The sequence below is a fragment of the Myxine glutinosa genome, chromosome 5 (assembly GCF_964187855.1).
Source record: "Myxine glutinosa chromosome 5, kmMyxGlut1.1, whole genome shotgun sequence".
Classification (NCBI taxonomy): domain Eukaryota; kingdom Metazoa; phylum Chordata; class Myxini; order Myxiniformes; family Myxinidae; genus Myxine; species Myxine glutinosa.
In genome coordinates this window covers 156,936,647-157,070,500 of record NC_136265.1, presented here as the reverse complement: position 1 = coordinate 157,070,500, position 133,854 = coordinate 156,936,647, and the positions used below count along the sequence as shown (strand labels likewise).

At 46.7% G+C, this 133,854-nt stretch overlaps 3 protein-coding genes across 6 annotated transcripts in view; all 3 read right to left on the bottom strand.

Annotated features, from left to right (window-relative positions):
- Nucleotides 1-9,387, bottom strand: part of LOC137426891 (solute carrier family 22 member 6-B-like) — a 110,730-nt gene extending 101,343 nt beyond the window's left edge. The window contains exons 1-2 of one of the 4 annotated variants that reach the window (XM_078778905.1): nucleotides 5,750-9,387; nucleotides 5,275-5,490 (exon numbers count right to left, since the gene is read on the bottom strand). In XM_078778905.1, coding sequence (XP_078635031.1) covers nucleotides 5,275-5,474 — 200 coding nt within the window. In that variant the 5' untranslated portion in view covers nucleotides 5,475-5,490; nucleotides 5,750-9,387. The other 3 variants (XM_078778903.1, XM_078778906.1, XM_078778904.1) reach the window with 3 other exon arrangements.
- A 2,949-nt stretch (nucleotides 9,388-12,336) lies between these two features.
- LOC137426892 (solute carrier family 22 member 6-B) lies at nucleotides 12,337-111,607 on the bottom strand. The gene is made up of 10 exons (XM_068115893.2): nucleotides 111,139-111,607; nucleotides 89,249-89,352; nucleotides 82,004-82,158; nucleotides 71,057-71,225; nucleotides 61,543-61,666; nucleotides 20,306-20,424; nucleotides 14,297-14,511; nucleotides 13,573-13,681; nucleotides 13,244-13,456; nucleotides 12,337-13,006 (listed from the first exon to the last, which is right to left on the bottom strand). Exons 1-10 carry the CDS (start codon nucleotides 111,529-111,531, stop codon nucleotides 12,883-12,885), a joined length of 1,725 nt encoding a protein of 574 aa, XP_067971994.2. The 5' UTR covers nucleotides 111,532-111,607; the 3' UTR covers nucleotides 12,337-12,882.
- A 14,561-nt stretch (nucleotides 111,608-126,168) lies between these two features.
- Nucleotides 126,169-133,854, bottom strand: part of LOC137426894 (solute carrier family 22 member 6-B) — a 95,469-nt gene continuing 87,783 nt past the window's right edge. The window contains exons 8-10 of the mRNA XM_068115896.2: nucleotides 130,692-130,800; nucleotides 130,363-130,575; nucleotides 126,169-126,850 (exon numbers count right to left, since the gene is read on the bottom strand). Of these exons, the coding sequence (XP_067971997.2) occupies nucleotides 126,727-126,850; nucleotides 130,363-130,575; nucleotides 130,692-130,800 (446 nt within the window). The 3' untranslated portion in view covers nucleotides 126,169-126,726. The remainder of the gene's footprint in view (nucleotides 126,851-130,362; nucleotides 130,576-130,691; nucleotides 130,801-133,854) is intronic.

Below are 133,854 nucleotides of genomic sequence, written 5' to 3'. Positions count from 1 at the left end.
ATCGGCTGCAGTGGTGAAAAGCTTGCCGCCATTGGACTCTGGAGCAGTGGAAACGCGTTCTCTGGAGTGATGAATCACGCTTCAACATCTGGCAGTCCGGCGGTCGAATCTGGGTTTGGCGGATGCCAGGAGAACGCTACTTGCCCGAATGCATAGTGCCAACTGTAAAGTTTGGTGGAGGAGGAATAATGGTCTGGGGCTGTTTTTCATGGTTCAGGCTGGGCTCCTTGGTTCCAGTGAAGGGAAATCTTAGTGCTACAGCATACAATGACATTCTAGACGATTGGGTGCTTTCAACTTTGTGGCAACAGTTTGGGGAAGGCCTTTTCCTGTTTCAGCATGGCAATGCCCCCATGCACAAAGCGAGGTCCATACAAAAATGGTTTGTCGAGATCGGTGTGGAAGAACTTGACTGGCCTTCACAGAACCCTGGCCTCAACCCCATCGAACGCCTTTGGGATGAATTGGAACGCCGACTGCGAGCCAGGCCTAATCACCCAATATCTTTGCCCGACCTCATTAATGCTCTTTGCATAGCACCAGTTTAAGCCAGGCAGATGAACTCACCCTTTCATATCTGGCCATTGCTTCTTAATGGCTGGCGACCATTGATGTGCTCATTAGAGTTCTCTTCGTCACTCAGCTCTTACATGCAAAAAAATGCAGCAATCGGTGCATCATGAATCGGTGCATCGGAGCAGATGATAGCAATCGGTGCATCCATTCATTCATCTCATCACAACAACGAGCCTCCTTCACAAGTAAGTCCATTAATATATCCATGTGTTACAAAGACAACCACTGACACAACCTTCACACAACTGTTTTTGTTTACTATCATTTGCACTGGACAACATATTTAACTTCACATATGTATAAGTCCATTAATATATCCATATGATACAAAGACAACCGATGACTCGACCTTCTCACAACTGTTTTTGTTTACTATCATTTGCATTGAACAACATATTCAAATTCACATCTATATGTATTAGTTGTTTTAGCACAGGTCTCTTATGCAGAATAAACTGTACAGCAACATAAAATCATGCCTGTTCACCCTGCTCAAAAACTAGGTGAGAAAACACATTTCTTAGCCAATCAGGTAAGACAAATATTCTGTTTACCTCACTTCGGTCATCAAATGATACAAAGAAATCAGGTAAGACAAATATTCTGTTTACCTCACTTCAGTCATCAAATGATACAAAGATTAATTTATATTTTTTTTTTTCCAAGACTAATTTGCATCATGTTTTTAAAGCGGGTTTTTATTATAAAAAATAATATAAAAAAGACAGATTTATGCCCGCGTTTAGCGGGCTCTCATTCGGCTAGTTGAATATAAATGTCGATAAAACTAAAGTTGTACACTATAGAAATATGGCAATACCACGTACAGAATTTGTTTTAAGTGTGTTAGACTATATGTCGGCTGGAAGTCCTACACCGGAATTGCTCTCGGCACCCTTTAAAAAATATTGGATATGCCCACACTCCTTTCTAAAAGTTATTAAAATTCAGAGAACGACAGCATTGGTTTGTCTTACTTATAATGTTAGCTCTTATATGCAGTGTTGGCTTGTAATATGCATTGCCATACCACTTTTAATATCACCACACAGCTCTTTTTCACGGCAATAGCTGAGTTTTTGACAAAACAAATATCACCTGTATGTAATAATAAGACTAAATATGTGAAGCAAATTTTTTTTTAGCAGGTTTAGAATATATCACGCCATATCGCGAATGTACATGTATATCTAATCCGACACACTTAGACACAAAATGGCGTCCAAATTTGAGTTGACACAACTCTCTATATACAGGGACTCTAGTTTATCCTAGCAATGGTTTCTCCTGTATCACTGGTCCCCTAAAAATCACTTTTTCTGTGTCTGATCCTCATTCCAAACATTACGTGCTTTTCCATCCTTTCAATTCGAGGATCACAGGTCTGTAATGAGACTTTTGCTCTTTTCTGGCCGGAACACTAGCAGGAATTTATCCCATAGGTGAGGGTGAGACTACCGGAAGTAAGCTGTAACACGTGCCCTTTTGTGGTTTGTTTTCAACGTATCCAATCACGTGACTGTTGTCGCGAAGGGTGCACTAACCGGAAGTTATGTAGTTCCGCGGGCGCCTATAATGGTGGCTCACAGATGCTGCCTTATGACCTCTTGCTATGGCAATAACAACTCGATTTTTTTTTCGCACAATGTCATAATCTTCCTCTGCCTTTAGGCACAACTAATTTTGTCCATTGTTGTACATTTTGGCAACATTATTAACTGTGTGTGTCAACCAGATATTGTAGATCTCGTATTGCAGGATCGCCGAATGTCATTTCCTATTCCTTATTAAAGGAACACTTAACGATTCCTTATTAAACTTGCCTTGTTCCCGTATGTTAGTCTGATTACAATTAACAGTGCGCGAGAAGTAAGAAGAGGCTCGTAATGGATGGGAGGTAAATTGTACACATGGTCGCAAACAATGACTCATCTCAGCTCAAAAACCACGATTGGCCGAAGAGAAATTCCGTGATAATGAAATCGGAACACAATAGGTTGCCCGCGATTGGTCGAAACCCACGATATTACTTATCAGAACCCGAAATTTTTGAGGGTTTACTGTACTAGAAACAGCTGCCCTTTCGAGGCATTGGCAAGCAAGATGAGGGGCTGATGTGAGGGGGAGGAGGTTACCATGGTTACAACCAACACATATGCAAAATTTGCTGGAGATAGGGTGAAAATCGTGTCATTGTGAGGGGGAAAGAGGAAGGTTCCTTGTGCCTATGACCTGACCCTGGGTTCTACCAACAGATTGAATATTTGATGGAGATTGGGCCAGCCATGTTTTTTTCTATGATTTTCACGTACATACGGGGAATTGCCTTGTTTCATTCCATCATTTGTCATTTGGAAATGGTTCCAAACAGGAAACTTACTGTTTTTAGCAATGTCATAAAGGAAAAAAGCAAAGTGTGAAATAAGGTGGTGTAGAAGGCGGTGCATCAACGGTGGTAAACTTCAGAATATTTTTTTTCTACAGCCTTTACAACCTTGATTTTATTTCAATTGAATTCTATACTTGAACACTTTAGAAGACAAATCACATTATTGGCACATTCAAAAAACTTCTGTTTAGCAGTACTTGGAAAAAATATTTGCACCATCTTATGCTCTGAGGGCAGAGTACGCCTACTGTGAAATTCAGATTTCACGCTGTCTTGTGCCCTGAGGGCAGAGTAATTGCGAGATTCAGCATTCAGACAAATATGGCGGTGCCTATATCTAGTAGTGCTATTTGTTTCGTGCAAAACGTAAAGCAAAATTTGAAAAGACTCGACTTCCCATGTCCCTTTTCTCAACACTGCATGGGGGGGTAAGGTGTTCTATGAAATCTGTCGTTCATTTTAAAACTCTGTAGATACATTTATGTATCTTTATTTTAAAACCAAACCCGAACTTTTCAAAAGTTTCATTGCAGTAACCTTGAAATATCCTCTCCGATGACGGAATGTCGCACCTGCTGGTGCTGCACTAGAACAGTTGTATTGACCATGCCGACCCCCAAACCAAGAACAAGACGGCTGGTAGGTCAGTTTAATTTCGAACCAAGAACCAGACTTCTTGTACGTGAGTCTAGCTTCGTACCCCGAATGAGACAGCTGGTAGGTAAGTTTAGCCTCTAATAAAGAACCAGATTACTGATAGGTGAGTGTTGTCTCAGACCAAGAACTGGAGAACTAATAGGTGAGTTTAGTGTCAAATCAAGAATCAGATGACTGACAGGTGAGTTTGTCGTTGAATCAAGGACCGGACGGCTGGAAGGTAAGTTTGATTTCGAACAAATAACCAGGTGACTTTGAGTTGAGTGAACTGCAAAGAGCTGTCGTACTACTTTGGTGTAACGAAATTTGACATAAGACTGGAGTAAATTAATATTTATTTAACAATTTGCAAAATCGAAAATCATTGAACAAACCAAAGTTCAGCAAAATTTGCAAATTGCTAGTTGACATGTTGATCATAAGCCTGGCATTGGATTAACGGTTAAGGTAGTTGGCTTGAGATGTCAGGGTCCTGAGTTTGAACCCCCTGTCATGTCGTTGAAAAAGACCAGAAAATGATGCAATCAGCAGCCATAGGCTGCACACAAACCACCGCCATCTTGATAATTCCATAAGAGTTTAGAAGGACGTCTTTAAAAATCCCAGTATTGTTTCATTTTCAATTTCCTAACACCGATTATAATCAATACACATTTAGTAGCAAAACGGGAGTGTTTTTGCTCTTATTTTTTCCGTTCTGATTTTAGTTTTCAGAGCTCCTCTCCAGTGCAGTTGCCTGATGTCATTCTTAACTCCACGCTTGATCACTTCACTGTGTAGCGAGTCTTACTGCTGCTGTAGAAATGCCCAGGTGGACAAAAAACAAAACAATAATTATTAAACATATTCCAATGTTGTCAGTAAAGAGACCATATTCTGGTGCATTAGTGGTTTAAGTAACCAAAAAGGGATATTTCAGAAAGCCTGACATCCTTCTGAGGTTGGCGAAATGAGTACCAGTGTACTGGTAAAAGGGGCATTACATCAGCGGCACAACCTCAGCCAATGTTGCTACCAGCAGTCCTGTGCTGCATACAAAAGAGGGAGAAGAAGAAGAATAACTAAATGCTCCCTTTTGTGAATTTCCCAGTTTTGTCTGTGAAGTCTGTGTGTATTATCCATCGTCTTCATTCGTATGTAGCGCACGCCTGCGGGGTAGCATCATTGGCTGAGGGTACAGCATCATTGGATGCAATGCTCTCTGCTGGATAGGGCAGGAATTTGGCTTTGGAAAAGTTTTGGGAAATTTTGGCGAAAATTTGTGCTTGGCTTTCGAAATTTGAATTTGAAATTTGGAATGAAATTTGGCAAATTTGAATTTGATAGCTCACGCAGTCTTCGCGAAGGGCACCGTGGGATCTTTAACGTCCACCAACTGAAGCTGGCAGACGGGATGCCCGTTTAACGTCCATCCGAAGGACAACGCACACATTGATAAATCACCGTGCCTGTGAAACACCAGGAAGGCAGTTTATAGCTGGGTCAGGATTCAAACCCATGCTAGACAGCTTCAAGGCGAGTGGGCTCTAGGCCACCCATGAAACAGCGTCAAATAAGTTAGGATTTGAAATCCTGAATTTCCATTTTCGTGGTTTCCCTTGCATTCAACGATAAATATTTATCCAACAAGCACAAGTTGTAGTCAGTCTTACATGATGCATTGCTGCTGTTGAAGTTCCTCGATTGTGTCCGGCAGATTAAAGTTTCGCGTTTCTGGAAGAAAGTATGCTAGGAAGCTCATGAGGAAGGCTGCAGAGCCAGAGATAATCAGTGTAAGAGCAGGGTATATTTCCCCCAAGATGATAGCCACAGGTGCCAGCATGCCACCCACTTGTGCCACCATGGATGCCATGCCAAGCCCATTTTGCCTGCAACACCATGGTAAAATTATACACAAGGTACAATGTATAAATGCACATGCACAATTTGTTCATGCTTGCAGACTGCAAGCAGATACTGGGGTGTATCCTAGGCCAGACAATAAATATAAGTGTTTATATATTTGAAGGTCAAAAGTTATAAAATAAAACTATTGTTTACATTATAATGGTTTGCTAAGAAATGGAGTATGTGATTCTAAATCGACAAACCTTAAGGAGTGGAACAGTAATCCAAAAGCCAACTCACCTCTGAGCTGTCCAGCCTGTGTTTGAATCTCGACCGAGCTGTAAGCTGTCATCCTGCTGTTTTTCAGGGAGGGCGATTCATCAATGTGTGAGAGCTGATTGGTTATTCCCTCCAATTGCGGTAGAGAGACGTGAGTGGGTCTAGTTATCTATATGTTAACTGCTGTTAACATTGCATGTGGTACATGCTTGGGAGCCACGATCGTGTGCGTTTGTCTGCGCTGTTGCTAATAATGATTTATATTTCATTAATATTTGAAGTCTTTAATTGAAAATAACTCTCCTTTTGTCCTCATTTTGTATGTATGCTGTCGAGTTTTAGAGGGGTGTCTTCAGTCACTAAGGTGCTAGCTAACGCTTGCCAAGCCAGCTGGTCCTTATCAATGGTTTTCAATGGAGTGCTTGTTTGAGCGCTTTCGCCACTTGGCAAACTCTCTACAAGAAATGTGGTAACTGAACACACTCCTGATTCATTACATGGAGATGAGGATAAACATCTACAGTGCCTTCACAAAGTATTCACACCCCTTGACTTTTTCACATTTTGTTGTGTTATAGCCTGACTATAAGACAGATTGAATTAAGATTTTTTTTGTCACTAATCTGCACATAATACCCCATAATGTCAAAGTGGAATGTTCTTTTTAGAAAAAAATTTCATAATAATTAAAAATGAAAAGCTGAAATGTCAAGTCAATAAGTATTCAGGTGTAAAACGCATGGATACTGCTAGAACTTCCAGGACAGAAAGAAGTCGGTATTTCAAAAACCTCACCTTGCTATTGGCATTGCATGTGCTGTCACCTGTCACCTCACCTTGTTCATTTGCAAAAGCTGTCACCTCACCTTGCCCATCGCCCTGGCCATCTCAACACCAGCTCAGTGCCCATCTTCCTGCTCCCCCACCCCCCATCCCTGCCACACCAGAGATAAGTTGCCCTGTTGTGTGGCCCTCATGCTGTCTGTGCTTGTGACTGAGAGTGAGGTGCCTTAGTTTTAATTAATAGGATTTATTTCACACTGGTTTACCTCACGGTATATACAGTGCATTCAGAAAGTATTCAGACCCCTTCACTTTTTCACATTTTGTTATGTTGCAGCCTTATGCTGAAATCGTTTAAATTCATTCTTCCCTCATCAATCTACACTCAATACCCCATAATGACAAAGAGGAAACAGGATTTTAGAAAGTTTTGCAAATTTATTAAAAAGAAAAAACTGAAATTGACATAAGTATTCATACCCTTTGCAGTATACTTGAAATTGTGAAATTGTGAAATTGACACTTGAAATTTAGCTCAGGTGCCTCCCATTTCTCTTGATCATCTTTGAGATGTTTCTACACCTTGATTGGAGTCTACCTGTGGTAAATTCAATTGATTGGACATGATTTGGAAAGGCACACACCTGTCTATATAAGGTCTCACAGCTGACGATGCATATCAGAGCAAAAACCAAGCCATGAGGTCGAAGGAACTGCCTGCAGAGCTCAGAAACAGGATTGTGTTGAGGTACAGATCTGGGGAAACCTACAAAAAAAATTCTGCTGCATTGAAGGTTCCCAAGAGCACAGTGGCCTCCATAATTCTTAAATGGAAGAGGTTTGGAACAACCAGGACTCTTCCCAGAGCTGGCCGCCCGGCCAAACTGAGCAATCGGGGGAGAAGGGCCTTGGTAAGAGAGGTGACCAATAACCCGATGGTCACTTCGGCTGAGGTCCAGAGATCCTTTGTGGAGATGGGAGAAACTTCCAGAAGGACAACCATCACTGCAACACTCCAGCGATCTGGGATTTATGGCAGAGTGCAAGGAAGAATGGGAGAAACTCCCCAAATCCAAATGTGCAAAGCTGATACAGACATACCCAAGAAGACTTTAAGCTGTATCGCTGCCAAAGGCACTTTTACAAAGTATTGACTCAGGGGGTTGAATACTTGTGTAAATTAGATATTTCTAGATTTCTTTTTTATTATCTAGTAAAAATTTCCACTAACATTATTGAGTATTTTGTGCAGAGCAGTAGACAAAAAAAAAAAGACAAAAATATACAAAAAAAAAAAAAGAAAAAAAAAAAGGTCGACAAAAAAAATCTCAATTTAAATCCATTTTAGATTCAGGCTGTAACACAACAAAATGTGAAAAAAGTCAAGGGGTGTGAATACTTTCTGAAGGCGCTGTATATGAATTCGTTCCAGTAGCGTACAAGCAGAAGTTCAGGCAGTGCAGGAAGAAAGATGGTGACACTCGTGGAATTTGCTTGGGAAAAGGAGACGTTGTTTGATCGATAGTGGAAATGGTGAAATAATTGGAGAGAATAAGGCAGTTGATTTTAGTGGGGTAGTTTAAGCAGTGCGTGCATTCTGACATTCGGATGCATTTGAATGAACAAAAACTAGAGAAATTACACACTGCAGCCAAAATATCTGACGATTATGAATTGACTCGCAAAATCCATCTCCACATACCGAGTTTTCCAACCAAAGGTAACCTGTGAAGTTCCAGTAAATATAGTCAGGGAGTTACACCCTTACTTAAAGGTCCTTTGGAAAGTTCGCATGCGAAGTTTGATTATATTATGCCTGCCGATCAGAAGGTAAATTTTCCTCGTGTTCAGAAACCGATAACAGAATATTAATACTTGTCTATTTGTTGTTATTGCCAGAGGAAAAGACACTAAATGACTCAGTGTCGTCTGTTGGAAAGAAAGAAGTAATTATCCACAATTGTGAAATACAAATCATGCAAACCGAGGAACGGCTGTTTGTTAAGGCATATTGCATTTCAAAACCAGCACCCAGTAATGAGGGACGTGGGTGCTACATGCGGACCTCGACTGGTTCCACACTCCAAGTCCTGATTAAAGAACTAGCTGCATTCCTGCGGAGGCTGGTCGATCTTATCGACTGATCGGTGCTCCACAAATGCTGCCTTGCTGGTGTCTCGGAGAAGATATCCAAGCAAGAATGTCCTCTCTGGTCGCAGTGAGACAACAATGCGCACACTGCCTGATCTTCCTCAACACTGTCCTCCTTACTCTTGAGTTTCTGGTATGAATTGTGGTTCTTTAACAGCGAGCATTTTCCAAATCCAACGTAGCTCAGCTTGACCTGCCAAAACTTATTGCAACGTCACCGGCAGGTCGGACTTTTCAATCTGTTCACCCACGGGACTGGAGTGTTTCAAACGTGTTCACTGACGACCTCAATAATTTGGAAACAGCTGAAGTTTAATTTGTACGATCTGGTTATCCGAGATAAGTTACCACCCTGGAAGCCGTGAGTTCATGCATAGCTGTATTAACGCACAGGTTGTAAACCTGGTGCGTTATAGCGTTTGCCTGGGAATTTCGGGCGCTCAAAAGTGAAGCTAGTTTCTGTCACCCATTTCTGTCGCTCATTTCTGTCGCTCATTTCTGTCGCTCAGATGTGTAAACATGACGTCATCAAATCTATATTTATAGGATAGGTTATAGGAGATATATATGTTATAGGATAGGAATATTGGACCCAAATGACCCAGAGGACCCAAATGACCCAGAGGACCCAAATGACCCAGAGGACCCAAATGACCCAGAGGACCCAAATGACCCAGAGGACCCAAATGACCCAAATGACCCAGAGGACCCAAATGACCCAGAGGACCCAAATGACCCAGAGGACCCAAATGACCCAGAGGACCCAAATGACCCAGAGGACCCAAATGACCCAGAGGACCCAGAGGACCCAGAGGACCCAGAGGACCCAAATGACCCAGAGGACCCAAATGACCCAGAGGACCCAGAGGACCCAGAGGACCCAAATGACCCAGAGGACCCAAATGACCCAGAGGACCCAAATGACCCAGAGGACCCAAATGACCCAGAGGACCCAAATGACCCAGAGGACCCAAATGACCCAGAGGACCCAAATGACCCAGAGGACCCAAATGACCCAGAGGACCCAAATGACCCAGAGGACCCAAATGACCCAAATGACCCAGAGGACCCAAATGACCCAGAGGACCCAAATGACCCAGAGGACCCAAATGACCCAGAGGACCCAAATGACCCAGAGGACCCAAATGACCCAGAGGACCCAAATGACCCAGAGGACCCAAATGACCCAGAGGACCCAAATGACCCAGAGGACACAAATGACCCAGAGGACCCAAATGACCCAGAGGACCCAAATGACCCAGAGGACCCAAATGACCCAGAGGACCCAAAGGACCCAAATGACCCAAATGACCCAGAGGACCCAAATGACCCAAATGACCCAGAGGACCCAGAGGACCCAAATGACCCAGAGGACCCAAATGACCCAGAGGACCCAGAGGACCCAGAGGACCCAAATGACCCAGAGGACCCAGAGGACCCAGAGGACCCAGAGGACCCAGAGGACCCAGAGGACCCAAATGACCCAGAGGACCCAGAGGACCCAAATGACCCAGAGGACCCAAATGACCCAAATGACCCAAATGACCCAGAGGACCCAAATGACCCAGAGGACCCAAATGACCCAGAGGACCCAAATGACCCAGAGGACCCAAATGACCCAGAGGACCCAAATGACCCAAATGACCCAAATGACCCAGAGGACCCAAATGACCCAGAGGACCCAAATGACCCAGAGGACCCAAATGACCCAGAGGACCCAAATGACCCAAATGACCCAGAGGACCCAAATTCTATGTATGTTTCTATGATGATGTATGTTTTGGTGAAAGTACATAATGTGAATACTAGTAGCAATTTTACAAAAACCATGGCATAATTTCAAATCTTGACCCGAGATGATAATTATGCTACATCATAATTTCCATGTGCCAACCTGGGCGGAATCCAAGTGGATTCACTTGACTTGTTGATATCTGTGACGTGCGCTTTATAATCTAGGGATTTTTAATAATTGAGTGTTTCTTTTAATCAGTAATAATTAGGACAAGTATTTTAAAGCGAGACAGCAGAGATTAATAAATATTGTTATGGTTTTGTGAATAAAGGAAAGGGTCAGGGCCAGCCGGTTTTGTTAGCCGCACACAGAAGACGCAAGATGCAAGTAGCAAGTGCCATTTATGAGTGTGTTGTTTTGTTTCTCTCCTCCCATTTCTTCCCAAAGTGCAGGTCCTGGGTCATAGCTTTGTAAATAAAGTTAAGTTCCGTGCTTGTAAATATAAGAATGTGCCCACCGGCTATGTGTGTAGTTTGAAATTCCGAAAATACTCGGGTAGTTGTGGGTGTGAATCTGTTAGATAGCTGCTCAACGCAATAGGGGGGACATATTTAGTGTTAAAACTGTCGCACACATGGGTCAGAGTAAATGCTACAGGGAATTACACCTATGTGTTACATTTAAAAGTAATTTTAAATTTGCATGCCAGGCTCTACCGGTCGTTCCGTTGTTGGGGTCGACTCGGGACGAGTCTGGTGAGAGAGGGGTGTAGTGTTATGGTTTTGTGAATAAAGGATAACCCCCCTCATAGGTACATGCACCACAACATGTAGCCTCGCTGTAGTTCAGTTATTTCTTAGTAAATGTAATCGTAGTCCTTTCCTGTGTTAGTTTTGCATTGAGCAGGCAAGTGAGTAGGCCTCAATTGGGCTAGAATGCCATGTGCTCGGCCTGGAACAAGTCTGGCAAGGCCGAAGGGAGGAGCTGCAGGGGGAGTGGCCGGTAAGCAGCGAGCCGCCAATCAGAGCTCTAGGGGAGTGGCTCACCATGGCAACACAAGGAGGGGCATGGAACATTCGGGTAAGACTCTGGGGTGGGGCCATAAAAGCCTGCCCCGGGCCCCCCGCCTAAGTCAGAATCCACAGAACGCGTCAGAGTCGCCCCACGTCAGAGTCAGAGAACGAGTCAGCAGCAGAATCGGGGAGAGTCAGAACGAGAACGAGAGAGAGTGCCTAAAAGCTGTTGTCCCACCGCGAGTGGATTGAGTTGCTTGTTATAGCCGCTGTACATGAACATTCCCCGTGCCCTGTGCCCTGCGGCTGTATTAATCGTGCTTGTGGAGACGATCCATTCCGGAGCCACCTACGTCGACGACCCTCCTACCTGGGCTCCCTGCATATGTGCCGTGAACACCAGAGGGCCACGCCCGGCGAGTTGTCTTGTCTGTCGCGACCGACAGCAAGGCGCGTTTGGCGTGCGAACTTGGTCTTCCTCCTTTTCCCTGCATGAGTGAGTGGGCCCTTTGTCTGGGCATAAGTTAAGGCTGTTAAGCATCTGCTCTGTGTCCCTTCCCTTTATTCGGGTCATTGTACATTGTGTAAATAAACCCGTGTTCCTCCTCTTATTTGATTGTTCCTGCCCTTTCACTATTGGCTTAGCATCGCACGAACAAAACCACTCGAATCGGGTTCAATAAAAATAACGGCACGAGTCACGTGATACGTAAACCGCTCGGCATACTCGATTAGCGTGGCTTGTGCGAGGTCCGGTCCCCGTTTTCGTGGCAGCGTGGGTACCAAACCCACGTGTGGCATCGACCTGATACCCTTTTCCACGCTCGCTGCGGGAGTGGCGATTCGGCCTCGTGGACACGAAGACCCGAGGGGGAAAAGGGGTTTAACCCCCCCCCCCCCTCTGTACCTCGACGGGCTTCGGGAGATGCGCAATAATATTATTTATTAAATCTCGTCCTGTCTTGTATCGTACCTTGGTTTCACATGTATAATAACAGAGAGGACATATTATCTGAAAATATTTTCTATAGTACCACCTTCCAGGTAACTGGTGTACTCACCTAGCTTCATCGAGGAAGCATGTAGCACATTGTAAAATGTGAGATCATACATGTTGCAGTAAGAATTGCAAGATCTTGAAAAATATTTATGCAATACTGTTACTTTTGGAAAATAAATATGGAAATGACAAAAATCGACATAGCCTCAGTTTTTGCATGACCTTACACCTGTATTCTTTAAATAGACCTTTGTAAGGAATGGATGAATGGTTGAAGGTGGAATTAATGGGCACTTCCATCTTGAAGACAATGATGTGGTGGGGACGGAGGAGGGGGTGGGGGGGGGGGAGGTTACTTGATGAAACATTCGAGTTCTTTGATTCAAATTAGTAATTTTAACTTAAAGAGAAAAGGTGAGTTCACTACAATTAATTTTAAAACAAAGATCAGCCACGTTGGGGATATTCATTTTCATAGATGTTGCGACTCTTCAATAGAAGGTGATTGCATGGTATTGCTGGAGGCGTCGAATGTGACTTCCTGGAGTTCAGGCTCTTTCTTGCAAGTCGTTAGATCTTCAAGACCTTGCTTATAGCTGTGAGATTGGGGGCAGAGACGGGAAGGAGGAGAAGTGGAGATAATTTCAGAGCTCAAGGAACACGTGATGCACTATTTACGATCTTCGCGTGACCTGCTGCTATCCTTGCTTAGCAGCCTGCTCCAATTAAAAACGGAAGTATGTTGGGGGTGAGTGGTATGTAAATTGTCAATAAACGTGGATGTGAGAGCATTGTGCATTGAGATAAATGTGCATAAAAATGGCAAGACTGACCACTGCTGTTGAAACTTCATCTCTTCTACAGTGTCAACAAGTGGCCGATTTCGTGTCTCGGGTAACAGCAAAGCCAGAAGTCCTGCAAGCAATGATGCCACACCATATACAATCTGTGGTAGAAAAGGGTACTCTTCCTGGAAGATAGAAATCAGAGGAGCCAACATTCCTCCCACTCGAGCCATGGTGGCTGTCGTTCCAAGGCCATTCTGCCTGCAATGCAAGATTAAACATACATTACGGCGGAGTATCTGAGAATTGTCCAAAATGGATGACACAAGGCCCCCATAATAGTCCTTTACACATTTCTCAATCCTTTCTGCTCTTACCTGATCACAGTTGGATACAATTCTCCAGTATACAGAAAGACTATGTTGAAAGAACCTGCGAGAGCTCCTTTTCCAATAATTCCAAGTGAAGCACGAACAATTTTCATTTCTGCACAATATAAAGAACGAAAGTAATTCACCACATTTCAGTAAATATTATGTTATAAACTAAAATGTGTAGGTGAAATAACAAGCCACACTGGCCATTGCTACATTGTACAAGACGAGCAGTCGTCACCACACACTCCCCTGTACAAGTTCCTATGAACAAGTTTGAAGTGCAGTCGAAATTATCAACAAAGAATTATCATCTTTATGACTCATCAGATCTGACAAATCAGCTCCAACTCACTGACTTCTGTCATGGGAGAATCTGCAACACTAAGGAAGTTACAGAACATTATGTTGCAATATTGGACCATTCCTTTCCTAAGAAGGAAGCCATCCATGTGCGTGTTTCATGATAATAGCAATAACCAGCACGACATAATATATTGATGTTATCGTCACAATGATGTCTCGCCAAGGAGGCAAGTTGAATGATCACCAATAACAAAATCGCATCCACAGAACGTGAGAAACTGATTATATTATGTGGCTTTCATGAGCACATTGCAATTCCTAATCATTAAATGAGTAATCATTGTTTGGGAACAATTAGACAGATATTTATTTTAAAATAAATGATTAATACTCGTCTTGTTGGACCAAATTTGAATGTAACCTGATGGTAAGAAGATGATCACAATGAAAATGACACCAACAAGCAAAAGGCAGGCTGCTTGAGAAACTCTCCGACCAATGCTGGTGATTGTATAGAATGTCAAAAGTTTGAAGGGAATGTCAATAGCAGCAAACATCAACATCAACACATAAATGTTTATGTTGAAGCCCTGAAGGTTCATGGCAACTCCGTAGTATGAGAAGCTCGTAGCAAACCTGTGAAAAAATTAAAATAAATTGAAAGCATTTGTTGACATGAACAGTTTCAAAATGAATCACAGTTAAATACCACCCATATATTACCTGTTGTACCATTTGCACATTGCCATTAACTTTAGTATGTCAGGCTGGATGTCACACTCTGCCCATCAAAAAATTTTCAGTAAAATACAAAAATGTTCCATCATTTCATAAAATAAATTATATGGCTAACTTCTTGAGGGTTGTCGAAGTTCAATGGATTCACTCAAAAGTTGTGCTAAAGTCTTGATGGTCCTAAATGTCCCGCTCACTTCCATCAAATCACAATAATAGCCAAGCAGTTTGGTCTTTAGAATGACGATCATTAGAATTAACCCATGATGTGGTCAAACGCATACCACCGATATGGATGAAGATAGTCCAGTAACAAAACAAAAAACAGAGCTTCTTTTACATGCTTCAATCTTGCTTCTTTTGCTGATCGTCAAATTAAACTCGGCACACACTTTGCTGGCGTCTGTACTCATTTTCCGTTGTTATCGCTCCCTTTTTCCTCAAACCTGACAATAGATATCTAGACATAGCTTAAGGAATCCAAAACAAATTTGCTTTTGTCACCGTCTATTTTTTATCTTGAATGTTGCTTGTATATATTGTTACGGTTTTTAGAACCGGCACTTGTACATAATAATCCATTGTAAATAATTCCCTGTAAATATTCCCATCTTCTAAAGGTTAAAGGTCGCACCCTAATTAGTCCATATACAACACGTAGGGCACCATAGGAACTCTAGTTATTTCATTAGTATGTGTTTTAGGTAAGGCTCTGTTTCCAATAGTTTGAATCTGCGTTGCATTAATTAAATAAGATAGGTGCTTCAATCCCATTCATTTTGCGGCTTGACTCTCTCCAAATTGTGGTACGCGCCTCTGCTCGCCCAGCAGCGTTCGCTGCCTGGCTCAAAACGCCATTACGCACGCGGTCAAGCTGGAGAAGAAGGGTGGAGCACCGGGAGGAGGCGTGGCCCCCCTGTAAACTCGTCATCAAAGGTGGAGCCAGCGAGCCCTCGCCAACCAACCAGGGCTGAGGTGAGCTCGCTAGTGAGCGTAGCCCTATGAAGCACGGCTTAATCTGGACCAGCGTTATATAACCGCGAGCGCAGAGCCCTTTGACGGACTACTTGTTGGACTGCTTCTCGCCACGGACTTCTGGCTGGAGCTGCGCGTAAAACTTCCCCGGGGACTTGTGTTGAACTTCGGCACTTCATGCATGTTGAGAGAGAGAGGGAGAAAGCCGAATACCTTCCCCGATATATGAACCCCGACAAAAAAGGGTCCGCTCGCATTCCAACAAGGCACGAACAGCGCTGCCTGTTGGGTTTCGCCACGGAACCGGAGCGTGGACCGGGGTGGAGCGTGGATTGGAGCCGAGGCCCACGCTGTCCATCTGCTTGGACCTTCCTTCCCTGCCATCATTACCCCTATGTGTAAGTCTGTTTGTGTCGTCCTGGGGCGTGATAATTAAGACTGTTTAAGACTGCACTCTGTTCTGCTTCTTCTTCTTCCCTTGTACATTCTTCCCTTTGTTTCCTCTTTAATTATTGTTGTTAATAAATTCCTGTGTTCTTCCTTTACACTTTGGTTTCTTCTTTCATTCGTTCGTCTTAGTCTTTTCTGTCCATTGCATACCCGCGGCACGATTTGGCCAACCGCTCAGGATCGGGTTAGTCCTTTTGTTAATGGCTCGGGCTTCGGATTGCTAACCTCTCGGCAAATTCCATCTTGTCCGTGGTCTGAGCGGGAATTATCTCCCTGCTTTGCGGAGAGATTGGCACTGAGGTATTTGGGACCTACATTGACCAATCACCCTGGCCAATCTCGACCGCAGAGGAGCGTTATAGTTTCCAGGATCGGGGGACGGCCAGGTTAATCCCCAGACAAGGGGATTAACCCCCCCTTGGTAACGGGAGTGCCGAACCCCGAATCCGCAACAATATATTGTTTGTCTCTTGAACTCTCAATTATTAGCTCCCAACCTTCCTTCAATTTATGTCTTATTGTTAATGTAACTGTTTTTGGTTATTTCGTCAAATTTTCATAACTTTTTCATTCGGCCTTAATTTAGTGATGTTAAACCTTTTGATGGTTGCTTTTTTTTTGGCATGGTTTTCATAGTTTATATTTTTGATGTTGTTGTTTTGGCTTTGTATTTTTTTTATTAGTTCTCCCTTGTACACCAAATATCCTTCTTTTTCAGACTTTTTGTTCAATGTTTGTCAATAAATAGAAATTATTATCATTGTTTTTATTATTATTATTATTATTATTATTATTATTATTATCATGATGAACCTGCTGAACAATTACTATTTTCATTATAAGTTTGTGAAATGTCATTGTTTAACCCTGAAAAGTCCCCACACATGTAAGTAATTTCTAATGTTTACTTTTGTAAATTGATGTATACTTGACATGTTGATCCTTGAAACCATATCATACTCCACAATGCAATATCCCACCTATCCCCCAAAACCCCACCTTCCCGAACATCCCAGATCATAAGACACATCATGGATCACGCCTCAACTACTCCATATTTGAAACTCAGCTTCTAACTCATGCATCACTCAGGTCATGCTCTGCAAGGAATAGACACCCTGAATTAGATCTTGAAATTTTGAGCGTCAAACAGAAAATGAACGCACAGGATTTAACGCATAAGACCAAGGGACACATCTTGACCCCATCCCCTCCAGCTTTGTCAAAGCCTCCCTCCCTGCTCTCTCTCCACTTATCATTGCAACAATAAACTCCTCCCTGTCTACAGGCATCGTCCCACCTTCCCTCAAAATTGCTGCTGTTACCCCCATTCTAAAAAAACCTGGTCTAAACCCTGACACCCTAAACAACTTCAGACCCATCTCCAACCTACCCTTTCTGTCAAAAGTTTTGGAACGCGCTGTAGCCACTCAACTCAAACATCATCTCTCTGCCAATAACCTGTATGAAACATTCCAATCCGGATTCCGGTCCAACCACAGTACTGAAACTGCTCTCCTCAAAATCACCAACGACCTTCTCCTCTCCTCTGACGCTGGCAACCTCAACATTCTCGTCCTCCTCGACCTCAGCGCTGCCTTTGACACCATCGATCACACTATCCTCCTCACCCGACTTGAATCCACCTTTAACGTTACCGGCACTGCCCTCTCTTGGATTAAATCATACCTCTATGACAGATGCCAGTTCATCTCCATCAATAACTGCAAATCCCCCACTGCTCCCCTCCCCCAAGGTGTCCCCCAAGGTTCAGTTCTTGGCCCCCTCCTCTTCATCCTTTACCTGTCCCCGCTCGGTCACTTAATCCGCCGTCATGGTCTCCAATTCCACTGCTTCGCCGATGACATCCAGCTTTTCATCTCCACCAAGTTCGTCTCCACCGACACCCACTCTATCCTGACAAACTGCATCACTGAAATAAAATCCTGGCTTCAAATCAACTTCCTCAAGCTTAACTGTGATAAATCTGAAATAATCATCATTGGCCCAAAAACGCTCACAAAATCCACCCATAACTTTGCCCTCAACATCGACGGTATCCCAGTATCCACCTCCCCTCACATCCGGAATCTTGGCGTCATCTTTGACCAAACCCTTTCCTTCGACAAATACACTAAACAGATCACAAAGTCAGCCTTCTTTCACCTGAAAAACATTGCCCGTCTCCGCTCATCCCTCTCCTCCACGGCTGCAGAAACCCTCATCCACGCCTTCATCACCTCCCGTCTGGACTACTGCAATAGCCTCCTCTATGGTTCACCCTCAAAAATCACCAATAAACTCCAATACATTCAGAACTCCGCTGCCCGTCTACTCACCCATTCCCGGACCCGTGACCACATCACCCCCGTCCTTTACAAGCTTCACTGGCTCCCCATCCCCCAGAGAATCCAGTACAAAATCCTCCTCTTGACATACAAAGCCCTCCATAACCTGGCCCCATCCTACCTGGCTGACCTCCTCTCCAGACACACTCCCACCCGCAACCTCCGCTCTGCTGGTACAAACCTCCTGACCCCCTCCATCCGGACCAAATTCAGATCCTGGGGGGACAGGGCCTTCTCCATCGCTGCGCCCACCCTCTGGAACTCACTACCTCACACCATCAGAGACTCCTCCTCACTCACCACATTCAAAACATCACTAAAGACCCACCTGTTCAACACTGCATTCAACATTCAACCCACAGCATTTAACCCCTGACTATCTTTTCTCCCTCTCCCTCCTTTTGCTTTAAATATTTCCCTATTGATTCTTGTCTTTTTTGAAATTGTTGTTTTCATGTATTGTTATGCATTATGTTTGCCACTCTGTCAAAGCGCCTTTGGGCTTCTGGAAAAGCGCTATACAAAATAAATGAATTATTATTATTATTATTATTATATGTCTCTAAGCTTTAATGTGGTGTATCTCTGATATTTTCCCTGCATTTTTCGATTATGTTTGTTTGTATATTGGCAAACATTGTAGCTAACACTTTGTAAGTACTTTTGTCGTTCCCATGTTTTTTCTTTTCTTATTTGTTGATTGGAAAAAAATCCATTTTTTGTCATGCGTGCTCTTGGATTTCAATTGATTTCTTTAAAATGTAAAACAGCTGACATATTTATCTACCCTGTGGTTATTGCGAGGGCGAGCCCCTTAATGTCGAAGCAAAGTCTGGTATTTTTTTTGTCCGGATATTATTGTTTTTGTGTACCATGGGACATGCAGTATGTGTCCCATGCAATAACAACTAAAATACTTCATATACAAGGAAATTGACTTCATATTCATGATTATTAGCTCACCTGGAACAAAGTTCAAGTGAGCTTATGCGATGGCGCGTCGTCAGTCCGACCGTCAGTCAGTCCGTCAGCCCGTCCATAAACACTTGCAACTTGTTCTCCGAAGCTGCTGAAGGGATTGTGACCAAATTTGGCACAAATTATATGTTATGTTGTGACTAAAGTTTGTTCACGGCATTAAAGAAAAATCAGTGTCTAAGGGGGTTCACCGGGGGTCAAAGTGGATCCAGGCTTGACCCCCCCCAAAATAGGTATTTGCTTTCTTCTCAGAAACTACACAAATAATTCTGATGAAACTTGACCACAACCTTCATCACCCATGATGTACCAAAGTTGGTTCAAGGCATTTTTAAAAATCGAGTCCTGAGGGGGTCCACTGGGGGATTGACCCCAAAAATAAGTATTTGTTTTCTTCTCAGACACTACACATATACTTCCGATGAAACTTGATCACAATGTTCCATTCATCACCTATGATGTACCAATGTTTGTTCCAGGCATTTAAAAAAAATCTGGGTCTTATGTGGTCTATGGGGGTTGGGGGCTTGCCCCACAAAATAGGTGTTTGCTTTTTTCTCAGAAACTACACACGCAATCCTGATGAAACCTGACCACAACCTTAATCACCCATGTTGTACCAAAGTTTGTTCACGACATTAAAAAAGATCGGGCTGTGATGTGTCTACTGGGGGGTTGCCCTTTGTATACTGTTTATTCTACCATGTAACCACCAGGGGTATTGCCCCGATGTTTACAGGCAAACTAATAATAAAATTTGACTTCTATCTGAAAATTACTTTCAAGATGCTTGTGATCCTCAAAGGGTTAATATTAATAGTGTATCATTATTTAATATCAGTACCCATTATCCTATTATCCTTTGTATGTTACCCCACTGTAAGAAATCACTTTCAATCACATCCTTTCCAGATGAAAACTAAAAATATTTGATGTTTACTTACCAAACAATGAAAAGTATGAGAGTCCTTTTCCTCAGCACTGAAATTCGAATGAGATCGAAAGACGTGTACGTCTTTTGGGGTTTTACCCTGGTGTCATTTTCCATTTCTCTCTTCACAGTCTATGGATCGAGGATCACAATTACGACTCGAACGATTGATATTTATCCTGATAAACCAGTTATGTGCAATGAAAGATATATTGGCCTGCAAAAGTATTCACCCCCTCCAACGTTTTCACATTTTGATGCCACCTGAGTTTATTTAATGACGCTTTCAAATCAAACTGAATAAATAGAGTCTTCACAAACTACTCCAAAGTGATAAAGCTAATAAATGCAGATAAATTGTGAATTAGTTTGTTTAACAGAGAAAATCAGATGATTTTTAGTTGCATAAGTATTCAAACCCTTTGCTTAATTCATTTCAGGAGCAAATTATGTGTTTGAAATGTTATAAAAGAAGTGTAATAGGTTTCACATAAAAAATATTGTTGTAACTTTTAAATCATTTGAATTAAACATTAATTAAACTTTCATTGCATGGTTTAATTAAAGGTTACATGTTTTAAACACTGTTTTCAAGTCAGTGTTTTAACTTAAAAATTAAGCTCCTCCACTTATGTAAGGAGTTTTAATGTGCAACTCACTTGGTCAACCAACACGGCAAACATGAAGAACAAGGATTTTTCCAAAGAAATCAAACATAAAGTGGTGGAGAAGCACAGTTCAGGAGAGCATTATAAATATATTTCATCATTATCCCTTTGAGTACGGTGAAATCCATCATTTAGAAGTGGAAGACGTATCATACCACACACGAGTCCCCATACAGCCTCGACGATACCATAGCCCCCCCCCCCCTCCCCTTCCCACGCCTCCTGCCCCCAAGCCCTCTCCCTCCCACACTTCTCCCTGCTCTCAAATGTTGTGGTTGTGTGCTTCCCCTTCTCTCCCCATCTTGTCTTCTGCTCCCTCTTTTTGTATATTTTGTTTGTCTGGTTGATTTGTTTGTGAAATAAATGTTAGCTCTTTCACGAGCCTCGATTCAGTATACAAAAAAGAAAAAAAAGAAGAAAAAAAAAAGACTCTACCCAGATCAGGACGCCCATCCAAACTCAGCAGACGGGCAAGCAGGACACTGGTTCGGACTGTCAATGCAAATCCATCAATGACTTTGAAAGATCTGCAAGGCTCTATGTCAGTGATGGGGGTCAGTGTTCATCAATCAACAATACCCAGTTCCCTTCACAAAGCTCGCCTCCATGGGCAGGTGGTAAGAAAGAAGTCATTTTTGGAAAAGCCACATTTAAAAGCTCATATGGAAGTAATAGGAGAATGGGGGTTCGAAAACATACCTAATTTAACATCTAAGTGAATGGGGAAAGTGCGTTCGAACTTATGGACCACCCACCGAAAAACCCAAAAACATCCGTCTTTTCTCCATTTCCCCTCTAAGCCATTAAAAAAGGTTAAATCCTCAATAGACCCCATATTTTCTTTGAACTCATATAGAGAGCCAACAAATAATTCTTTATGTTCTATTTTAGGGAATAACTTAATCTTCTTATTGAACTCATCACTATCGAGAATATTGATAAATAGTATGTTTGAACTTGGTTCTTGGTTTAAGTATCTTTGTTGGGCAGAGATGAAATGATAAACCTCTCTTATTGCTCTTATCTGATTTCCTCCTGAGCCACATATCATTTTTAGATCGCAGTAAATTATTTTTCCATTGAACGTTTGATAACCATCAAAGTTTTCTGTCCATTCAAGGATGTTGACTCCTCTGGGAGGAGCCTATAACTTACTCGTATTTAAATTTATCCGCTTACTTGTTTTATCTACTTTTACCCCTGTTATTTCTTCAATAAGATTTATTTGATATTTTTCACATTCGTTATGCTTTCCGTTTAAATACCATAGCTGTGATTTTCTCCACTCTCATTTGGTTATTGCTTGGTTCTGTCATTTATATACCAGTAAAAAAAAAAAAGGTGGCGGTTGCCCGTTAAACCCCCCATTCCCTTTTTCATTATTAATTATTATGTTTATCTTAACTCTTATATTTATCTTAACACTTATATTATCTTATCACATATCTTAATGCTTATATCCATAAGGCATACTATCGATTCCATTGTCTAAATTAAACCTCATCATCAAAAGCCCCCAATGCTTTCTTATTTACCTCCTCTGTATATAATTTATGCTTATAACTTCTTATTAATCCCCTACCAGTGTACACCGGAGGGGACTATAGGTTTGCACTCCATCCTTCCATCTATCAGTCTGTCAGTTTGTCCATCTGTCCATCTGTCAGTCCGTCAGTCCGTCAGTCCGTCAGTCCGTCAGTCCATCAGTCACGCAAAGGACAACTTTCTGGACTTTTTTTTCTAAACTCTTAATGCTAATGATTTCAAACTTGGTACATGGTTTCCTCATGATAAGAAACAGATCAAGTTCGAACTTCACGACGTTTCGATCATTTTTGACAAAGTTATGGCACTTTGAACTTTGGTAATTTCCCCAACAGTTTTCCGGACTATAATTTGGAGTGCGGTAAGTCAAAGCTGTTAATATTCCTTGTTTTAACTCCAATTTACATTCTGTTTCCACTTTTAGTGAGAATTAGGGGTCTGTGCAACCATTCATTAACTTTATTTGGTGCAAATTGGATAATTTTTAGCCGAGTTACCTCAGACCGTGAGTTGGTAATTATATAATTCACACAGTGCAATACGTGCAGGCTGATCTACGGAGCGACCTTGCGGGCTTATTTTAACTCCGATTTAGATTCTTTTTCCCCTTTTAGTGAGAAGTAGGGGTCTGTGCAACCATTCATGAACTTTATTTGGTGCAAATCGGATAATTTTTAGCCGAGTTTCCTCAGACCGTGTGTTGGTAATTATATAATTCACACAGTGCAATACGTGTAATTTCCCCAACAGTTTTCCGGACGACAGACTGCCGGTAGGGGACATGTATTGCAGCGCAATACTCAGAATGCTTGTTGTATTCATTTTTCTATACTCTTCTTTCTTAAAGGTTAAACAGCTGTAATAATGTTCAAAGTTTATTGTTTCATTGATTACATTTTTCTTTACTCCCTTTATTTTTTATCACTGTTTTCAATATTATTATCAATATATTTATAAGCATAAGCCTTTGCTCTCAATCCCACAAATTCACTCATTATTCTTCCACCCAATTCATCTTTAAACTTTCCAATAACCTTTTTATTCTTTGTAGAAAACAACTTATTGTTTTGGTTACAATATTGCTTATGTCATAAATATTAACATCTTGAGACATATCCTTATAAATATCCTCTGTATTTATTTTCAAAATAAAGCTGTCTGTATCCATATATAGTACATTAATAACATCCACATATCTCCTCTTCAAATTATTGTAAAAGTAATCATACATTAATAATTTTGATAAGTCAAGAATTGATGTTCTTATATACAGTGCATTCAGAAAGTATTCAGACCCCTTCACTTTTTTCACATTTTGTTATGTTGCAGCCTTATGCTGAAATCGTTTAAATTCATTTTTTCCCTCATCAACCTACACTCAATACCCAAAAATGACAAAGAGAAAACAGGATTTTAGAAAGTTTTGCAAATTTATTAAAAAAGAAAAAACTGAAATATCACATTGACATAAGTATTCATACCCTTTGCTATGACACTTGAAATTTAGCTCAGGTACCTACCATTTCTCTTGATCATCTTTGAGATGCTTCTACACCTTGATTTGAGTCCACCTGTGGTAAATTCAATTGATTGGACATGATTTGGAAAGGCACATACCTGTCTATATGAGGTCTCACAGCTGACTGCATATCAGAGCAAAAACCAAGCCATGAGGTCGAAGGAACTGCCTGCAGAGCTCAGAGACAGGATTGTGTCGAGGCACAGATCTGGGGAAGCCTACCAAAAAAATTCTGCTGCATTGAAGGTTCCCAAGAGCACAGTGGCCTCAATAATTCTTAAATGGAAGAAGTTTGGAACAACCAGGACACTTCCAAGAGCTGGCCGCCCGGCCAAACTGAGCAATCGGGGGAGAAGGGCCTTGGTAAGAGAGGTGACCAATAACCCGATGGTCACTTCGGCTGAGGTCCAGAGATCCTTTGTGGAGATGGGAGTAACTTCCAGAAGGACAACCATCACTGCAACACTCCACCGATCTGGGCGATATGACTTCCAGTAAACACCAGAAGGTCGCGGATAGGCCTAAACGGTTTATTCGGAGGCAACACCCAAACACGGATTTTACTATGTTGCATGGGAGGAAGAAGGAAAATGGAAGCTGCGCAAAAAGCTTACCTTGTGCACCGACTGCAGCTTCGATCCTACAAGGAAATTAATTCAACTGGGCACAGGTTTAACAGGGAATGGAAAATAATACAAGGGTTTATTGCAAAGAAAATCGGGACAGGGAAAAGCATGCGCCGGTAATAAATATCCGAATCGGGACATCCCCACACAAAGATTTCAGAAACAAGACACAGGAATATGAATTAATAAAAAGAAAAACGTCCGCTATGCAATTGTAAAATGTTCTGCGGATGCGGCCTTATCTCGTCTGTTGTCTTGCATCCCCAAGCTCCGCCGCACACCACGAGGCCCCTCGCTCCAGCACCACAGCAACGCGAAGGCCCGAGCCAACGCCCACTCCGATCGCACACGAGGCCCCAAAGCAGGAAAAGCACCGCGCGTCCAATGCAGGCTAGCGGCTCCAAGTGAGGTCGATCTTCATACATGATCGGCCGGCCACGTCCCAGTCAGCTCTCCCAAAGCAAACGTGCAAGAAGCAAGTGAACTCCACTCGGGCTATGACTCAACTCAACTCGGGCTGCGCAAGACGAAGAAGAGGTGCAATAGCGAGCTGCGCAAAACAAGAACCGGATGTGCTCTCTCTCAAATGTCGTTCAGCGCACACTAATATATCCTGGCCGGTGACGTCAGCCTTGGAGCGCTACCAACCAGCGACTTCCATGGAACCTTCCAGCTTCGCGCCTCTCGCACTCGTTGGCTGGATGTTCGCGCCCAGCGCGCCGACCAATCACAAGACCGTAGCGTGGCGATAGCTCGTAGCATGTAGTGTGGTGATAGCACATAGCGTGTAGCGTGGTGATCGCGCGTGGCACTCGATATGGTTAGGCCTGTCGGAGGTGTAATTGGTGGCGGTGCCCATCGGCGGTGCCCCGGCCTGGTTTCTTTGCCTGTTCCTTCCGAAGTCCTGAAACAACTTGCTTTCGTCTCCTGGAAAGCAAATCCAACGGAAGGAAATCTCATTTCCTTTCAGAAAGCCCGAAACAAGTGTGTGTCCACCCTCAGGAGAGCCAGGAAACAATATCTCACCATTCTCAAGACCGAACTCTCTTATCTGTCTCCCTCTTCCATATCCTGGTGGCGTCTGGTCAAATCTGTTTCTGGTGTTTGTTCCCCCTCCATCCCCTCCCTCACCTCAAACGGCTTAACGGCTGACTCCGCACGTGAAAAAGCTGAATGACTCAACTCTGTGTTTGCCTCTAAATCTTGTGTCCCAAACCCATCCCTCTCTGTACCCACCGTACCCAGTCGTACCCAGCTGCTCCTGGACTCTGTGTCCTTTCCTCCTGAAAAGGTGGAAAAGTTTCTGTCAACCCTCGACTCTGATTCTGCAACTGGTCCTGACGGCATCAGCCCACGGGTCCTAAAATCATGTTCTTCTGCTCTTTCACTCCCTCTTTCTGTTCTCTTCACCCTCTCTTTTGCTCAAGGTCATCTGCCATCTGCTTGGAAATCAGCCAACATCACCGGTTTGCACAAAAAGGTGCAAAAACAGATCCCAGCAACTACAGACCAATCAGCCTTCTCCCAATTATCAGCAAAGTCATGGAATCCATCATTGCCTCAGATATTAAATCTTTCCTCTTCTCCAATGGCTTGATCTCTGATCATCAATTTGGTTTCAGACCTGGTCACTCTACTCTGGACATGCTGCTTCTGCTTTCTCAACAATGGATGGAGGTCCTCAACGCCAAACAGGAAATTAGAGCTGTCTCCCTTGACATTTCACGTGCCTTCGATACGGTCTGGCACCCTGCTCTGCTCACCAAACTCTCCTCCTTTGGTATCCATGGAAATCTCCACGCATGGCTGGCGGACTTCCTCTCTGGTCGTAGTCAACGTGCGGCCCTGAATGGGTTTCTCTCATCTCCTCTTCCTGTTCAGGCTGGAGTTCCCCAAGGTAGTGTTCTGGGCCCTGTGCTTTTTCTGGTCTTCATCAATGATCTCTCTGACTCTCTTGAAAATCCTCTCTATCTCTTTGCTGACGACTCTACTCTCTGTCGCTCCATTCCTCATCCCTCAGATCGGCAGTCTGCAGCCTCCTCACTCTCTGCAGACCTGGACAAAATCACAGACTGGTCAAACAAGTGGAACATCTCTTTCAATCCTGACAAATCTCACACTCTTACAATGTCTCTCCGAAAGGACCGACTGGACAACCCTCCCATCTACTTTCTCAACAATCCTCTCCAAGAAGTTCTGTCGCTCAAGCTTTTGGGTCTCACTATCTGCCATGATCTTTCTTGGGAAAACCCCATTTCCAAGCTGGCCTCCAAAGCCAGTCGCCGACTGGGCATCCTCCGTCGTGTGAAGTCCTTCCTTGGCACACCTGACCTCCTCACCACATACAAGGCTTTCATCCGCAGCTCAATGGAATACTGTTCCCCCCTCTGGGCTGGTGTTCCTGCCTCACACCTTGCTCGGCTTCACGCTGTTGAGGCCAAAGCTTTCAGAATCATTGGAATCTCCTGCGATGTAGTCAACACCGAGGGCCTTTCACTCACTCAACGCAGGCAGGTTGGTGGTCTTTCTGTCTTCTACCGACTCCTCTCCGGCCTTGCTCCCCCAGCTCTCTCTGGGCTCTGTCCCCCCAATATTCCTTCAGGTCGCACAAGATCTGCCTGCAACCCTCTTATAGTCCTTGAGCCAACCGGCCATATTTTGAAGTGAATGCTCCGGCGGGGGGAGTAATTCTCATTATGATTTTCCATTAGACCAATGTCTCAAGTGTCAGAAAAGGTGTGATGGACATCTGAGAACGGTAGCTTAGTGCCCGGATGGACGCCATCTTTGAAACCACCCAGCTCGAAAATGCCCATTTGGTGGGGTACATTGTTGCACGTGTATCTGGACTTCTATACTAGCTATCGATGTGCGGTTGACGACTAAATATACGTCCGATGTGTACCGTCTAAATAAAAAATAATATGAAGCATTTTGTTTTAGATTAATTATTATAAAAATCAATTATCGAAAAAAAATCATATATTTTTCAATATTTTATTATTAGACTTGTACTTTTTTTAGTGAAACAACACTGGTATGATTTTCCAAATTATGTATTGTGCTACACCGTTTATCTGTCTATAAAAATAACTCAAAAACTAAAACATATCATCCACCACGAGTTTACACAAAAAATATATGAAAAGGCATGCACTTTCCACAAACCGAAACTATGTCAGTTGGAATTTCCCGCCGATAATCAACCCACAGAACCCAGTGCCGAAAGTGACGTCAGTCTATTCTATATCTATATTCTATATTCTATATCTCAGTCTGAGATTTGTTGCGGTGACCTGATTAATTTCTGAGGGGGGGGGGGGGGGGTGGGTGGCTTAAGAACTAAAAGTGAACATGTTAGATGGCGCCACATACAACTCTATTATAGAGTTGTATTGTGGCGCCATCTAACATGTTCACTGACTTGGATGAGTATGTCTATGTAAGCTGGCGAGCTTTTCGGATATCGGAGTAATCTAACGTCAGTCTTTTTGTTCTTTCAGCTGAGATGGCCGGTGTCGAGGCGAAACGGGCGAAGATTGAACCTGAGTCCGGAACGTGCATCCTGTGCAGCAAGAAGTCGCCACTCTCTGAACTAAGCAAGGCAGCGGGCAACAGTTCTTGGAAGACATTGTGTGACGCAGCCGCAGTTAGAAACTTTTATCCAATTCTAAAGCTAGTCCAAGAAGGCGCAGTTGAACTTCCTAATATTCCAATATTATACCATAGGGCTTGTAGATCAGACTTCACTCACAAAAACCACCTAGCTACTTTGACCAATGCAGCTAGAAGTTCTTCAGTTGATACTGGCGATGCGGTGCGACGGCGATCATCACGGGAAGAGACAGGATCAACTTCAACGGTCTACGATGATAAATGCATTTTTTGCCAGCGTGCTTCAAAATTCATAAAAGGCAGTCGTACCCGTGAAACAGTTGTCTTGGCTGTTGAACTTCGAGCAGATAAGACAATAAGAGATGCTGCGACAGCTCGCAATGATGAGAGAGTTTTGGCATTGACTACACGAGATATGGTTGCAGCTGAGGCTCACTACCACTTCTCCTGCTATAGAAACTACACACGGCCCCAAAAACCTCAAGTAGAAACTGACATTGAAGATAATATCGAGAAAAAAGAAATGATACGATGTATATTCAATTTCATTCGCACTGACTTGTTCTTGAACCCGAGGATTGTTCCAATAGTTGATGTTGCAACAGATATCCTGTCTTCAGATACATTTTCAGTTGATGTTCGTGACTCCATCAAGAAGAATCTGCAGCGCACATTACAAAGAGAGTTTGGAGAATCGCTCATCTTCTTCAATGTGAAACACCGTGTATACTTGATGCCCGATAATCTGACAAAGCGAGAGATTGCTGCAGAGTGCGTAAACCTGAAAGCAGAAGTGAAAGCATTTGAACGAACGGACGGTGAAAGTAACATTGTGCGTGCAGCTACTTCACTGCGACACCAGATCAAAGATGCTCATTACAATGAACGTTGGCCGCCTCAGCCAGCAGAACTCACTTCAGATTACGTGAAGATACCAGATTCTCTTCGTGTATTTCTGCATACTTTGATTTGCGGGAGTGGGGGTAGCTCTGCGCGTGGCGACACACTGGTATGGTCGATGGCTCAAGATATCATCAATGCTGTACACCGGGGTACCATCAGAACATCGAAGCATGTCCTACTTCCGTGGGTCATGAAAACGCTCACCGGTAATACAGAGGTCATCAGAATATTGAATCGACTCGGGCACGGATGTTCGTACACAGTTCTGGAAGAAATCGAGACAGCGCTATGCATAGACAAATTAGCAAGTGTGGAGAAAGATACAGTACCACTTCCGTCACATGTGCACCCTTCGGTCCCGACTGTATTAGCATTCGATAACATCGACAGGCTAGAGGAATCGCTGAGTGGTGGCGGAACATCGCATCGCGTCAACGGTATCATCGTCCAACCGAAGTCGCAGTCGTGTTTGCCGCCCCAACCTCCATCGGCAGTATCCAAAGCAGATAAGAAGCGATCTATCCCGTCATCCAGCGATTTAGTTCCAATATACAGCGGTGGGAAACGAGAGGGCCCACCTGCAATCAAGCCTGCAGATCTTTCTGACACTCTTGCAGGCGCAACATCCCTTGCGCAGCGCCGAAATCACGTATGGATTATGATTCGCATGCTGGAACCATGCGGCCAGACAATCAGTTCGTGGACTGGTTTCAACATCATGACTAGAGATCGTGTTCAGGTGACGGAAGATGTAGTTGGCTACCTGCCGACTATAAACGCGCCTGCCACAGATATGGCAACAGTGCAAGAAATCCTCAGAGAAGCTCTGAACATCATGTCATCACTTCAGCTTGAGCGTATACCGGTGGTGCTAGACCAGGCACTATTTGCTAAGGCGACCGAAATAGCATGGAAAGATGTCGATCGATATGGAAGAATCGTGCTCATGATGGGGAACTTCCATACCATCTGTAACTTCATGTCGAGCATTGGGAAAATGTTTGGAGATGCAGGCCTTCGGGATGTAGCTGTTGAGTCAGGAGTAATCGCTGAAGGTTCCATCAACAGGGTTCTGGAAGGCAAGCAATACAACCGTGCTGTGCGACTCCACAAGTTGATGTACGAGGCACTAATGCGCATCATTTGGAAGGGCTTCCAGGTGTGGATAGAAAGCAATCATCCTGACAAGGAACCCCAGATTCGAAGCACTGACCTCAAAATTCGCAGCATCAAGGAGGTTGTTTGCCACGAGACTCTCGCTGCTGCTCTCGATGATGATTCATGTGTACAGAGCTTTGACATGTTCGCGAAATACCTACATTTTCTGCGAACCAAACATGGAGACCTGGCTCGCTTCTGGATGATGTATATTGATATGGTAGAGACCCTGCTGGGGTTGATTCGTGCGGATAGAGAAGGCGACTGGATGCTTCACTTGGCTTGTGTCAGAAGAGTGATCCCTTGGTGTTTCGCAATGAACAAGGTGAACTATGCTAGATATCTACCAGTGTACTATGCACAGATGACGCAACTCCACGAAACATGCCCCGAGTTGTACAGGCATTTCAATCAAGGCTACTTCTCCGTACAGCTTAGACCAGGGAATCCATTTGACAGAATCGCTGTTGATCAGACAACAGAAGAAACAGTAAACAAAGATACGCAAACAGCTGGAGGAACACGAGGTTTTAGTCTTCGACAAGGGGCTGTGTCACGATACTATCTAACTGCAGAAAATCGGGCTACTGCACTGAGGCAACTACGAGAAACTATCCTTGTGAATGGCAGCGACACATCTCACGCCAAGCACCCTGACTTGTCTACTTCTCACATCAAACGTGATGAGTCTGGCGTCACAGCTATCTGTGATCTACTGGAAAATGACTGGACCAATCCATTCGCCGATGATCCGTCATGTCTTCTCAGTATATCTACCGGAGCGGCTGCGAGGGAGGACGTTTCTAATGACCTACTCAACACCCTGCAAAAGGGGGAAGCGGCGTATCAAAGCTTCCAGAAACGTCTTGAAGAGGGAACAGGCTTTCATGACACATTGAACAAGCTAAACCTGAAGACCTTTGGTAAGATCAAGCAGAAAGTTGTGAAGGGCACAAACAAGGAGATCGTCCTGAGAGCTGACAGACAACTGTTTGCCACCATGATACTCATCGCCAAGACAAGGAACCTCGACATGCAACTTGTCCTTTGTCACCCACTAGGGCCGTTACCATGGTCTTTGGCAAACGTTGATGGGTCAATGAAAAAAACGAACAAAGCTGCACTTGCGAAACACATGGAAGGTCTTGTGGAACCAGCCGAGAATGTTGACAAGCGAAGTGCAACAATAATTGATGCGATGGCTCTCATACAAAAGATGCATGGCGAGAACGACACGTTCGAAGAACTATCTGACCGCATCCTTGCTGCAGCGCTTCACGCTGGTCAAGGCAGTGAGCGCATCGATGTTGTCTTTGACACATACACAGAAGAATCCATCAAAGCAGCTGAGCGTGTGAACCACGGTTCAAATGAAGGCATCAGTTTCAGCGAGATCAGACCCGCACACAAAATCATGAACTGGCGGCGTCTCCTTGCTTGCAGCCAGACAAAGGAGAAACTGGTTGTGTTTCTGGCGGAGTCGTGGAAACATGAAACAAATCGCGAAAAGCTCGGCAACAGAACACTGTATGTCACCTGTGGTGAAAAATGTCTGGTACTGACCCGCGATAGGTGGAAGTTGGTGCAAGCACTCGAATGTAGCCACGAGGAAGCAGACACGCGTATGTTTCTCCACGCAAAGCATGCCGCTACCCACTACAAGACGATCATCTTAGTGGCAGATGACACCGACGTTCTGATCATCAGTCTTCATCTCAGCAGAACCATCGATAGTCAGCTCTTCATCAGACGAGGAACAAAGGTTCGAGTCAGAATGATCGACGTTGGAAAGTTGGCTGCGGTATTGGGGTCTGGAGTTTGCAGTGCATTGCCAGGGCTTCATGCATGGAGCGGGTGTGACACTGTGAGTGCTCTGGCTAGCCAAGGAAAGATAAAGGCTTTGAAGCTTGTGCAAGCGAATGAGCTGTATCTTCAAGCATTCACAGATCTGGGATCTTCGTGGAATGTACCAACAGACGTCTTCAATAGCATTCAGGCCTTCACGTGTCAGCTGTACGCCAAGAACACGAAGATCGTCGGTGTTAATTCGCTCCGTTATCACATGTTCTGTGCAAAGAAGGGCCAGATCGAATCTGGACAATTGCCGCCTTGTGAAGACTCCTTGATGCAGCATACGCTTAGGGCCAACTATCAGGCGGCTATCTGGCGACGCAGCCTTGAAAACCTACCAGACGTCCCAACACCATCAGCAGGACATGGTTGGGAACTCGATGATGGCGGTTCGCTCACAATCCGATGGATGGCGGGTCTACCAGCTCCAGATGTCGTCTTGAATCTCATCTCATGCACATGCAGAAGGACGTGTCGACCGTCAGATTGCTCCTGCATACTGAATGGGTTGAAGTGCACTGTTGTGTGTAAGCTGCAGGGATGCTCCAACATGGTGCAGGATGATGCTATCGTGGCTCAGGATGCCAATGACTCCGATGGCGACTCTGATGATTAACTTTGTGTGCACTGTATATTGTATAGCATATGTTGTTCTCTATTATAATGCAGGCCAAATTGCCTGAAAATCTTTATAGACAGATAAACGGTTTAGCAAAATGTATAATTTGGAAGATCATACCGGTGTTATTTGACTAAAACATGACATGTTCAATGATACCTCCGCTTGCTTATTAGGAATATACATCGTATGGTGTTAAAATCAGCTCCATACGTCTTTCCAAACTCTAGTAATGAATAATTAATATAATTGGCGGCCATTTTGAAATCCAAGATGGCCACCAAAGTGCAGATTTCCTATGTAACAATTTCCGCCTGCTTATTAGATATCGTATGGTGTTAAAATCCTCTCCGTACGACATTCCTAACTTGCGTTATCGTCAGAATAGATAATGCCAGCGGCGGCCTAAGTCATTTTATGCCTCTTTACATTTATTTGTTGTAAACTCGTGGTGGATGATATGTTTTAGTTTTTGAGTTATTTTTATAGACAGATAAACGGTGTAGCACAATGCATAATTTGGAAAATCATACCAGTGTTGTTTCACTAAAAAAAGTACAAGTCTAATAATAAAATATTGAAAAATATATGATTTTTTTTCGATAATTGATTTTTATAATAATTAATCTAAAACAAAATGCTTCATATTATTTTTTATTTAGACGGTACACATCGGACGTATATTTAGTCGTCAACCGCACATCGATAGCTAGTATAGAAGTCCAGATACACGTGCAACAATGTACCCCACCAAATGGGCATTTTCGAGCTGGGTGGTTTCAAAGATGGCGTCCATCCGGGCACTAAGCTACCGTTCTCAGATGTCCATCACACCTTTTCTGACACTTGAGACATTGGTCTAATGGAAAATCATAATGAGAATTACTCCCCCCGCCGGAGCATTACTTTTGGTCTGGCTCAAGGACTATTATGGTTAAACTGCCAAAGTCTAGGCTCTCTGCTCACCTTCACTCTTTCATTCCCCTTTTCTCCCACCTCTGGAACAAACTCCCCCACTCCCTTCAATCCCACTCCTCCCTCCAGGTCTTTAAAACAGCTGTTCACCACCATCTCTCATCTTCCCCCATCGAAAACCTTGATCTTTTCTACGCCCGGTAATTCACCCCAGAGTCCTTGCAGTGTTCATATGTTTTATTCCTCTCCCACCTCCCCCCAAGTCCTCCCGATGTCCCTGCTCTCAAATGTTGTGTTTGTGTCCTTCCCCCTCTTCCCCCTCTCTTTTGTGTCCTTCCCCCTCTCTCCCCATCTTGTCTGCCGCTCCCCTTGTTTTTTGTGTTTTGTGTGTCGGTTTGTCTTTTTGTGTGATTAATGTTAGCTCTTTCACGAGCCTCGATCTTGTATACAAAAAACAAAAAAAAAAAAAAAAAGTCACTGTCAGGGAAGGGAGTCATTAAATGTTGCACGAAGGAGATCCTAACTAAGTGTCTAAGTTGTTGCGGTGCCAAAAGGGACAAAGGTTTAGCTACCAGGTGTGGACACACAGGGACGCTACTCTTTAATCCCTACGCTACTTATCACTCGAACATTCTGGTATGCCCACAGGTATACATTTTAGCCGACAAATCGCCAAAACATGAAACTTAATACAAGGTAGATTCCTTACCTCACGAAGGAATCTTCCGCTGAATTTGGGGACGACTAAGAAGAAGACCTTTGTTGGTCAAAAGCTTGTCGAAAATTAAAGATCGACGTCCTGAAGCTACGTCCGCATCTGATTTAATCTCCCGATTATATATATATATATATATATATATATATATATATATATATATATATATATAATTATATATATATATATATATATATATATATATATACAGTATATATATATATATATATATACAGTATATTGTTACGGAACCGGAGTATGGCACTCCCCTTAGCAAGGGGGTGGGGGGCGTTAACCCCCTTGTCTTGTGAAGCTGGCCGTCTCCGTTCCTGGAACTACCCCGCTCCTTTGTGGGGTGGGATTGGCCAAGTTGATTGGTCAAGGGATTCCCGGACACCTCCGCCAATCCCTCCACAAAGCAGGTGGATGGCCCCGCTCGAATCCCGGACAAGATGGAGTTTGCCGAGCGGTTTAGCAATCCGGAATCCGAGCCGTTAGCAATGGACTAAACCCAATTAAAAAGCAGTTTGGCCAAAATCGCGCCACAGGTACTCAATCGGAAGAAGGGACTAAAGCGATCGGATGAGAATGAAACCAAAGAATAAGGAGGAACAGGTATTTATTAATTATTTACACAAAACCAAAGAAAGAGAAACGAAAGTAATTTACAGAAGAGAAAGCAGATACACAGGGCAAGTCTTAAACAGTCTTAATTATGGGACCCCAGACAACACAAAGGACAGACCATGGACTTACAGGACAAAGGGAATTGCAGGCAGGGATGTGCCAGGGAGCGAATGGTTCAGGCCGATGGTAAGGATGCACCAGGGAGAGAAGGGTCCAGGCAGCGGTAAGCGTTGAGGTACACGCTCCGGGCTCGAAGCGAACAGCAGCCGGCAGCTCCGCGTCTCAACAACCGGCGACAATAGGGCCCTAGAGGGTCTCGGTCTATTGCCGCAATACGAGCACCCCCTCAGATCTCCCTCTCTCTTCTCTGGTTCGGCTGGATCACTCATCTGCCGTCAAGCAGTCCCCCGCAGTCGCTTTTATCACTCGTGGCCGTATCAAGCCGCGGGCTGCGAGGGCACGCCTACCGGGTCACTCACCGCGGTACTGGTTGGCTGGTTATGGCTGGCTGACTCCACCTCCGATGACGAGTTGATGCCACGCCCGTGATCCGGCGGCTCCTCCCCCTTTTTCCTGTTCTTGGCCTCGTGCACAATGGAGTTTTGGCTGCTGCCAACGACGTACCACAATTTGGAGAGGGAGAGCAAATGGATCGAATGGGGCCTATCTTATTTGATTAATGCAACGTAGAGTCAAACTATTGGAAACACAGCCTTACCTGAAACACATAATAATGAAATAACTACGAAGAGGGCCTATGGTTCGCTACGTGTTGTTCATGGACTAACTAGGGGACGACCTTTGACCTTGACAATGAATGGAGGTATTTACACAAATAATTATTTACAAAGGGTATATTTACAACACTTTACACGGTGCAGGGTTCTCAAAACCCCAACACAGCACCCTCATTCCTCCAGGCACGTGCCGGGCCGAAAAAACTTTAACTTAATGTGGCACTCAGATGTAGTTATCCTCTACTATTAACCTTATCCTGAGTGTGACAGTTTTAAACACAATTAAGTATGTCCCCCTGCTACGTTGCATCCTACCTAACAGATTCACACCCACAGGATAACCGAATTGCGGAATTATTTTCAAACTGAACATTTACAGTGGGGAGCATTATTTACAAGACACTATTTGTATTTACATAGCAAACCCAGGACCTGTCATTTTTGGGAAACAAAAAAGAATCCTGCGGGAGGGAGGAAAAGCATGCACTGCACCGATACACCACCCTCACATGCCCGGGGATGCAGAATTGATATTGCAATGCATCCCCGAGCATGCAAGAACCAAAAAACACCAAAGCACCAATGACAAGCACCATCAAGCACCATACAGTGCACAGTCATACATTTCAATAAAAACAACACAAACTGTTGCCCGGTTCTTCTTGCTGCTCCCTCTGCTGGCCGATGTTTCTTCGTTGTTCTCTCTTGATGTTGACTCTTGTTTGCTTGCGGCCTATGTGAGGATAATTTTTTTTTAAACACACAACGCGTCCGCTGTTTTTATTTACGGCCAACAGGGGCCAACTAAGGGTGGTCCACCTGTATGGCAAAGGGGGCCACCTCCGTGTGGTCCGCAAGCAAACTTTTCTCTGGCCATCATGGCCGGTCCCAGCAAAGGGGCCAGGCCCCAACACGTGGGGTACATAAGGGTGTGGTGCTTGGCCACAAATGTGTGGTCCATATGGTGGTGCTAGGCCGCAAGTCATGCGGTCCATAAAGTGGTGCATCGGTCCAGGCAGCTGCCAGCGGGAATGCGGGCACACAACTGCGGCTCCCGCACGCTTCCCCTCAGTGCCCAGAGAGCACGCTCCAAGGGTGGGGAGGAAGACAAAGCAGAGTCAGCGATGGGTAAGGGCGCAAGGGCACACATTAAACAAGGCAATGCAGAGTGAGGTGCGCATGGGGAGTGAGGGGAGAAAGCCCGTCCCTAACGTACGTCACCCCCCCTGTCACCTATTCTACCCTCGCCCCTTACCACGTATTTACAAAATTTACAAATCCGTCTCTACTGTCTCGTCTTCCCCATATCTCCCCTAATTCCAAATTCGTCCACAATCACTCTCATCCAAATTTGCCATCACCCAATTCATCATCAATCCCTCTTAAGTCTTAAGAAGGAAGAGATGGAACAACAACACAATGTCACACCCACGTCATGATGCGTCTCACATTTCCAAAAACATCCGCAACAAATCACCTGGTGTGGAGTCCTGTTATCACCTCCGGTGAGTGGATGTAGATGGTGCGAGGAGATTTCAATCCTAACTATCCTCTAAATGACTTTAACGTTCTTTACACTACCCGGGGTCTTTCCCTGCCAAACCATTGGCCACTTTACTCAATGCGGTTCTAGAAACCAAACTCCCATTGACCAAACTGTGGTGCTCATCAATTTGGGGTCTCACTCCCCCGATTCAACTCCCTGTGCCTTTGCACAATTTCAGGACTGGGTCGTGTGGCGCTCCCAGCAGGTCCGCTCACCTGCACACCTCCGCCACTGCAGTTGCCTCCGAGCTTACCTGCTCCTTACCCTAACCTATCTACCTGGGGAAGGCCCTCTGGTGCTCTCCCCACTCGGTGCCCTCTCTGGCACTGGGCTACCCGGGTCCGTCCTCCGGATCCTCGGGCCCCATTCACAACTCTACCGGCTCCAAGAGCCCACCTGCGGCCTCACCTGGCCGACATCCTCACAGTGGCGGAGTGCCCATTCAATTGCACTTACTAACAGGCCACACGCCCAGCCATTTCCACGTCACTAATGCACCCATCCAAATACCATTCTACCACACGCACCACAGATGCCAATATCCACCACAATTTACCTATACCCTCTACCTACTTTTAATCTACCCTCCCTGGGTATTCGTGAAAGGGGTCCATCTTCCCCATCCACTCCTTTCGCACAAACCACTCCACTCCACATATTCCACACTACTCACTCCACACCATCCATTCCATACTCCATTTACTCCAGACCAGTTATTCCATTCAACCATTCTCCATACACCTATTCACTTGCACACCTGTTCACTTGCACACCTGTTCCATCACACCTGGTGCTCCCTGCACCCTCCTTCCTCCGGGACCATTCACTCCATACAATGCGCAATCACACCCTTTCACAATACTCTGCTCCATCACCTCCTTCACACACACTGCACCATTCAAGAGCATTGCCTCTCAATTCCTCATTTCAATATGCTCACCATCAAGAACTTCCATACGCAATGCCTCATTCAAAAAAAAAACACAAACACACTGCATCATCTGACCTACCTGGTGCTCTTCTAACTTAGTGCATCCCCAGTCATCCCTTACACTATTGCACATACCACGTCCTTATCATCCACTAATCTATTCTACGTCCCCACTACTTGTACAATGTCGCTACTTAACCCTACAGTTACCTATTGTCATTTCTCTAGATCCCTATACATTTATCCGAGCCCGCCCTCGGCGAGCTTATACTGCCAAAACCCCATAACTATTGCTCATGTGCCCGGGCAGATGGGAGGGATGGTGGATTTTCCATCCCTCCACATCAGGCATCTCCCTCTATCACCCCCAGTCCTCTGGCACTATGAGCCCCCTTCACAAGAGGTACTGGGTCCTGCCTCGGCATCTAAAGCTGAGGCAATCCACGAGGGTGCCTGCTCGCCGGCGTAAGGTCTTATCCGGTCGGCATGGACGATCCGAGGGAGGGCTCGTGGCCCCATTTTGATCTTTACGACCACATCACAGACTTGCGACAAGACGACCACCGGGCCTTGCCAGGGAGAGGTAAGTTTCGGGCACCTACCCTTCCGCCTGCGGGGATTAAAGAACCAAATCTTCATCCCCGGAGCGTACTGGCTCCCCTGGCTCCGGTGGTCGTACCTGCGCTTCATCTTGGCCCCCGCCAGATGGAGCTGGTGGCGGGCGAAGGCATGGACCCTCTCCATGCCTTCCTCCAGGTGACGTGCGTAACCCTCCCTCGGCGGGATATCAGTGGTGTCGGGCATGGGACCGCATAGCAAGTCGGCGGGAGCCCGCAACTGCCGCCCATACATAAGCAACACTGGACTGCATGCGGTGGCCCCGTGCTGGCTTGTTCGGTAGGCCATCAATAAGTATGGGAGATGTTCGTCCCAGTCATCCTGACGGGTGGTGGTGAACAAAGCCAGTTGTTGGACCAGTGATCGATTGAACCTTTCCACCATCCCATCAGATTGGGGTCTTAGGGGAGTGGTACGTGTTTTCCTAATTGACATGAGTCTGCACACATCTTTTAGCAATTGGCTTTCAAAATTTCGTCCCTAATCAGTGTGCAGCTCCTGTGGAATCCCATGCCGACATACAAATCCTTCCACGAAGGCCTGCGCTACCACCCCGGCTTCTTGGTTGGGGAGGGCGTAGGCCTCCGGCCACTTGGTGAAATAGTCCATTACAACGAGGATGTATTTATTACCTTGGCGGGTGCGGGGTAGTGGTCCTAGAATATCCATAGCCACCCACTCAAGGGGGGCCCCCACCTGGTGTAATTGAAGGGGGGCCCTCATCCTCCGTGCTGGTCCCTTTTTCGCAGTACAGGCATCGCATCTCCGACACCAGTCCTGGATATCGCGCCCCATATTAACCCAATAGAACCTCCGGCGGACCCGAGATGTTGTCTTTGTCCTGCCCAAATGGCCGCCGGAGCGGGTACCATACACCTGTTGTAATATGACGTTCTTAAATTTGTCAGGGACTATCAGCAGCCAGGAAGTTCTCTCAGAGGGAACCTCCACCCACTTGCGATATAAGATGTTTTCCTTCAATTCCAGGGTCTGCCACTGAGCCCAATATGCTTTTGTTTGTGCCCCGAGGGGGGTGACCTCTTCCCCATTGCCATTAGGTCTTTGCCCTAATTTGACCCATTTGTACACGGGTCCCAGGACGGGATCCTCCTGCTGGGCCGTGCTCCACGCCAAAGTTCCGAATTCTTCATCTGCGGTTAGTGGCAAAATTGGCCCTCTCACCCGGGTTGCACGGACGACGAGGATCGGGGCAGAATCGCCCAATTGCTCCCTCTCCTCGTGTCTCGCACAAAATTTACAGTTTTCCCCCAGACAAGGACGCCGAGAGAGTGCGTCGGCATTACCATGGGCCTTCACGGCCCGGCCCTATGGGTCACATTAAAATCGTACTGCTGCAACATTTCCAACCACCTTGCAATTTGGCCCTCCGGTTCCTTGAACCGAAGGAGCCATTGCAAGGAGGAATGGTCAGTTCGAACCAAAAATTTCCGCCCGTACAGGTACGGGTGGAAATGGTTCATGGCAGCCAGCATAGCCAATAGTTCCTTGCGGGTGACGCAATAATTTCGTTCGGGCCTACTCAAGGCCCGACTATAATAAGCAATCACTCTCTCCACGCCCTCCTGTGTCTGCGACAAAACTGCGCCCAATCCTTCCTGGCTTGCATCCGTGTCCAGGGTAAAGGTCCCGTCACTAGTGTGGTAGGCTAGAACGGGTGCAGATGTCAAACACCCCTTCAATTTTAGGAAGGCCTCTTGGCACTCCCTTGTCCAATTAAATCGCGTCCCCTTCTCCATAAGCCGGTGAAGGGGACGGGCCAACTCCGCAAATTTCGCCACAAAGCGCCGGTAGTAGGAGCAGAGTCCCAAAAATCCCCGCACCTCCTTGATGGTACATGGTGCGGGCCACTCCTCCACCGCTGTAATTTTGCCTGGGTCTGTTTTTACCCCCTCGCGACCGATAACGTGACCTAGATAGGCCACCTCTCTTGCAAACAAGGTGCACTTACTCGGACTCAGCTTCAACCCTGCCTGTCTGAGGCACCCAAACACCTGGTCCAAATTAGCTATAGCCTGGGGGAATGTTTTGGCATGTACTAGGACGTCATCCAGGTATACCAGGCATGATTGCCATGGCATGCCGCCTAGCACATGTTCCATTAATCGCTCAAAGGTGGTGGGGGCGTTACACAAACCAAACGGCATCAGAGTGAACTGATACAGCCCCTTACCTGTGGAAAATGCCGTTTTCTCCTTCCCTGCCCTATCCATCTCCACCTGCCAATACCCACTCTTGAGGTCTAAAGTTGAAAACCAATTTGAGCCCGCAACGGCATCGAGGGTGTCATCAATTCTTGGCAGGGGATATGAGTCCTTGAGTGTCACGTTGTTTAGCTGGCGATAGTCCACGCAGAAATGCGTGGTCCCATCTTTCTTTTTAACCAGCACAACAGGTGACATCCAGGGACTTCCCGAGGGCTCGATGACACCTTCATCGAGCATTTTTCCTACCTGCTCGTCAGCTTCCTCCCTCTTGCTCCAAGGGAGCCGTCGGGCGGGCTGACGAATAGGCCGGGCCTCACCAGTGTGGATCTGATGTTTCACCAGGCCCGTATGTACAATATCCTCAGGGGACAAGGAGAGCTCCACCCTTTCGGCCATGCTCACCCCCTCCAATGGTAGCTCTTCCACCCCTACCTGCAGGATCCCCCGGCACAAGTCGATTTTACAACCGCTGGCAGTCAACAAATCCAACCCTATTAAGCACGGGTCGCACACCTCCGCCACCCAAACCTCTATCTCACTCTTTACCGACCCCAACTTGAGGATCACAAAACCACGCCCTATGATCGGAGCCGTTGCCCCAGTAGCCAGCTGCAAACTATGATTTTCCAGACGCTGGATTTTATCCCAGCCGTCTGCACTCGAATTAAGGATCACAGGGCCGATGATCGTGGCGCTAGCTCCTGTGTCCACTACGGCATCTACCCCCACGCCGGCAATTTTGCACCGAATTGTGAGGCTACCTGTTCCAATTTGGCCACAATGGACGACCTGTCGCATCAATGAGGGCTCCTCTCCATCCCCTATTGCCGAACACCGCCCTGCATGCTCGGCACCTTCTAGTTTCCCAGGCTCTGGCGGGGGGGGGGGGGGGGGTGTCTGAGGTCAGCTAGGCTGATCTATACGGGGCGGAGTTGAGGGCATCGGCTGTCGCGGAGCGTCCCGGCGCGGAGCTCGACACCAGTGCCGGCTTAAGCCGAGGCTGGCCCTGAGGCACATTTTGAAATTTTAGATAATGGCCTGAACAATTTAAATTAGATCTCGGGCTCATGGAAATGGACCCCAGACAAAAGATGACCTGATTCATGAACAAAATATTTAATACAAAAAAGACAAATATTTAATGTGAAAAGAAACTACTTTCAAACTAGTTTAGTCTATACAATTTGCAGTGAATGAATATATGCATGACAAAACACGCACAGATTTGGCACTTTGCTTTACAGTTTACTAGACCTTAGATTGTAACCTTGCGTGCGTTATATTACCCTGGCAGGGACAGAAATTAGAAATAATTTGTTTAAAATAATAAAAATTGACGAAAACTGCTTGTCCATTTTTGTGGCCCGAATTTTTGGCTGGCCCTAAGGCACATGCCTTGTCTGCCTAATGGTTAATCCGGCACTGCTCGACACTCCCACGCACGGTGACCCAGCCGAGCACAATTACAGCACCTCACCTGGTAAGGTGCTTGCCTCCGGAATTCCAAATCCCCCCCCCCCCCCCCCCTGAATGTCCGAATTGGCGTACTTTGTCGTGGCCCACCGGGTGCCACCGCCGGGGCTGCCTGCCATGGTCCAGGTCCCGCCAGACGCCGGTCCACCAGCCTCCGGACCATGCTCTCCAGGTCAGGGCCCCCTTCGGGGGCGGGCCCCCTAGGGGGGCCGCCACCCGTCACGGGCCCTACCTGACGCACCTCACTGCGTGGCGCTCGCCTCCCTGGGCCAGGGGCCTCGCTGCTTCCCAACGGGCTGCAGCGTTGGCCGCCTGGCTCATGGTCTGCAGGCGCCACATGGTGAGCTGTTGTCGGAGCTCTGGATCCGGAAGAGCCTGGATAAAGTGATCCAGCGCCAGGCTTTCCTGGGAACTCGCTGCCATGTCCGCGTGTGCGATTCCCACTGCGCGGCGAATGTCATGGGCAAGTTCCCCGATGGTCTCCTGGGGCTTGCGTTTTCGCTGAGCAAGCTGAGTTTTAACAAGCTCGCTTTGCTGTTCAATGCCGAAACGATTAATTAAGGCCGCGCGGAGGGCTGGTAGGGTGAGAGCACCTGGTGGTAAAGCTGTCAGCACCTCCGCCCCGCACCACACAGTGCCCCCACAAGGTGTACTCCACCTTCATCCGGATTCCAACTGTTGCCTCTACATACATATTCGAACTGCGCCAGGTACACCCTCAGATCACTTTTGCCATCATACGGCGCGAGTGGGACCTTGTGGGTGCTCGAAGGCCGGACCCCGTGCGTCGCTCCTTGCGGGGTTAGCGCGGGGCTGAACCGTTTGGGTCCGCACAGTACACTATTCCCGGGGGCTCTCGTGCATCCCCCGTCCCTCTGAACACTACCCCTGTTCGGTGTCGATGCCTGGGTCGCCCCTCCGCAACCCGCTACCCACTCCATACTCGCACATCCTTGCTCACCAATACCCCTCGCACTCCCCATAGTCGGACATCCTTGCACACATCCTCTTTCCACGCACTCTGCCCCAGTCGCACACCTCACCAGCGGCCTCTCACGAGCGCCCGGATCTAGACCAACACCCAATCTCACTGAATCTCCCTTCACACCATATACATTCCCGAGCATATCGCCACTCACCTCGGCACCTCTTCTCCTTCGCTCCTCCTCCGCCACCTGCAAACTCTTTATTTGGTCAGTAAGCACATCATCACGCTGTGAGCACAGACCTTGCACCAATTCCATTACCTCCTCCTTTATCTCCTTCTTAGTCTCCCTCCGTCTCTTCTTAATTTCACTTACCCCCTCTTCCACTTCCTCTAATTTTTGTTTCACCTCCTTTATTTCCCGGTGTGCCCCTTCAATTTCTCCCTCTAAGGCCACCTTGGTCGTTTCTATGTGCGTCCTGACTTCCCGTTCCTTCGTCTCCATTGCCTCTGTCACCTCGTCCAACCTCTTTGTCAACCCCTCGTATACCGTCTGACATTCCTTCTTTGTCACTATTAGTTCTTTTTTAAATCTCTTTTTGCGTCACTTTCAACCCTCCTATCACCGCCGTGTTCTTTTCCACCTGCTCCCCTAACTCCTTTTGTCCCACTGTCAGCTGCTCTACTCCCCGCGTCAAGTCTTCTATTCCCCCCTGTAACCTAGCCGTGCTGTTCCTCACCTCTTTCTCCATGCGCTCCTCACCCCGCTTTACCTCCTCGCGTACCCCCGCGACCTCTTCGCTCAACCCGCGCCTTATATCCTCCCCCATTTCTCCTATTTCCTTTGTAGATGCCGCCCTCGTCTGCTCCAAATCCCCCTTGTGGGTGTCCAATTTGGTTTTAACCCGATTTTTACCTCCTCTATCTGATTCCCCATCTGTTTAATTTCCCGGGCGGATTGCTCCCCTATTTCCCTCAATTTGCCTTCTATATTGTTTTCTAACCCCTCTAACCCATTCTTCACCCTTTCCATTTGGTCCTCCTGGGTGGCCATCCTATTTTCCAACCCCGTTAACTCATCCTTCATTTCCCCGATTTGGTTACCCACGTCCTTCTGTTGGCCCCCAAATTTACCTTCTAGCCCTTCCAACCTGTTGTCTAACCCCTTAAATTTGTTGTCTAAACCCTCCAATTTGCGAGCTAACTTCCAAATTTGGTCACTGGTACCTCTTGCTTCCTCCCTCATTGCTCCAATTTGGCCTCCCATTGCTCCAATTTGGCCTCCCAATTGCTCACCCTGAGCCCTCGTCTCGCCCCTCTGCAGGTTGAGGGACACCTGTATTTGCGCCATAAATTGCTCCATGAGGGCTTGCATGTCACCCACCCCCATTTGTGCAGTAGGTGTGGCCCTCGCCGCCACTTGCGTGGCGCCGCCATTTTGTGCTGCTGCAACCTCGTGCGAGGCGCCGCCATCTTGTGCACCCAAAACCCCCTCTACCGCATTCTCATTGCTTTCCTCCTCTCTCTCTCTCTCTCCCAATTCCTCCCTGGGGTCCTGGGTTGCCTCTAAACCCTCTTCTACCTCCCCTACCGGCATCCGATCGCCTTGACTATCCATGGCACGACTCAATTTGGATGTTAAACAAAATATCGGCCGCTCCAAATTTGGACCAAAATTTTAGATAGATTAAAAAATTTGGTTCGGGCCTCAAATCCCACTCCTCGACACCAATTGTTACGGAACCGGAGTACGGCACTCCCCTTAGCAAGGGGAGGGGTTAATCCCCTTGTCTTGTTAAGCTGGCCGTCTCCGTTCCTGGAACTACCCCGCTCCTTTGTGGGGTGGGATTGGCCAATGTGATTGGTCAAGGGATTCCCGGACACCTCCGCCAATCCCTCCACAAAGCAAGTGGATGGCCCCGCTCGAATCCCGGACAAGATGGAGTTTGCCGAGCGGTTTAGCAATCCGGAATCCGAGCCATTAGCAATTGACGAAACCCGATTAAAAAGCAGTTTGGCCAAAATCGCGCCACAGGTACTCAATCGGAAGAAGGGACGAAAGCGATCGGATGAGAATGAAACTAAAGAATAAGGAGGAACAGGTATTTATTAATTATTTACACAAAACCAAAGAAAGAGAAACGAAAGTAATTTACAGAAGAGAAAGCAGATACACAGGGCAAGTCTTAAACAGTCTTAATTATGGAACCACAGACAACACAAAGGACAGACCATGGAGTTACACGACAAAGGGAATTGCAGGCAGGGATGCGCCAGGGAGAGAAGGGTCCAGGCAGCGGTAAGCGTTGAGGTCCACGCTCCGGGCTCGAAGCGAACAGCAGCCGGCCGCTCCGCGTCTCAACAACCGGCAACAATAGGGCCCTAGAGGGTCTCGGTCTATTGCCGCAATACGACCACCCCCTCATGTCTCCCTCTCTCTTCTCTGGTTCGGCTGGATCACTCATCCGCCGTCAAGCAGTCCCCCGCAGTCGCTTTTATCACTCGTGGCCGTATCAAGCCGCGGGCTGCGAGGGCACGCCTACCGGGTCGCTCACCGCAGTGCTGGTTGGCTGGTTAGGGCTGGCTGACTCCACCTCCGATGACGAGTTGATGCCACGCCCGTGATCCGGCGGCTCCTCCCCCTTTTTCCTGTTCTTGGCCTCGTGCGCAATGGAGTTTTGGCTGCTGCCAACGACGTACCACAATTTGGAGAGGGAGAGCAAATGGTTCGAATGGGGCCTATCTTATTTGATTAATGCAACGTAGAGTCCAACTATTGGAAACACAGCCTTACCTGAAACATATAATAATGAAATAACTACGAAGAGGGCCTATGGTTCGCTACGTGTTGTTCATGGACTAACTAGGGGACGAACTTTGACCTTGACAATGAATGGAGGTATTTACACAAATAATTATTTACAAAGGGTATATTTACAACACTTTACACAGTGCAGGGTTCTCAAAACCCCAACAATATATATATATATATATATATATATATATATATATATATACGTATATATATATTGTTGTGAATATGAGAATGTTTTTTTATTTTGTGGTGGTGGTAAAATGTTGTAAAAGGTTGTTGTAAAAGGTTGTTGTAAAATGTCACCCCTCCTCCCTCCGTTGTGGTTGTATAAAGGTCAAAGGGCGTTCCCGTAGTTAGTCCATAAAAAACATACATGCAGGACACGATATATCTTTTCTTTTGATAGTTATCTCTTATTCTGTGTTTTAGGATAAGGCTGTGTCTCCCATTAATTAAAAGTACTCCATTGCACCAGTGAAAGAGAATAGACCCCCTTTCCTTCCCATCCCCAAAAATCTCCCTTTCCATCCCCTCCAAAACCTCCAATGACCTCATATTACATCCCCCTCTCGTCATTGGCGAGCCTCGATTGCCCATATTACCTCCCCTCCAATAACCACCATTGACCACGAGGCTCGGGTCGGAGAAGAAAGGCGTGTCGCACCTCGTCAGAGGGGAGGAGGGGCGCGCCGCCCGTCGTCATCCAGGGCGGAGCCCGAGGGTCGCGCGACCAACCAGGGCCGAGGTGAGCACCCCCGATGGGCGTGTCCAAAGCGCCGGGGGGCGTGATCGCTGGGGGCGCTATAAAAGGGCGCAACCGGAAGTGGACCGTTTCTAGAGAAGAAGAAAGAGAGATGCACTCTGGGTTGGAAAAAGAAGGGTTGTGAAGAGAGGAGGAGTTGGTTGCAAGGAGTTGGTCACAGTCGGTTGCCAGAGAGAGGAGTCGGTGGTGAGAAGTGAGAGAAGCAAGAAAGAGTTGAGGGTTGAGGGTTGAGGGACCAGACCAGTGAGACAAGTCCTGGGAACGCAGCGGACGGAGGCCGCCGCAGCAGCGACACCCGGCAACCGCCAAAGGGGGCCTGAACGGCGGTTTGGAGCAGGGCCAACAAAAAGGAACGGCGGCTGCCAAACGCACGATTGAGCTGCAAGACCCCCCCTTGGACCTTTCCTCTCCCGCCAGCCATCCACCTTCTGCCATCCCTGGCATTCCCCGCGTGAGTCAGCGTTCTGTTTGTTCTGTCCTGGGATATAAGTTAAGTCTGTAGGTAAGCTAAATTTGCACTGTGTCACCTGCGTCTTGTGCTTGTAAATAAACGTGACATCTGTCTTTTTGCTTGTGTGTAAATAGTAGGAATAAATGTAGTAGTATTTCAAACCTTTTTTTTTTGTCTCCGTTTTCCTCTTGCATTGCGTCGCTTTTGTCTTTTCCCTCATTGAGCAGCTAGGGTGCGATACAACCAACGTTCGGGTGGAATCGGGTGAGTTTTGTTAGGTCGCGGTTTTAAACCACCGCTCGGTCTATAACATCCTAACCGCGATCTGCAACAATTGGTTGTCAGGAGTTGGATTCGAACCTGGGACTAAATTTATTTAGCCCAAATTTTGGAACACCAATTGTACTATTAGAGTAACAATTGGTGTCGGGGAGTGAGATCGACCCGGAGCGCGCTTCACGCGCTCAAAATTATAAAATACCGAAATTTGTTTTGTTTTAAAGGAAAAGCCCGAATTTTGAAATCGCGCCATGGCTGTCCAAGGCGACGGGATGCCGGTGGGAGAGATAGAGGGGTTAGAAGTAACCCAGGACTTCGGGGAAGAAAGGGAGGAGGAAAATGGCAATGTGGTTGCGGGAATTTCAGGTGCACAAAATGGCGCTCTAGCGCACGTGATTACAGCGGCGCCACATTTAGCCACGCCCATGGTCGCGGTAGTCGAACCGGAGATGCCAATGGATTTGAACCTTTTTTTTATACAAATGAAGGCCCTTATGGCCCAGAATAGTGAGCGATTGGAGGGCCAAATGGGGGTAATGGGGAACCGGATGGATGCTCAGAGTGAGCAATTGGGGGTAATGGGGAACCGGATGGATGCTCAGAGTGAGCAATTGGGGGTAATGGGAAACCAAATGGGGGTAATGAGGGACGAAGCGAGGGGTACCGGTGAGGGGTTAGACAACGGGATAAAAGAGGTAAAGAATGGGTTAACGGGGGTAGAAAATAGAATGGCTGCCCAGGAGAATCAGATAGAGGGAGTGAAAAATGGGTTAATGGGGTTAGAAAATAGGATGGAGGACAAATTGCGGGAAATAGGGGAACAATCCGCCCGGGAAATCGAACAGATGGGGAACCAGATGGAGGAAATACGACGAGGGGTGAGTGAGGAGGTCTCGGGGCTACGCGAGGAGGTAAAGCGAGGCGAAAAGCGTATAGAGAAAGAGGTGAGAAATAATACGGTAAAGTTACAAGGGGGAATAGAAGATCTGACGGAGGAGGTGGAGCAGCTGACAGAGGGACAAACTAAGTTAGTGGAGCAGGTTCAAAAGAACACTGCGGTACTAGGAGGGTTAAAGGCGACACAAAAAGAAATTAAAAACGAATTAATAGCGACGCAGAGGCAATGTCAGATGGTACGGGAGGAACTGACAATGAGGGTGGAAGAGGTGACAGAAGCAATGGAGACGAAGGACCGGGAGGTAAGGACGCACGTAGAAACGGTCACGGTAGCCTTAGAGGACGAACTTGAGGAGACGCACCGAGAAATAAAAGAGGTTAAACAAAAATTAGAGGAAGTGGGAGAAGAGGTGAGTGAAATTAAGAAGGGACGGACAGAAACTAAGAGGGAGATAAAGGAGGAAGTCATGGAATATGTACAAGGTCTGTGTTCAAATCATGATGCGGTGCTCACTAACCAAATAAAAAGTTTGCAGGTGGCAGAGGAGGTGCGACGAGGTACGGAGGTGAGTGGCAATGTATATGATGTGAGGAAAGCTTCAGTCGGCTTGGGGATTGGTTTGGATCCGGGTGTTCGTGAAAGGCCTTGGTGAAGTGTGTGACAGGTCAGGTGTGCGAAAAAAGAGGTGTGCGAGAATGTCCGACCATGGGGTGTGTGAGGAAAAAGTGCACGCCGAGGAGTGAGTGTGCCGTCAGGAGTGAGCCGGTCGAAGCGCGTGTGCGAGGGGGTACATGGAAGCGCGGTGTGGTGAGTGTTACGGAGGAAGTAACGAGAGAGTGTACACCTGTGGTGAGTGTTACGGAGGAAGTAACGAGAGAGTGTACACCTGTGGTGAGTGTTACGGAGGAAGTAACGAGAGAGTGTACACCTGTGGTGAGTGTTACAGAGGATGTAACGGGAGGGTGTGCGCGAGAAAGGTGTGTAACGGACGGGTGCATGAGGAAAGAGTGTGCGGTCGAGAGTAAGGGTGAGTGCGCGACCGAGAGTGGAGGTGAGAGTAGTGAGAGTGAAACGGAGCGTGAGTTGGTTATGACAGGTGAGCGAGGATGTACACCTGGGATGGAAGGATGCACACCTGGAATGGTAGAGCGTGTGTGGGAAGGCACATTTGAGTTGGTAGTGAGGCACGTGGTTGGGTGTGCGAATGAGAGCACACCTGTGATTGTCACAGAGGAGGTGACCGAGGAGGGGGCGCGAAGCGGTGTATTGGTGAGGTGTGCGAGCAACGAATGTGTGCCAAAGTGTTCGGTGGTCAGGTGTGTGACCAAGGCTGTGAGTGGAATGGGTGTACCTGGGTGTGTAAGGAAAGGTACGAGGAGCATGGGCACAGCTGGATGTGTGAGCAAGGAACGGGCTGCGGGGTGTCAGCGTCCAGGTGAAGCATCGACGTTAGACGGGGTAGAGTTTAGAACGACTTATAGCCGAATCAGGCCCTCGGTGCGCGTCGGGCAGCTTCGCGTGCCGCGAGGATCAGCGGGGATCCGAACCACGGCGGTTTCGAAAGAACCGCCGTACGCGATCCACGCTATGCCTCGCTTGGAACGGCCGCGGCCGGGCTCCACTAGGCGGAGCGGGCAGCCCGATAGGAAGGGTCGTCATGGCGACCACTTTCTATTGACACGTGCCGGCAGGTCGAGATCGGGACATTGGATGGCTCCACGCCGAGGTGGTGCATGGGATCTCGGCCCGGGTAAGCCTCCGTCCCTGCCCCGAATGCGGGACGTATCCAGCCGCTGGCACAAAAGAACCCGCGTTCATTGCTCGGCTGTACGAAGCCGGGCTGTAGATGTGAATTGGCGCACCGAGAGGACCTAATAAGTAGACGGGTGATGGTGATAGTGATAGTAGTGATTTGATACAAAATTTAGAAAAGTGAATAGAATTGGCAGTAAATGGAAAATTTTTGGTTGGTTGGATTTAGGTGTGCGAAATTGATAGTAGGACCTCCCCAATGTGGTGGGATGGCAAATCCATCATCCCTCACATTGTGGGGGGCAAAGGAGCAATAGCTTAAGGGGTGTATGGCAGTGAAAACTAGCCCGGGTGGGTTAGGATATGGTGTGTAGGGATCTAGGGAAGATGACCTTAGGTAACGTTAAGTTTAGTTAGTGATTGATACCTGTAGTGGGGACGCAGGTAGTTTAGTGTGGATGATAATGACGTGGGAGCGCAATAGTTTAAAGGGACGACTGGGAAGCGCAAGTTTCAGAGGGGAGTAGTTAGCTGAGATGATGCCGTGCGTGTGAGGATTGAACAGGTGAGAATGGAACAGGTGTGATTGCACAGGTGTGCAACTGAACAGGTGTGTGGAGCAGTGTATGAGTGAGTGATGGTGATGTGTGTTGCGTTGACCAACTGGTCCAGAAAGAGGAGGAGGGTGCAGGTGGCACCAGGTGAGATTGCACAGGTGTGCAACGACAGGTGAATGGAGGACAGGTGTATGGAATAAATGGTATGGAGTATTGGCCAATGGATGGTCGTGGAGTGGGTATGGTGGAAATTGTGGAGTGGAGTGGATGGTGCGAAGGTGTGAATGGGGGAAGAGTGGACCCCCATCACGGATACCCGGGGCGGGTAGTGTAAGAGTTAGGTAGAGGGTACAGGTAAATTGTGGTTGGATATTGGCATCTGTGGTGCGGTTGGAAGAATGATGTTTGGATGGGTGCATTAGTGTTGTGGAAATGGCTGGGCGTGTAGCCTGTTAGTGTGTGTAGTTGGTTGGGCACTCCACCACTGTGAGGATGTCGGCCAGGTGAGGCCGCAGGTGGGCTCTGGGAGCCGGTAGTTGTGAGTGGGGGCCCGAGGATCCGGAGGACGGACCCGGGTAGCCCAGTGCCAGAGAGGGCACCGAGTGGGGAGAGCGCCAGAGGGCCTTCCCCAGGTAGTTAGGTTAGGGTAAGGAGCTAGGTAAGCTCGGGTGGCGACTACAGTGGTGGAGGTGTGCAGGTGGGTAGACCTGTTGGGAGAGCTACACGTCGCGGCCCAGAAATTGTGCGAGGGCACCGGGAGATGAATCGGGGGAGTGAGACCCCAAATTGAAAAGCACCACAGTTTGGCCAATGGGAATTGGTTTTTAGAACCCATAGTGTAAGAGGGCCAATGGTTTGGCCGGAGAAAGACCCCGGGTAGTGTAAAGTGTGTTAAAGTCATTTAGAGGATAGTTAGGATGAAGGATCTCCTCGCACCATCTGCACCCACTCACCGGAGGTGACAGGTAACTCCACACCATGCCATGTTTTATTATTTTTTATTGTGCAAATGTTTGGATTGTGAGACGCATCATGACGTGGGTGTGACATTGTGCTTTGATGTTCCATCTCTGCCTCCTTATGAGGATTGATGATGAATTGATGATGGCAAATTTTTGAAGTAGAGGGATTGTGGTGACGAATTTGATATAGGGGAAATATGGGGAAGACGTGACAGTAGTGACGAATTGGTAATGTGTAGGTTTTGTACATATGGGGTAAGGGCAAGGGTGGGCTAGGTAACAGGGGGGTGACGTACGGTAGGGACGAGCTTTCTCACTTCGCCCTCCGTACGCATTTCGCCTTGCATTGCCTTTTTGATGTGTACCCTTGAGACCTTACCCCTCGCTCATCTGTCTTGCCCCCCCTTTTTGTCTCCCACATGAGGACCTGAGCGCCGTTGGGCGCCGAGGGGAGCGTGCGTGGGTCGGCCATTGTGCGCCCGAAATTCCCAGAACCAGCTGTCTGCATCGATGCACCACATTATGGACCACATGTCAGTGGCCGAGCACCACTTATGGACCCCATGGGTTGGGGCATGGCCCCTCTGCTGGAACCGGCCATGAGGGCCCGAAATCTTGCTGGCGGACCTTGGCCACAGGGCACCGATGCCCCACAGGTGAACCACACTAGTCGGCCCTGTGGGCCATAAATAAAATAAATAAGAAGGACACATTGGGCACACTTTATTGCAAATAGGCCGCCAGTAAGCAAAGCAAAAGAGAATGACAACATCTGGAAGACAAATAATAATAACCAGCAGAGGGAGCCGAAGAGCAAGAGATCACCTGCAGGGTTAGGGGTTGTTGGTTTATTTTTATGGAACACTGATGAACTATGGTGACTGCACCGATTGGTGCTTGGGTGTGTATTGGTGCGTTTTTGGGTGCTTTAATGGTGCATTGATGCAGAGCAGACTGTCCTCCCCCCAGAAAGAACAATTACAGGTCCTGGGTTAGTTTTGTAAATAAAATTAGCGTCAGTGTAAATAATGCTCCCCACCGTCAGTGTATAGTTTGAAGACCATTCCGCAATTCGGTTAACTGTGGGCGTAAGTCTGTTAGGCAGGGTGCAATGGAGCAGCGGGACACATTTATTTATGTTTTAAAACTGTCGCACTCAGGGTCAGGTTAAAAGTAGAGGGAACTACACCTACATGCCACACTAAGGTAAAAGTAATAGGCCCGGGACGTGCCTAAGGGGAGGAGGGTGCAGTGTTGTGAATATGAGAATGTTTTTTTATTTTGTGGTGGTGGTAAAATGTTGTAAAAGGTTGTTGTAAAAGGTTGTTGTAAAATGTCACCCCTCCTCCCTCCGTTGTGGTTGTATAAAGGTCAAAGGGCGTTCCCGTAGTTAGTCCATAAAAAACATACATGCAGGACACGATATATCTTTTCTTTTGATAGTTATCTCTTATTCTGTGTTTTAGGATAAGGCTGTGTCTCCCATTAATTAAAAGTACTCCATTGCACCAGTGAAAGAGAATAGACCCCCTTTCCTTCCCATCCCCAAAAATCTCCCTTTCCATCCCCTCCAAAACCTCCAATGACCTCATATTACATCCCCCTCTCGTCATTGGCGAGCCTCGATTGCCCATATTACCTCCCCTCCAATAACCACCATTGACCACGAGGCTCGGGTCGGAGAAGAAAGGCGTGTCGCACCTCGTCAGAGGGGAGGAGGGGCGCGCCGCCCGTCGTCATCCAGGGCGGAGCCCGAGGGTCGCGCGACCAACCAGGGCCGAGGTGAGCACCCCCGATGGGCGTGTCCAAAGCGCCGGGGGGCGTGATCGCTGGGGGCGCTATAAAAGGGCGCAACCGGAAGTGGACCGTTTCTAGAGAAGAAGAAAGAGAGATGCACTCTGGGTTGGAAAAAGAAGGGTTGTGAAGAGAGGAGGAGTTGGTTGCAAGGAGTTGGTCACAGTCGGTTGCCAGAGAGAGGAGTCGGTGGTGAGAAGTGAGAGAAGCAAGAAAGAGTTGAGGGTTGAGGGTTGAGGGACCAGACCAGTGAGACAAGTCCTGGGAACGCAGCGGACGGAGGCCGCCGCAGCAGCGACACCCGGCAACCGCCAAAGGGGGCCTGAACGGCGGTTTGGAGCAGGGCCAACAAAAAGGAACGGCGGCTGCCAAACGCACGATTGAGCTGCAAGACCCCCCCTTGGACCTTTCCTCTCCCGCCAGCCATCCACCTTCTGCCATCCCTGGCATTCCCCGCGTGAGTCAGCGTTCTGTTTGTTCTGTCCTGGGATATAAGTTAAGTCTGTAGGTAAGCTAAATTTGCACTGTGTCACCTGCGTCTTGTGCTTGTAAATAAACGTGACATCTGTCTTTTTGCTTGTGTGTAAATAGTAGGAATAAATGTAGTAGTATTTCAAACCTTTTTTTTTTGTCTCCGTTTTCCTCTTGCATTGCGTCGCTTTTGTCTTTTCCCTCATTGAGCAGCTAGGGTGCGATACAACCAACGTTCGGGTGGAATCGGGTGAGTTTTGTTAGGTCGCGGTTTTAAACCACCGCTCGGTCTATAACATCCTAACCGCGATCTGCAACAATATATATATATATAAAATTATATATATATATATATTGTTACAGGTCGCGGTTAGATGTTATAGACCGAGCGGTGGTGTAAGACCGCGACCTAACAAAACTCACCCGATTCACCCAGACTTTGGCCGGATCGCACCGCAGCTGCTCAATGAGGGGAAAAGACAAAAACGACGAATGCAAAGAGGAAAAGGAATTAAAACGAGAAGACGTACAGACGAGTAATGGGGTTTATTATTTACACACACAAGCAAAAAGGAGCAATTAAGTTTATTTACAACACATAAGACGCAGGTGACACAGTGCAAATACTAGCTTATCTACAGGCTTAACTTATCCCAGGACAGAACAAACAGAACGCCGACTCACGCGGGGGATGCCAGGAATGGCAGAAGGTGGATGGCTGGAGGGAGAGGGAGAGGTCCAAGGGGGGTCCCGCAGCACAACCGGCGCGTTCAGCAGCCGCCGTTCCTCTTTGGCCCTGCTCCAAACCGCCGTTCAGGCCCCCTTTGGCGGTTGGGTGGTCTTGCGGCTGCGGCCTCCGTCCGCTGCGTTCCCAGGACTTGTCTCACTCACTTTTCACCACCGACTCCTCACCACCGCAACCAACTGTGACCACTGACCCTCCTTTTGCAACCGACTCAGACCAACTCTTCTCTCTCTCTTTCTTGGTGCGACCAACTCCTCCTCTCTCTCTCTCTCTTTCTCCGACCAACCCAGAGTGCATCTCTCTCAGCTCACTTCCGGTTGCGCCCTTTTATAGCGCCCCCAGCGATCACGCCCCCCGGCGCTTTGGACACGCCCATCGGGGGTGCTCACCTCGGCCCTGGTTGGTCGCGCGACCCTCTGGCTCCGCCCTTGATGACGACGGGCGGGCACGCCTTTCTTCTCCGACCCGAGCACAGGTTCAATGGCGGTTTTGGAGGGGAGGTAATTGCCAAACGACGAAAAGGGGGAATGGAGGTTGTGGGAATGGGAATGAAGGGAATCTATCTCTTTTACTGGTGCAATGGAGTATTTCAATTAATGGAAGACACAGCCTTACACTAATACACAGAATAAGATATAACTATCGAACATGAATATCCTATGATTGGCTGACATGTATGCTTGTGAACTATGGGACGCCCTTTTGATCTTACACAGCTCCGGAGGCAGGAGGCACAGCACAACAACAACAACAATAATAATAATAATACAGCACACAATCAAAAAAATATATACAGTCCTCAAATCCACAACACTATATATATATATATATATATATATATATATATATATATATATATATATATATATATGTATATATATATACATACATACATACGTATATATATATATATATTGTTGTGGTTTTTAGAACCTTCACATGTAAATTTAGTAGTAAATTCCCTTATAAATAACCCCTGTGTACATTTCCCCTTAATTGGCTGTTAATTGAAATAATTGCACCTTAGTTAGTCCACATTGCAACACGTAGCAAATCATAGGCCCTTTTCATAGTTATATCATTATTATGTGTTTCAGTTAAGGACCTGTTCCCAATAGTTGAATCTGCGTTGCATCAAACAAATAAGATAGTTCCCCTTTTCAATTTCCCCAAAGCGCCTCTGCCAGCCGCAGCCGCCTTAGCGCTCGCTCCAAAACTCCATTGCCCACGAGGCCAGGATCAGAGAAGAAGGGCGTGGCCCCACCTCGTCATACAAGGTGGAGCCAGGGAGCCCTCGTCATCAAAGGTGGAGTCAGCCAGCCCTTGCCCACCAACCAAGGCTCAGTGGGCATGGCTTGAGAGGGCGGGGTAAGAAAGATCTGGGAGGTTCAAGAAAGTTCCACGGGGGTGGTTATAAAACCCTTGGCGCGGGGCCCCCAAGAGAGGTGCGAAAGGGAGAGGAGAGAGCTTCAGAGACGCATGAGAGAGCTTCATCAGGGACGCAAGAGGGAGCTTCAGAGACGCGCGCGCAGATGAGCCTGAGAGTGCTCGCGATACCAACCAGCACTGACGGCAACTGCCGAAACCAACCTCCAAAGAACAAGTGCGTGCACGCGGACCTCGACGTCGTGCCGTGATCCTCGGACCTCCCTGTCGCCCGTTCTGTGGACCAACTGCTCTTCTCTTCCCTCCATTCAATTCCTGCCTGCAATTCCCCATTCGTGTACGTGAGTTTGTGCTGTCTGTGTTGTCTGGGGTTCTATAAGTAAGCCTGTTTAAGAATTGCCCTGTGTATCTTCTTCTTCCTTTTTCTGTAAATTACCTTTGTTTCTTCTTCTTCTTTGGTTTTTGTATAGTAATAATAAATACCTGTTCCTCCGTACTCTTCTGGTTTTCATTCTCGTCCGATCGTCTTCGTGATTTCCCTATTGAATATCTGTGGCACGATTTTGGCAGAACCGCTTCGCAATCGGGTTTAGTCATTGCTAACGGCTCGCTCCGCAGTTCGCTTCGCTTGGCGCATCCATTAATTATGCTGCGGCACGGGCGGGAGTATTTCCTCGCTGACGGCCGGTGGTAATACTGAGGTATTAAGACTAATTGGGCTTACGACCCTACGTACCATCGGCCGGAAGTGACGTCATACCCCCAGGAACGGAGACGGCCAGCTTAACAAGACAAGGGGTTAACCCCCCTTGCTAAGGGGAGTGCCGTTGCCCGATTCCGTAACAATATATATATATATACAGTATATATATATATATATATATATATAGTGTTGCGGTTTTGAGAACCCACACTTGTATATAAATTCAACATCATTGAAGGTTAAAGGTAACACCCCATAGGTTGGCCACAAGCAACACGTCGGACACTATAGGACTTCAGTTATTTCATTAGTATGTGTTTAGATAAGGCCGTGTTTCCAATAGTTGAATCTGCGTTGTGTCAATCAAATAAGGAGTAGGCCCCATTCCATTCATTTTAACAGCCCCCCTCTCCAAGCCACGCCATTAAGCGTGCCCCTACTGTCTGTGCCCCATGGCCCCTCCCAATTGTTACATGCCTCGGCCAGCAGCAGCTGCCTTTGCGCTCGCTCAACGCCGCCATAAGCCACGAGGTGAGACCCGGAAAAAGGGGCGGAACGTCAAGAAGAAGGTGTGGCCACGTCAACCCACCATCAGGGCGTGGCCGGTAAGCGATGACCAGCCAACCAGGGCTGAGGTAAGATCGCCTGAGAGGCATGGCTTTTGGGCTGGTGGAGCGATCGCTGCTTGCGTTATAAAAGCGCAAACAAAAAGCCCTTTCACAGGACTCTCGCTAAGGACTCATGCGGTGGCATTTGTTAAAGAGGACATATACGGCGGCGCTTGTTAAAGAGGACTCAGAGGACTGTCGTGATTGCAAGCAAACTAATTGGGAGAGCGCTCATAAAAGAGGACTGTCCAGGACATTTGGGGGAGAGGGGGCATTTGGCACGAGTGTGCACGTATTACATACGCCGTTAGGACACCAGCCTCCCCCCCGGTTATATCGTTGTCCGTTCGCGTTCCACTATACGCGGAGCTACCTGCCGGGTTTCGCCGCTGGACCGGAGCCTGGACCGGAGCCGGGCTGGAGCCCGGACGTGCTGGTGACGATCAACCATCTACAATCCCCGTGTGAACGTGTATGTGAGACGGGCCCGTTTGTCCTGGGGTAGTAAGAATAAGACTGTTTAAGGCTGCCCTGTGTAACTGCTTCTTCCTCTTCCTTGTACATTTCTTTCGTTTCCTCTTCTTTCTGTACATTTGTAATAAATTGCGTGTTCTTCCTATTTTCTGGGTTTCCTCTCCATCCGATCGCATCAGTCTTTTCCTCCATTGGGTAAATGTGGCACGATCGGAACCGCCATAATCGTGTTTCGTCCTTGTTAACGGTCCAGATCGCGGCTCGCTTCGCTCGGCGTGTCCACTAACGCCGTGGTTCGGGCGGGAGTTATTTCCCTGCTTTACGGTCGGTGTTAGTAATTAGGTATTCGGACCAAGTCGACCGATAACCCTACCTAATACCGACCGGAAGGAGCGTATAACTTCCAGGACTCGGGTCGGCCAGATAAAAGGACAAGGGGGATTAACCCCAACCCCCTCCCCCCCCCCTTGATAAGGGGAGAGCTGACGACCGAGATCTGCAACAATATATATGTGTGTGTATGTGTGTTTGTGTGTGTGTGTTTGTGTATGTGTATATATGTGTGTGTGCATGTATGTATGTGTGTATGTGTATATATGTATGTGTGTGCATGTATGTGTGTGGGTGTACATGTGTGTGTACATGTGTGTGTGTGGATGTATATATGTGTGTGTATATATATATATATATATATATATATATATATATATGTGTGTGTGTGTGTGTGTGTGTGTGTGTGTGTGTGTGTGTGTGTGTGTGTGTGTGTGTGTGTGTGTGTGTGTGTGTGTGTGAAGAAGAGAGAGAGAGAGAATTGTGAGGAACAGAAATGAAAAAACGAGAAGTGTGTGTGTATGTGTATATGTTTGTATGTGTGTGGGTGTACATGTGTATGTGTATATGAGTGTGGGTGTACGTGTGTGTGTGCACGCACATGCATTCACATGTTATCAGAAGTAAATACATTGTGTACATTACATCATTTGTGCATATGATAAATTGGCAGTAACCATTTTGTGAAATTGCATGTGCAGGTGCAGCATCTAACTCAATATGTCGAAATGTCACACACGTCCATGCCCGTGGGATTCCCATGGGTGACCCCACTAGTTAATCAATATTCCCAATGTTGATGAGTTCAAGAAGAAGATTAAGTTATTCCCAAAAATAGAACAAACAATTATTTGTTGGCTCTCCATATGAGTTCAAAGAAAATATGGGGTCTATTGAGGATTTAACCTTTGTTAATGGTTTCGATGGGAAAGGGAGAAATAGACGGATGTTTTGGGGGTTTTCGGTGGGTGGTCTATATGTTCCAACGCACTTTCCCCATTCACTTACATGTTAAATTTGGTATGTGTTGGAACCCCCATTCTCCTACTACTTATGGAGTTTGCGAAAAAGCATTTTAATGATACTGAAGGTATGTGGAGAAACGTTTTGTGGTCAGACGAAACATAAATTGAACGTTTTGGTCTAAATTCAAAGTGTTACATCTGGTGCAAGTCTAACACTGCACATCACCGAGTCAACACCATACCTACAGTCAGCATCATGTTATGTCAGCAGCATGGTGCTTGCAGCATCATGTTATAATAATAATAATAATAATAATGCATTTATTTTATATAGCGCTTTTCAGGAAGCCCAAATACGCTTTGATAGAGTGCAAAACATAATGCATAGCAAAACATAAAAACAATTGCAAAAAAAGAAGAATCAATAGGGAAATATTCAAAGCACAAAGGAGGGAGAAGGAGAGGAGATAGTCAGGGGTTAGATGCTGTGGGTTAAATGTTGAATGCAGTGTTGAACAGGTGGGTCTTGAGTGATGTTTTGAATGTGGTGAGTGAGGAGGAGTCTCTGATGGTGTGAGGTAGCGAGTTCCAGAGGGTGGGAGCAGCGATGGAGAAGGCCCTGTCCCCCCAGGATCTAAATTTGGTCCGGATGGGGGGGGGGTCAGGAGGTTGGTACCAGCAGAGCAGAGGTTGCGGGTGGGAGTGTGTCTGGAGAGGAGGTCAGCCAGGTAGGATGGGGCCAGGTTATGGAGGGCTTTGTAGGTCAAGAGGAGGATTTTGTACTGGATTCTCTGGGAGATGGGGAGCCAGTGAAGCTTGTAAAGGACAGGGGTGATGTGGTCACGGGTCCGGGAATGGGTGAGTAGACGGGCAGCGGAGTTCTGAATGTATTGGAGTTTATTGGTGATTGTTGAGGGTGAACCATAAAGGAGGCTATTGCAGTAGTCCAGACGGGAAGTGATGAAGGCGTGGATGAGGGTTTCAGCAGCCACGGAGGAGAGGGATGGACGGAGACGGGCGATGTTTTTCAGGTGAAAGAAGGCTGTCTTTGTGATCTGTTTAGTGTATTTGTCGAAGGAGAGGGTTTGGTCAAAGATGATGCCAAGATTCCGGATGTGAGGGGAGGTGGATACTGGGAAACCGTCGATGTTGAGGGCAAAGTTATGGGTGGACTTGGTGAGCGTTTTTGGGCCAATGATGATTATTTCAGATTTATCACAGTTAAGTTTGAGGAAGTTGATTTGAAGCCAGGATTTTATTTCAGTGATGCAGTTTGTCAGGATAGAGTGGGTGGCGGTGGAGATGGACTTGGTGGAGATGAAAAGCTGGATGTCATCGGCGAAGCAGTGGAATTGGAGACCATGACGGCGGATTAAGTGACCGAGGGGGGACAGGTAAAGGATGAAGAGGAGGGTTATGGGGCTGCTTTTCATTAGCGGGAACTGGCAAGCTTGTCAGGATAGAACTGACAATGGATGGTGCAAAGTACAGGAGAATCCTTAATGAAAACCTGCTTGAATCAGCTGTGAATCTGAAACTGGGTCGGGGATTCACATTTTAACAGGACAATGATTGGAAGCACAAAGCTAAAGCCGCATTGGAGTGGCTGAATAAGAAGAAAATACATGTTTTTGTGTGGCATTGCCAAAGTCCTCACTTGAACCCAATTGAATATTTATGGCGAGACTTGAAGAGTGTAGTCCATCGATGAATCCCATCAAATTTGGGAGAACTAGAGCAGTTTTCATGTGAAGAATGAGCAAAGATTTCACCATCTCACTGTGCAAAGCTGTAGAGACTGACCCAAGAAGACTCATAGTAGTCATTGCTACAAAAGGTGCTTTCATCAAATGCTGACCTGAGGGCCTGAATACTTTTACAAGTGAATTTTGATTTGTACATGGTTTTTGTACGTATTCCTGACATGTAAGCTCCTTCAACATTAATAGCGTTTTGTTTGGTCTCTTCAGTTATGAATAAAAAAGTTCATTTGGAAAGGTTGTTCTGCATAATTCATAATTAATCTATATTTGGCATTATTGGTAGGGGGTGAATAATTTTGCAGGCCACTGCAGATTTACCTCGATACCAAGTGACTCAGCTTCGACACGTTTTCCATTTATTCTGGCAACTCTTTTGAAAGATCTCAAGGTGTCTTCATATCTGTGTTGTTGTGCCAACCATCGAGCAGATTCAGGTGTAAACCTGCAAAAGGAAAGCCATGTCTCGCATATTCATGCATGTTTTAAGATGTAATCCTTCACATACTAAAAATATATGAGGAAATGCACCATGCAGCAACAACGGTCATGAGAATCTCAAATTCAAAATGTTCAGCACACAACAAAATGACGAACTCAAAAACATCTGTAAATTAAAAGCCTGTCTCGTCCGGCAGCTAAGCTAAATATAGCATAAAAATTGTGCATTTTGTGAGGAAAGCACCAAATTTGGCACACTAGTAGACGATCATATTATGAAAAGATCTGGATATTGGGCCATCTCAGATTCAGAGATTTGATTTTTGCAAGATTTGCAGATTTGCAAGCTGAGATTGCAACGCCAGGGACGGCCGACTACTTCCTGCGAGCTGCCCACGTCACCCGCACAAGAAGAGCTCATCAAATCACTGCAGCGGCACTGCACATCCTGCAACACCGTGCGTATGAACGCCACTGTATGACATATGCTGATGATGCAGAAGACCTGCCTGAGCTCGAAAACCGGTGTCACCAGAGAGGAGAAGACATTCCCAACTTTCAGTACTGGGCAACTGTGCTGGAACTAGAGATGTTGGTACTGGTCGACGTGCGTTCTCTGCGGCAGGCTTCATTCACGATGTACCTTGATGCCCTGACGGAACTGGTCCCATGGTTCCATGCCTTAGACCACACACACTATGCCAGGTGGGTCCCTGTTCACCTGAGGGACATGGTTGCACTCCCAATGAAGCACCCAGATCTAGCCAGAGAATTCAGGGCTGGCAACTTCACTGTACAGAAGACGAAGAAGGTGTTCTCTTCGATCCCAATCGAATCGAAATCTTGCAAAAATCAAATCTCTGAATCTGAGATGGCCCAATATCCAGATCTTTTCATAATATGATAGTCTACTAGTGTGCCAAATTTGGTGCTTTCCTCACAAAATGCACAATTGTTATGCTAAGTTGCCCCACTAGTCTGCATCCGCTTGTATTCAGGCTTCATCTTCCTCCATACACTATGCATGACGAAAACAGCTAAAATTAAATACCAAAAAATTGAAACTTTTATGCAGCCTTCACCTTTGACCTTTTGGTCTGAAAAAAAACAACAGTCAGCTTCTAACTTTTGATTGGTTAACAAATTCAGTGACCCAACATGCAAATTCTTAAAATTTCAGGTTATTTGGATGAAAATTGATGATTTGAGGTGACGCTGACGTTTGACCTTTTGACAAAATTATTAATTTGGCTTCTCCATATTTACTCCCGCCAGGGAGTAATGCATTCTATCGTGTCCGTCCGTGTGTGTGTGGGTGTGCGCATACGTGTGTTTGTATGTTCGTGCGTTCGTGTGTTTGTGAACAAGATATCTGGAAAAGTTCTGAACGGATTTGGATGAAAGTTGGTGGCATGATTGCCCTTGGGATAAGGAAGAATTGATTCGTTTTTGGTGAAGCTCAGGATATTATTCCGGATCCAGGAATTTTTTGAAGGTTTTTTTTACCATTGGAAGATAGGGCTCAGCAGCGGCCACCCACGGCGGTAGTATGCGCTCTACTGAGTGGCGTTCTAGTTTCATAATGAAGCTTTGTTGAAAGCTTGATGACAAAAGCTCATATGCTAAAAACTTTACGGCCCAGAAACACACACACACACACACACACACACACACACACACACACACACACACACACAAAATTGCAAAATTCCATCTCCCGCTGCGTGGGGAACGGGCTAGTAAGTTTTGCATCTGGACGGGGCAACTTGCTGCTCCTTTCCTAATCCGGGGGATTCATTGTATATCTGTCACAAAGGTTACATGCATGGTCGGATCTTCGTATAAGGATCATAATTTTTTACAATTGGTTTTTTGTGACTGCACCAAGGTCAATGTGACCGTTAGAGCATGAAAATATGTTATTTGTGAGATCAGCCTGGAATATAACTTTTATGTAAATACATATTTATGTATACATACTGTTACACATTCATACATATTCATACAATCCCCAGCTGCTTCATAACAACAATGCCTTATTAATGCTTCCTAGTTGTGATTGTTGGACATAATACAATGTGTCCATGTGGCTAATATGTTTTGTCAGGACATTTTTTCGGACTGCTTTTTAGGACTGGCTTTGATAGTGGCAAGGGTGACTGTGACACCCTGCCAGGAACAAAAACAACACCAGGAAAAGGGAGGATGAGCTCCTCAAGGGAGGCAACGGCCATCCAGTAAGGAGATGGTGTTGTAGCGACCCATGGGTCCCCCAAAGCTCGAGACCAGCAACAGAATCTCCTGGCCCAAGCCGGTGACGTAACCGGCGGCCAAACCGCGGCGCCGAGGTTATAATCCTTTGCACCTGTCGGTCACATGACCACCAAAGCGTGCCTCGCCTGAGAGGCGGGGCTTTGGTTCTGATGTATGCTTTTTGGTTTGGATATATATATATATGCGAACCCGATAAATGGGCTTTCAGAGTTCCCGAGATGATTATACAATAAACATCTTCTCGGACGAGTTTGTGTCTTGTCCGTCACTTCGTCCGTCTCAAGCAGGAGCGCTGCTCCTTCACTGGTGACCCCGAGTTTACAACACGCGATGGACACGGCAGTGTCCCTCAAACTGCCCACTTTCTGGGAAGCACATGCCGCCGTCTGGTTCGCTCAGGCGGACTCCCAGTTCGCCCTGCGTGGCATTACGGAGGACACCACGAAATACCATTACGTGGTCGCCGCGCTCGGCTCCGTGACCGCCGCCCGCTGCCTGAGCCTCCTCCAGAGCCCGCCCGCTGACGCCAAGTACGACGCCATCAAGGCACTTCTTCTGGGCGCTTTCGCCCTCTCCCCGGCTGAACGCGCACGACGCCTGCTCGACCTTCCTGAGCTCAGCGATATGCGCCCGTCCGAACGTATGGACTACATGCTCGCGTTGCTCGGCGAGCATCCCTCGGATTTCCTTTTGCAAGAGCTTTTTCTCCGCCAGCTCCCGGCCCAGGTCCGGGTCGCCCTGGCAAGCACGACCATCACGAACCCCCGCGACCTCGCCAGGGAGGCCGACAAGATCGATTCGGCAAGCCAGCTCGTCGGGGTGGCTGCCGGGAGCCCGCCCGCCGCCCAGTCGGCGCCCGCGGCGCAGTTTCCCGCCCACCCGCCCGACGCCCACGACGCAGCTTCCTTCCCGGAGGCCGCCGGGCCGGCGCGACTGGCAGCGACGATACCGCGTCGCCCAGTCCCGACGCGTCGACCGGAGCCCCCGCCAGACCCGGCCTGGTGTTATTTCCATGCCAGGTTCGGGCGGCAGGCCCGATCAGGTCGACCCCCGTGCACATTCGGCAAGTCGGGAAATGGTCGGGCCGGCGCTCACTACCAGCCATGAGCGCCGGCCGTTCCGGAAACCTGCTATTCATCGCGGACCATGCGTCGGGGCGGCGTTTTCTCTGCGACACCGGCGCTCAGCTGAGCGTCATTCCCGCTTCGGCGGAGGACAGGCGGGCCACCATTTGTGGCCCCTCCTTAATCGCAGCCAACGGCTCCGCCATCTGCACCTTCGGCCCACGCACCGTCGCCCTCCGCTTCGGCAGCCAGCTCTTTCGCTGGGAGTTCGTGACGGCGGACGTCCCCATGGCTTTGCTCGGGCCGATTTCCTTTGCGCCCATGGGCTGCTGGTCGACGTTGAACGTCGGCTTCTTGTCAACGCCGAAACTTTCAGCTCGCTGGCGTGCGCCTTGAGCCGTTCCACGCCCACCGAGCTTTCCTGCGTCCTCCTGTTGGCAGACGACTTCGCGCATCTCCTCGCGGAGTTCCCGGCCCTCACGCGACCGACGTTTTCGGCCGTCACGGTGCATCACGGCATCGAGCATCACATTTCCACTATGGGCCCGCCGGTGTACGCCCGAGCTCGCCGTCTCGACCCAGCCAAACTCGCCGTCGCCAAGGCCGAGTTCGCCACGCTGGAGCGCCTCGGCATCGTGCGGTGCTCAGACAGCGCCTGGGCCTCGCCGCTGCACATCGTCCCGAAGCCGGGGGGCGGATGGCGGACATGCGGCGACTACCGCTGCCTCAACGACGCCACTACCCGCGACAGGTACCCCGTCCCGCACATCCAGGATTTTTCCGCCCGGTTGGCAGGGCGGACCATTTTTTCAAAAGTGGACCTGATTCGGGGGTACCACCAGGTGCCCGTCCGCCCGTCCGACATCCCGAAGACGGCCGTTATTACACCTTTCAGCCTCTTCGAATTCCTCCGGATGCCCTTCGGCCTCAAAAACGTGGCACAGGCGTTCCAGCGCCTGATGGACGGCGTGCTGCGCGACTTGCCGTTCCTCTTTACCTACCTGGACGACATCCTCGTCGCCAGCACGTCCAGAGCCGAGCACCTCCTCCACATCCGGACGCTGTTCGGCCGCCTCAGCGAGCACGGCTTGATCATCAACCCAGCCAAATGTCACTTTGGTGCGGTGACGATCGACTTTTTGGGCCACCACATCACGCGGAACGGCGCCGTACTGCTACCGGCCAAAGTCGAGGCCATCGCCGCTTTCCCGCGCCCCCGCTCCGTCAAGGCGCTGCAGGAGTTCCTCGGGATGGTGAACTTTTACCACCGCTTCGTGCCCCGAGCTGCGCAACTCATGCGGCCCTTGTACACCGCCCTCCGCGGCCAGCCGGCGAAGCGCGACGTCGTCTGGTCCACGGACATGGACGCTGCTTTCACCGGTGCGAAACGGGCCCTCGCCAACGCCACGCTGCTGGCCCACCCAGTACCCCATGCTCCCATCGCCCTCACCACGGACGCCTCCGACTACGCCGTGGGTGCGGTTCATGAGCAATGGGTAAACGGGGCCTGGCAGCCGCTCGCGTTCTTCAGCCGGCAACTCCTGCCCAACGAGTTGAAGTACAGCACTTTCGACCGCGAGCTCCTCGGGCTGTACCTGGCCGTCCGCCATTTTCGCCACCTCCTGGAGGGCCGCCCGTTCACGGCCTTGTCGACCACAAGCCATTGATTTTCGCCATGGCCAAGGTCACGGGGCCGTGGTCGGCCCGCCAGCAGTGCCACCTCTCCGCCGTGTCGGAATACACCACGGACATCCGGCACGTCGCCGGAAAGGACAATGCTGTGGCCGACTGCCTTTCTCGAGCCGGCACCAACGCCGTCCACCTCGGCGTCGATTTCGCCCTGATGGCGACGGACCAGGCCACCGACGGCATGGTGCAGGTGCTCCGGGTGGCGGACACGGGCCTCCGCTTGGCTGACGTCCCCTTCGCGGACACGGTCCTGCTTTGTTTCGTCTCCCAAGGCCGACCTCGCCCCGTTGTGCCGGTCACCTGGCGGCATCGCATTTTTGCTTCGCTCCACGGCCTCTCACACCCGGGCCGGAAGGCGTCCCAGAGGCTGGTGTCGGAATGTTTCGTCTGGCACAGGTTGCGACGGGACGTCCGCGACTGGGCCAACGCCTGCACACCCTGCCAGCGGGCCAAGGTCCACCGTCACACCCAGGCTCCGCTGGCTCCTTTCACCGTGCCCAAGCGACGTTTCGACCACGTCCACGTGGACCTGGTGGGTCCCCTGCCCCCATTGCAGGGGTTCACCCACCTGCTTACCATGGTGGACAGGACCACCAGGTGGCCGGAGGCCATGCCCCTCGCCTCCACCACCACCGCCGACGTGGCCCAGGCATTCATCGCCACCTGGGTCACGCGTTTCGGCGCACCGGCGGACATCTCGTCGGACCGTGGCCCACAGTTCACGTCCGAACTGTGGGGCATGGTCGCCCGCACGTTGGGCATTACCCTGCACCGCACCACGGCCTACCACCCCCAGGCCAACGGGTTGTGCAAGCGGTTCCACGGCTCCATGAAGGCCGCATTCATGGCCGGCCTCCAGGACGACGGCTGGGCCGACCGGCTCCCGTGGGTCCTTTTTGGCCTCTGCACGGCTCCAAAGGAGGACCTCCAGGCGTCCACCGCCGAGCTGGTGTATGGCCAGGCCCTCCGCGTCCCGGGCGAGTTCGTGCCCGACGCCACCAGCCCCTGATCCGCCGCGCGCCAGCGCATGGACTTCCAGGAGGCCGCCCAACGTTTCGCCCCAGTGCCCACGTCCCGCCACGGCGACCCCAAATCCTACGTCCCCCCAGCACTCGGCACGGCGGAGTACGTCTTTGTGCGCCACGACGCGCACCGGGGGCCGCTCCGGCCACCATACGACGGACCCTTCCGGGTCCTATGACGGGACAACAAGTCCTTCGCCGTCAGCATCGGCGGCCGGGCGGACCGGATTTCGGTGGACCGCCTCAAGCCGGCCCACATGGACGTCGGCCAGCCGCCACGGCTGGCTCTCCCACCGCGGCTCAGCCGCCCCCCGTCCACTGCACCCCCCGTCCGGCCACCCGCCATCACACCGGACCCCCCCCCCCCCCCCCCCCCGCGACCAGCCAGGGGTCGTTTCGGTCAGGTCATCCAGACCCCCCTCAGGTTGACCTTCCTGGACCAAGTCGATTCTGGGGGGGCGTGTGTAGCGACCCATGGGTCCCCCAAAGCTCGAGACCAGCAAGAGAATCTCCTGGCCCAAGCCGGTGACGTAACCGGCGGCCAAACCGCGGCGCCGAGGTTATAATCCTTTGCACCTGTCGGTCACATGACCACCAAAGCGTGCCTCGCCTGAGAGGCGGGGCTTTGGTTCTGATATATGCTTTTTGGTTTGGATATATATATGCGAACCCGATAAACTGGCTTTCAGAGTTCCCGAGATTATTATACAATAAACATCTTCTCGGACGAGTTTGTGTCTTGTCCATCACTTCGTCCGTCTCAAGCAGGAGCGCTGCTCCTTCAGTGTCTCATAAAACACACCCATCCGGTTTGGACCAGTTTGAGTAATATCAAAGACTTTAAAATGGTACGTGCTGCTTCTTTGCTTGAAAAGGATAGAGCACGGACAATCCCCATCGGTTGGCATCCATAGGGAGTAGGAAATTCCTCCACAGGAAATGCCCCACTGAGCACGGTGAGAAAAGCGGCGCCATTGTTGTAACGTCACTGGTATCCAGAGCATCCCCGGGAGGGCTGGCAGTTCCCCCAAGCTCATTGTCTGTGTTAAGTGTTTGTCTCGTCAGTATGTCCATGTGTGTTTGTGCGTTTGAGTGTGCGTGTGTCAGCTCTATTACGAGCCTTAGCCCAAAGGGTGGAGCCTTGCTGCCTTGGCCAGGGAAGGGGTGGAGGGAGCATGGACTGTTTTTTTTTTACATCTGCATGAGGAGGAACCCCGGTTTCTGTTTGAAGAATAGAAGTGTTTCCCGTTAGTATAATATTGTTGTGTGAACGGTCCTGGCTAATGGCCAAACCGCTCCGCCAAGATCTTCAGGACAACCGATTTAATTAAGTGCCAACACGCCCAAGTATCAACGAGTACCAATACGATCAATAAGTGATTTCCTTTTTGCAATTTAAATACCAACTTATATCTCCTCCAGCGACAAATTAACTGCTGTAATGGTTACCCCAATTCAGAAAATGAAACAGATGACAGACATTTTCTTCCAAATAAAATTGTTTGTTAAAAGTAATAAGGCACTGGGAGTTGGGACTACCAAACTTGCAATGGATCCAGGACACAAAGACAATGAATAAGGGAAGGAATTAAACAAATTTATTGTATGAAAACAAAAACACCTTATGGGTATGACATACACACATATTCACTCATTCCAAAACAAACAGTGGAGACAGGCAAGGATTGTGGGTAGTCTCGTAAAGCCCTTCGGGTGGCAGGGATTGGCACTCTGCAGCAACAGTACTCCACGGCGACCGAAAAAGTCGTGCTGGTACCGAACCATTGCTAGCTGGCAACAATTCCAACTGACGACTCCATCGTTCTCCTAAATGTGAACCTGCACACCCATTTTTATTTCTCCCTGCAGACATGCGTGCCCGGCTCAGTGATTGGCTGTTCAGTGTCCTGGGGGGGGGGAGGGCTTTTACACAGCCCACAGTGCCCCACCTTCCTTGTCACCTTTTCCTCCATTACGCACTCATCCAAGCCGTACCCGTAGTTCTTTATCTGACAGGCCTCGAGGGAGGTTCATGGGTCCGTGCGTGAAGTGCTATTAAGTACTATGCAAAGTGACAATGAGTCCTGCACGCACTTTCCTCCCCTTCCATTGTGCCCAATAGGCCTTTACCTGTGCCCCCGAATGGTGTGATCTGGCACCCCACCAAGGTGCCCTCTCTTCCTCCAGGCAATTAAAAAAGGGGGTGTAAAACTGAGTCCTCCCTATGACACTTATCCCAATCCACTTCACTAAATTCAACAGGAGGTCGTGGCAAAGCTTGTATTGTCACTCTCACTGAACTTAGGCATGCATCAATTTGCTCCTACACAACCGAAAACTTGGCTTCTTGCCTCTCACAAATTTTACATTAGTATGGTAGAGAGGGCCACCAAGAGAGTGCATCTACATAAGCATGTGCCTTACCGTGCCAATGAATTACCTTGAAATTGCACTTCTGCTGCTTCTCAAGCCCCATCGCTCTGGTTCCTTGAACTGAGGAGGAATGATCAGACTAGATCACAAACTCCTTCCCATACAGGTAAGGGTGAAAGTGTCTTACTGCAGACAGTATGGCCAATAACTATTTGCGAGTAATGCAGTAATTTTGTTTGGGCTTTGACAAGGCCCAAATGGAATACTCTACCACTCTCTCAATGTTCTGTTGTTCCTGGGACAGAAAAGCACTCAAACATTCCCTGTCTCGTTTCCATGTCCAGGATGTACCTATCTTTATCTGGTATGCCAAAATCTGGGCCTGGTGAAGGTGCGGCTTACCAGGAAACTCCCAGTCTCCTGCAAAACCCCAGACTCACTCCACTAGCCCGAGATGGCCATCCTGACTTGGTCCCGTTGCCCTTCTTGCTATATATACAAGGCTTCCACAATGTGGCGTCTAGTCACAGCTGCTGATACCACAAGCTGTGATACCACAAGTTAACGGTATGGTCCTTGCTGTGACTCCTCTTCCTGGACATCCTTATGTCTTGGAAGAGGAGTTCCAGTCAACAGCAACCTCTCAGTCTCCAGGAACATAATATGTCGCTGCCCCAGGTCCAGCTGGCAGCTGTGCTCTAATCGGAGGTTGAGCTCCAACAAGCACTGGTCACTGTGGAAGTCCTTCAGGAGGATCCAAAAGACCCTGAAGACCCAAATGGCCCTGAAGACCCAAAACACCATGAAGACAAAAAAGACCCAAAAGACACCGAAATGGTCAAAGATGCCTATCCCTCTGAAACGACGTGAGGTGAGGCGCATGGAGCACGCCGAGTCACGCTAGTTAGTATAATAAAAAAGTTAGTAAAAGTAAAATAAGTAAAAGGGAAAGTTTGATATATGCCTCATTACCATGAAATAAGGAAGAAGAGGAAGAACGTCATAGAAGCAGTCAGCTGAAGGTATCGCCAATTTCCCATGGAATAGGCCAACCCTGCGAGGAGAAACTGGCCTGCTGAGTAAGTTTGACCGGTCATCATGTTGAAGATGACGTAATGATTTGGATGCAGCCATTCCAACCCTAAGGAAAAGAGAAATGTGTCGGTGACAAAACTTTCAGGTATCTCTTTGTATACTCCCATGATAGATAAATCGATGATTTATTGGAACATTTGATAGAAATCTGATGAGAACCAGATCATACCAGATGAGAACAAAAACACGATTGGAGATCTCGCGAGATCTTTCCGGCGATGGCACGGATTTTTGAAGCTGTACACATTCTCCACGTTTCCGAAGTTAAGTAATTGTTCACAATTGTATTTTGTCAAAACTGTATTTATCTTTCGGTGTGTGTACCTATAGTGTGTCCCGAGGAAGTTTCTCGGTGTTAATCTTTCATAAATTAATCGTTTCTGTTTGCTGCGCGTGTGCGGCCTTCTATCCCGAGGCTTCCCCCATCGAAGTTTGTTCCTTCCTTCGCTGTTTTTGCTTGGTTCTTAGATTTTTCCCTTCTCCCCTAAACTTCCCCGAACATCTACTCTTTGTTTAACGTTTTAACCCCCCTCCCCCCCCCCAAAAACAACAACATTTATTTCCCTTTCTCCACGTGTGCTGTTGTCCCATCGTGTGCTTCTGTCCACGTGCGCTGTCTCGCGCCACCCCCATTATTTCCTTGCCTTCCGCCCTTTGCCCTGTTCACATGACTCGTGGTTGTCCCTCTCAGCCCTCTCCCCGTTGGTATTTTTGTGAACATAAGACTGTCCTTCACGGTTCTGTTTAAATATGTTTAAACTTTACCCTGCAGTGTTTTATTCAGTGGTATATTACAACACGCTGTTTTTCTTCCGATTTAAAAGGCTTTTTTCAATTCCCTCTGCAACACATTCCACTTCAAAAAAATATTCAATCTCTTACAATTCTTCCTCACTACATGCTCTAAATTCACATTCATTCCACCCCTCCTCCATCGTTCTTAAACGGATCGCTAACTTGAAAATCACAATAAACCCAATTTGTTACAAATGTTCGTCTTTCATTAATCATCCACTTTCTAAACTCCCCCCTTGCCCCTCCCCTCCAAATCTCCCCCCTTGCCCCTCCCCTCCTAAACTCCCCCCTTGCCCATCCCCTCCTTAACTCCCCCCTCACCCCTCCCATTCAAAACTCCCCCCCAACCCCTCCCCTTCAAATCTCCCCCCCTACCATTCCTCTCCAATTCTCCCCCCTTCACCCTCCCCCTTCCTCCTCAAAGCTGCCGCCTCCCCACTTCGTCTACATTCTATCTCATTCCTCCACCTCCCCCAACCTTCTACTTCCCCCATCCAAAACCTTGATCTTTTCTACCCCCGCTAATTCACCCCAGATACACTTTTTTGAAATTCCAACTTCTTTCCTGGATGTCCTTGCAGTGTCCATATGTTTTATACCTCTCCCACATCCCCCCAAGCCCTCTCCCTCCCACATTTCTCTCGATGTCCCTGCTCTCAAATGTTGTGTTTGTGTCCTTCCCCCTCTCTCCCCATCTTGTCTACCGCTCCCCTTATTTTGTGTTTTATGTGTCGGTTTGACTTTTTGTGTGATTAATGTTAGCTCTTTCACGAGCCTCGATCTTGTATACAAAAAAAATAAAAAAATAAAAAATAATCTCCATCAGGTTTCTTAAAAATGAGCCACAGGTACCGAGGCTTTCCTTCCAGAACACCTAAATTCCACGTGTAGGTTGTTTGATTCAGTTTAATGTGTTGACATCTTCTTTTAAGGTATGATACATTTCGCAGTTTCTTTGAGTTAAGTCTTCTATTTAACATCTCTTCCGTCTTAAGATTAGGATTATATTCGCTGATATACCAACACAGATCATTAATAACAAATTTATTGTTAGCATCGAAAGCATTCTCAGCCCCAAAAGCAATCTATTTTCATTATCATTCCTTTGCAGTTGAAATCGAATTTGAAGTCCATACAAAACTTTGTCATAATCACAAAATCCAAATATACCCTTAAGGGGAACTGCTACGGTGAAACTATTCTCTGCTTTTGTTTCATTGTTATGCATTGCCTTCCTTTGACTATAACCAGGGTCTGCATTTGTTCCCGTTATCATATCAGGAATAAAACCTTCAACAGCTCCTTACCCATTCTATCACAAAACGAAGATAGTGTAAATTTCATCATTTCAGATGAAGCAGAGACATAATGAACCGCTTCAACCTCTTGTGTTCCAATATATAGGCAGACACTATCAAACATTTTCTAGAAGAAATCATTTACGAGTGTAGCGTCAGTATTATTCGCAGCCTTAGTGAATTTCAATTTACACAAAAAGAAACTATCAGCTAGACTCAAGTAAGTTTGTTGATTATTTATTTCAAAACTTTTTGTTGCGTTTGAATTCCAGTCTGTTCCTGGTATAGCATTTACCTTAAAATAGTCTTACTTTTTAGTGGAGTTTGAAATGATAATCGGATCATCCAAATCATAGATACTATCAATCGCTTCCATACTTGTATTTACTTAGTAAAAAAAAAAAAGCTGCTAAAACTTTTGAAACCCTAACCCAAGTATTTGAATGATTTTTTGTCGTTCTTGTGAAGATAGTTGAGTTTTGCCTTTTTTAATTTCTTTGATTGCTTGTAATTTATGAGACTGCTTTTGAGCATCTTTTATACTCTTTATAGCACCCACTACATTTCCCACGGCAGAAGCAGTTGAACCAATTAGGTCTTTATGTTTAAGAATGGTTGAACCAATACCCATTAGAGTATCAATTATTCCATCTCCTTTATTTCTCAATTGATGTCCAACACCCCGTTGTCTCTTGGGTTTATAGTATCCTCTGCCAAGAAACATACCTTCCCCCTTATGGTATGGTGAAAGGAACATCCCATCCCCTGTAATTATTTTATATTTTCCCAACTCGTCTTTTCTCACAATCATTGTATTTATTTATTGGAAAACTTCACATAGGAGAATTCTGATGGATATAATTTCATCATTGAATGAAATCATCCGATTATCTTGGTCGGTTATCCTAAAATTTACTGTTATGAATGGTTTTCCCTGACACGGGTAAATAGACGAGATTTTTTGGTTCCATATTGAATTTATAACCAATCGGGGTTTAGGAAGTGCTGAATGAAAATATTGTATTTGTTCTTATTCCATCGTTATAAGCACCATCAATCAAATCACAATTAATTAATACCGAATTTATACCGAAGGATATTTGAATAACATTATTACTGTAAAACGTCCCGTTAGTTTCAATCTTTTTTGAAGAGAACCTAATAGCTCTCTGAATGAATTTTCAATTGTGAAATCAACTTTATAATTATTTTTGAGTCTAATAGTTGATTTTGAAGTATGTTTTTGAATATCTATTACAATATTTTTTGATTCATCACCTTGGTCTTTCATAAGACGGGCAATTTCAGAAGATATTTGAGAAATCTCGTAAGTTCCAGGTAAAACATAGTTTTCTATCCACTTCCTGAATTATAACTAAACTTGTTGTTTTTCTCTGTGATATTAAACAAGGTATTATAAGTTTCCATTGACAATAAAGATGCCTCATATTCTTTTGTGGGGTCAAGTTGTAGTGGGTAGGGGAATGAAGCTGTGTAATCACTTGTCGTGAAATTAATACTAAGAATTGTGCTTCACATCTTATTTAATATGTAATAAAATATCTTTGGATTGACATTTATTAATTATTTTCATATTCATTAACTGATCTAAAATGGCTGAGGCTTCATTAAAACAATTGTTGTTTCCACCCTTCTTACGACCTAACAGCAATAATAGCCTATTAACTAATTGTGATGGGTCATTTGGAAGAAAGCTAACACCCGAACCCGAGACTAAACCAAGCTTGCTTAAAGCATCAATAATATGTTTCTCCTTCTCATTCTTCCTTCTTTTACCAGCAACATAAACTCCACAATCAAGTGAGTCTAGGAAATCAATACACAGCAATACCCCGTATTATGCCATTTCGACCTACGTCAAATCCGACTTTACACCACTCTTCTGGAGTAAATTTCATATGCGTACGCTATAATTTCATACACTATACGTATGCGTAGCTGCTGGTTCTCATTCAAAACAAAGGCGATGCCATATGCATTTTGTCCTATGCTGCGGTCGCGTGCTTGCTTTGCCTTTCGCTGTTATTTTTGTGATTATTCCTTTACTGTGTAAAACAACCAACGCGACGTGGCAACGGCGAAACATGACGACGATGCCGGCTCGGACGACCGTCCGTGGCAAACGTCACGTCACCGTGCAGAGTGTGCAATGTCCGCGACGAGGTCAGGCCCCAGGGTCCATTGTCCATGTGAAACGAACGACCGTGTCATGCCTCGAGCCGGGGTGCCTCGTCGGGCACCTCGCCGGCATCCCGTGTCGACGAACCGATCGACGTGTGCATATGCACATGTGCATGGATTTGCAAATGCCTGCCTGTACGTCGTCGTTTCTGCGTATATCGCATCCTCCAAAAAAAAAGAAGCACGCAACTTTGGCCGCTCGAGGAAAGACGGGGCACGCCTACGACTAGGAGGCGAGCGTCGATCCCCGGGGTGGCCGGGTTCACGGAACCCTGAGCTCGTTCGTTCGTCACAGACGACACGACACGACCACCGGTGAAACTGCTCGGACACGTTGGGTAAAGCACGCCGTGGTAAAGCGGGCCGCGGAGCCACTCGGCACACAAGCCCGCTCACGGTCGACACGTCCGTGCCGGTCACCCCGTTCGAGGAGAAGACCCGACCGATAGAAAACAATGGATGGACACCCAACGGGGAGCGGCAAAGATTCAGGGCGAAGCCGCAGCCTCCTCCAGTTATTTACTCTAGTTTTACGGTGTTTGTCTTCATTGTAAGGCATTTTAAAGACATTACGCCCAGTTTACGTCAAAAACCAAGTTACGTCACGGCTTATGGAACCAATTAATGACGTAGGCTGGGGTATTGCTGTATACTCTATCATCTTCATTTTTTATATTCAATGGTTCATTGAAATATGTTGAATCACACCTCATACTTGTTGCTTGTTTTTCATCTATTGTTAGAAGAAACATTAGTCTTGGAGTTAATTCAACAGGTGGTTGAGTAGAACTTAAGAACACCAATTCATCATTATGTATCAATACCTTTTCTTTCACAAGATGAAACACTGCTGCTTCTTCTGTTGGTACGAGATTCGCTTTGGTTTTTGTATCCGCTGAATATTCATTGTTTAAAAGAGCCATCACAATATAATCGGGAGGTTGATTTACCTCCTCAAGTTGTCGAAATAATCCTTCATCATCATATTCTAATTCTCCAATTTCTTGCTCTGTCATTTGACTAAAATCTTCAAGCATTTGAAGTTTTTTCGGAGTATATTTTATTTTGGGAGTTGTCGAAGAAATCATTTTTTGTTGAGTTTTTAAAAGTGGTTTGAAAAATTTCTCTTGTTTTCTTTCAAAGGCTTCTTCACCAGTTAGTTTTTGTCTCCGTTTCTTCTTTCTCTCTTCCTATTGCTTCACAACTTTTGAAACCAACTTCTGATGTTCCTTAAACTTTCTTGCTCTTTCTTTGGCATTCATTTTCTGTATTTATTTGTTGAAAAATATCATTTACTGAATTGTAAATGTCAATGGAAAAATTTTCCTTTTCTTTATCATTAAAGTAGATGTGTTCAAATATATACTATTCTTCAAATATTTTTCAAATTCTTCATTAGCATTAATACGAGTTGTAATTTCTTCTTCACTAATGCTGGTATCTCTGCTTTTCATACGTTGGCGTTGAGTTTCTTCATCAACATCAAAACCAAATGATAAAACCTTAACTCCATTATCACTCAGATGTTTCATAGTTTGTCTCATTCCTTCTGGATTAGTTTCTAAAATCCCAAGACCACCAGATTTTAGTTTCTTGAACTCACTCTTACAATGTGAATATTTTGTTGTGCCAAGAGAGACCTCCTCAAATATTTGGCCTTCGTTCCTCAATCGCATATGTTCCTCCATTGTAATGTAGTAATAATCTTCACCTTCTACTTCTCCTGGTCGCATTGCTCTGGTTGTTGTAGATACAATACGAATCATGGGGTGTTTTTTTTAAAAGCTTACAATCTTTTCATTTTTACTATTCAAGAGCTTAGCTTTATGAAAGTTTTTTCCTGAAGCAGATTTACCCACAAGATTAATAATAATAGTTGTCATTTATGTGTGTAATTATTTATAAAATAAAAAAAATATCAGTTAGTATCTCATCTTGTTTCACAACAATATATTTATATTTTCCAATCGTGTGTTTCATGTGAGCCTCAAATTCCTTTTTGCTGCATAACGTAGAGCAATTGTCTCTCCAAAAATTATTTATATCTATTGAATTTAACTTGAATAAAATAAAGGTATTGGCATTGTTTCTTATTGAGCGACGAGGGAGTTGAAATTATGATTGACTGAGATAAATACAATTACATGAAGAATGTCTCCCTCTTGTATAGCAGCTATCCATAACCGTTTGGTTTCTCTCATTAACACAATCATCAAAGATAACGAGGTTCTTTTTTGATTTATCTAAATCTTGGGGTGAAGGTATATCATCCGTATTATCACTGAGAATACGAGTTATGGGTTTTGGTTTCGGTTTTGATTTCTGTGTATCACAAAATAGTTGTATTATATCTTCAATGTTATAATCATTTAGTTTGTTTTGAAGTTTGAATAAACCGATTATATCTTCTTTTTGAAGACCCGCATTAAAACCTTGTGATAGTAGTTGATACTCGGGTTGAAAACTTGACTTTGTGAAAATTATTAAATTATTATAATCTAAAAAGTTGGGGGTAAGGAGCATCTTTAAAAGCAAACAGGTTTTTCCACAACCACTTGAACCAACTATTAGACATCTTAATGAATTTGGAAGATTTTTATGGTTGTTAAATTTGATCTTATTTTCCCAAACAGGTAAAATATCATTCATTTATATATTTGAAAAACAAGTCGTCTAATTTTTATGAGCTTTTTTAGAAACTCTTTATTTTATCCTGAGTTAGGGTTTAAGTTCAAGATAATCCATTATTTTATTTATATAGTATCTTGTATTAATATTTCCATTGAAATTATTTTGAATAATAAATATTATTATGTCTGGGGATAAAGCAATATCTAGAGCCAGATAGATCTGTGTAGGTAGGTATCCGACTGTCGTGATGGGGAATCTACCTGTAATAAGTTATGTTAGGCGGTTTGTTGGTTAAGATGTATACCTGTGAACATACCAGGATGTTTGAGTGCTGGGTAGTTAGGGATTAAAGATAACACCCCCTGTGCGTCAAACCTGACAGTCAAACCTTTGTCCCTTATGGCAATGCACACCTGTAGACACTTAGTTAGGCCCTTTAGTGCACGCATTAATTAAACTCCCTTCCCTGACAAGACTTTGGAAGGGGGCAGGCGGGAGGCCAGTTCAGGGCACCGCCGCATGGACCGCAGCCAGCTACACCCCCGCTAGGCCTTGAGTAGCACGCGCTATGACCACGCTCCAGGCCTGTGGATGGCACTGATTGGTTGGCGCGCCGAGGCTGATTATATCCGCAGGTTATATCAGGGCACGCCGAACGGCTCTTGCTCTCTTGGACATCCGGCGCTTCGTCTTGCGCAGCACGCTCTCTTCGTCTTGCGCAGTCCTAGCCCGAGTTCGCTGGCTTGCTTCTAAGAGTTCTCTTGAGTTGAGTGGAGTTCGCTTGCTTCTTGCACATTCCTTTGTCTCTCTGGCACGTCCAACTCTTGGGAGAGCTGACTGGGACTTGGCAGACCGATCGTGTGTGGAGATCGACCTCGTGTGGAGCGAGGCCTTGTGGTGCTTGGAGCGAGGCCTGGTGGTGCTCGGAGGCGGACGGCGAGGGCCGCGTGGGACGTGGATGATACAATGCAAGACGGCGGACGAGATAAGGCTGCACCCACACCCCACATTCACAACCACACGACGTGTTCTTTTCGGAAATTCATTCCCTTGTCTGTATCTGAAGTGAGTTGTGGAGACGTCCCAATTTAGGATTATCATTTATTTACCGTCGCGTTTTATTGTATTGGGTCCGTAATAAACGTGTTATTTTTGTACATTTGAAATTGTGTTTGCCGAGTTCGGTTCATTAATTCCCCGCAGGATCGAAGCCGCGGTCGAAGACGCGGTTATTTATATCTATTGAATTTAACTTGAATAAAATAAAGGTATTGGCATTGTTTCTTATTAGACAAGGGAAGAAAACCGCGATCGAAGCGCTCCATGTAAGTGCTTTTGCCGCAGCTTTACACTTCCCTTCTTCCTCCCACGTTTGATAGTAAAATCCGTGTTCAGTCGTCGCCTCCAATTAAATCCGTTAGGTCCATCCGCGAGCCCTGGTATTAACCAAAGGGTCTGCGCGACAATATCATTAAACCCCTTTACATTTCCTCAATACAAATGGTCTCTTCCCCTGTAAGAAATGGTGTATTATCATCATAATACTTAACATTCACCTCTCTAATTAATCTTGCAAAGTAATTCATTTTGGGTTCTAATTTAAAAGAGTTATATTTCTTTTTATATTTTTTTATCATCATTAATTAAAAGATAATCACAGAATAAACATTGTTTATGGGCTTTTGACTGCATTTAATCCCACTCTATCACAAGCTGGGCAATTCTCTAATTTATCATGTGGAGAATCAGGAAATTCAAGATCTGGTATGTCGTTTGGATTTATCATGTCATATTTATAGAGTAAAAGATTACTTCAACGAAAAATCATCAGTATAAATAGTAGTAGTATAGTTATCATCTTCATCGGTATCTTCATCATCGATAAAACGACTTCCATAACTATCGTTTGAGATGAGATGAGAACCAGATAAGAACGGCATCAGCCCACGGGTCCTAAAATCCAGCTCTGCCGCTCTATCTCACCCTCTCTCTGTTCTTTTCACCCTCTTTTGCTCAAGGTCATCTGCCAGCATCTTGGAAATCAGCAAACATTACCGCTTTACACAAAAAGGTGCAAAAACAGATCCTTGCAACTACAGACCAATCAGCCTGCTCCCAATTATCAGCAAAGTCATGGAATCCATTATTGCTTCGGATATCAAATCCTTCCTCTTCTCCAATGGCTTGCTCTCCGTTCATCAATTTGGATTCAGACCAGGTCATTCTGCTCTGGACATGTTGCTTCTGCTGTCTCAACATTGGATGGAGATCCTCAATGCCAATCAGGATATCAGAGCTGTCTCCCTTGACATATCACGTGCCTTCGATACGGTCTGGCACCCAGCTCTGCTCACCAAACTCTCCTCCGATGGTATCCATGGAAATCTCCATGCATAGCTTGTGGACTTCCACTCTGGTCGTAGTCAACGTGTGGCCCTGAATGGATTTCTCTCATCTTCCCTTCCTGTTCTGGCTGGAGTTCCCCCAAGGTAGTGTTCTGGGCCCTGTGCTATTTCTGGTCTTCATCAATGATCTCTCTGACTCTGGAAAATCCTCCCTATCTCTTTGCTGATGACTCCACTCTCTGCTGCTCCATTCCTCTTCCCTCAGATCGGCAGTCTGCAGCCTCCTCACTCTCTGCAGACCTGGACAAAATCACAGACTGGTCAAACAAGTGGAACATGTCTTTTAATCCTATCAAATCTCAAACTCTTACTATGTCTCTCCGAAAAGACCGACTGGAAAACCCTCCCATCTACTTTCTCAACAATCCTCTCCAGGAAGTTCTGTCGCTCAAGCTTTTGGGTCTCACTATCTGCCATGATCTTTCTTGGGAAAACCACATTTCCAAGCTGGCCGCCAAAGCCAGTCGCCGACTGGGCATCCTCCGTCGTGTGAAGTCCTTCCTTGGCACACCTGAGCTCCTCGCCACATACAAGGCTTTCATCCGCAGCTCAATGGAATACTGTTCCCCCTCTGGGCCGGTGCTCCTGCCTCACACCTAGCTCGGCTTCACGCTGTTGAAACCAAAGCTTTCAGAATCATTGGAATCTCCTGCGATGAAGCTAACTCCGAGGGCCTTTCACTCACTCACCGCAGGCAGGTTGGTGGTCTTTCTTTCTTCTATGGACTCCTCTCCGGCCTTGCTCCCCCAGCTCTCTCTGTGCTCTGTCCCCCAAATATTCCTACAGGTCCCACAAGATCTGCCAGCAACCCTCTTATGGTTAAACTGCCAAAAATCTAGGCTCTCTGCTCACCTTCACTCTTTCAGTCCCCTTTTCTCCCGCCTCTGGAACAAACTCCCCCACTCCCTTCAATCCCACTTCTCCCACCAGGTCTTTAAAACAGCTATTCACCACCATCTCTTATCTCTCCCCCATCCAAAACCTTGATCTTTTCTACCCCCGCTAATTCACCCCAGATACACTTTTTTGAAATTCCAACTTCTTTCCTGGAAGTCCTTGCAGTGTCCATATGTTTTATACCTCTCCCACCTCCCCCCAAGCCCTCTCCCTCCCACATTTCTCTCGATGTCCCTGCTCTCAAATGTTGTGCTTGTGTCCTTCCTCCTCTCTTCCCATCTTGTCTACCACTCCCCTTATTTTGTGTTTTATGTGTCGGTTTGACTTTTTGTGTGATTAATGGCTCTTTCACGAGCCTCGATCATGCATAGAAAAACAAAACAAAAAAAACCCATATTAAATAAGAAAGTTTTTTTTTTCAAAGCAAACTTATTTATCGAAATTTAAAACACTGATATTATATTTTTGTATTTATTTTTATTTTTTAAACAAGCTATGAACATGCAGGAGTTTTCTGTGCATTGGCACGTCACGGCTCACGGCTTAGATTGCATGGAAAAACAGCAAATCTTTGCAAACAGTCCTTGTGCCCTTACCCAGAGAAAATGCGTTCAGGAATGATCCAACGATGAACATTCCATCAAAAAATCGTGCCACGGTGTAGAGAGCAAAAGTTGGTGCAAACGCAGCGGTAATTCCCGAAACACCAACCAGGAAATTGCTTGTCACCATTACAGAGCGACGTCCAATCCTGTTAACAGGACAACAGATATGCTCAACACTGAGTAGTGGTACTCTTGCTGAGCCAACAGAGCTTAATTTATCTACTACATATACACACATAATGTTTTCCATTATACTCTTCATTAAATCAGTTATTTAGCAGCTGAAATGTCACCGACTAACTGGGATGCGACTGTATCCATGGAGAAAGTGACTGGGGGAGCGACTTCGCTATTGTGGGCTTCTCTCCAAGTTGCACAATATTCACTGAAACGCTGGTTGAAAGAAGGATATGTTTAGCATTGGTTAGGCAATCGCTGGAGAAAAAGCTGCTTGAGTATGTTGTCCTCTAGGTTATTCTCACTCAACAACTGTCGCATCTTTCGGAGCAATTGAGAAGGTTTACGGTCCCACTGCTCCTCCGAGTAAAAAAAAAGATGTTGATACAAGGGCTTTTGCAATGAGGCGGTTGTGTGGTGAATGAGCTCTGCCTTGAAGTAGTCATCAGGCCTTTCCTTGGCTGGCCCGATGAGAATGCCCATCGTCTCTTGCTATCTCCAGCTGGAGATAAACAACGACATATGCAAATTCTGTCTGCTGCACCGTAATGCCTCGGATTACAAACTGGGCATCAACCTGAGCGAACCAAATGGTGGGTCATTATGACAAAAAGGAGGTAGCTTCATTCTAACATCTGTGATAGGAAGTGCGACGAAAGGAGGACTTTCATTTGACATGATGGAATATCTAATGAATCATTCACGTATCACATCAGATCACACGTCACACTTGTTTTTCAGATCAAGATGTCTCTGATTCCTTAATATCTCTTCCTGGTTACTCCCTCATCTGGTATGATAGACCTGAGCCTCGTCCTGGTGGCGGGGTGGCTATCTTTATCAAAAACTCTCTTCCTCATTCTCCTTGCACTGCCCTCTCTCCACCCCACCACCAGGAGTACCCCTGGCTACGGCTTCCTCTCCGCTCCCACCTTTTGTTCATATGTGTTCTGTACTGTCCTCCAACCAGTGATGACTCCATTTACATTTCACTGTCTGACAACATGGACCAACTTCTATCCACTCATCCCAACTCTCTCTTTCTCATATGTGGTGACTTCAACTGTCATCATGCCAGCTGGTTGGGTGTGGGTTCCTCTCTCACCAGTCATGGCACCTCAGCAAAGGACTTCTGTGACTCACTGGGATTGACACAATCTGTCAATTTCCCGACCCGGATCTCAGCCAATGGAGTATCTTCTCTTCTAGACTTGCTCATGACAAACTTCCCTGCTAATGTCTGCTGCTCTTCTTCTGCTCCAATCGGTTCTTCTGATCATGTGCTTGTCAAAGTGGACATCTCTCTGGCCATTCTCAGAGAGCCTCCTCAGCGTCGACGAGTCTGGCATTTCACTCAGGCCGACTGGGACGGTCTTCAAGCAGCCATCAATCGTCTGGATTGGTCTCCCATCTCCACTGCCTCTGACATCAATTCTTCCTGGGAATTCTTCCAAAGCAAAGTGCTCTCTCTCATGCACAGATTTATCCCATCTCGTCTTCAGTTGTCTTACCCTTCCTCCCATCCATGGTACACTGAATCTTGTGGTGAGGCAGTTGCCCTGAAACAACTTGCCTTTGCCTCTTGGAAGGCTAATCCAACTGAAGGCAATCTCAGTTCCTTCCACCAAGCTCGGAACAAGTGTGTGTCTACCCTCAGGAGTGCCAGGAAGCACTATCTCTCCACACTGAAGAATGAACTCTCAAACCTGTCTCCTTCCTCCAAATCCTGGTGGCGTCTGGTCAAATCCGTTTCTGGTGTTTGTTCCCCCTCCATCCCCTCCCTTACCTCAAATGGCCACACAGTTGACATCGCACGTGACAAAGCCAAATGCCTCAACTCTGTGTTTGCCTCAAAATCGTTAGTCCCAAACCCATCTCTCTCTGTTCCCACCTTTCCCAGTCGAACCCAACTGCTCCTGGACTCTGTGTCCTTCTCTCCTGACAAGGTGGAGGAGTTTTTGTCTAACCTCGACTCTGATTCTGCAACTGGACCAGACGGCATCAGCCCACGGGTCCTAAAATCCTGCTCTGCCGCTCTATCTCACCCTCTCTCTGTTCTTTTCACACTCTCTTTTGCTCAAGGTCATCTGCCAGCATCCTGGAAATCAGCAAACATTACCGCTTTACACAAAAAGGTGCAAAAACAGATCCTTGCAACTACAGACCAATCAGCCTGCTCCCAATTATCAGCAAAGTCATGGAATCCATCATTGCCTCGGATATGAAATCTTTCCTCTTCTCCAATGGCTTGATCTCTGATCATCAATTTGGTTTCAGACCAGGTCACTCTACTCTGGACATGCTGCTTCTGCTGTCTCAACTATGGATGGAGGTCCTCAATGCCAAACAGGAAATCAGAGCTGTCTCCCTTGACATATCACGTGCCTTCGATACAGTCTGGCACCCAGCTCTGCTCACCAAACTCTCCTCCTATGGTATCCATGGAAATCTCCTTGCATGGCTTGAGGACTTCCTCTCTGGTCGTTGTCAACGTGTGGCCCTGAATGGATTTCTCTCATCTCCCCCTTCCTGTTCAGGCTGGAGTTCCCCAAGGCAGTGTTCTGGGCCCTGTGCTTTTTCTGGTCTTTATCAATGATCTCTCCGACTCTCTGGAAAATCCTCCCTATCTCTTTGCTGATGACTCCACTCTCTGCTGCTCCATTCCTCTTCCCTCAGATCGGCAGTCTGCAGCCTCCTCACTCTCTGAAGACTTGGACAAAATCACAGACTGGTCAAACAAGTGGAACATGTCTTTCAATCCTGACAAATCTCACACTCTTACTATGTCTCTTCGAAAAGATCGACTGGACAACCCTCCCATCTACTTTCTCAACAATCCTCTCCAAGAAGTTCTGTCGCTCAAGCTTTTGGGTCTCACTATCTGCCATCATCTTTCTTGGGAAAACCACATTTCCAAGCTGGCCTCCAAAGCCAGTCGCCGACTGGGCATCCTCCGTCGTGCGAAGTCCTTCCTCGGCACACCTGAGCTCCTCATCACATACAAGGCTTTCATCCGCAGCTCAATGGAATACTGTTCTCCCCTATGGGCCGGTGCTCCTGCCTCACACCTAGCTCGGCTTCACGCTGTTGAAACCAAAGCTTTCAGAATTATTGGAATCTCCCGTGATGAAGCTATCTCTGAGGGCCTTTCACGCACTCACCGCAGGCAGGTAGGTGGTCTTTCTGTCTTCTTCCGACTCCTCTCCGGCCTTGCACCCCCAGCTCTCTCTGTGCTCTGTCCCCCAAATATTCCTATAGGTCGCACAAGATCTGCCAGCAACCCTCTGATGGTTAAACTGCCGAAATCTCGGCTGGCTGCTCACCTTCACTCTTTCATTCCTCTTTTCTCCCGCCTCTGGAACAAACTCCCTCACTCCCTTCAATCCCACTCCTCCCTCCAGGTCTTTAAAACAGCTGTTCACCACCATCTCTTATCTTCCCCCATCCAAAACCTTGATCTTTTCTACCCCCGCTAATTCACCCCAGATCCACCTTGTTTGAAATTCCAACTTCTTTCCTGGAAGTCCTGGCAGTGTCCATATGTTTTATACCTCTCCCACCCCCCCCCCTTCCCATGCCCCCCTTTCCCATGCCCCCCCCCAAAGCCCTCTCCCTCTCACAGATCTCTCGATGTCTCCATGTCTCTCGGTCCCTGCTCTCAAATGTTGTGTTTGTGTCCTTCCCCCTCTCTCCCCATCTTGTCTACCGCTCCCGATGTTGTATGTTTTATGTGTCGGTTTGTCTTTCTATGTGATTAATGTTCGCTCTTTCACGAGCCTCGATCTTGTATACAAAAAAAAAAGAAGATCAGAATCACGTCGGGGTCACCAACTGTGATGTTCCCTATTAGTGTGCTGGTTATGAAATGGTGTTGAAGATTATGAATAATTGAAAAAAAGATGAAAATTCCTTGCTGTTGTCTCTCCAGCTGTTTCCAAAGAAGGATGGATTCCTTTGTGTTGAGATGACGAGGCCTTAAGCTGGCATCATATGCAAAACAAAGAAAGTTCTCATTCAATGTCGTCATGGTTGCTCCACAAAGCAAACAAAATCTACTTCACTCAATAGTTATGGGGGTGTGAAAGGAAAGTCACGATTAAATATTGACGTAACTCCTTAAATAAACGAAAAACTCCTGCACGGAAAGGGCACCTGAAGCTAAATGTATCATGAGACCAGCTCGAGTACATCTCAGTCCGCAATGCCCATTGGATCTCTGAAAAGACTCCATTGATCGGCCAATAATATTGGCCAATAAAGAAAATTGGCCAATAAAGAAAAATTAACGAGCTACACCAAACTAAGTGACAAAATTATTACTATCGTCGATAATATCTGTGCCACTACTCAGATGGCTTCTTTTATCATCGTGGGATCATGATAGGGATATGGGATCATGAACGTAGCATATTGCCACAAATAGGTAACAGGGCTACTAGGGGTTCAGCTGTTCTGGACAAGAGGGATTTATCTTCTGCCCATGATCCATGACCTAAACTTGAGTACCTGAGCATGTAAGCCAAATTTGGTGTGGATCAGACCAGATGGAATACAGCTCTCCACTCTGGGCTGGCGCTCCTGCCTCACACCTTACTTTGCTTGATGCCACGGAACCCAAGGCCTGCAAGATCATTGAAATCTCCAACAATGAAGCTAAGACTATGGGCCAATCACTTTGCCATCACGGACAGGTTGGTGCTGGTGGTCTCTATCTTCTTCCTCCTTTTTTTCTGGTTTTGCACCATCTAAAAAAAAGAGCCCAAAGTGCTAATCTGCTTTTTCTTTTTTTATCCTTTCTTTTTTTTGCATACAGTGCATTCAGAAAGTATTCAGTCCCCTTCACTTTTTCATATTTTGTTATGTTGCAGCCTTATGCTGAAATCGTTTAAATTCATTTTTTCCTTCATCAATCTACACTGAATACCGCATAATGACAAAGAGAAACCAGGATTTTAGAAAGTTTGGCAAATCAATTGAAAAGAAAAAACTGATATATCACATTGACATAAGTATTCAGACCCTTAACTCAGTACTTCGTTGAAGCACCTTTGGCAGCGATTACAGCCTCGAATCTTCTTGGGTATGACGTGACAAGCTTTGCACACCTGTATTTGGGGATTTTCTGCCATTCGTCTCTGCAGATCCTGTCAAGCTCCGTCAGGTTGGATGGGGACCGTCAGTGGACAGCCATTTTCAGGTCTCTCCTGAGATGTTCGATTGGGTTCAAGTCAGGGATCTGGCTGGGCCACTCAAGGACCTTCACAGAGTTGTCCCAAAGCCACTCCTGCATTGTCTTGTCTGTGTGCTTAGGGTCATTGTCCTGTTGGAAGGTGAACCTTCGGCCCAGTCTGAGGTCCTGAGCGCTCTGTTTCAGGTTTTCATTAAGGATATCTCTGTACTTTGCTCCGTTCATTGTTCCCTCAACCCTGACCATTCCCCCAGTCCCTGCTGCTGAAAAACACCCCCACAGCATGATGCTGTCACCACCATGCTTCACCGTTGGGATGGTATTGGGCAGGTGATGAGCGGTGCCTGGTTTCCTCAAGACATGACGCTTCGAATTGAGGCCAAACAGTTCAATCTTGGTTTCATCAGACCACAGAATCTTGTTTCGCACAGTCTGAGAGTCCTTTAGGTGCTTTTTTTGCAAACTCCAAGCGGGCTTTCATGTGTCTTTCACTGAGGAGAGGTTTCCGTCTGGCCACTCTGCCATAAAGCCCAGATCAGTGGAGTGTTGCAGTGATGGTTGTCCTTCTGGAAGCTTCTCCCATCTCCACACAGGATCTCTGGAGCTCAGCCAGAGTGACCATCGGGTTCTTGGTCGCCTCTCTTACCAAGGCCCTTCTCCCCCGATTGCTCAGTTTGGCTGGGCGGCCAGCTCAAGGAAGAGTCCTGGTTGTTCCAAACTTCTTCCATTTAAGAATTATGGAGGCCACTGTGCTCTTGGGAACCTTCAATGCAGCAGAATTTTTTTGTAGGCTTCCCCAGATCTGTGCCTCAACACAATCCTGTCTCTGAGCTCTGCAGGCAGTTCCTTCAACTTCATGGCTTGGTTTTTGCTCTGATATGCATTGTCAGCTGTGAGACTTTATATAGACAGGTGTGTGCCTTTCCAAATCATGTGCAATCAATTGAATTTACAACAGGTGGACTCCAATCAAGGTGTAGAAACATCTCAAAGATGACCAAGAGAAATGGGAGGCACCTGATCTAAATTTCAAGTGTCATAGCAAAGGGTCTGAATACTTATGTCAATGTGAGATTTCAGTTTTTTCTTTTTGATAAATTTGCAAAACTTTCTAAAATCCTGTTTTCTCTTTGTCATTATGGGGTATTGAGTGTAGATTGATGAGGGAAAAAAAAGAAGAATTTAAATGATTTCAGCAGAAGGCTGCAACATAACAAAATGTGAAAAAAGTGAAGGGGCCTGAATACTTTCTGAATGCACTGTAGATGTCTTTGGGAGGCTGATAAAATATACACCCATGTCTTTACCATCATAATCAAAGATAAAGGTCTTTACCTCATGGCATCTTCATTACATCAAGTTTTAAATACCGGCTACACACATGTGAGGTCATCAATACCTTTGGAGATCACATGCTCTTTATACATGATAATAATGTGCATAAACATTTTGGGAATGTTCATTTTACACTTCAGCTGTCCCTATACTTTTGATAACATGGCGCATGATTGTTGTTAGTCCCCTACCGGTGTACACCGGATGGGACTATAGGTTTGCACGCCATCCCTCCGTCCGTCAGTCCGTCAGTCCGTCAGTCCGTCCGTCAGTCCGTCACGCAAAGAACAGTTTTCCGGACTTTTTTTCTAAACTCTTAATGCTAATGATTTCAAACTTGGCACATGGTTTCCTCATGATAAGTTACAGGTCAAGTTCGAACTTCACGACGTTTCGATCATTTTTGACAAAGTTATGGCACTTTGAACTTTGGTAGGGGACATGTATTGCAGCGCAATACTCAGAATGCTTGTTATGTCTTGGATTATTTCCTAAGTGCATGAGTAGAGAATAGAGAAATAAAGTAGATACATTACTTGTCAGCCAATCCTCCCAAGAGGAACCCTCCAACAAGTACACCACCCATGTACACTGATTGTGCCATCCTCTTCATCGCTTGTTTGTCACACACCAGATTCCACTGCATGAACACAATACATGGCATGAGAACTTGGACTCAGAATAACCGGCTGGACAATACACGACTTTCGAAATGACTTGTGAATGTTAAATGTGGCAATTTGTTCAGGCGCTGTGTGTGCTTGTTTGCACTCATTCGGTTCAGCTCGCTGGGCACTTTTAACCTGCTGTTAGTAGCACAAAATCTGGAAGTTAAATCGTCTTTTAAACATAATTTTCAGCATTTAGACAAAAGAGTGGAAATTCCAAATGGTTATGCAGAACTGTTGTGGTCCTGAATGAAGTCGGACTCACGGAAATCCTACTATAATGAATACTAACAGAGGTGCGTGGCATTGCCCAGTGCTGTTCCAATCCTGTTGGCATTTTGAAGAAATGAAATTTTCCCTTTTTTTTTCTAAATTATTTTTGTGGGTGCCAAAAACACTTCCCCACATGCACGAAGGAATGGGATTTATTATTATTATTATTATTATTATTATTATTATAATATATATATATTGTACACAAGATCGAGGCTCGTGTAAGAGCTAACATTAATCACACAAAAACATAAACCGACATGCAAAAACATATCATAAAAGGAGTGGGAGACAAGTGGGCAGAGAGAAGGAAGCACACAAGTACAACAGTAGAGAACAGGGACAATGGGAGATCTGTGGGAGGGAGAGGGTTTGAGGGTAGGAGACAGGGGAAGGAGGGGGGTGGGAGAGGAAAAAACAAAGAGACACTGCTCGGACTTCCAGGAAAGAAGTCGGAATTTCAAAAAAGTGAATCTGGGGTGAATTAACGGGGGTAGAAAAGATCAAGGTTTTGGATGGGGGAAGATGGTGGTGAACAGCTGGTTTAAAGACCTGGATGGAGGAGTGGGATTGAAGAGAGTGAGGGAGTTTGTTCCAGAGGCGGGAGAAAAGAGGGAATAAAAGAGTGAAGGTGAGCAGAGAGTCTTGATTTCGGCAGTTTAACCATCAGAGGGTTGCTGGCAGATCTTGTGCGACCTGAAGGAATATTTCGGGGACAGAGCACAGAGAGAGCTGTGGGAGCAAGGCCGGAGAGGAGTCGGTAGGAGACAAAAAGACCACCAACCTGCCTGCGGTGAGTGAGTGAAAGGCCCTCTGAGTCAGTTTCATCGCAGGAGATTCCAATGATTCTGAACGCTTTGGTTTCAACAGCGTGAAGCCGAGCCAGGTGTGAGGCAGGAGCACCAGCCCGGAGGGGAGAGCAGTATTTAGACAGCCTGCTGTCCTGGTATATTGTTCCATTTCGTGACCACCATCTAGGGAGTTGGTTATCTTTTACTCTTGGCTCTAGGGGGGAGTTCGTGCTAATCGCAAATGTACGAAGTCAGCCATGATTTTATTGTTGTCCATATCAAAGCCTTTTAAAAAAGTTTGGGTGACAGGCCCAAATCTGTATACGTTTTGCTACAGACCCCCCACAAAGATTTTCGCTTACCCCTCACCAAGTATCCATGAGAAAATCTTATTTTCTCAATAACTCGGCCAATACACATCCAAACATAACAAACATGGTGTCTATACCCATGTTTTCAGGGTCAAGGATAATGATAAGGTTGGTTTTGTTATGATTGGAGTCATTATGATGTCATAAATATGCAAATTAGATCCAAAATCGGCCTTAGAATGGGTCATTTACTCGAAGAATAAATATATGATTAACATAGCCTCTTAAAAGTAGTCATTGAACATGCATACATTGATTGGAATGTTTAAAACTTATCTAGGGTGACTGCTAGCATCATAATTTGGGTTATGAATGAGAATACGTACCATCTTTTGATATTCAAATTAATTGAAAACAAAACTGAAATATCTGGTTTTCCCTGATGACTCGGTCCACTTGCACCACAGCTCAATGTACAATGAATCCACACCTATGTTTTCATGGACAAGGATCATGATGAGTCTATTTTAATTTTGATTGGGTAAGAAACTGTATCAATTATACGTTAATTATGCTAATTAGAAGCCATCATTATTGAAGAATCTCATTTTATTGTTAAAATGTTAAGGCAACAAAACAACATTGATGTTAAACATGTAAATGAAAAGTTATTAACATCATAATTATAGCAAAGACACATAAAGTACAGGCTCTTGATCGGCTGTGCACTCACTGTACCCATTACAGCCTAGATGTCAGTATCATAACAGAGTCTTGTAGCGGTTACCGCTGGATGTACATAATCGCCTTGCACCGGCCAGAACACGGCCAGACGCGCCTCTCCCGGGCATGCCCGGACTCACTGTTCCCGGGCACGCCCGAACCTCCCAGGCACGCCCGGTCTCGTCTTTCCCGGGCATGCCCGCTCTCGCCTTTCCAGGGCTCGCCCAGAGCGTCCGGGCATGCCCGCTATCGCCTTTCCAGGGCACGCCCAGAGCGTCCGGGCATGCCCGCTATCGCCTTTCCAGTGCTCGCCCAGAGCGCCCGGGCACGCCCAGCCTCGACTTGCCAGGCCGCAGCCAAACACGCCCGGGCAGGTCCAGACTCGCCTTTCCAAGGCTCGCCCTTGATAACCGGGCATGCCCGGTATAGCTTTTGCCGGGCAAACTTCCCGACATAAATGTGTATATATATTGTTGCCCGAAAAACGGGCTTGTCAGAATACCTGAGCTGTTTTGTTTCAATAAAGCAACTCGGACGAATTCTGTCTTTGGTCGCGTCAATTCTTTCGACCTGCGTTGGAGCGCAGTTCCTTCATTGGTGACCTACCGACATGGATACGGCAGTGACGCTTAAACTGCCTACCTTCTGGGAGACTCACGCGGCTGTTTGGTTCGCCCAGGCGGACTCCCAGTTCGCCCTACGAGGCATCACCGCGGACGACACCCGCTTCCACCATGTTGTGGCGGCGCTCGGTTCCACCACCGCGGCCCGTGCCTTGAGCCTCCTCCAGCACCCGCCGGCTGCTGACAAATACGACGCGCTGAAGACGCTCCTCCTCGGCGCTTTCGCCCTCTCACCGGCAGCATGCGCACGGCGCCTGCTTGACCTGCCCGAGCTCGGCGACACGCGCCCGTCCGAGCGCATGGACTATATGCTCTCGTTGCTCGGCGAGCACTCTCCGGCATTCCTGTTCCGGGAACTGTTCCTCCGTCAGCTGCCTAACCCGGTACGCCTCGCCCTGGCTGGCACGTTGATCACGGATTCCCGCGCCCTCGCCAGGGAAGCCAATAAGGTCTCCTCGGCGGGCCAGCACATCGGCGTGGTTACCTGGAGCCCGCCGCCGTCCGAGGCGACGCCCACGACGCCCGAGTGCCCTGCGCGGTTGGAGGCCGAACTGCCGGTGCAACTGTTGGCCGCCACGCCGCACCGCCCGCTTCCGACACCACGGCCGGGGCCTCCACCTGTCCGGGCGTGGTGTTATTACCACGCCAGGTTCGGACACAAGGCTCGGACGTGCCGGCCCCCGTGCACTTTCGGCAGGTCGGGAAACGGCCGGGCCGGCGTTCATTCCCAGCCATGAGCGCCGGCCACTCGGGCAACTTGCTGTTTATTCGGGACAAAGCGTCTGGACGGCGTTTCCTGTGCGACACCGGCGCCCAACTGAGCGTCATACCTGCCTCCGAGCAGGACAGGCTGGACGCAGTTTGCGGCCCCTCTTTGGTCGCTGCTAATGGCTCGGCCATACGCACTTTCGGCCCACGGGTCGTCACCCTCTGCTTCGGCAGCCAGCGCTTTCAATGGACTTTTGTTACCGCCAGCGTCCCCGTGGCTTTGCTGGGCGCCGACTTCCTCTGCGCGCACGGGCTGCTGGTCGACGTCAAACGACGTCGCCTTGTCCACGCCGAGACCTTCAGCTCCCTGGCGTGCACAATGAGCAGCTCCGCGCCGACCGAACTGGCGTGCGCCCTCCCGGCAACGAACGAGTTCGCTCGCCTGCTCGTGGAATTCCCGGCCCTCACGCGGCCGACGTTTTCGGCCGTCGCGGTGCGGCACGGGATCGAGCACCACATACCCACTACGGGCCCGCCGGTCTACGCCAGGGCCCGCCGCCTCGACCCAGCCAAGCTCGCCGTGGCAAAGGCCGAATTCGACGCGTTGGAGCACCTCGGCATCGTGCGGCGCTCCGATAGCGCGTGGGCCTCGCCACTGCACATCGTGCCAAAGCCGGGGGGTGGATGGCGCCCGTGTGGTGACTACCGCCGTCTCAATGACGCTACCACCCCCGACAGGTACCCGATCCCGCATATTCAGGACTTTTCCGCCCGTTTGGCGGGACGGGTCATCTTTTCGAAAATTGACCTGATACGGGGCTACCACCAGGTACCTGTCCGGGCGGCCGACGTCCCGAAGACGGCCGTCATCACGCCGTTCGGCCTGTTCGAATTTTTGCGGATGCCGTTTGGCCTCAAGAACGCGGCCCAGGCGTTCCAGCGCTTGATGGACGGCGTGCTGCGCGACCTGCCGTTTCTTTTCGTCTATCTGGACGACATCCTCGTCGCCAGCACGTCCCGCGCCGAGCACCTCCTCCACCTCCGAACACTGTTCGGTCGCCTCAGCGAGCACGGCTTAATTGTCAACCCGGTCAAATGCCACTTCGGCGCGACGACCGTTGACTTTTTGGGCCACCGCATCACCAAGACCGGGGCCGTGCCGCTGCCGACCAAGGTCGAGGCCATCACCACGTTCCCGCGTCCCCGTTCCATCAAGGCCCTCCAAGAGTTCCTCGGCATGGTGAATTTTTATCACCGATTCGTGCCCCGCGCTGCTCAGCTCATGCGGCCCCTTTACGAGGCCCTCCGGGGCAAGCCGGCCAAGCATGACATTGTTTGGTCTGCGGCCATGGACGCGGCCTTCGCCAGTGCCAAACGGTCCCTCGCCGACGCAATGCTGCTGGCTCACCCGGTGCTCAACGCGCCCATCGCCCTCACTACGGACGCCTCCAACTACGCGGTGGGCGCCGTCCATGAGCAATGGGTGGACGGGGTTTGGCAGCCACTCGCTTTTTTCAGCCGGCAACTCCGGCCGAACGAGTTAAACTACAGCACGTTCGACCGCGAGCTGCTCGGGCTATTCCTGGCCGTTCGCCATTTCCGACACCTCCTGGAGGGCCGCCCGTTCACGGCTTTCGTCGACCACAAGCCGTTGGTCTACGCAATGGCTAAGGTCACGGAGCCGTGGTCGGCCCGCCAGCAGCGCCACCTCTCCGCCGTGTCGGAGTTCACCACGGACATCCAGCACGTCGCCGGCAAAGACAACGCCGTAGCCGACTGCCTTTCGCGGGCCAGCGCGAATGCGGTCCACCTCAGCGTGGACTTCACGCTCATGGCGGCCGACCAGACCACCGACGCCTCGGTGCAGGCACTCCGCGTGGCGGACACGGGCCTCCGCCTGGCCGACATCCCCTTCGCGGGCACCGTCCTGCTCTGCGACGTCTCCCAGGGCCAGCCTCGCCCCATCGTGCCCGTTTCCTGGCAGCGCCGCATCTTCGCCTCCATCCACGGCCTTTCTCACCCGGGCCGGAAAGCTTCTCAGAAGCTGGTGTCGGCGCGTTTCGTCTGGCACGGCCTTCGACGAAACATCCGCGACTGGGCCAACGCCTGCACGGCCTGCCAGCGAGCCAAGGTCCACCGCCACACCCAGGCCCCGCTGGCACCTTTCGCTGTGCCTGAACGGCGTTTCGACCACGTCCACGTGGACCTGGTGGGTCCCCTGCCCCCCTCGCGGGGGTTCACCCACCTGCTCACCATGGTGGACAGGACCACCAGGTGGCCGGAGGCCGTGCCCCTCACCTCCACCACCACCGCCGACGTAGCGCAGGCATTCATCGCCACCTGGGTCGCGCGCTTCGGCGCACCAGCGGACATCTCATCCGACCGCGGCCCACAGTTCACGTCTGAGCTTTGGGGCGCGGTCGCCCGTTCGTTGGGGGTCACGCTGCACCGCACCACGGCCTACCACCCCCAAGCCAATGGGTTGTGTGAGCGGTTTCACCGCTCCATGAAGGCCGCACTCATGGCCGGCCTTCAGGACGACGGTTGGGCCGACCGGCTGCCATGGGTCCTTTTGGGCCTTCGCATGGCCCCCAAGGAAGACCTCCAGGCGTCCGCCGCCGAGCTCGTCTACGGCCAGCCACTCCGCGTCCCGGGCGAATTCGTGCCTGACGCTACCAGTCCCTGGTCCGCCGCTCGCCAGCGCTCGGACCTCCAGGAGGCCGCCCGACGATTTGCCCCCGTGCCGACGTCCCGCCACGGTGACCCCAGTCCTACGTCCCCCCGGCGCTTCGCACAGCGGAGTACGTCTTTGTGCGTCATGACGCGCACTGGGGGCCACTCCGGCCGCCGTACGATGGGCCCTTCCGGGTCCTGCGACGGGGCGACAAGTCTTTCATCGTCGACTTCGGCGGCTGGCCGGACCGGATTTCTGTGGACCGCCTCAAACCGGCGCACATGGACGTCGACCGACCACCACGGTTGGCCCTTCCTCCGCGGCGAGTCCGCCCCCTGTCCACAGTTCCCCCCGCTCGACCACCCACCACCACGTCAGACCCCTCCCCACGACCCTCCAGGGGTCGCTTCGGCCGGGTCATCCGGACCCCCCTTAAATTGACCCTGCCGGTGCAGGTCGATTCTGGAGGGGCGTGTGTAGCGGTTACCGCTGGATGTACATAATCGCCTTGCACCGGCCAGAACACGGCCAGACGCGCCTCTCCCGGGCATGCCCGGACTCACTGTTCCCGGGCACGCCCGAACCTCCCGGGCACGCCCGGTCTCGTCTTTCCCGGGCATGCCCGCTCTCGCCTTTCCAGGGCTCGCCCAGAGCGTCCAGGCATGCCCGCTATCGCCTTTCCAGGGCACGCCCAGAGCGTCCGGGCATGCCCGCTATCGCCTTTCCAGGGCTCGCCCAGAGCGTCCGGGCATGCCCGCTATCGCCTTTCCAGTGCTCGCCCAGAGCGCCCGGGCACGCCCAGCCTCGACTTGCCAGGCCGCAGCCAAACACGCCCGGGCAGGTCCAGACTCGCCTTTCCAAGGCTCGCCCTTGATACCCGGGCATGCCCGGTATAGCTTTTGCCGGGCAAACTTCCCGACATAAATGTGTATATATATTGTTGCCCGAAAAACGGGCTTGTCAGAATACCTGAGCTGTTTTGTTTCAATAAAGCAACTCGGACGAATTCCGTCTTTGGTCGCGTCAATTCTTTTGACTCGCGTTGGAGCGCAGTTCCTTCAGTCTAATGTATCATATCAATTGTAAAGATTTTTTTACAGTTTTCCGTATTCTGGCACTTGCAGAACACAGAACATTTTACCAGGGCTGCTCGACAAGGGCACGTTACACGAGCGCATTTGCCACATTGACACACCACGCACCAACGTGCCTCCAGGGGTTTCCATGATGTTGATGGCAAAAGATGCCCATTCTCCAGTGTAAATCCGTAATCCACTGGATCAAGGTCTCCTGTTCCAACTTTGAGTTGCCTATCTCGGGCATGCATAGTGGTGTATGCATTGTAGAATGCACGATAGATGTTCAAGGTTCAAGGCCTTGACTTGTCGGTGGCAGATTCTGATGTGAGCTTGATTTAGAGAAGTGAAATTGATCTGCTCGACGTTCTTGGAAATTGCTGGACTTGCTCCCAGCATCTACAACATTCACCAAATATTGTTCTGCATGCTGAATCATTGCAGAAGTTAGAGGAGCCGTTGTGCCAAATCCTTGCAAGTGGATCTCAGGTTCAGCCTTGAGGGCCGCTTTCTTGGTACCAATCTTGCTGGTGATATCACACCCTGTGAGGCTGTGTAGTGCTGGAAGGACTGTGCATAGATCAGGACCCAGCCGTGCATACAGAATGTGAAGGGGCACAAAACGGGTGGTGGTGCCTCTCCCTGCCCGTATCCACAGTTCCTTCAGTCCCTCTTGAAGAAAGATGGCCACGTAAAACAGTAAGGCAACTATCACATCTGTATCGTTGGAGATAACAACGCAGGTTTTGTAACCTGCCTGGAGACAATCAAGTACATGCATGGGTATGCGCAGATCTGCCTCCTCAACTGTGGACTGCAGGTGCCGCATGTAATGTTCTGTACTACTGTGAATCTTTATACACTGCCAGTCGTTACTGTCCATGCATCGCTGGCTGAGTATGGTCGGCTGTTCATGGCCTTGCGATGACTGTTCACACACGAGGCTATAGATTAGCTTCTCCAGCAGAACTTTGTTTTTGTTTGATGGCCAGAATGTTGTCATGTCCTGAGGAAGGGGGGTTGTCTGTTCAACCGTGCTCAGAACTTCTGGAGTCACACTGCATCTCCGCAACCTTTCACTGTCTCTCACTTATGGGCTGTCATTGTAAATGTCAAAGATGTAATCACATCTACCATAACTGTGGTACACATCGGTCATCTGTGTGAACTTTGAAAGCAGATCAGAGAAATTTGAAAGTCCAGTGAGGGGCACTCTGCGAACTGCTGCCATGACATCTATCAAGAAGGCCGACTCAGGCTTGTGATGGTAGGAATAATCGTCAGACTTCAGTTTATCTTCAAGCTCACGAATAAGTGGACTCTTCTCAGGCTTGGTCATGAGCCCATCATCATCGAACAGCATGGGAGAGGGCACAACATCATACTTCAGAAGATCTTCTGTGCAAAGACCTCTATATCGAGCGATTTCGATTGATTTTTCAGTCATATTCATTTCTCTGATAACTATCTTTGTTGTTTTTTTTGGGATTGTTTCTGATCGAGATCATAGTTTTGAGGTTCGTTCTGTGAATAATTTCGCTCAGCTTCAAGGTTTTGTTGATGATCCTTTCACTGTGGAATGCCTCATATTTATTCTTGCCTTTTTCAGATGCATTCAGGACATCATTTCTGATATCCTCTGTCATCACCTCTTTTGTGACAAAGTTGTGTAGCACTGGGGGACACTCTGCTGAAAATGGCGAACCTCTCTCTTCAATGTACTTCATCATTTCTTGGATGAGCCCTTCTTTTCTATTCGTGGTTGACTGTGATGATTCGTGATGGTGCCATGCCTCGGACGTGCTCTCATTGACACCAGTATACTCGCGGTGCAAGTTTTTCACAGCCATCATTTCATGGTAGATCAGATCCCATTGAGCGACATACTGCTTCTGCTTGGCATGCCCAATGACACCATCACTGCACTTTGATGAGAGGTTGATAGTCTGCTCAAGCTTCTGATCACCACCAACTGCTGAGAAGCGACCGGGCTTGTCCTTAATTGAGAATGACTGTACCTCGGAGAAGTTTCTGAAGACAGATGGTGCTGTTTCAGGCAGGCTCCTTGCATCTTCTAGGTACACTGTGCCCCAGCGAAGGTAATTCGTTGAGTCCCAAGCAGCAAACTCATAGAGGGCACGTTGCATTGCATCAAGATGCAACTGCCATAATCCTTCTCGGTCAGCTTGCAATAGATCAAGAGTTATTTCATGTCGTTTCAGGAACTGACACCAGAATTGGAAGTTCTCATTTGTGGAAGATCTTGTCTTGACGAAAGTCTTCAGATCATCGATTAGCTTCGAAGATGACGTTTGCAACTGCTCCAAGAACTTCTGACTTTCTGATACATTTCCACTGGCAGTGTTCTTCTTAAGATGACCTAGAATTTCTAGTTCATGAGAATAGTTTGCAACTCCTTTATCCGCAAAGAACTCCTTGTACAGCAGGCGTTGCATTGATTCAGCTAGGAGTTTTTGCCCATCCAGTGAACGGCTGTAGTGACCTCCATTGAGAATAGAGTTCTGGATCACTGTTGGCCCATACACTCCAGCTTCTAGCCACACATTCTCTGCGCCACTTCCTTCCAAACTCTTTCCAGTGCATTTTAGCAATGTCTTGGCTGTGTGGAATGTCCCAAGACATAGTACGAGGATCTTGAATTCCGCTGGTCGCAGAAGCTGGATCTCCTTTGCCATATAGTACACCTTTTCTTCTGCATAAACGGGAAGCTTGTGCTGGACCAGTTTTGAGCAAATTGCCACCAGATTCTTCATCTGTGTGTATACGGCACTATGCAATGTGACGGGATATGGTAGAACAGGTAGGAATGCTACTTGCTTGAGTGGAACGTTTTCATCTGTCCAGACTGCATTACTAGCACTCCAAGAAGGCATGGTCTGCAATGGAGGGTAAATAATGCGAGCAACCTGGTTGTCTTTGATCTGAAGGTTAAGACGGCCAATTGACCACACGATGTCAGTGAGCCTCTTTTTTTGCGGGTCATCAGATTTGTAGAGTTCATCATTGCCCTTGAACGAACTTGGAAGGTCAGGTCGTTTCACACGTGCTTCGAACTCTTGAAGAATCTGGCATGGAAGCGTTTCCTTAAAAGCCTGCGGGCCATGTTCGACCAATGTATCGAACCGTGTAGGCTTGAATCTCTGGTAACTAGGTTTGTCCTGGAAAAGAACACAGACTGTGTCATGCTCAGACACACTAGCACCTTCATGATCCCAGTTGTCAAAGCCCGATGATGTGAATTCTCCAGGATAAAAATGAGCTGGTAGCGCAATGTCCTGTTTATTCTGCTGTGCAGTGTATGTTGCAATGTCATACTGGTATCGTCGCAGTTCTGCGTCGCAGTTCTGCATAGCCCTTGGCGATTCAAGATAATGGTGAGGATTTTCCCTCCACGCCCAAGGCTGTGAGCTGATTCAGCATTCATTATATGCATTGGTGTTCTCTTTCTGCCACAATGATGTACATAGTACATAGTCTGAAACAGAGCTTGGATCTTCCTGCAGCGTTGAGCAGAGAGGCAACCATCAGCAGTCTGTTCACAATCACTGTTATTCCAACCCTCACAATTCTTTGTTCCATCTGCATCATCTAACTCATCATCTACATCTTCTGCTGGAGGATCTGTCACCATCATTACAGCTTCAGCTGCCTTGGGGCATGTCCCTGGATTAAAATTGTATAAATATCCTAAAAACCAAAGTACCGGTTCTGGTATTCTCATCCTGGAGCATGCATGTTTGAGATCTTGAGCATCACCGAATCTATCATCTAAGTCAAAATCATGACTATCTATACTTTGCCTTAGCACACTGGCACATACCTGTATAGAATCAATGGAGCGAATACGCTCTGCCAAAACATCTGCTATATTACATGGCACACTATAACCCATCAAAGACTTGCGCACCTAGTCAGGATATGTGAAATCAATGCTACTGCCAAAGTGTCTGAAAAAAAAAATCTTTACGTCTATATTTCGAAATTGTTTCTCGTCATCAACAAGTCTATTCAATCAGTCTCTGACTGCACTGAGTTCATAACCATTGCCACTTTTCAGTCCCTCTTCTAACTCAGACACGATATCGCCCCATGCACGCTGCTTAGAGTTCAGCTCTGGTGGTTCGCCAGTTGAACGTGAAGCTTGCTCGAACTTTTGGAGGTATAATGTCATGCAAGGTTTGTGATAAAACAAGTCAGCTCCAAAAACTGCATACTCATCCTGGAGGTCACAAATTAGACTGAAAATGTCATCCTGGAAGAAGTTTGCTGCTTCTAAAAGTGAAGTAGCACGATTCGACTCGGATATACGATATTTTGTGAAGTCCCGTTTGTATGACTTCTTGTCACAAATGATGCAGTTCATCAAGTAGTTAACACTTCGCGCATCTGCAGGATTTGGAGGTGAACGTACAGCACAGTGAAAACGAGTCCCAACCCCATGTGGACTGCCAGTTTCTTCTGAGGATAGCCGTGTTTTCTGCGATTTCCCTCCATTCTGGATGCGTCTGAGCAGATTTGCATTGGTGTACTTCTTGTAGCACTCGTTTGAAACATGATAGAAGAAGTCACTCTCGGCTGGCATCAGTTTTATGTGTTTTGTTACAGAGTCATTTTGTGTGTCACTAGCTTCCCGTATTCGTTTACACCCATTGGTTGTGCTGATCAGTTTTTCCTGCGTTGGCTGTTGACAAATCACACACTTTGGTCAAAATCACCAGCTCCGGACCCTGAAAGCCGCAAAGATTCCATTGCTGATTGTTGATCAGGACTCGTCTTCAGAATTTATCTGAAAAGATAAGAAAAAAGCGGATTACAACGGGTTGATTCGTTAAAGGAAGTTCTTTAAATGTAACAATTACAAAAAAAAAAAAAAACGCCAATTTCGTGGTGGACACCCTAACTAATAACTGACATAGTTTCTTACCCAATCAAAATTAAAAGAGACTCATCATGATCCTTGTCCATGAAAACATAGGTGTGGATTCATTGTACATTGAGCTGTGGTGCAAGTGGATCGAGTCATCAGGGAAAACCACATTTTTCAGTTTTGTTTTCAATTAATTTGAATATCAAAAGATGGTATGTATACTCATTCATAACCCAAATTATGATGCTAGCAGTCACCCTAGATACGTTTTAAACATTCCAATCAATGTATGCATGTTCAATGACTACTTTTAAGAGGCTATGTTAATCATATATTTATTCTTCGAGTAAATGACCCATTTTAAGGCCGATTTTGGATCTAATTTGCATATTTATGACATCATAATGACGCCAATCATAACAAAACCAATCTTGTCATAATCCTTGACCCTGAAAACATGGGTATAGACACCATGTTTGTTATGTTTGCATGGGTATTGGCCGAGACTGCCGATCTAAGGGATGAGGTATGGAACGGCAGAGAGTGGAGTCATCAGCAAAGAGATAGAGAGGATTTTCCAGAGAGTCGGAGAGATCATTGATGAAGACCAGAAAAAGCACAGGGCCCAGAACACTGCCTTGGGGAACTCCAGCCTGAACAGGAAGGGGAGATGAGAGAAAACCATTCAGGGCCACACGTTGACGATGACCAGAGAGGAAGTCCGCAAGCCATGCGTGGAGATTTCCATGCATGCCATAGGAGGAGAGTTTGGTGAGCAGAGTTGGGTGCCAGACCGTGTCGAAGGCATGTGATATGTCGAGGAAGACAGCTCTGATTTCATATTTGGCATTGAGGACCTCCATCAATTGTTGGGACAGCAGAAGCAGCATGTACAGAGTAGAGTGACCTGGTCTGAAACCAAATTGACAATCTGAGATCAAGCCATTGGAGAAGAGGAAGGATTTGATGTCAGAAGCGATGATTGATTCCATGACCTTGCTGATTATTGGGGGAAGGCTGATTGCAAGGATCTGTTTTTGCACCTTTTTGTGTAAAGCTGTATTGTTGGCTGATTTCCAAGCAGATGGCAGATGACCTTACGCAAAAGAGAGAGTGAAGAGAACAGAGAGAGATGGGTTCGGGACACAATATTTTGAGGCAAACACAGAGTTGAGGCATTCGGTTTTTTCACATGTAGCCATTTGAGATAAGGGAGGTATTGGAAGGGGAACAAACACCAGAAACAGATTTGACCAGACCCCACCAGGATTTGGAGGAGGGAGACAGGTTTGAGAGTTCAGACTTGAGAGCTGAGAGATATTGTTTCCTTGCTCTCCTGAGGGTAAACACACACTTGTTCCGAGCTTTGTGAAAGGAACTGAGATTACATCAGTTGGATTAGCCTACCATGAGGTGAAGGCAAGTGGCTTCATGGCAACTGCCTCACCACAAGCTTCAGTGTACCATGGGCGGGAGGAAGGGTATGACAACTGAAGACGAGATGGCATAACTCTGTGCATGAGACAGAGCAGTTTACTGAGGAAGAATTGCCAGGAAGAGTTAATGTCAGAGGCAGTAGAGATGGGAGACCAGTCCAGATGATTGATGGCTGCTTGAAGACCGTGCCAGTCATCATGAGTGAAATGCCAGACTCGTCAGCACTGAGGAGGCTCTCTGAGAATGGCCAAAGAGATGTCCACTTTAACAAGGAAATGATCAGAATAACCGATTGGAGCAGAAGAAGAGCACCAGACATTTGCAGGGAAGTTAGTCATAACCAAGTCTAGAAGAGAAGATACTCAAGTGACTGAGATGCGGGTTGGGAAATTGACAGATTTTGTCAGTCCCAGTGAGTCTCAGAAGTCCTTTTCTGAGATGCCATCGCTGGTGTGAGAAGAACCCACATCCAGCCAGCTGGCATGATGACATTTGAAGTCGCCACATCTGAGGAAGAGAGAGTTGGGATGAGTGGATAGAAGTTGCTCCATGTTGTCAGACAGGGAGATGTAAATGGAATCATCAGGACAGTACAGAACGGTACAGAACTGGACAGTGTTTGAACAGTGAACTGGACGGTGAACGGTGCAGAACATCAGTGTTTGGAGGATGGCACAGAACACATTTGAACAAAAGGTAGGAGCGGAGAGGAAGCCGTAGCCAGAGGTACTCCTGGGGTTGGGGGGAGAGAGGGCAGTGCAAGGAGAGTGAGGAAGAGGGTTTTTGATAAAGATGGCAAACCCACAACCAGGACGAGGCTCAGATCTGTCATACTGGAGGAGGGAGTAACCAGGAAAGGATATTAAAGAATCAGAGACATATTGAAGGAGGAAAGTTTCTGTTAAGCAGATTACGTCTGGTTTGTCAGAAGCAACCTGCATGGAGAGATCAATCAGGTTTGAGCGAAGGCCCGGAATGTTTGAGGTCCATACCGTTAAGGAAGAGGGAAGGGGAGCATTGGGTACAGGGGAGGGGAGGGGAGGGGTAGGGTAAGATGAGGGGTGAGAGGGGATGTAGGGAGAGCTGTTGATAGTGTGTCGGAGATTGCAGAAGGGCTAGGAGAAAGGGAACAATGAGGACAAATGGTTTGATGGTGATGAGAAGAGGCACAGCGAGGTGTTGTTTGAGGGTGGGCAGAGCAAGGTTGAAGGTTGGAGGAGGTGGAGGTATGTGATGGAAGGGAAAGGAATTGGGGAGGCGGCAGCTTTGAGGAGGAGTGTTGAAGGGGGAGAATTGGAGAAAAATAGTACGGGGCAGATTTAGAAGGGGAGGAGTTGGGGGGGTGGAGTTTTGAAGGGGAGGGGTGAGGGGGGAGTTTTGAAAGGGAGGGGCGAGTGGGGAGATTTAGCGGGGAGGAGAAAGGGGGGAGTTTAGGAGGGGAAGGGCGAGGGGGGCGTTTAGGAGGGGAGGGGTGAAGAGGGAGAATTGAAAGGGAGGGGTGAGGGGGGAGCTTAGAAAGTGGATGATTAATGAAAAACGAACATTTATAACAAACAGGGTTTATTGTGATTTTCAAGTCAGATATCCCTTTCAAAACGATAGAGGAGGGGTGGAATGAAGGTGAGTTTAGATAATGTAGAAAGGAGACTGTTGGAGATTGAATTTTTTTTTGAAAGGAAATGATTTGATGAGGAAATTGAAAAAAGCCTTTTAAATAGGAAGAAAAACAGCGTGTTGTAATAAACCACTGAGTAAAACACTGCAGGGGAAAGTTTAAACATATTTAAACAAAACCGTGAAAAACAATCTGGGAAAAGTCCCTGAAGTAAGGATGTGGATCAAAGAAAGGAGAAAGGGTTAAATGAGATGGAGGAAACTAGAATTCGAAAGGTGAGTTTCGGCTGGAGATGGAAGGAAGAGGTGGAAGAAAAGGGGATAAAGGAAGCGGGACGAGACAACAAGCACACGTGAAAATCCTCTCTATCTCTTTGCTGATGACTCCACTCTCTGCCGTTCCATACCTCATTCCTTAGATCGGCAGTCTGCAGCCTCCTCCCTCTCTGCAGACCTGGACAAAATCACAGACTGGTCAAACAAGTGGAGCATGTCTTTCAATCCTGACAAATTCCACTCTCACGATGTCTCTCCGAAAGGGCCGACTGGACAACCCTCCCATCTATTTTCTCAACAATCATCTATCTCCAAGAAGTTCTGTCACTCAAGCTTTTGAGTCTCACTATCTGCCATGATCTTTCCTGGGAAAACCACATTTCCAAGCTGGCCTCCAAAGCCAGTCGCCGACTGGTCATCCTCCGCCATGCGAAGTCCTTCCTTGGCACACCTGAGCTCCTCACCACATACACAGCTTTCATCCGCAGCTGAATGGAATACTGATCTCCCCTCTGGGCTGGTGCTACTGCCTCACACCTAGCTCGGCTTCACGCTGTTGAAACCAAAGCTTTCCGAATCATTGGAATCTCCCGTGATGAAGCTAACTCCGAGGGCCTTTCACTCACTCACCACAGGCAGGTAAGGTGGTCGTTCTTTCTTCTACTGACTCCTATTCGGCCTAGCTCCCCCAGCTATATCTGTGCTCTGTCCCCCAAATATTCCTACAGGTCGCACAAGATCTACCAGCAACCCACTTCTGGTGAAACTGCCAAAATCAGACACTTTGCTCACCTTCACTCTTTCATTCCTCTTTTCTCCCACCTCTGGAACAAACTTCTTCACTTTCTTCAATCCCACTCCTCCCTCCAGGTCTTTAAAACAGCTGTTCACCACCATCTCTTATCTTCCCCCATTCAAAACATTGATCTTTTCTACCCCCATTAATTCACCCCAGATCCACTTTTTTTAAATACCGACTTCTTTCCTGGAAGTCCTAGCAGTGTCCATGTGTTTTTTTAACCTCTCCCACCCCTCGCCCCATCCCTTGCCTTCTTCCCCCAAGCCCTTTCCCTCCCACAGATCTCCCGATGTCCCTGCTCTCCATCTTGTCTCCCGCTCCCTTTATCATATGTTTTTTTTGTGTCAGTTTGTCTTTTTGTGATCAATGTTAGCTCTTACACGAGCCTCGGTCTTGTATACAAAAAAAATAGAGTTAAGATAAGTATAAGTGTTCAGATAAGTATAAGTGTAAATATATGTATAAGTGTTAAGATAAGTGACATACCGTAATTCCAGTTTTCTTGCTGCCTCACTTCCTGTATCCCTCACTTCCTGTGACCTCACTTCCTGTGTTTTGGGATCCTTACTATATAAAAGCGGGTTAGCCGACGACATGCGGCCTGCCTACGATCCGCTCCATGCGACATTCCCTTTTAAGGACTTCAACCCCTGCTTAGGCCTCTTCTTGTGCACCTGACCACCATTGTGTTGATTAAAGCCTACCTAAAGGCCTACTTGTCTTTTCTGTTTTCTTATCCACAACAATAAATATAAGTGTTAAGATAAGTATAAGTGTTAAGATATAAATAAGAACTAATGAATAAAAAAGGGAATGGGGGGTTTTAACAGTCTACCGTAGCCTTTTATACTGGTACTAGCGGGGTCACCCGTGGGAATCCCACGGGCATGGATGTGTGTGACATTTCGACATATTGAGTTATATGCTGCACATTCATTTTTACAAAATGGTTACTGGCAAGTCATCAGATCCAGAAATGGTGTGAATTTAGTTATTTCACATAATATGTGACCCCTCACTCCTCTCCACCTGACACTCTCCTGTCTCCACCTGACACTCTCCTGTCTCCACCTGACACTCTCCTCTCTCCACCTAGCACTCCTCTCCTCTCCAAACCCTCACATCCCTCTCCTTTCCAATCCCTCACCTCTCCAATCCCTCACACTCCTCTCCTCTGCAATCCTTCACACGCCTCTCCAATCGCGCCTCACACTCCTCTCCAATCGCGCCTCACACTCCTCTCCAATCGCGCCTCACACTCCTCTCCAATCGTGCCTCACACTCCTCTCCAATCGTGCCTCACACTCCCCTCCAATCACTCCTCTCCAATCGTGCCTCACACTCCTCTCCAATCACGCCTCACACTCCTCTCCAATCGTGCCTCACACTCCTCTCCAATCGCGCCTCACACTCCTCTCCAATCGCGCCTCACTCGCCTCTCCAATCGGCTTTCCCCGTCTCGTTTCTCTCCTTTTTCTCCCGTCTCGTTCTTTTTCTTGCTCCAAATCGGCCCGTCGGAATCGGAAATCGGCCCGTCTCGCCCGTCGGCCCGTCGGAATCGGAAATCGGCCCGTCTTGCTTTTGTGCTTGTGCGTAAATAAATTGTGTTCATGACACCATTTCTGGTGTTGGGCTAGCGGCTAGGGTGCCGGCTTAGGATCCTGGGTTCGAATCTCGGTCGATCGCCGAATTAATGCCAGGGGGGTTGACTCAGCCTGTCATCCTTCCGAGGTCGGCTAATTGAGTACCAGTTCACTGGTAATTCCCTGTTTGTCGTTGAAGGCGGCAAAAAGGGTTGGCGTCAGGAAGGGCATCCGGCCGTAAAACATTGCTTCAAAAAGGGGACAAAAAAACAACAACTACCACGGTCCCCGAAAAGGCCAACCCCCGCTTTGCGGGGAAAAATGGCCTCTAAACGGTGGTTTTTACACCATTTCTGGATCTGATGACTTGCCAGTAACCATTTTGTAAAAATGAATGTGCAGCATCTAACTCAATATGTCGAAATGTCACACACATCCATGCCCGTGGGATTCCCACGGGTGACCCCGCAAGTTTGCATTGACGTTCGTCGATGGACTCGTTCGCCCGTCTCATTCGTTTTCTTGCTGCATCCTGTTCAAGTCTGCGTTCTTCATCGATCGTCTCATTCATTTTGGAAATAGAAGTTTCCACGCAGCGCATGAATTGTCACGATCCTCAAGAGGAATTTGTCTCGTAATCATCAAATGATAAATGGCAAGTAAATTATATTGTGGAAAATTAAAGATTTCAAATAAACCTATTTAAAGTGTATTCGCACATAACTAATTTTAAAAAACGAAGAAATATCTCTCGGTAATTTCCTGAAACATATTTTACTTCCGGCTAATAATGTTGAATTAAATAAAAACGAAGAAATATATGTCGGCATCATTGTTGACGTTTTTGTGACGACTGTCATCAAACGAAAAAGTAATATATCTTAACGGAAAAGCAAAAGCGAATTTTTAATATATATCGACACGTTGCCGTCGGTGTCATGTTGGGCGGTGTATGATACACCATGACGCGATTTAAAAATATATCTCTGCATTTTCCCGCGTGTGTGGAATGTTCTCAATTATTGCTGACACCGACTCTAAAACCATCGATAAAAATGAAATCATATGGTGAGTTAGATTGGAGATAAAGGCGTGAGAGAGACTCAATGGCCTTGAAGTTGAAGTTACAGGCGTTTGAGAATTCATTTCGTTCTATAAACGGCAACTTTCATTGGATTTCCTTCCCGTTTTTTTTCAACCGAGTCGAAAACTATGTTAGCGACTGTGAAAAATGAAATGATATATCGAATTTTTAATATGTATCGACACGTTGCCGTCGGTGTCATGTTAGGCGGTGTATGATACACCATGACGCGATTTTAAAAAATATATCTGCATTTTCCCGCGTGTGTGGAATGTTCTCAATTATTGCTGACACCGACTCTAAAACCATCGATAAAAATGAAATCATATGGTGAGTTAGATTGGAGATAAAGGCGTGAGAGAGACTCAATGGCCTTGAAGTTACAGGCATTTGAGAATTCATTTCGTTCTATAAACGGCAACTTTCATCGGATTTTCTTCTCGTTTTTTTTCAACCGAGTCTAAAACTATGTTAGCGACTGTGAAAAATGAAATGATATATCGAATTTAAAATAGATATCGACACATTGCCGTCGGTGTCATGTTGGGCGGTGTATGATACACCATGACGCGATTTTAAAAAATATATCTCTGCATTTTCCCGCGTGTGTGGAATGTTTGTGGAAAATTAAAGATTTCAAATAAACCTATTTAAAGTGTATGCGCACATAACTAATAAAAAAAAACGAAGAAATATCTCTCGGTAATTTCCTGAAACATATTTTACTTCCGGCTAATATGTTGAATGAAATAAAAACGAAGAAATATATGTCGGCATCATTGTTGACGTTTTTGTGACGACTATCATCAAACGAAATAGTAATATATCATAACGGAAAAGCAAAAGCGAATTTTTAATATATATCGACACATTGCCGGCGGTGTCATGTTGGGCGGTGTATGATACACCATGACGCGATTTTAAAAAATATATCTCTGCATTTTCCCGCGTGTGTGGATTGTTCTCAATTATTGCTGACACCGAGTCTAAAAGTAAAACCATCGATAAAAATGAAATCATATGGTGAGTTAGATTGGAGATAAAGGCGTGAGAGAGACTCAATGGCCTTGAAGTTACAGGCCTTTGAGAATTCATTTCGTTCTATAAACGGCAACTTTCATCGGATTTTCTTCCCGTTTTTTTTCAACCGAGTCTAAAACTATGTTAGCGACTGTGAAAAATGAAATGATTTATCGAATTTGATTTGAAATAAAACTGGGGGAGAGCAAGACACCACGGGCCTACAAAACAGGACTCAAAGCTATGCGAGTTAATAAAATGGTGGATATTTGTTTATAGCCACTCCCAGAATGGGTGGAGCTATGGGTGGAGCTACTCTGCAAACCGAGTAAGCCACACCCCGGACAGACACCCAACAGATAGACAGACAGACAGACAGAATCATCTACGGCTATTATAATATAGATATAAATGATAGAACCAAGCAATAACCAAACCAAAGAGTGGAGAAAATCACAGCCTTGGTATAAAAATGGAAAACATCATGAATGAGAGAAGTATCAAATAAGTCTTATTGAAGAAATAACTAAAACAAAAGTAGATAAAACAAATAAGCGGATAAATTTAAATACAAATAAGTTCGAGGATGTAAAGAAAATAAACATCCTTGAATGGACAAAAAACTTTTATGGTTGTCAAGAAATCAATGAAAAAATAATTTACTACAATCTCAAAATGATATGTGGTTCAGGAGGTGCTCAGCCAAGAGCATTAAGAGAGGTTTATCATTTCATCTCTGCCCACCAAAGATACTTAAACCAAGAACCAAGTTCAAACATACTATTCATCAATATACTTGATGGTGATGAGTTCAATAAGAAAATTAAATTATTCCCTAAAATAGAACATGAACAAATATTCGTTGGCTCTCTATATGAGCTCAAAAAATATGGGTATTTTAGAAGCAACAAAGGATTTGGGGGTCAATTGGGGATTTAACCTTTGTTAATGGCTTAGATGGGGAAGGGAGAAATGGACGAAAATTTTAAGGGTTATGGGGTGTTGTTCAAATAGTTTTTCAATTATAAATTGAGACAATGGGATAAAGGAAAAATTAGACCCTTGGTGTAAGGGTGTGAGGGGTGAGGTGGAGAGGGGTAGGGGTGGGGGGAGGGGGCGCAAGTCGTAGGAAAATGTTGGTTTTTGAGATAAGCGCCAAAATATTGAAACGAGCGTTCCGAGTGAGCTATTTTGGTGATTTCTCAAAACCACCATTTTCCTACTACTGATGAGGATCTATGGTTGAGGTTGTGGATCTACTGATGCAGGTAATCTACTGATATGGATCCATGACCGAAGTTGTGGATCTACTGATGTAGGTAATCTGCTGATGTGGATCTATGGCTGAGGTTGTGGATCTACTGATGTACATAATCGACTGATGTCGGTAATCTACTGATGTAGGTAATCTACTGATGTAGGTAATCTACTGATGTAAGTAATCTACTGATGTGGATCCGCTGTTTGGAGAGGTCCTGGTCTGAAAGGATTGAAACCTCGAGAGGAATAACGGTGCCGAGCTGATGATCTGTGTCAGGAAACCAATCAATTGCTTCCAGGTTAAGGTTCTTACTTTAGGTAAGGGAACTATGTTGTGAGGTTTGCAATTTATATAAAGTTGAATATTGGATGTGGTGAAATTAACATCATTTACAGTAATCCTTGAAATTAAAGTTTAGGAACAACCGATAATGTACATTTAATATAAAGTATCTGTGTGAATGTGATATAATTGTGAGGAACAGCATCACTGACCCGACATCCTTTTACATTTTTGAAATGTTTTTTTTTAACTTGGTCAGTATATATTTATCGGAGTACTGAATATGAACCCAATGGTCTACAGCAGACTAATTAATGGCAATCAAGTAATTTCACCTCGGTAACGATGGTGGACCTGAAGTCGCTGGAATCGAACTCCCAACCATCCAAACAGCCCTCAATCTCTACATCGTCCGCAGAGTCGTTGAGCAAGAGCTGCCACTGCGGTCGGACAAAGCGACTGCACCTGCTCAGAGAGTCATGTTCCCAGGGAATGGCGACCCTCAGGAGGTCCTCCTTGCTCAGGTTCCATGGAGTGTCCCGCGTAGCCTCGAGCGTCGCATTCTCTATCCACGGGACCCGACAATGGTGCCGAGGAGTCGCAGCACTGAAGTTCTGTATTAAATGATGAGCTGGAATCATCAGCAAAGGAATGCACAGTATGATTGAGTTTATGAGCTGAAATCGCCCAGAATCTCCAACAGTTTTGAGCAATTTTGAAAACGCCATTATTTTAACAGGTTATGGGCTTTCTTCTGCTGAAGAGAAGTAAGCGATTCATTTTCGACGATCATACATATACTGTTTCCTAATCTTTAACTATTTATTGGTCAGCTATGTTTCAACCGATATTCGTCAAGTTGAAGTATTTTTAAAAGCTAATGTTTTACAGCATTCCTCAACCAGATTCAGGTTTATGGATTTTAAAGTGAATCCAAACGTTTTTCAACATTTGTGTCATGAAATGTCATAGTTGCATCCTGAAGGATGTATCCCGCGTGGATTTGCATGTTAATTCTTAACACCATACTTAATTTTGTGTCCTCATTCGGAAAAAATTATGGTGTAATTTTTAGCTCACCTGGGACGAAGTTCAGGGGAGCTTAGGCGATGGCGCGTCGTCTGTCCGTCAGTCCGTAAACACTTGCAACTTCTTCTCCGAAATCGCTGATGTGATTGTGACCAAACTTGGCACATATTAAATTTGTTGTGTTGTGACTAAAGTTTGTTCACGGCATTTAAAAAAAATCAGGCTTTAAAGGGGTCTACCGGTGGTCAAAGTGGATCCACGTTAACCCCTCCCTCCCACCCCCCACATATGAATTTGCTTTTTCTCTGAAACTACACACAATACTTCGATGAAATATGTCCACAACCTTCATCACCCGTTATGTACCAATGTTGTTCACGGCATTAAAAAAAATTGAAGTCTATGGGAGTCAACGGGGGTTCAAAGTGGGTCCAGGTTTGACCCCCCAAAATAAATATTTGCTCTCTTCTCTGAAACTACACACGATTTCCATTAAACTTGACCACAACCTTCATCACCCGTGATGTACCAAAGTTTGTTCAAGGCGTTAAAATAAATCGGGGTCGAAGGTAGTATATGGGGGGTTTGCCCCCCAAAATAGGTATTTGTTTTTTTCTCAGAAACGACACACACAATTACAATGAACCTTGACCACAACCTTCACCACCCATGATGTACCAAAGTTTGTTCAAGGCGTTAAAAGAAATCGGGGTCGAAGGTAGTCTATGGGGGTGGTGGGGGTTGGTTGGGGGGGGGGTGGGGGAGGGGGAGGAGGATGGGAGGTTGCCCCCCAAAATGTGTTTTTAACATTTGTTTAAAGTGTTATAATTACGTTAGTATGATTGTACATGCTGCCCTGTCTTTTAGCAACCATTGAAATTGGTTTAAAATGCCCTGATACGGTTTAAAATACCTTTAGTCAGTGAAGTTTTCCTGTTTTATTCGATCAGGTGAGCGCCCAGGGGTATTGCCCTTTTGTTTTTTCTTTGCAATTTGAGTGTTTTTTCCAGGTCATTTGTGACAACCCCCTAAATGGCGAGATACAGTCTTTGCCAGCTTCTGCTTTCAGTAGCGTATATTATTGGTGAAGAATTAACCAAGATCATTTTGGGAAATCCGCTTCCGGTCTTGCCGGCGAGGTTTCGTTTATTCGCAGCTCTCCACGCTCTCCATCGAAATCGAAGTTAAGTAATTGTTCCCATTTGTATTTTCGTTATAACTGTATTTATTTGATGGTGTTGTACGTATAGTGTGTCCCGAGGAAGATTGTCGGTGCAAATCTTTCATACCTGTATAGAAAATCGTGTTAATTCGTGTCGTGTCTTTTGAGGCGTTGTGCAGTGTCCAACCTTGAGGCTTTGTTTTCCTCTCAGCGGTCCGTCGTTTGTGCTCCAATAACTTTCGTTCTCTGCTTTTCCCAGTCTTTTCACCCCATAGCCTACTTCCTTGTTTAAAATCAACTAAAAACAAAAACAAAAAAAACATTTCCTTCTCTGTTCTTATTCTTTGTTCTCATTCGTTTATTCGTTCTTATTCGTTTGTTCGTTCTTCGAACGACGTTCACTGTTATTACTGTTACTGTAATAACAGTTATTACTGTTATTACTGTTCACTGTTAACGTTCACTGTTATTAACCTGAAAATGTTTACACTTTCCCATCAAGATCTGTATTCCGTCGTATAGTATAACACCTTTTTCTTCTTCTTCTTTCAAAGGTTGCTTTCGACTTGCTCACCAAATCTATTCATCCCAAAAAAAAATTCCATCTCTTTCACTTTCAGTGCCTCTTTTCTACATTCCCTAAACTCTCCTGCACTCCATCCTCCCTCCATCGTCCTTAAACGTATTTTTGACTCGAAGGTCACAAGAAACTCATTTTGCAATAAATGTTCGTTTCCCATTAATCGTACACTTTCTAAAATCCAATCTCACCCCTCCCCTCCAAATCTTCCCCATAACCCCTCCCATCCAAATCTTCCCCCATCACCCCTCCCCTCCAAATCTTCCCCCTTGCCACTCCCCTCCTAATCCTCCCCATCACCCATCACTTTCAAATCTCCCCCCTTGCCCTTTCTCTCCTAAACTCCCCCCCACACCCCTCCCCTCCAAGACTCCCCCTCGCCCCTCCCCTCCTAGACTCCCCCCTCCCCTCCAAATCTCCCCCATATCCCATCCCTTTCAAATCCCTCCCCTTGTCCCTTCCCTCCTAAACTCCCCCCTCGCCCCTCCCCTTCAAATCTCCCCACCCTCATTTCTTCTCAATTTCCCCCCTCTCACTCCCCCTCCTCAAAGCGTCCTCCCCGCTTCTTCCCCCTTCCAACTCTCACCTCCATCTCCCCCAACCTTCTGCCTCGCTCTTCCCCCTCCTCAAATAACACCTCATTGTGCCTCACCCAATCACCATCAAACCTTTTGTCCGCCCCATCCTTCCCTTTCTCCGAGCTATTCTGAAATCTCTGACACACCTTCAACAGCTCTCCCTACCTCTTCCACCTCTTCCACATCTTACCCTACCCCTCCTCCCCCCTGTTCTGTATACGATGCTCCCCCTTCCTCTTCATTAACGGTATGGACCTCAAACATCCGGGGCCTTCGTTCAAACTCAACTGATCTCTCCATACAGGTTGCTTCTGTCAAACCAGACGTGATCTGCTTAACAGAAACTTTCCTCCTTCATGATGTCTCTGATTCCTTAGTATCTCTCCCGGGTTACTCCCTCCTCTGGTATGATAGACCTGAGCCTCGTCCTGGAGGTGGGGTTGCTCTCTTTATCAAAAACTCTCTTCCTCACTCGCCCTGCACTGCACTCTCTCCACCTCACCCCCAGGAATACCTCTGGCTACGGCTTCCCCTTCGCTCCCACCTCTTGTTCATATGTGTGTTGTACCGTCCACGAAACAGTGATGACTCCATCTACATCTCGCTGTCTGATAATATGGACCAACTTCTGTCTACTCATCCTAACTCTCTCTTCCTCATATGTGGTGATTTTAATTGTCACCATGCCAGTTGGCTGGGTGTGGGTACCTCTCTCACCAGCCATGGCTCCTCAGCAAAGGACTTCTGCGACTCACTGGGACTGACACAATCTGTCAATTTCCCGACCCGGATCTCAGTCAACGGAGCATCTTCTCTTCTGGACTTGGTTATGACTAACTTCCCTGAAAATGTCTGCTGCTCTTCTTCTGCTCCAATCGGCTCATCTGATCATGTGCTTGTTAAAGTGGACATCTCTCTGACCATTCTCAGGGAGCCTGCTCAGCGTCGACGAGTCTGGCATTTCACTCAGGCCAACTGGCACAGTCTTCAAGCAGCCATCAATCATCTGGACTGGTCTACCATCTCTACCACATCTGACATCAACTCATCCTGGGAATTCTTCCAAAGTAAATTGCTCTCTCTCATGCACAGATTTATCCCATCTCGTCTTCAGTTGTCATACCCTTCCTCCCGTCCATGGTACACAGAATCTTGTGGTGAGGCTGTTGCCCAGAAACAACTTGCCTTCGTCTCCTGGAAAGCAAATCCAACGGAAGGAAATCTCATTTCCTTTCACAAAGCCTGAAACAAGTGTGTGTCCACCCTCAGGAGAGCCAGGAAACAATATCTCTCCGTTCTCAAGACCGAACTCTCCTCTCTGTCTCCCTCTTCCAAATCCTGGTGGTGTCTGGTCAAATCTGTTTCTGGTGTTTGTTCCCCCTCCATCCCCTCCCTTACCTCAAACGGCAACACAGCTGACTCCACACGTGAAAAAGCTGAATGCCTCAACTCTGTGTTTGCCTCGAAATATTGTGTCCCAAACCCATCCCTCTCTGTACCCACCGTACCCAGTCGTACACAGCTGCTCGTGGACTCCGTGTCCTTTCCTCCTGACAAGGTGGAAAAGTTTCTGTCAACCCTCGACTCTGATTCTGCAACTGGACGGCATCAGCCCACGGGTCCTAAAATCCTGTTCTTCCGCTCTTTCACTCCCTCTCTCTGTTCTCTTCACCCTCTCTTTTGCTCAAGGTCAACTGCCATCTGCTTGGAAATGAGCCAACATCACCGCTTTGCACAAAAAGGTGCAAAAACAGATCCTAGCAACTACAGACCAATCAGCCTTCTCCCAATTATCAGCAAAGTCATGGAATCCATCATTGCTTCGGATATGAAATCTTTCCTCTTCTCCAATGGCTTGATCTCTGATCATCAATTTGGTTTCAGACCAGGTCACTCTACTCTGGACATGCTGCTTCTGCTGTCTCAACAATGGATGGAGGTCCTCAATGCCAAACAGGAAATTAGAGCTGTCTCCCTCGACATATCACGTGCCTTCGATACGGTCTGGCACCCCGCTCTGCTCACCAAACTCTCCTTTGTTATCCATGGAAATCTCCACGCATGGCTGGCGGACTTCCTCTCTCGTCGTAGTCAACGTGTGGCCCTGAATGGGTTTCTCTCATCTCCTCTTCCTGTTCAGGCTGGAGTTCCCCAAGGCAGTGTTCTGGGCCCTGTGCTTTTTCTGGTCTTCAACAATGATCTCTCTGACTCTCTGGAAAATCCTCTCTATCTCTTTGCTGCTGACTCCACTCTCCGCCGCTCCATTCCTTATCCCTCAGATCGGCAGTCTGCAGCCTCCTCACTCTCTGCAGACCTGGACAAAATCACAGACTGGGCAAACAAGTGGAACATGTCTTTCAATCCTAACAAATCTCACACTCTTACGATGTCTCTCCGAAAAGACCGACTGGACAACCCTCCCATCTACTTTCTGAATAATCCTCTCCAAGAAGTTCGGTCACTCAAGCTTTTGGGTCTCAATATCTGCCATGATCTTTCCTGGGAAAACCACATTTCCAAGCTAGCCTCCAAAGCCAGTCGCCGACTGGGCATCCTCCGTCGTGCGAAGTCCTTCCTTGGCACACCTGAGCTCCTCACCACATACAAGGCTTTCATCCGCAGCTCAACGGAATACTGCTCTCCCCTCTGGGCTGGTGCTGCTGCCTCACACCTAGCTCGTCTTCACGCTGTTGAAACCAATGCATTCAGAATCATTGGAATCTCCCGCGATGACGCTATCTCCGAGGGCCTTTCACTTACTCACCGCAGGCAGGTTGGTGGTCTTTCCGTCTTCTACCGACTCCTCTCCAGCCTTGCTCCCCCAGCTCTCTCTGGGCTCTGTCCCCCAAATATTCCTGCAGGTCGCACAAGATCTGCCTGCAACCCTCTTATGGTTAAACTGCCAAAATCAAGACTCTCTGCTCACCTTCACTCCTTCATTCCTCTTTTCTCCCGCCTCTGGAACAAACTCCCCCACTCTCTTCAATCCCACTCCTCCCTCCAGGTCTTTAAAACGGCTGTTCACCACCATCTCTTATCTTCCCCAATCCAAAACCTTGATCTTTTCTACCGCCGCTAATTTCACCCCAAATCCACTTTTTTGAGGTGACTTTTGTCTTCTTTCCTGGAAGTCTTCACGCTGTTGAAGTCTTCACGCTTCACGCTGCTCATCCCTCTCTGTACCCACCGTACCCAGTCGTACCCAGCTGCTCCTGGACTCTGTGTCCTTTCCTCCTGACAAGGTGGAAAAGTTTCTGTCAACCCTCGACTCGGATTCTGCAACTGGACCTGACGGCATCAGCCCACGGGTCCTAAAATCCTGTTCTTCCGCTCTTTCACTCCCTCTCTCTGTTCTCTTCACCCTCTCTTTTGCTCAAGGTCATCTTCCATCTGCTTGGAAATCTGCCAACATCACCGCTTTGCACAAAAAAGGTGCAAAAACAGATCCCAGCAACTACAGACCAATCAGCCTTCTCCCAATTATCAGCAAAGTCATGGAATCCATCATTGCTTCAGATATGAAATCTTTCCTCTTCTCCAATGGCTTGATCTCTGATCATCAATTTGGTTTCAGACCTGGACACTCTACTCTGGACATGCTGCTTCTGCTTTCTCAACAATGGATGGAGGTCCTCAATGCCAAACAGGAAATTAGAGCAGTCTCCCTTGACATATCACGTGCCTTCGATACGGTCTGGCACCCCGCTCTGCTCACCAAACTCTCCTCTTTTGATATCCATGGAAATCTCCACACATGGCTGGCGGACTTCCTCTCTCGTCGTAGTCAGCGTGTGGCCCTGAATGGGTTTCTCTCATCTCCTCTTCCTGTTCAGGCTGGAGTTCCACAAGGCAGTGTTCTGGGCCCTGTGCTTTTTCTGGTCTTCATCAATGATCTCTCTGACTCTCTTGAAAATCCTCTGTATCTCTTTACTGATGACTCCACTCTCTGTCGCTCCATTCTTCATCCCTCAGATCGGCAGTCTGCAGCCTCCTCACTCTCTGTAGACCTGGACAAAATCACAGACTGGGCAAACAACTGGAACATGTCTTTCAAACCTGACAAATCTCACACTCTTAGGATGTCTCTCCAAAAAGACCGACTGGACAACCCTCCCATCCACTTTCTGAATAATCCTCTCCAATAAGTTCTGTCACTCAAGCTTTTGGGTCTCACTATCTGCCATGATCTTTCCTGGGAAAACCACATTTCAAATCTGGCCTCCAAAGCCAGTCGCCGACTGGGCATCCTCCGTCGTGCGAAGTCCTTCCTTGGCACACCTGAGCTCCTCACCACATACAAGGCTTTCATCTGCAGCTCAATGGAATACTGCTCTCCCCTCTGGGCTGGTGCTCCTGCCTCACACCTAGCTCGTCTTCACGCTGTTGAAATCAAAGCATTCAGAATCATTGGAATCTCCCGCGATGAAGCTAACTCCAAGGGCCTCTCACTCACTCACCGCAGGCAGGTTGGTGGTCTTTCCGTCTTCTACCGACTCCTCTCTGGCCTTGCCCTCCCCCACCCTCCCCCCCCCAGCTCTCTCTGGGCTCTGTCCCGCAAATATTCCTACAGGTCGCACAAGATCTGCCTGCAACCCTCTTATGGTCAAACTGCCAAAATCAAGACTCTCTGCTCACCTTCACTCCTTCATTCCTCTTTTCTCCTGCCTCTGGAACAAACTCCCCCACTCTCTTCAATCCCACTCCACCCTCCAGGTCTTTAAAACAGCTGTTCACCACCATCTCTTATCTTCCCCCATCCAAAACCTTGATCTTTTCTACCCCCGCTAATTTCACCCCAATTCCACTTTTTTGAAATACCAACTTCTGTCCTGGAAGTCCTTGGTGTCCTTGTGTTTTATACTTCTCCCTCCCCCCCCCCCCCCCCCCATTCCCACGCCTCCTCCCCCCAAGCCCTCTCCCTTCCACACATCTCCCTGCTCTCAAATGTTGTGTTTGTGTGCTTCCCCTTCTCTCCCCATCTTGTCTTCCGCTCCCTCTTTTTATATATTTTGTTTGTCTGGTTGATTTGTTTGTGAAGTAAATGTTAGCTCTTTCACGAGCCTCGATTCAGTATACAAAAAAGAAAAAAAAAGTCCTTGGTGTCCTTGCGTTTTATACCTATCCTGCCTTCCCCCAGGCCCTCTCCCTCCCACACATCTCCCGATGTCCCTGCTCTCAAATGTTGTGTTTGTGTGTGCTTCCTCCCCTTCTCTCCCCATCTTGTCGACCGCTCCCCTTTTTATATACTTTGTGTGCTTGTTTGTTCGATTTGTTTGTTTGATAAGTGTTAGCTCTTTCACGACCCTCGACTCTGTATGCAAAAAAAAGAAAAAAAAAGAAGATGAAACACCATGTTCAGGACGAGTACAAACACAATCAGTGATGCCAATATTCGAATTCAAAGTTTGAGATTGATGATTTAAAGGATATAGTTTTTTTCTTTTTATGTTCGGGAACTTGTGGTGATCAGTTTATGGGATTTGTAGCCAAGCTAGATCAAGCACACAGATATATAATTTGGGCATCGGAAGTGGTGGTGGTAGAAGCGGCACAGAGACACAACACATTAACTTATAATTATGGCAGAGTCCATGAGTCAGTCTGACTCTGCTTCGGCCACAAAACGGTCTCGCATTGAGTCAGACTGCACCCGTCGCCTAAAATGTCAGACTGGTGGAGCATGGTTAATGAAGCCAAAGATGGACTCTTATGAAAGATTCATGAATTGCACAAGAGAACGAACTATGTATGGAGATATTGACTGTATTCCTATAAGAGAAAGACTTGAAAGTATTTCTAAGGCGAATCTTATGTGTACAAACAGGCATCATGGCATGTTACAAACCAACAACCAACCAGACCAACATGGACTGTCGACGAGATATAAAAGGTTCTCTACGCTAGAAAAGCTCCAAAACCACATAAAAAAGGCCACCCATCATCCTCCTTAGATCATCTGCTTCTTGTACAAACCATAGAATCCAGCGACTCTCATTACCATCATTTGTCATCTGTTTCATTGAATATAGAAAGGAGTTTATTCTAACAACTGAACAAAACAGTTACACCAGCTCAGCAGCTTTAATGTAGGTTCACAACTCAAGCATGCTGTTGAAGCTAGTACTAATATGCAATGGAAAGTAGAGTGGAGTGCGACATTGGATCCAAATGATGCGCATGCTGAAATATCATCTGCCATTCTAGCTGAAGTATGTATAGCATTCATCATCGACAGCACAATGAAAATATGATACAGGAAAAAACAATCTGCAATCACAAGTGTCTGCCTAAGTAGAATTCTATAGTCTTTTGAAGGGCTGATCAATTCTGGGCATATACTAGACATGGGAGATGTCAAAGAAAGGTACCATGAACTAGACATGGGAGATGTCCATGAAAGCTTCCATGAACTAGACATGGGAGATGTCCACAAAAGGCACCATATGCTAAACGTGGGAGATGTCCACGAAATGTACCATATAGTAGACATGGGAGATGTCCCCGAAAGGTAGGATATACTAGACATGGGAGATGTCCACGAAAGGTACCATATACTAGACATTGGCGATGTCCACGAAAGATACTATATGCTAGACATGGGAGATGTCCACGAAAGGTACCATATACTAGACATGGGAGATGTCCACGAAAGGTACCATATACGAGACATGGGAGATGTCCACGAAAGGTACCATATGCTAGATGTGGGAGATGTCCACGAAAGGTACCATATACTAGACATGGGAGATGTCCCCGAAAGGTAGGATATGCTAGACATTGGAGATGTCCACGAAAGGTACCATATACTAGACATGGGAGATGTCCACGAAAGGTACCATATACTAGACATGGGAGATGTCCCCGAAAGGTAGGATATACGAGACATGGGAGATGTCCACGAATGGTACCATATACTAGACATGGGAGATATTTTTCCCTGTAAGGGAGGATATACTAGACATGGGAGATGTCCAAGAAAGGTACCACATTCCTTGACATGGGAGACGTCCCCAAAAGGTAGGATGTACTAGATATGGGAGATGTCCACGAAAGATACCATATACTAGACATAGGAGATGTCCACGAAAGGTACCATATACTAGACATGGGAGATGTCCACGAATGGTACCATATACTAGACATGGGAGATGTTTTTCCCTGTAAGGGAGGATATACTAGACATGGGAGATGTCCATGAAAGGTACCACATACTAGACATGGGAGACGTCCCCAAAAGGTAGGATGTACTAGACATGGGAGATGTCCACGAAATTCCAACGAGATTGTCCACAACAAGATTTCCAACGAGTCAATGGCGGCAGATCATACATTATTGGATGCAGTAGTGGAAATGAGAACGATGATAATGCAGAACAGAGTAGCGCTTGACTTACTCTTGGCAGAAAAGGGGGGCATCTGTGGGATTGTTGAAGATAAATGTTGCACGTGGATTCCCAACCCGACAGAAGGAGTGCAGGCAGCTATCAAGAAGATGAGGGACATAAGTACCAAATTTAAGGATGAGAGATTTGACAGAGAGAAGTGGGGAATAGGCGCCTGGCTACAAGTATCTTCGGAGGATGGGGAGCAAAGATAATTCATTGGCTGATGGTGGCCGTGGGACTCCGAATAGTGATCATTCTTGTTATTGGATGCTTGAAAGTGTTGATCCGAGTGTGTATCAGTAAGTTTTTCCCCCACCCCCATATTCCCACTCTGCATTTGACCCTGAGCTAGCTAAATCATGCCCAGCCAGCCAAATTGAATATCTCCAAGAGTTAACTAAATGCACCATGCGGGAGGTGGAAACAGTTCTGGAGCAAGCTGAAGAGCCTGACTCGAGCGAATGTGAGTGGCGAAGATGGTGTAATGTCAAACTTTGAGCCCAGTACCCCATGCACGTTTCGGAAGAGCGAATTTGAAGATTTCCCCCTTGCGCATACTGGAAGAGGAGCTCATGCGCAAACCCTAACGGGGAAAGCATCAGTTTGGCGCATGTGTTAGTTTTGTCGTATGTGTTAGTTTGGCGAATGTGTTGGTTTGGCACTTGAGTTAGTTTGGCGGATGTGTTGGTTTGGCACATGTATTGGTTTGGTGAATATGTTGGTTTGGCACAGGTGTTAGTTTGGCGAATGTGTTGGTTTGGCACATGTATTGGTTTGGTGAATATGTTGGTTTGGCGCATGTGTTAGTTTGGTGAATGTGTTTGTTTAGCACATGTGTTAGTGTGGCGAATGTGTTGGTTTGGCACATGTCTTGGTTTGGTGAATGTGTTGGTTTGGCACATGTGTTAGTTTGACGAATGTGTTGGTTTGGCACTTGAGTTAGTTTGGCGGATGTGTTGGTTTGGCACATGTATTGGTTTGGTGAATATGTTGGTTTGGCGCATGTGTTAGTTTGGTGAATGTGTTTGTTTAGCACATGTGTTAGTGTGGCGAATGTGTTGGTTTGGCACGTCTTGGTTTGGTGAATGTGTTGGTTTGGCACATGTCTTGGTTTGCGGATGTGTTGGTTTGGCACATGTGTTAGTTTCGCGGATGTGTTGGTTTGGCACATGTGTTAGTTTGGCGAATGTGTTGGTTTGGCACTTGTGTTAGTTTGGCGAATGTGTTGGTTTGGCACTTGTGTTAGTTTGGCAGATGTGTTGGTTTGGCGCATGTGTTAGAATGGCGAATGTGTTGGTTTGGCACTTGTGTTAGTTTGGCGAATGTGTTGGTTTGACGCATGTGTTAGTTTGGCGAATGTGTTAGTTTGGTGAATGTGTTGGTTTGGCACGTGTGTTAGTTTGGCGAATGTGTTGGTTTGGCACATTTGTTAGTTTGGCGAATATGTTGGTTTGGCACTTGTGTTACTTTGGCAGATGTGTTGGTTTGGCACTTGTGTTACTTTGGCAGATGTGTTGGTTTGGCGCATGTGTTAGTTTTGCGAATGTGTTGGTTTGGCACATGTATTGGTTTGGCGAATATGTTGGTTTGGCACTTGTGTTACTTTGGCAGATGTGTTGGTTTGGCGCATGTGTTAGTTTTGCGAATGTGTTGGTTTGGCACATGTATTGGTTTGGTGAATGTGTTGGTTTGGCGCAAGTGTTAATTTGGCGAATATGTTGGTTTGGCACTTGTGTTACTTTGGCAGATGTGTTGGTTTGGCACTTGTGTTACTTTGGCAGATGTGTTGGTTTGGCACATTTGTTAGTTTGGCGAATATGTTGGTTTGGCACATTTGTTAGTTTGGCGAATATGTTGGTTTGGCACTTGTGTTACTTTGGCAGATGTGTTGGTTTGGCGCATGTGTTAGTTTTGCGAATGTGTTGGTTTGGCACATGTATTGGTTTGGTGAATGTGTTGGTTTGGCACATTTGTTAGTTTGGCACATGTGTTAGTTTGGCGGATGTGTTGGTTTGGTGGATGTGTTGGTTTGGCGCATGTGTTAGTTTGGCGAATGTGTTGGTTTGGCACATGTCTTGGTTTGGCGAATGTGTTGGTTTGGCACATTTGTTAGTTTGGCACATGTGTTAGTTTGGCGGATGTGTTGGTTTGGTGGATGTGTTGGTTTGGCGCATGTGTTAGTTTGGTGAATGTGTTGGTTTGGCGCATGTGTTAGTTTGGCGAATGTGTTGGTTTGGTGCATGTGTTAGTTTGGTGAATGTGTTGGTTTGGCGCATGTGTTGGTTTGGCACATGTGCTAGTTTGGCGAATGTGTTGGTTTGGCACATGTGTCAGTTTGGCAGATGTGTTGGTTTGGTGGATGTGTTGGTTTGGTGCATGTGTTAGTTTGGTGAATGTGTGGTTTGGCGCATGTGTTAGTTTGGTGAATGTGTTGGTTTGGCGCATGTGTTAGTTTGGCGAATGTGTTGGTTTGGCGCATGTGTTAGTTTGGCGAATGTGTTGGTTTGGTGCATGTGTTAGTTTGGCGAATGTGTTGGTTTGGCACATGTCTTGGTTTGGCGAATGTGTTGGTTTGGCGCATGTGTTGGTTTGGCGAATGTGTTGGTTTGGCGCATGTGTTAGTTTGGCGAATGTGTTGGTTTGGTGAATGTGTTGGTTTGGCGCATGTGTTAGTTTGGCGAATGTGTTGGTTTGGCACATGTCTTGGTTTGGCGAATGTGTTGGTTTGGCGCATGTGTTGGTTTGGCGCATGTGTTGGTTTGGTGAATGTGTTGGTTTGGCGCATGTGTTAGTTTGGCGAATGTGTTGGTTTGGCACATGTCTTGGTTTGGCGAATGTGTTGGTTTGGTGCATGTGTTGGTTTGGCGAATGTGTGGGTTTGGCGCATGTGTTTGTTTGGCGAATGTGTTAGTTTGGCGAATGTGTTGGTTTGGCACATGTCTTGGTTTGGCGAATGTGTTGGTTTGGTGCATGTGTTAGTTTGGCGAATGTGTTGGTTTGGCACATGTCTTGGTTTGGCGAATGTGTTGGTTTGGCGCATGTGTTTGTTTGGCGAATGTGTTAGTTTGGCGAATGTGTTGGTTTGGCACATGTGTTGGTTTGGCGCTTGTGTTGGTTTGGCGCATGTGTTGGTTTGGCGAATGTGTTGGTTTAGCAAATGTGTTGGTTTGGCACATGTGTTAGTTTGTTGCATGTGTTAGTTTGGTGAATGACTTGGTTTGGCGAATGTGTTGGTTCGCCAAACTAACACAACACATTTCTTTAAAAAAGAATTCAACTAACATTATGGGGTATTATGTGTAGTTCACTGACCAAAAAAATCTCAATTTACATACATTTTAAATTCCCGCTATAATGCAACAAAAAGTGAAAGAATTCAAGGGGTGTGAATACTTTCTGAAGGCGCTGAATATGAATTCGTTCCAGTAGCGTACAAGCAGAAGTTCAGGCAGTGCAGGAAGAAAGATGGTGACACTCGTGGAATTTGCTTGGGAAAAGGAGACGTTGTTTGATCGATAGTGGAAATGGTGAAATAATTGGAGAGAATAAGGCAGTTGATTTTAGTGGGGTAGTTTAAGCAGTGCGTGCATTCTGACATTCGGATGCATTTGAATGAACAAAAACTAGAGAAATTACACACTGCAGCCAAAATATCTGATGATTATGAATTGACTCGCAAAATCCATCTCCACATACCGAGTTTTCCAACCAAAGGTAATCTGTGAAGTTCCAGTAAATATAGTCAGGGAGTAATAACACCCTTACTTTGGAAACTTTGGAAAGTTCGCATGCGAAGTTTGATTATATTATGCCTGCCGATCAGAAGGTAAATTTTCCTCGTGTTCAGAAACCGATAACAGAATATTAATACTTGTCTATTTGTTGTTATTGCAAGAGGAAAAGAAACTAAATGACTCAGTGTCGTCTGTTGGAAAGAAAGAAGTAATTATCCACAATTGTGAAATACAAATCATGCAAACCGAGGAACGGCTGTTTGTTAAGGCATATTGCATTTCAAAACCAGCACCCAGTAATGAGGGACGTGGGTGCTACATGCGGACCTCGACTGGTTCCACACTCCAAGTCCTGATTAAAGAACTAGCTGCATTCCTGCGGAGGCTGGTCGATCTTATCGACTGATCGGTGCTCCACAAATGCTGCCTTGCTTGTGTCTCGGAGAAGATATCCAAGCAAGAATGTCCTCTCTGGTCGCAGTGAGACAACAATGCGCACACTGCCTGATCTTCCTCCACACTGTCCTCCTCACTCTTGAGTTTCTGGTATGAATTGCGGTTCTTTAACAGCGAGCATTTTCCAAATCCAACGTAGCTCAGCTTGACCTGACAAAACTTATTGCAACGTCACCGGCAGGTCGGACTTTTCAATCTGTTCACCCACGGGACTGGAGTGTTTCAAACGTGTTCACTGACGACCTCAATAATTTGGAAACAGCTGAAGTTTAATTTGTACGATCTGGTTATCCGAGATAAGTTACCACCCTGGAAGCCGTGAGTTCATGCATAGCTGTATTGATATCTGTGACGTGCGCTTTATAATCCAGGGATTTTAAATAATTGAGTGTTTCTTTTAATCAGTAATAATTAGGACAAGTATTTCAAAGCGAGACAGCAGAGATTAATAAATATTATTTATTAAATCTCGTCCTGTCTTGTATCGTACCTTGGTTTCACATGTATAATAACAGAGAGGCCATATTATCTGAAAATCTTTTCTGTAGTACCACCTTCCAGGTAACTGGTGCACTCACCTAGCTTCCTCGAGGAAGCATGTAGCACATTGTAAAATGTGAGATCATGCATGTTGCAGTAAGAATTGCAAGATCTTGAAAAATATTTATGCAATACTGTTACTTTTGGAAAATAAATATGGAAATGACAAAAATCGACATAGCCTCAGTTTTTGCATCACCTTGCACCTGTATTCTTCAAAGAGACCTTTGTAAGGAATGGATGAATGGTTCAAGGTGGAATTAATGGGCACTTCCATCTTGAAGACAATGATGTGGTGGGGACGGAGGAGGGGGTGGGGGTGGGGGGGGGGGGGGGAGGTTAATTGATAAAACATTCGAGTTCTTTGATTCAAATTAGTAATTTTAACTTAATGAGAAAAGGTGAGTTAACTACAATTAATTTTAAAACAAAGATCAGCCACGTTGGGGATATTCATTTTCATAGATGTTGCGACTCTTCAATAGAAGGTGATTGCATGGTATTGTTGGAGGCGTCGAATGTGACTTCCTGGAGTTCAGGCTCTTTCTTGCAAGTCGTTAGATCCTCAAGACCTTGCTTATAGCTGTGAGATTGGGGGCAGACATGGGAAAGAGGAGATCATCTGAGAGACCATGGAACACGTGATGCACTAGGTACTATATCTTAGTGTGCTGCTGTGTATACAGTGTGTACCTTAGCTCCCAGTGTGTACCCTGGATAAGAATAGGTACGCCGTATCCCTGCGTGTCGTAAGAGGCGACTAAGAGGGTTGGCGTCAGGAAGGGCATCCGGCCATAAAAACATTGCCTCAAAAAGAGAACCATGACAATTACAACTACATGTGGGCAGGGTACAGCCCGAAGTGGAGATCGGTTTCTGAGGTTTGGGACATGGAATGTAGGGACAATGACAGTGAGATCAGGAGAAGTGGTGGAAGTATTGGTCAGAAGAAGAGTGGACATATGTTGTGTGCAAGAGACGAGATGGAAGGGAAGTGGTGTGAGAATGGTGAAGGGTAGGCAGGGACAGAAATACAAGTTTGTGTGGCAAGGGTGCCTGGAGGGCGTGAATGGTGTTGGTGTCCTGTTTTCTGAGGAGTTTGTAGACAGTGTGGTGAGTGTGACTAGAGTGAGTGATAGGTTGATGATGGTGAAAATGATGATTGGAAAGCTCTTGGTGAACGTCATCTCGGGATATGCTCCACAGGTTGGTCGAAGCGATGAAGAGAAGGACAAGTTCTGGTGTGCGATAGAGAAGCTGATGGAAAACGTGAAAGATGAGGAAGTTGTTGTGGTAGGAGGAGACCTAAATGGACATGTGGGAAGGAGTATGGATGGTTTTGACGGAGTTCATGGGGTTTATGGATATGGTGTGAGAAATGGAGAAGGTGAAAGGATTTTGGAGTTTGCTGATGGAGTTGATTTGTTGATTTGTAATACTCAGTTCCAGAAAGAGGATAATAAGCTTGTTACATACACGTCAGGTGGGTCGACGACAACCGTTGACTACCTGATGGTGCGTAGGCGAGATAGGGGGCACCTCCGGGACACAAAGGTGATCCCGGGGGAGGAGGCTGTTTCACAGCACCACTTTGTTGTCTGCGACATAAGGGTGAAAGGTGTGAGGAGAGCTCGGCGGGTGAAGTACCAACCGAGAATGAAGGTGTGGAGGTTGAAAGAGGTGACAGTAAGGGAGGCATTAAAAGAGAGGCTGAGTAGGGTCGAGGATGATGTGGTTGAGCTTGAAAGTGGTTGGATGTCAATGAAAGCTAGTCTGTTGGGAGCCGTTGGTGAGGTATGTGGATGGACAAAAGGACCACCGAGGCACTCGGAAACATGGTGGTGGGATGATGAAGTTGGAAAGAGGATTGACGAGAAGAGGAAGAAGTTCAAGGAGTGGCAGAAGGCGAAGGGTATGGGAGCAGAAACAGCAGAGCATGAACGTTATAAGGCAGCCAGGAAGGCTGCAAAGAAAGAGGTTGCAAAGGCGCAGGAGGCATGTAGGAAAATGTTCGGAGAATGCTTGGATTCGGAAGAGGGTCAGAAAGCAGTATTCAGGATTGCAAAGCAGATAGCGAAAGAGAGGTGTGATGTGATGGGGGTGAGTTGCTTGAAGGATGAAGTGGGACAAATCGTTGTCGACCCAGATGGAATTAAAGAAAGATGGAAAAGATATATGGAAATGCTGTTGAATACAGAGAATGAATGGGATGGCAACATAGAGAGTAACCCAGTTTTAGGACCGGCAGAGAAGATAACTGAGAAGGAAGTTGAGGAAGCGATAAAAGCAATGAAGGGTAGAAAAGCGGGAGGGCCGACGGGAGTTGTGGGAGATATGTTGAAGGCAGCAGGAAGTTGGGGTGTGAAGAGAATGACAGAGATCTGTAATCTGGTGGTGAAAGAAGGCCGCATTCCAGTGGATTGGGAACTGAGTACCCTCGTCCCTCCATACAAGGGGAAAGGTGACCCTCTGGAGTGTGGCTCGTACCGAGCGATAAAGTTATTGGAGCATGGAATGAAGGTATTGGAAAGGGTGTTGGAGAGGAGGATAAGGAAGAAAGTGAAGATCGACGAAATGCAGTTTGGATTCATGCCAGGAAGAGGACCGACAGACGTGCTTTTCATTGTGAGGCAGTTGCAGGAGAAGTACATGGAGAAGAGGAAGAAGTTGTTTCTTGGGTTTGTTGATCTGGAGAAAGCATTCGATCGGGTTCCACGCAAAGTATTGACATGGGCATTGAGGAAGTTAGGAGTGGAGGAATGGTTGGTCAGAGTAGTGATGGCAATGTACAAAAGAGCGCGCACAGCTGTAAGGACGAAGGACGCAAACAGCGGTGAGTTTGAGGTGAAGGTGGGAGTGCATCAGGGGTCGGTACTAAGTCCACTACTATTTGTAGCTGTGATGGAGGTGCTGGCTCAGAACGTAAAGGAGGGTTTACCATGGGAGTTGTTGTATGCAGATGATCTGGTGTTGATTGCGGAAAGTATGGATGGACTGAAGGAAAAGATGAACACGTGGAAGGAATGTATGGAGACAAAAGGTCTGAAGGTGAATATCGGAAAGACGAAGGTGATGGCAAGTGGTAAAGCATGTGGTGAGGTGGAAAGAACTGGGAAGTGGCCCTGTGCTGTGTGTAGGAAGGGTGTCGGAGTGAACTCCATTCAGTGTACAATGTGCGCTGAATGGGTTCATCAAAAATGTCGTGGTCTGAGAGGGTAATTAACCAGTATGGCAGCTACATTCAAATGTAAGGTATGCACAGAGGGAGCTGCAGATTGAGGAAATGTTGAGTTGGATCTTGGAGACGGCGTGAAGCTGGAAGGTGTGAAAACATTTTGCTACCTCGGAGACATGCTGAATGGAGAAGGTGGATCAGACTCGGCAACGGTTGCTCGAGTGAGATGTGCATGGAAGAAGTTTCGGGAATTGAGTGGCGTGCTGATGATGAGGGGTGTGTCGTTGAAGCTGAAGGGAAAGGTGTATGCTGCATGTGTGAGAGGTGTTATGATTTATGGGAGCGAGACATGGGTAATGAATGTAGAGCAGCAACGAAGGTTGGAAAGGGTGGAAATGCGAATGGTTCGACGGATGTGTGGAGTATCGTTGAGAGAGAGGAAGACAAATGATGAATTGTGAAAGATGATGGGAATAGAGCCTGTGATTGATGCTGTGAAGAGGACCAGGTTGAGATGGTTTGGTCATGTGTTGAGGAAGGATGAAAGTGACTGGTTGAGAAGAGTGATGGAAATGAATGTAGAAGGAAGTAGAAGACAGGGAAGACCAAAAAAGACTTGGCTAAAGATGGTGGAAGAAGAAATGCGGGCAAGAGGGTTAACAAGGAGAGATGCAGAAAATAGGGCAAAATGGAGAAGATTGTCATGGGGACCGCAAGGCTAACCCCCGCTTTAGCAGGGGAAATGGCCTTTAAAATGCATGTTGTTTGTTGTTGTTGTTAGTGTGCTGCTGATATCGTTGCTGACAGCGTGCTCCAATTAAAAAAGTATGTTGGGGGCGAACAACATGTAAATTGATGATGAACTTAGTTGTAAAGACAAAGTTCCTTGAGAGCCGTCTATACAAAATGGCAAGACTGACCACTGCTGTTGAAACTTCATCTCTTCTACAGTGTCAAGAAGTGGCCGATTTCGTGTCTCGGGTAACAGCAAAGCCAGAAGTCCTGCAAGCAATGATGCCACACCATATACAATCTGTGGTAGAAAAGGGTACTCTTCCTGGAAGATAGAAATCAGAGGAGCCAACATTCCTCCCACTCGAGCCATGGTGGCTGTCGTTCCAAGGCCATTCTGCCTGCAATGCAAGATTAAACATACATTACGGCAGAGTATCTGAGAATTGTCCAAAATGGATGACACAAGGCCCCCATAATAGTCCTTTACACATTTCACAATCCTATCTGCTCTTACCTGATCACAGTTGGATACAATTCTCCAGTATACAGATAGATTATGCTGAAAGAACCTGCGAGAGCTCCTTTTCCAATAATTCCAAGTGAAGCACGAACAATTTTCATTTCTGCACAATATAAAGAACGAAAGTAATTCACCATATTTCAGAAAATATTATGTTATAAACTAAAATGTGTAGGTGAAATAACAAGCCACACTGGCCATTGCTACATTGTACAAGACGAACAGTCGTCACCACACACTCCCCTGTACAAGTTCCTTTGAACAAGTTTGAAGTGCAGTCGAAATTATCAACAAAGAATTATCATCTTCATGACTCATCAGATCTGACAAATCAGCTCCAACTCACTGACTTCTCCCATGGGAGAATCTGCAACACTAAGGGCGTGTTTCATGATAATCTACATTCAGTCACGTGAAAAAGTAAGTACACCCCGTGTAAAGTTTTGACTTTTTCAACATATTTCAACATACAGCTATTTGATCTTCATTTCAACAATATTGATAGATAAAGGTGATATAATATAACAAATATCATGGAACATTTACATTTTGTAGACCATTGTATAATTTAAATAAACATAAATTCAAATTTCGCATGTGGAAAAAGTAAGTACACCCCTACATTTATCACGACTTCAAATACCTAAAATTAGAATCAGGTGCACCAGCTCAGGTGCAAATGATTAGAACATCGTCCGAGAGGATCTTGGAGGAACCTGTCTTATTTAAACCTCAGACATTTAGTTTGGTTTGCTCTTTGTTGTTGAAGTGTGCGGCGTCACCATGCCGAGATCAAAAGAGCTCTCTGAGGCCTTCAGAAAGAAGGTTATAGATGCCTACGAGTCTGGGAAGGGATTAAAAAAGATCTCCAAACAATTTGAAATCAATCATTCGACTGTCCAGAAGATCATCTACAAGTGGAGAAGATTCCAAACAACTGCCAACTTGTTCAGGCCAGGCCGCCCCAGCAAGTTCAGCCCGAGAGCAGACCGCAAGATGCTGAAAGAAGTCTCTAAGAACCCCAGAATGTCATCACGGGACCTACAGGTAGCTCTTGCCACTGTTGATGTCAAAGTGCACGAGTCTACCATTAGAAAGAGTCTGCACAAATTTGATCTACATGGGAGGTGTGCCAGGAGGAAACCTTTGCTGTCCAGAAAGAACATCAGGGCAAAACTAAAGTTTGCCAATGAACACCTTGGCAAAGACCAGCACTTCTGGAACAATGTGCTCTGGACAGATGAGTCAAAGGTAGAGCTATTTGGCCACAGTACCAGAAGACATGTTTGGCGAAAACCAAAGACAGCATTTGACCACCAGAATCTGATACCAACTGTAAAGCATGGTGGTGGAAATATTATGGTTCGGGGCAGCTTTGCTGCATCAGGGCCTGGGCAGCTCACCATCGTAGAATCCACTATGAATTCTTCATTGTTCAAGAGGATACTTGAGGATAATGTGAGGCCATCTGTCAGAAATTTGAAGCTCAACCGAAGGTGGACCTTGCAACATGACAATGACCCTAAACATACCAGTAAATCCACCAAGGAATGGCTGAAAAGAAAGAAATGGAGAGTTCTGGAATGGCCAAGTCAAAGCCCGGATCTAAATCCCATCGAGATGTTGTGAGGGGGATTTGAAACGAGCTGTGCATGCAAGAAACCCCTCAAACATCGCACAGCTCAAAGAATTCTGCATGGAGGAGTGGGCAAAAATTTCTCCCAGTCGATGTCAGAGACTCGTAGACAGTTATAAGAAACGCCTACTTGAGGTTGTTTCTGACCAAAAGGGGCAATACCACCTATTAGAGCCAAGGGTGTACTTACTTTTTCCACAGAAGGAAATGGCATCTCTGTTACTTTTTTGTTGAATAAATTATTGCAAAGTCAATTGTTCATTGTTTTTTGTTCGATTAGATCACCTTTATCTATAGATACTGTTTAAATGAAGATCAAATATTGATATGTCCACATATGTTAAAAAGATTTAAAAAACATTTCATGGGGTGTACTTACTTTTTCCCCATGCGAAATTTGCATTTATGTTTATTTAAATTATACAATGGACTACAAAATGTAAATGTTTCATGATATTTGTTATATTATATCACCTTTATCTATCAATATTGTTGAAATGAAGATCAAATAGCTGTATGTTGAAATATGTTGAAAAAGTCAAAACTTTACATGGGGTGTACTTACTTTTTCACGTGACTGTATAATGGAGCGTATAATGTCCAGCCACTAACCCACGTGACTATATGTCTCCTAATTACGTACTGTTTGAACTAACATATTTAACCTTCAGCTTGATAAAACCCCTTATTAGACCTTCGAAGACCCTTCAGAAATTTTAGATCCTTCAGATGCCATTAAACATTTACATTATTAAGACCCCTGTTTACCTTTAGACCGCTTGAGACCCTATAGACCCCCGAGAAACAATTAAGCCCACCATCGACCCTTAAAACCCATTAGTCCCTTTGAACCCTTAGGCAATTAAGACACTGTAGGCTTAGAGTGTAGACCCTTTAGAGCCCTAACACACTTAAGGCCCTGCTGGGCACATGAGGCCTTTTCATACTCCTAAGACCAGTAAGACCCCCTAAGTCCTTTTATAACCCGTTGACACTCGAGACCCCTGAGAACCCATTTGACTTATAGACCTTGTTAGACCCTAGAGACCCCATTAGACCCATAAGTCCCTTTAAAACCCTTTGGATACTTTATATCCCTAAGACACTGAAGACCTCATATACCCCTTTAGAACCTTTAACACTAGAACTGCCAGCCTTACCCACCTACCCAATACCTCCGACAGCAGTCATTTTGACCACTGATGAAAAAGGCTTGTCATGATATGAAGTAAAGCAAGAAATCAATTGTTAAACATGTTTATTGCTTGTAATGATGAGATGAGTTGAAACACAAACTCTTTGCACATCACACAACTGCCAACCATTTTGTTTTTACAGCTGACTGCAAGCTATGCACTTTTTAACCACTTATCCAGTGCACTTGCCACATATGAGCTTGTTGCACATTGCACAGGTGTCCACCGTTTTGTTCTTTTAATTGGTGACTTGGCATTGTTTCCGCATGCGCTTTGCTGGAGGCCCCTCCTCCAAGCGACTCAACTGCTGTCATTCCCGGGGTGA

Coding starts and splice junctions, on each gene's coding strand:
- LOC137426892 (XM_068115893.2), bottom strand. CDS start 111,531: ATGGCGTTTTCAAAATTGCTCAAAACTGTTGGAGATTCTGGGCGATTT. Junction 61,667..71,056: donor CTCTTCTTCCTTATTTCATG/GTAATGAGGCAT, acceptor TTCCTTTTGCAG/GTTTACACCTGAATCTGCTC. Junction 20,425..61,542: donor CTGAGTCACTTGGTATCGAG/GTAAATCTGCAG, acceptor CTCGATCCATAG/ACTGTGAAGAGAGAAATGGA.